At 35.0% G+C, this 144,179-nt stretch overlaps 1 protein-coding gene and 1 pseudogene across 6 annotated transcripts; one reads left to right on the top strand and one right to left on the bottom strand.

The window, feature by feature from the left end:
• Positions 1-29,955: 29,955 nt before the first annotated feature.
• On the bottom strand, positions 29,956-122,566 carry SLC16A7 (solute carrier family 16 member 7). 6 transcript variants are annotated; one of them, XM_069490068.1, is made up of 8 exons: positions 122,463-122,566; positions 119,394-119,491; positions 109,157-109,254; positions 86,906-87,036; positions 76,851-77,100; positions 37,150-37,293; positions 32,870-33,685; positions 29,956-30,555 (listed from the first exon to the last, which is right to left on the bottom strand). In XM_069490068.1, exons 5-8 carry the CDS (start codon positions 77,068-77,070, stop codon positions 30,299-30,301), a joined length of 1,437 nt encoding a protein of 478 aa, XP_069346169.1. In that variant the 5' UTR covers positions 77,071-77,100; positions 86,906-87,036; positions 109,157-109,254; positions 119,394-119,491; positions 122,463-122,566; the 3' UTR covers positions 29,956-30,298. The 6 variants fall into 6 exon arrangements, with proteins under 6 accessions (XP_069346169.1, XP_069346171.1, XP_069346172.1 ...); XM_069490070.1 differs by lacking the exon at positions 109,157-109,254; XM_069490071.1 differs by lacking the exon at positions 119,394-119,491.
• On the top strand, positions 84,641-89,002 carry LOC138397303 (DNA repair protein REV1 pseudogene; annotated as a pseudogene).
• Positions 122,567-144,179: the final 21,613 nt, after the last annotated feature.

Here is a 144,179-nt window from a genome sequence, read left to right as displayed (position 1 = left end):
TGTAAACTGCCCTCTCCCAAAACTACTAATCAACTTATTTCTATTTCTTTTACCTTCAGTTCTCATCATATTGTAACATAAATGTAATTTACTTATTTATTACGTTTTCCTTTTTCCTTTTTTGGCCAATATTGCCCAATTGGAATATATATTTCATATGTTCAGAAATGCTGTCCATTAACATTTGAAATACTTTGCAACTTGAAATACTGCCTGGTACATAGTTGTTGCCCAATAAATATTTGTTGATAAATGAGTATTTGACCATTGTAATTTTCTAAGTTATTGATAAGCAAGGAGTATATTTCAAAGTGTATGAGAAGTATGGTTTGCCTATATTTGTACCCTAATATTTCAGCAAGAATACATAGTTTATATCTTTCACAATTTTTGAATAAAGATTTAAATGATGTAGAATATAGAAGCAGAACTTTTTATAAACTTACTAGTATTTAAATTAAGCTAGAATTTATACCAAACTGTGTTGAAAGAGATATAGCACTCTAAATAGTTCCTAAAAAAACTCAGAGCCTCTCTAAAATAGTGAACTGAAGAAGAAAAACACTATTTCATTAAAATAAAATTATATCATTTTTGTAAGCATGACCTTTTCTACCTGTAATTTCTGAATTATACTATCACATATGACAATTTAATTTCATAGTATCTTATTCACTTATATGTCATGTCTTGTTCTCAGCTGTTCTAGGTAAATATTTTAACTCTTATTTAAAAATTATCCATGTGCCTGAACTAGGTCTGTATTAGGAAATTCCAGTTTATGCACCTTACTTAGCAGTGCCAACAAACAAGTACATTATTTAATTTTTATTGGAATGTTTCTTGGTAAGCAACTCACTGTACTGGATTATTATGAGTTCTTTAGTATTCCTCAGCATCACCTAGAAAATATATTCAGACTTGTAATTAATAAATATTCATTTGTCACCTACTTCTGGCAAAGTTCTCTGCTAAGCACTGTAAGGAACATAAACAATGCATAAGCCATGTTTCCTACATCCCTATAACTTGTATTCTGCAGTGATCATATATAAATTTAACTAATTGCAATAAAAGATACTAAGTCTAATGAAGTAAGTTGTTTCCCATGAGTGGTACAGAAAACAAGTTCTGTAAGAATTCAAATGAGGCATAGATAGTTCCTAGAAGAGGAGTTAAGGGAGGCTTCATGGGAGAGGCAGACTTTAAGCAGGACTTTACGTAATAAAGAAAACAGATATAGATAAATCAAGACAAGAAATGTGAGCAAGTATAAGCAAACAACCGATCAGAAGAAACACGACTGGACTGTGAGTGGACTCGTCTTGCCAGAAGTACAAGGTTTGTGCAGAAGAATATGGGCAAGGTAAGTAAGGAATGTATGACGTTAATGAACTCAAATGCCAGGCCAAGGAAGTTAGACTTCGAATTATCATCAGTTGGATATCAGAGGCATTTAGGTGATTTTATTCTGATGACCATGTGAACTGTGGCTTGAAGAACTGAGAAATTAAAAGCAGAAATTGAGAATCTCTAGCAATTCACTGGTTATAAATTAATAAAGGCCTTGACTAGAGGTGCTGGTGTAATAGTAGTCATGGAAAAGAACATTATACTTTTTTCTCTTGTGTCCATAACTTTTTCTGGATGAACGTCATCCAAATATTCCTGGAACTTGAAATCTATGTTTGTCCTTCCCAAATCCAGTTCCGCAATTCTGAATAAGTGAAATGAGTTTCATAAAGTTGATATGAACTCATTAAATTCATCAGTGAAGGTGTGAAAGGCTACAGTCTTATTTTTCCCAGCCAAGTGGGTTGTCTGTAATAAAACACCTATCACTTCAGGGATTTTAAATTAGCAAGCCATCTGGCAGCAAAAAAATAATGAGGACAGCATTACTCATGAGGGAGGGTTTAGGTTTGACTCATAGGGCCAAACAACACTGAGAATAATCTGGTTATATATATTTTTTTAAGTTAAAGTTTCAGTTCTTATTAAAATATCGTGCTTCTGAGGGTCACATTTGTAGATAAAATCTCTGTGTTGTAAAACCAAAAATATGCATGCAAAAATGAGCAAGCAATTGTTAATTAGATGTAGATTCCATTGTTTAGTTCAGGTCTAGATAGTAGTGAAGATCTCATCAATTGTTCATGCTCATTGTTTATCTTGAGGTACCTGTTAAGGCCCCAATGCACCATTGAAATCACTTGTTTGTAGTATCCTTTTGACATAGTTCCCCTGATGATCCAGGCCTATCACTGTTTAAGACAAACAAAACAAAACAAAACAAAACAAAACCTAGTATGAAGGAGAGTATGAGGGTTCATTCATTGCTAGATCATAGAAGGATAATTGGTTTCACCTTTTGGAAAAGTAATTTGGCAACATTGTTAAAAACAAAAAGTGTTCCTAACTTTTCACCTGTTACTTTCATCGCAGATTTGCACATATAATAAAAATTAACTAATAAAACTAAAAAAAAAATCCTCATTGTCTAAGTCAACAAATCATGGTACATTTGTAGGCTGAAATATTACCATGCTTACATAACAATTGGGGGCTTTTGAAGTGGGGCCAGTTTATTTGAGCTTCATATTCACAAAAAGTCTGAAATTTAGACTTTTCACTTTGTAGCCACATAGCACAAATATAGTCATAGGTTTATACTAACAGAATTATACACACACACACACAAACATACTCTACAACTTTAAATTTGTATCACACTACCTGAGAGAAACTCTTGGACGGTATGCTTACAAGCAATATTTCTATATCCTTTGTAAAATCTAAATGTTCTATTATAAATATTAACTTTATAAATAGAAAAACCTCAATAAGGACTGTATTTTTTAAAAAGTACTGAGGAAATAAGCAATTCATATAGTTTTTTAAAAATTCATTTTAATCTGGTACACAGAGCACAACAATGTAGGGTTTCTAATAATAAGCATCTTAATACAAATGACAGATGGACTTTTCCCCAGCACTAACGTTTTTCCTGGCTGTCCAACTTATATAATATAAGACTCTTTTTATTGCTGTGGAATAATTTTATTTAGCTATTCTTTGTCCTCCTTGGCTTTCTAGGCACCTGAGTCAGTTGTAATATGCAATTCTCATATACACATGTCCTTGTTTTCCAAAGTTAAATCACAATTTTCTCAGTTTGAGTTCTCCCATAAACAGAACCTGAAGCACAAATTTAGGAACCGGCATTTTATTTGGGAGTGCGTCCCAGAAAGCTGAAGGGAGAGAACGGAGAAAATGTGACATAGAGCAGGAAAAGACAATGAAAGGTGAATTATTGAGGTCACATTTGTAGGCAACAGGGGCTTACCTCAGGCAGATCCTCTGATAAACATGTAGAATGCCTCCAAACAGTGTCCATACAGAAGAGGGCTGAGGTATTTATTCTCATATTCCAAGCCCTCTAGCATGAACAGCCCTGCACTTCCAGGCAATGCTGACTGGACTTCTGCATCTTCGGTGAAAATTATGGGACAGAAATGCAGCTAGATGCTTGGCTCATGCTCAAGGAGGGGTGCTGTCAGCATGCACAGAGGTACCCACCCGCACTGCAACTGAAAGCAGGGGTCCAGTAAGAGGATGCGTTGCAGGATGGCAAGAGAATCTGCTCTAACCTGCCCTTACACTACTCACAAATCTACTTGTAGCTCACATTAATTATACTATGTCAATTACTCTTCAGGATGTTGGCCACATTCTCTTAAGACTCACTAATTTGGGTTAATGAGAACAACTACTATACCCACTGCTGCAGCTTTCCCTGAGGTGATACATAATGTTTATTGTCACCAACCTCTATCATTCTGGATTGCCCCCTACCCTTGTCCAGACAGCAGGGTAGCTGATTTAGGTGTTTGTTCAGTTGGATGATGGAGATCGTCCCTGAGGCATCTGAGACTTTGGTGGCCTATTTCTTTTCAATGCCTGGTTGCTGAGACATACTCTACTAAACCTCCATGTTCTAATCTAGGTGGCATGATTCAGACATTTATTCCTGAGGGGCCTGAGCGTTTGGTTGTTTCTCTTTTGTCAAGCTATGGAAAATGGAATTTTTCATTCACTCTTATCAGGCATAGAAGCTCCAAGAGACGCTTCAATAAATCTCCAAGTTCCAGACACATTCTTCTCCATTCTGATTATGTAGCAGTGAATTTAGCTCCTCATAATAGTCCCAGTTCCTTTGCTCCCACCAGCATAATAACCATTTTCTTTGTCTGCTGATCTACTAACATAAGATGCCGCATTTGACCACGCAGCTGTTGTGGCTTCAGTTTCAGTGAAAATATTACTGTGTCCGTTGGTGGAAGTGTTGCTCTCCTGGAAAACAAGGACTTCTAATTCAGCAGAGATTAAAGTTGTAGGGATAGGAGAGACACATTCTGTATAGGTGGATCTCTAGAAGTAATGGCAGAAGGACCTAATTCTACATATATCTTTCGATTCCCAGACCCATATATTATGACAATTTAGGACACAGTAGTATTGAGTCAGTGCTTTGCAACACCCCAGAGAACAACTCCCCGACCCTACAGGCCTTCATCCATAAGCTGACACCTTAGATGAGCTTTGTAAGGATCATTACAACATTCTGGCTATTACCGGGTGATGTAATACAATGTAGCAGTAGTGAATCCCACGGTAATGCACTCATTGTTGTACATCCTTTGCAACAAAATGGATAGACTACTGATAGCACTCCCAGGAGCTGGGCATCAAATCCTTCCTTGAAGCAAACTGAGGTGGCACATGTCCATAATCCCATCCATAAGTCATTCAAAATCTCTAGATACTGCATAAATAACTCCCATGATCTCTGCCCACTTACTTTTCCAAACTAAATTTCCCCTACTCTGCTTTGTCTACTGATTCATTTTCTCCAGCCAAACTATACATTCTTTTACAGCTATACATCCCATTCTTTAAAGATTCTGGGGTCTTTCCTCATGTTCTTTCTTCTATTTGGAGTTATGTGGCCTTCAACTCCACATGGTGAAATAAAATACACCTTTTAGGGACTGGTGAAATGCAATCTCATCTACCAACCATTTGCTCTTCCCTTTTATTCCACATCATTCCTCTTTATTCTACCACAAAACTTTCTATATTCCTAAACTGCAGTACTTGTCTCCTTTTCTGAAAATCCCTAATCCCTCGTCTATATCTCTGCAATAGTGTCTCCTATTGCTGTTATTTGTTTATCACAATTAAGACCATGGCCCTAGGGGTCAATCTTTGAGCACTGTTGCACTTAAAGAAGCAGTTCTCTTATGCCTCCCTTTCTGTCCTGATTTTGTTTTACAAACACCCAAAGAACAGCAAATACCTTCTTTCGGGGGAAATGTATTTTGTGGAGGGACAAAGGCCAACTGCTTACATGCTGTCCCATCAGGATGTCCTGTTCCCATTTTCCCTACTAGGAGATTGACTCCTTAGGAACAGGAACCAAGTTTGAGTGATAGCATTATTATCCTCAGAACAGTGGCTGGCACATATTAGGAACTCACTTCCCTGATTTGCAATTTTGGTTATGCCATGTAACTTCTCTCTGATTTATTTATTTCACTAAAAGTAAAATATTTTAGTTTATCTCATCTAAAAATAAGATAAGGAAGTATATAACATATCTTTTCAATATCTACCAGAAACAAACAAGTATTAAATAAATTGTTGGTCATTTTTAACTGATTGTAATAGTTCACAGTTTTGAACGTGCAACATATTTTGTACATGTGCAATTCTATAAGGTATCAAATTTTCCTCTCCCAAATCCACTTTTAATAAAACATAATTTTAAAAATATTGGTTTTTAATAGAAATATCATATTAGAGGGCTACCTCTATGGTAAGTGTTCTCTCCATTTTAATTTTAAATCAGGAGATCTATCTTCATCTTCAAGTTAAAATAAGGACCAAGCATCTGCTTCTTCATTTACCAGTTCTAAAATGAAGTTCTTCATACAAGAACTAAAAGATAGGTTATTGAGAAGATTAAAGAGATGTTTAATAAAATTTATCCTTAACATTGTGAATTTGAAATCTGTCATTTTAAATACTGACAATAGCTCACTATTTATGCCCCAGGGTTTTGTCTTTCCAAGATCCTATTTTATCTTTGCAGAGTGCATTTAAAAAAAATAATTTTCCCTAGCCAAGCTTAAAAGCAGGCACCACGAAAGTTGGTACAGCAACTTCCTTCTTCCCCACACTATTCATTTTTGGCTTCCACCCCTTGACAACTATCGCCTATTTATCAGGTAAAAATATAACTCTCAAACTAATTCCATGGATTTTTTTCCACTTGTGTTTCTTGTGTCTTGAACCAGGAGAGCACCTGGGCCCACGACAGATGCAGATCTTATGTCCATTCTTATCGTGGCCTATAGGAGATTTTGATGATTCAAGTTGGGATAGGATATTTCCAGTCAGACTTATAATCTTTCACGTGTGTAACTAGCCAGGGTGACGATTTTCATAAGCCATGCTTTAGTGCCCAACCATATTATTGCAAGACACAAGATAAATTTCAGAAAACATTCTTCAGGCTTCTAAGTGATGTGACTTCATTACTTTCTCAGGACACACAGAAAATAATCTCCCATTTTGTTTAAGTTCTTTTCCAGCAATAACTCTACAGTTTAATTAATTTCTCACATAGTTTTAAAATGTGACAAAGTCTAATCACTCCCAGTTGTCTGTGTTGCCTCAGGCGGTGCAGCAGAGATGAAAAGGAAACAGTCACAGATGATGTCCTGGTCTACAACTCTGTCTCACCTCATCCACCCCAGGCATAGATCCTGCTGGTTTAGAGTAATAAAGGCTTTTTCCAACAATGTGTCCCCTTCTCCTTTCTCTCTCTCTCTCTTTTATTTATTTATTTATTTTTTTAATTTTTTGCAGCCTCAGCAGGAAGAAATATTTTGTGGCTAATTTTACTAGGTGAAAAGATTCAATCATTCTCTCCTGAGGGCAAATAAGAATGTGTTATCTAAATAAGCACTTACTAATTTCATCTTTACAGTAATAAGATGAAATATAATGATCATAATTTCTCCCTTTTCCAAGCTGCATTTCTACTTGATTTGGATTAATCTATAAATTCAATCATTTTATTTTAAAAAAGGAAGGAATATTGATATGAATGTAGCAATCAGCATCCCAAAGTTCTCAATAGGTTATAACTGAAATAAATTAAACCTAACATTTCAGATTTGTCATAGAAAAAATGTAAAATACTCTGATTATATCCAAAAACCTATTGCATCTGTATAGATGTAGAAGATGTGCATTAATAGAATCCCATATGAAAATGAGTTAGGTTTCCTTGGTTGTAATTAACAAAGTGATATATACAACTAAGAGACGAATGTGACCTTATACTATGTTAATGGCAGCAGAGTGCCCAGGAGAAAGGATGTGATAGTTCAACAACTCTCTGCGCTTTCTAAGGAAAAATATGAAAAATATTTGTGGGATGGGGTAAAAGAAATATTATGTTTTATTTACTTGAAGGACAGTTTAATGGGACGTGATATGTTTATTCTTATCCTGCTATCATTAGTGCCTCATGTCAGAATTTTAATTAAATTCAATTCACATTTATTGACAATCTACCCAATTCCTGGCAAGATGACGGGTTGAGAACGAGAAATGGATTTCAGTTTTGGGTCTTTTCAATTGCTGGTATGTGACCCTGGGAAAGCATTTTATGTTTCTGAGTTGCAATATTCTCAATTGTAACGTGGGATGATCATACCTATTTCACAGAGTGGTGGCAAGTATTATATTAGGTACTGTATGGAATGTAACAGAGTCTAGCTCACAGCAAGCACTTGTTATATCTTTTTGGGTAATTTTAGTATTAATATTCAATGTATTTAGTAGGTCTCTACTGAAATAAATGAGGGCCAAAGTGTTAACTTTACTGATGTATTTCTATTCAAATAAATAATAACTTTTTGTTTTACACATTCTTTATTGATGCTCAAACATTTTTTAGTTCACAGATACCTTGGAAATTCTGATTAAAGCTCTGAGTCCCTTTTTCATATATGTGCATACACAAACAGAAACACATGCACAAAACTTTGTTAAATATTTCTGGAGATGGATTGATTTATTAAAGTTCTTCCCTTAGATTACATCTTCAACAAATGAAAAATAAATTAAATTAATAAAATTAAAAATTTCACAGAGAGGGGCAAACCATGCTCTTCTATTGAAAATGTATGAGAATCATATCTGTTGGGAATGCTACTAATATTGGACGTTCTCTCTCTCTTAGTAACAATGTGTTAGGAACAAAGGATAAGAGATAGAAGATGTTATCTCAAGTTCAGTTAGAAATTAGAGTTCATTATCACTTCTTGGCCTTTTGGCTAAGATCAAGTGTAGAAATTAGAGTTTATTAAGAAATATCCAAAGGATTTACTGAATAATCCCTAGATATGGGATGAATGTAAATGGAAAGTTTATTCTTGTTAATTTGCTGATATTTAGTAAATTCATTTCCAAGCACTACTTTGGGATCAGTTTCAGAGTTTAGGTTCTGTCAACACAAAAACTAAGTTCTGTTATACTTATTTTCTAAATCTTTATAAATCAGTGGTCACTTTTATAAGCATAAAAATATTAAGCTCTCATTTAATGTAATCTGAATTGCAAAATAACTTAATATTTGAGTAGACACTGAAGTACTGACAATTTCGAAAACACTTTTGAAATTAATTTGGTTCCCAAAGATTCCAGTATGCCTCTCTCCATGCTCACACCACTCATTTCTTGCCATCATTAAGTACAAAGCTTGTATGTACTTAAATAATGTTTTATACTTCTGGCCCAGAAGGAAACAAAAATAAATAGAAGATTAAAGAAATTATTCAAGTTATTCTAACAAATCTTTTTTCTTTGGCTATTGTGGTGCCTAATGTCTTTGCCCAGGAGTCGTTTTCCTCCTCCTTTTTGGTCACAGAACCTGGTCCCTGATTCGAAGGTCAAGCATGTGACCCAAGTTGGAAGATTTATAATACATAAACTAACTTCAAGAGGTTGGTCCAGGAGTGGGCATAATAATCCAAGAAAAGATAATTGGAATCACTCTCCTGGCTTTTTAACTAGAAATAACATGTTTGCGTGTTGGAGATATTGCGTACACATGCATGTGTAGGGGATGGGGGATACATTTTTTTCTATGGTTGCAGAGTTGAATGATGTTAACTCCAAAGTCTATTTGTACATCACACAGGCAGAATGAACCTGCATATGGAGAAAAGCAGAGATTAGAGACATCAGAGACTACGTTGAGAGCCCCACATTTCAATACGCCAGATATGTGCTGATGCCTATAGTTCTTCCTTCAATTCTATGAAGTATGCTAGTGTTGGTTCATTATGTGTGTGTGTGTGTGTGTGTATTTGTTTAAGCTGGATTGAATTGAGTCATAACTACTTACAATTGAAATGGCTAATACAATTGCTAAGAATTTCAGGATATTATATATACAGCCATGCATTGATTAACAAAGGGGATATGTTTTGAGAAATGCATTGTTAGGTGATTTTGTTGTTGTGCTAACATCATAGAGTATACTTATGCAAACCTAGATGGTATAGCCTGCTATAGCCCTAGGCTATATGTTATAGCCTATTGCTCCTAGGCTACAAACCTATATGGCATGTTACTATACCTAATACTGTAGACAATTGTAACACAATGGTAAATATTTAGTGTATCTACAAATATCTAAACATAAAAAGATATAGCAAGAATGTGGTATAAGATAAAAAATGGTATACCTATATAGTGCAGCTCCATTACAATCTTATGGGACCACTATCATATATGTGCTGTCATTGACCAAAATATTATCATGTGGTACATGATTGTATATATATATATATGTGTGTGTGTGTGTGTGTGTGTGTGTGGATAACTGCATCTTTCTATTACACTTTGTTAGTGATATCTCTGGGCAACTTCTTTCTCCTCATACTACTTTTTAAAAAAGTATTCTTTATGGCCTGGGCCCCAGCCCTGTCCCCAAGCAAGCAACACCGCAGCCATTTGGTGCCACTGGTCCCCCCACACGCTGCTGCTGCAGGGAAGGAAGTTGGAACCAAGCAAGTTGTAACTATGCCTTTCTGCCTGAGGAAAGTTTCCCCTGCAGCTTCCAGTGGGAGTTGGTGTGGGGTCTGGCTGCCACCATTGAAAGAGTTTACCCTGAAGCTACCATCAAAAGGAGATATCAAGAGGGAAATAAAAATGGCGGATTAGAGGCAGCCCACGAACGTGCAGTTCCCAAGAAAAGAAGAGTAAATAGGAAGCAGGTGCCTACCTATGGATAGCTATTTTCAGAAGAAACACTGTGAAGCCACAGAGAAGCAGCATGGGACTCTGAGTGTGGAAAAAGAAAAAGGTGATGGAGCAATACATTTGATAATATCAAAGCATACATGGGGAAGATTAGCAGGACAGAGTGCTGGGACACTGTGCTCACCCTGCAGGCACTGTAGCTGAGTTGTGAGAGGGCTCTCTCCACTGCCACGGATCAGGAACCTGCCTGGAGTTTGTGCAGAGTCATTGCACAAGACAACAGGTGCAGTGGGGATCAGGCAGCAGCTAAAGCCATCCTGAGCTCTGGGGTGCACGGTGCCAGACTGGCACAGGACTCAGCTTTGTAGCTGTAGCCTTCACATTGCCCCCACTGGGCTGGGGAGGGAGTGGACCAATGGGAGGCTCCTCGAAGCTGTACCCAGTGACTGGAAGCCAAGTGCCCCCTCCCAACAGCACAATGGGATCTGAGCACATGGGCTCCAACCTAGGAGGCTTTGGGCAACTGCTTTGGTGGGTCCTGGGGGGTGCTGGGAAACTCAGCAGTCCCTGGGGCACTGGAACCAACCTCTACCCATGTGACTTGTCATCCAGTCCCCGAGGTTGCAGAATAGCATGCCACCTGCTTGGTCCCAATTCTGCCCTCTGGATCCCAACTGCCTGCTGTCTGCTCAGCCCTGACCCCACTCTTCAGGTTGGATCACCTTCCACCCCCATGGCCCTGCTCCTGGCTCTGGAGCCCTGCTCAGAAGCCCTGCTACTGGTTTCTCCCCAGCCTCAGCTCTGAGGTTTACACAACCAGAACCAAAGGCTCCTCCTCTCTGTCTCCAGAGCTTCTACCAGCCCCGGGACACTGCCCCAAGATTCCAGTGCTGTACCTGGGCCCCAAGACCTGACCCTGAATCCACCTCCACTGTTGCAGAAATTGCTCCAAACTCCAATGCCTTGCCAGGGACTCCCCAGCCTCAAGTCACCAGGGACCTAGTTTGAGCAAATGCCCACAGCCCGGGAATTCATGACCACTGCCAGCATAGCCTCACTTGGCTGCCACTGTCACTTCTGCAGGGTGACCCCAGCCAGAGCAATCCCCACAACACCAGCCTCAGTGAAGAGGGTTTTGCCCAGCTCCCAACTAGAACATCCTACAACTATATGGTGAATAGCCCAACATCCAGCACAAACAGCATCCAGCACAGGCTTGAACAGAGCCAATTGCAGGTGAACAGATCAAATCAGATGAGAAGAAACCAGCAAGAAAACCCTGGCAACATGAAAAATCAAAACAGTTTAACAACCTTAAGGGCTTATAATGAAGCCATAGCAGTGAACCTAAACTAAAGGAAATCATTGAAATGACAGAAATGGAATTCAGGATACAGATGGAAAATAAGATGAATGGAATTTAAAAAAAATGTTAAAAACCATCACCAACAAAGAAAGCCAAAAAAATTTCAGGAAATTAATGAAAAAGTCACTAAAGAGCTAGACAATATAAGGAAGGATATAATAGAACTCAAAGAAATGAAAGAGTCATTTAGAGAATTTTAAAACACAGCAGAAAGCATCAGCAATGGACTAAACCAAGGATAAGAAAGAATCTCAGAGCTTGAAGATAAATCTCTCAAGCTAACCCAGTCATTTAAAGAGGCAGAGAAGAGAACAAAAAAAGTGGAACTATCATCAGAGAGATATGGGACTATGCGAAGCAAAGTAACATACGAATTATAGGCATTCCAAAAGGAGAAGAAGAAAGAGCTAAAGGCATGGAAAATCTATTCAAGGAAATTTTTGAGGAAAAGTTCAAAAACATAGTCAGAGATAGAGGCATCCAGATACAAAATGGTCATCACACTCTAGGAAGATTCATAGCAAATAGGACAGCTCTATGACACATAGTAATAAACATGGCCAGGGTCAAAATAAAGGAGCAAATCTACAAACAGCTAGACATAAGTAACAACTGATCTACAAAGGAAAACCCATCAGGCTAACAATAGATTTCACAGTGGAAACCCTACAAGCCAGAAGGGAATAATGCCTCAACTTCCACCTACTTAAACAGAAGAATTGCCAGCCTAGAATTTTGTACCCTGCAAAACTAAGTTTCACAGTTGATGGAGAAATTAAGTCTTTTCTGAAAAGCAATCATTGAGGGAATTTGTCATCACCAGACTTGTCCTGCAAGAAATATTCACAACTGCATTATACATGAATCAACACAACAGATACTCACCAGTGTAAAACCACCAAGAAAAGCTAAAGCTCACAACTCTTATAAAACAATAGCACAAGAAGGGAAACAAAGCAATAAGGAAATACCCAACATGATGAACAGAACAGCATCCTACGTATCAATTGTATCTCTAAAAGTTTACAGTTTGAATGCACCACTCAAAAGACATAGGCTGGCTGAATAGGTGAAAAAAACATAACCCAACTATCTGCTGTCTCCAGGAGACACATCTAAACCACAATTACAGACACAGGCTCAATGTGAAAGAATGGAAAATAATTCCAGCCAAAGGGAAACCAAAGAGGGCATGTGTAGCCATTCTCAGATCACATAAAATTGACTTTAAATCAACAATAATAAAAAAGACAAAATGGTCTTTATATAATAATAAAGGGAGCAATTCAACAAGAAGACATAGCAATCCTAAATATTTATGCACCTAACATGGCAGTGTCCAGATTCATAAAGTGAATCCCAGTAGATTTAAGCAAAGAGATAAACAGCAGCATAGTAATTGTCAGGGACTTCAACACCCCACTGACAGAACTAGACAGATTATCCAAGCAGAAAATAATTAAAGAAACACTGGACATAAACAGGACCCTAGAACAAATGGGCCTAACAGATATTTACAGAACATTTTATCCCTAAACTACTGAATATACATTCTTCCAATCAACATATGGACCATTCTCCAAGACTGATCATATCTTAGGCCACAAAACATATCACAAGAAATTAAAAAAAAAAATAGGAATCATACCATGTATCTCCTTAGACCACAGAGGAATAAAACTAGAAATCAACTCCAAGAGGAACACTCAATTCTACACAAAGTCATGGAAATTAAACAACCTGTTGCTGAATGATTATTGGGTGAGAATGAAATTAAGATGGAAATCAAAAGATTCATCAAACTGAACAACAAAGGGGACACAAGCTACCAAAATCTGTGGGATTCAGCAAAAGAAGTCTTAAAGGGAAAGTTCATAGCCTTAAATGCCTTCGCCAAAAAGACAGAAAGATCACAGATGAACAATCTAATGACACATCTCAAGGAACTAGAAAAGGAAGAGTCGGACAAACCAAAAGCCAGCAGAAGAAAAGAAATAACTAAGGTCAGAGCAGAACTAAGCAAAATGGGAAATAAAAAACAATACAAAGGATCAGTGAAACAAAAAGTTGGTTCTTTGAAAAGAAAAACAAAATTGATAGACCTCTTGCTAGATTAACCAGGAATAGAAGGGAAAGAACAAAACTAAGCTTGATAAGAAATGAAAAAGGAGTTATTACAACTGATACCACAGAAATACAAAATATCATTTGTGAATACTATGAATATCTCTGTGCACATAAACTCAAAAACTTAGAGGAGGCCAGGTGCGGTGGCTCACGCCTGTAATCCTAGCACTCTAGGAGGCCGAGGTGCGAGGATCGTTTGAGGTCAGGAGTTTGAGACCAGCCTGAGCAAGAGTGAGATGCTGCCTCTACTAAAAATAGAAAGAACTTATATGGACAGCTAATATATATATATATAAATTAGCCAGGCATGGTGGCGCATGCCTGTAGTCTCAGCTACTCGGGAAGCTGAGGCAGAAGGATTGCTTGAGCCCAAGAGTTTGAGGTTGCTGTGAGATAGGCTGATGCCACGGCACTCTAGCCCGGGCAATAGAGTGAGGCTCTGTCTCAAAAACAAAAAAACAAAACAAAACAAAAAAAACAAAACTTAGAGGAAATAAACAATTCCTGGAAAGACAAAACCTCCTGAGACTCAATCAGGAAGAAATAGAACTGCTGAACAGACCAATAAGGAGCAATGAGATCGAAACAGTAATAAAAAAATCTACCAACAGAAAAAAAGCACCAGGCCAGATGGATTCACAGCCAAATTATATCAGACCTACAAGGAAGAGCTGGCACCCATACTACAGACATTACTTCCTAACATCCAGAAGGAGGGAATCCATCCAAACTCATTCTACAAAGCCAGTTTCACCTTGACACCAAAGCCAGGAAAGGACAAAACAAACAAACAAAAAAATAACTAAAGACCAATATCCCTTATGAATATAGAGGCAAAAATCCTCAATAAAATACTAGCAAACCGAATTCAATAGCACATCAAAAAAATAATCCAGCACGAGCAAGTCAGCTTTATCCCAGGGATGCAAGGATGGCTCAACGTACACAAATCAATAAATGTGATCTACCACATAGACACACACAAAAAAACAAAGACCATATGATCATCTCAATAGAGGCAGAAAAAGCATTCAACAAAATTGAGCACCCTTCATGACAAAAACCCCTAACAGCCTAGGTGTTGAAGGAATGTATCTCAAGATTATAAAAGCCATTTATGACAAACCCACATCCAACATCATATTGAATCTGGAAAAGTTGAAAGCATTCTCACTAAAAACTGTAACAAGACAAGGTTGCCCCCTGTCACCATTTCTATGCAACATAGTGCTGGAAGTTGTAGCCAGAGTAATCAGGCAAGAGAAAGAAATAAAGGGTATCCAAATTGGGAAGGAGGAGGTCAAACTATTGCTTTTTGCTTATGATATGATCTTTTACCCTAGAAAACCCCAAAGACTTCCCTAAGAGAGTCCTGGAATTGATAAATAAATTCAACAAAGTTCCAGGATACAAAATCAATGTACACAAATCAGTAACATTTTTATACACCAATAACAGTCAAGCTAAGAGTCAAATCTAAGACTCAATACCATTCACAATAGCTACAAAGAAAATAAAATACTGAGGAATATCCTTAACCGAGGAGGTGAAAGATCTCTACAAACAGAACTATGAAACACTGAGGAGATATGAAAATTATTTCGGAGATATGAAAATTATTTCAGAGATATGAAAATTAAAGCTACAATGAGATATCACCTTAGCCCAGTTAGAATGTATTTTATTAAAAAGTCCAAGACAATAGATGCTAGCATTGATGCACAGAGAAAGGAACATTTATACAGTGTTGGTGGGACTGCAAATTAATACAATCTCAATGGAAAACAGTATGGAGATTCCTCAAAGATCTAAAAGTAACCTACAATTTGATCCAACAATGCCACTACTGGGTATTTACTCAAATAAGAAGTCATTTTATCAAAAAGACATCTGCACTTGAATGTTTATTGCAGCAAAATTCACAATTGCAAAGATGTAGATCAACTCAAGTGTCCATCAATTCATGAGTAGATTAACAAAATGTAATGTATGTATACTATGGAGTCCCACTCTGCCATGAAAGATGAATTAAGGCCTTTTGCAACAATGAGGATGGAACTGGAGAAGATTCTCCTAAATGAAGTATCTAAACAATGGAAAACAAACACCATATATACTTGCTATTAAATCAGAACTAAACAATGAGCACCCATGTGTACAGAGGGAAGTAAAATTCAGTGGAAATCAGGCAGGCGGACAGGCAGGCAGGATGGGCAAAAACCTACCTAATGGGTACTATGAACACTCTCTGGGCTATGGGCACACTTTTAATCCTGACTCAAACAACAAAATTGATACATGTGACCAAAAACATTTGTATCACTGTAATATTTTGAAATAATAACAAAATTAATAAAATAAAAGATAAAGAAGAACTTATAGAAACCAGTATTCTTCACCTAATGTTCTATATAAAATATTTGCAAGAGAATAATTAGCACTTTAGAGAAATATATATGATTTTCCTAATGTAAACATAAAATTCTGGTTATATATTTTTCTGAAAATAGTATTCAAATAAGCAATATCATATAATTATGTTTTCAGTTTAAATTTCATTTGCTAGAACTTCAAGTTAATATTGTATAAAATTAAGAACTCCAAGCTTAAGATTGGCTTTTTAATCTAAAATAAATGTTGTATAAACAATATTTATGAAGAAAATTGTGTGAAAAAGAAAATGTGAAAACTGCTTTAAGTAGATTTTCTTGTAATTAAGCTTGAAGGATAAAATACAATATGAAAGTTTAACTTTGTGATAGTGTACATAGTTATGCTTTATATTCAATTACTCTTAAAATAGGAAATAGTTAAATTGATCTCGACTTAGGGCAACGAACAAACTTCATTTTAGTGTATTGCTTTTCACATAGAAGTCAGGAATCTTGATATGATGATGATAATTACAATGATGTTTTTAATTTGAATTTCATGAGGCATTGGTTATCTCAAAGCAAATTAGAAATGAAGAAATGTAATCAATAGAAACATAGTAGCTTAATGTCATCATTTTGTTTTCAGTATACAATAACCACTTTCGCTTTTGCCTAGCCAGCATCTTCTCCTCTCTGGTACAAAATCTCAAATTTCTTGTGGGGAAATATCCTCCACCCACACTCAGGCAACAAGGTCCAGGAGTGGCTCTATCACGGACTTCACTTGAGAGTTTGCCTGGCCAAAGAAAAAAAAAGAATCCCTAAATTGCCTACACAGGGATTGGTTGAAAGATGAGCATTTGAGCCTAATTTTTCCAGTCAGAGAATTCAAGTGCTATGAGAAGGCTCCAGGAAGAGATGCTCCCTGTTTTCCTAGACTTGACCGTATTAATGTAAGCCTGGAACAACTGGTAAACATTTTGCAACTACAAGAAACCTTAGAATGTAACCAATAGAGAGGAAGTCGATACTGAGCAATGGAAAAAGACTCAGAGACTTATTTTGACTCAGTGCTTCATGAATCAAGCTGTATACTTCAAGTCAGTTTTGAGGAAGAAGTCTTTTTTACTTATCCAGTTTGGATGTGTTTTCTGTCACATAAAAATGGGTGTATATTTATAAACTATACCTGGAATTGAGTTCTTACATTTTATAGATGTTTCTCTAATTCCTATTAGATATCTCTTCTAGGTAAAGTATAGCATTTCCATGTGCAAAATGGTATAGGAACATTTTGATATTTGCTCCTTATTAAATGTCCCCTACTCCTCCTACGAGCACATATCTTAGTCATCCTTGAACACAGAAATAATTCTCAAGCTTTTCTATCTTCTCCTAGCAAATAATCTTTTGCTAGCTAATAATCTCTCTGGATTTTTGCCGTTTGCCCAATCAGTAAATTCTGAATTAATAATTAAATAAAGGCATAATCCTATACAATTTCACTGTCAGTATTCAAAAGAGTAAACTACATTGAGACTTTTGGTAAACTCTCAAAGGTAATTAGTATGGATGCACACTCATCTAGTGCACGCTCAGCACTTTACTGAGCAATATAAAAGGAGGATGAAAGCATGACGATTTCTCTTAGGGAGTTTATAGTGTATGTTGGAAGAAAAGAAATAAATATTAAGCAAGAGTAAGTAAAATTCTCCCTGTGTCTTATAATGCTTGCTATGTCTTATAATTAAGTGCTCTGGTTAAATACTTCTCCACTGGGTCTGTGTCCCTCGCCCCTCATATAAAAATTACATTTTTCATCCACTAGGGGGCTGTGCATAGCAACTGTTTGGTCAGAGAGTAGCATTGTTTTGTAAATTCTGAATTTACTGATTGGACAAAAGGCAAAAACCCAGAGAGATTATTAACCAAGAGAATAAGATTATTTGCTAGGAGAGGATAGAAAAGCTTGAGGATAATTTCTATGTTCATGGATGAGTAAAATAGGTGTTTGTAGGAGGATTAGGAGACATTTATCAGGAAGCAAATATCAAAATGTTCCTACAGCATTTTGCCCATGGCAATTCTATACTTTATTGACAAGAAATTTTAGTTTCTAGCATGTTTACATCATTTTCCCTATTTCTAATGCTGCTGTAGATTATTTTCCTGAGCCTATGATAATCTTATTCAGAATTTAGAACAGGTGGAATTAGATATATTAGATGAACTACATATCAAGACTCCATCTTAAGCCTAATTAGCAATTAAGTCTTATCACAAAAATCAATAGCTGAAAACCATTTACTAGGCCTTGGAAAGTAGGAATTCATCAGGTCAAGAAATGAAAAACTACAAAACTCTGATGAAAGAAATCAAGGATGAACTAAATAAATGGAAAGATATTCCATGTTCATAGGTAGGAAGACAATATTATCAAGAGTATATGGAGAGGGAAAAGACCCAGAATATACAATGCAGAACTGAAGGAGAAGAACAAAGTTGGAGCACTGACACTACTTCACTTCAAGACTCACTAGAAAGCTACAGTAATCAAGACAGTGTAGTATTGGCAAAATGACAGATAAATAGATCAGTGGAACAGAATAGAGAGCCCAGAAATAGCCCCACATAAACAGTTCTTGGTTATGTACAATATATAATTGTTCTTTGACAAAGTAGCAAAGGCAAGGATGTGGAAAAAAAGATAAGTCTTTTCAACAAATGGTGCTGAAATGGTTTCTTCCACATGCAAAAACATGAAACTAGAAAAAGACCTTCTATTCCTCACAAAAATTAACTCAAAGTGGGTCAAAGACCTAAATGTAAAAGGAAAACTTATAAAACTCCTACAAGATAATATAGGAGAAAACCTAGATGACTTAGGGTTTGGTGATACCTTTTTAGATACAACACCAAAGGCACAATACATAAGGAAAGAACTGACAAGCTAGACTTCATTAAAATTAAAATCTTCTGCTCCATGAAAAATACTGCCAGGATAATAAAAAGAAAGCCATAAACTGGAAGAAAATATTTGCAAAAGACATATCTGGTAAATGACCATTATCCAAAATATACAAAGAACTCTTAAAACTCAATAAGAAAACAAACAGCCCTATTCAAAAATTGGCCAAAGACCTTGACTGACACCTCACTCAAGAAGATATACAGATGGCAAATAATCACATGAAAAGATGTTCCACATTGTATGTCATCAGGGCATTAAAGCAACCATAAGATACTACTACATACATATTAGAATGGCCAGAATCCAAAACATTGACAATACCAAATGTTGATAAGGATGTAGGGCAACAGGAACTCTCATTCAATGCTGGTGGGAATCCAAAATAGAATAGACACTTTGGAAGACAGTTTGACGTCTTCTTACAAAACTAAACATATTCTTCCCTTACAATCCAGTAATCACACTCCTTGGTACTTATTCCTTAGTACTTCCAAAGGAGTTGGAATCTTATGTTCACACAAACCCTGCACAAGGATGTTTGTAACAGGTAATTCATAGTTGTCAAAAGTTGGAAGTAACCAAGACGTCCTTCAGTAGGTGAATGAATAAATAAACTCAAATAACCAGACAATAGAATATTTTTCAGCATTACAAAGAAATGCACTTTCAATCCATGAAAATACATGGAGGAAAATTAAATGCATATTACTAAGCGAGAGAATCCAGCTGAAAGGACTACATGCTGTGTGATTCTAACTATTTGACATTCTGGAAAAGTCAAAACTATCAAGATAGTAAAATCATCCGTAGTTACCAGGGCATAATGGGTTGGGATGAATAGTTGGAGAACAGAGGATTTTTAGGACACAGAAACTACTGCTCAACAGCAACAGTGAACCCTAATATATAAACTATGAATTTTGGGTGATGATGTGTCAACACAGGCTTATCAATTATAAGAAATTTCCCACTCTGGGTGGGTGTTAACTGGGGAGACTATGCATGTATGGGAGTAAGGGGGATATGGGAAATCCCTATAGTTTCCTCTCAATTTTGACGTGAACCTAAACCTGCTCTAAAAATCAAAGTCTATTTTTAAAAAAGTCAAGGAAAAAAGAGCAAGCTGGTAAGGGGGCTGACAGGAGCTTCTGTGTGCTGGTAATGCTCTCTTTTTGAACTGTGTGGTGTTCACTCTGTGTAAATCCATTAAGGTGTATGCTCTTGAAAAATGAACAGTAGACATTCAGTGCAGCCCTTAAAAAATCGGTTGTATTTTTGGCTGTCTGACTTCCATTGACATTAATCAATTATGTACATTCAGACAAAAGAAAAACTGCCCTTGATGTGGGCTGGTGTCAGAAATTATGTTTTGATTAGTACAGAGTAACATAGCATTTAATGGTCCTTAAGAAAATACAGTGTAGATTTTACTTCAAAAAGTTAACATGAACATTTGTCATTTTAATTTTAATTTAATAAGCAATATAGGTTTTTTCTTACATATTATATAAATATATATGCATATACTTTCTAAGAAACAGCACAGACCTGCAATAAAAATTAGTCAGCAGTAAGACAAAAAAATTAAAATACAGTAATAATAGAATACAATGGAACACAGACAGTGCTAAATTCTATAATTCAGACAAAAAAGAAAGTCTAATTTTATTGTGCTCTTCTCCTCTCAGAAAAAAGAATAAATAGAGCTCAGCAGACAGGAGCATTTATGATCAAGGTAAATGCTGAAAAATAAGTAGCACCTTTGGTCATTAAAATGATTGTCAACATTTCCAGGAAGACTAAATAGTTCATTTCTAATTTTTTAAAGAAAATAAAACTAATCAATATATACCATAAAGTTTAGCTGCTGCATATTTCAGCATTTGCATAGAATGTTTAACCAACAAAATAAAAATGAATTCTTCAAAACAATGCCAATTTTAAGTAAAGAAAATGCTACAGGTATTTTCTACATCTTATTTTTAAAATTAGCCAGAGACTTCCTCTAATATACATTCAACCTGCATCATAGAATACTGTAGTATTCTTTTAATAATCTAGATCCATCAATTCATTTCAATAAAGGAATTATTCTATGCCTGGTACTTTGCTAGGCATTAGAGTTGTTATTATAACTAGAGTAATATCTTTGTCCACAAGGAGCTCACAGTCTTGTAAGAAAGAGATAAATTTGGAAATATATTCAAAACTGCAGGCAAAATATGTATCCCCACAGAGGAATTCAACATTTGATTTAAAATTTGTTATGAAGTGAAACTTAGACACTACAGCAGAGATTTTTTTCTAAAACATTATGTCCATATAACACTGTAGTATAACCAAAGGGCAAGAGGCAAATGATTCAATACTCAAATAAGTTTACTTAAAAATGAAGTAGGAACAACTTAACTGAATATACTTCAAAAATAAGCAACAACATAAAATATTCCCGATTTAAACAAATCTACATTATGTTGAATGAAAACAAAATATTTGCATGAAAATACAAGTTCTTTCATTTTTGGTTAACTTTTTACACATCTTATTTGCCAAGTTCAGAACTGTTATACATATAAAAATTTCAAACATAAATAAGTATTCCAAGATCAAATCACAATCACTTTAAGTACATTCATCTGTAAGAAGGCAAAATGAAGGTTCTATCTTATATTTTTAAACTTAGGCATTTAAATGAATTATTTTACACTTTATTTAATTTAAAAAAAATAAAATAGTGCAGCCATGATTTAGGTCACATAAAAACAACTGATCACAATACGTTAGATGTCCAGCAAAAGTACTCTTCCCTTGATTTCACCATCATAGTAACTGTAGTTGATAGACCACATGGCAGTATGATCATTTGTCCGGTGGCCATTAAGATACCTATAGAACAAACCAACCAACTGCACTTTGATTTTTTCACTTAAAAATCATAAAAGTTCAGCCTAAGATATAATTTATATTTAAAAAATAATGCTACAACTTAACCTCTAAATCCAAGACCTTAAAGAATTCTTGCAAAACTTAGATACGGCTGTTGCCAAAAAAATGTCTTATTTCTGTCTTACTAACAAGCTATCATGGGTAACTTTTATCCCAACAACCTTATTTTTAATATTTGCTCCAATTTAATACCTGGATGAAAAAGAAATATTTGTTGAGAGAATACCCGTAGTAAATAAAAATGATTTTAAAAATTCCTCAGAATGGGGAATTATTCATTCTAGGAAATATGTAATTAACACACTGGCTTAACATATTTGGGTTAAATACTTTTATATGAAAAACTTAAAATCAAGTGTCAATTTTAGCAAATATTTGAAAAGACCCTGCTCTTTCATCTGCAATAGGAATTACCATACGTGGCTCATATCTGATTAATGTAAGATCTCAGTTTTGTCATTGTTACAAAGAAGAAGCCTTATGTTAGCTGATGCACTCACTTCAGCTTCTGAGGCCTGTCCTGTCAGCCTAGGGGGCACGTGTGCCCTTCTGGATCCCTGAGTGTGGCCTTTTGACTAAATCCAAATTGTACAGAACAAATCCTTTTATTAAAAAGGGTGCAACAGAGAAAGATGAAGCTTTTCTTGCCTTCTTTGGTGCTTAAAAAAGAACAATCTTAAAATCAGAAGGCCACAGGTTCCCCACCCCTTACCAAACACATCACTGACGACAGATAGGTTTAGGGCCCTCCCTGTTCATGAAAGATTTTACTGTGCCACACCACTTTACCCAAACATTTATTAAAATGTGTTTTTAGGGTAAATATCCTGGATGCACTAAACAAACAAATATTTAGTACAGATTACTGTTTTTACACTTTATCGCCTTCGCCAGGGATCTTTTAATTAGGCGTAATTTATTTGTTTATCTTCTGGAAGTGAATGAAAAGGGGAAAATCTAGAAAGAAACTCTATCTAGATAATATGGAGATGAAGGTAGATGATATCTCTAACATAATAGAAGCTCTAGTCACAGTGTTGTCAGACATCTGTTGTGCATTTAAGTATTGTTTAGGTGAAAACACCATTTAAAAAACAAGAATGTTTGACATACATCTCATTCTACTAATTTCAGTAACCCATCTTCAGATTTTTAGATGAAGAAATATTGTAGTGGTCGACTCCCTAAGTTTATACAGTGGCAATAATTTCTCGTACACAATTTAATAATTTAAAAAAACGTGTATGTTCTGTGCTCTGGCCTTTTACTTTAGCAAATGAATGAATGCTGCTTCTAAAACAAAAATCAACCCCAAGAAAGAAATGAATGGCGAATGGTGTATATTTACACACATTTTCTATTAACACAATATTGGTGAGTATCTTTTTATTGACTTTGATATTGCTAAAACAATATATACTGTGCAAAATAATTAATCCTACTAGCTATTTAATATTATTTCCTTTACTCAGAATTATCTCCCTGTGGCACATAGCAAATATTCTTCAAATTAAGCTTGCAAACATGATTTTGCAAAGTATATAAAGGATTTATATCAAGTAGGGCTGTAATATGTGTTTCTAGTAAAATATTTTATTTAGTTATAAAGGTCACTATTACAGACAGAATGGCTTATGTGGTGCAATGGAGAAAAAGATATGTTGGAAGTCAAAAGACTTGGTCCTATCTCCAACCCTCCATTTACTCAGAGGACTGGTATATGTTTAGGCAAATCCCTTAATCTGGTCTAGTCTTGTACTGTAAAAATGTAGATATCTAACAAAACTATCTTAGAGACAAGATGAATGAATTAAGTAAATATGTCTTTTGATATGTAAATATATCAAAAACAAAATATAATACAAATAAAAATACAATTATGTCTAATGCTCAGAAAATAAACATTTCAATTCACAAATTCACAAATCTAGACATATTCATACTTTAGTTAGAAATAGTAGGTGGTAGTAAAATAAAGTCCATTGAACAGCACATCAGAAATTTGTACTCTAATGAACAAGCTATACAAACTGGGTCTAACTCAAAATACTTATTTTAGATGCACAGGAAAGTAAAAAATAATCAGTCGTCAAAAAAATAGGTTTTAAAATGTCACATTAAAATTTATGTGAGATAAAAATTCTATTGTTTTGTTGTTCTGAACAAAGGAACATTTTATTAATACCAACTTCTTATGTCTTAATACAATGCTCACTACCAGTGTTTTCTTACAAAGCTTCTCTAGCTGATTTTGCCACGGGTGAATTAAAAACAAAGAAACAAAAAACACTCTTTATCAAGAGACTAAAAAATATTTGCTGAAATGTTAATGAATTTATGATCACTGAATAATTGCCTACTGAAATACTCCTGAATATTGCCCATCTTACTAACAAGTATATATGAAGATCGAAAAACATGTATATCATGCAAATAGAGGAAGTGAAACTAAATCTGCCAAAGAAACAAAAATTCCACACAAAAAAATGTCCATGTTAGATTAAAAATGCTAAAGTTTACCTAGACATTACAAAAAAACAAATAAAGGAAAATAGTTTTTAAAAATAATTGTTTAAAAAAAAGGAAAAGAGAAGGTAAAGCAGCAGGGGATTGGCATGGGAGAAATAATTTTGTCTAAAAAAATTCCCATATGCTCCACTGAAGTTGACAATTCTTTTTGCAATATTAATTTTTCCTTCAAGGTTAAAATTACCATTCTCAGTGCTATAGCAATTCTTTCATGATCTTCCCTTAAGTGAATTAAAGTGAAGAAAATGCAATAGAGGAGAGAAGATTAAGATAAACCTGATCATAGGACCTTATAAAGAGCTAAAATCTGCAGTGTACAAACAATTGATAGAAAAGGAGAGAAAATCAGAGCTATAAAAAATGACCTCAGCTCAGCAAGTTATTCATTTTTTAAAATTATATCAACAAAGATGACTTGTGATTTTGATTATGCAAGCATTATAATTAATTACTGATAACTGGGCCTCTCAGCTTTTAAGTGCTTTCTCAAATATGAGGTCATGCATAGTATATATAGAAATCAAAACCTAAACAAAAAAGTGAGATGAGCAAAGTTAAGATTGTAATTTTAGTCTTTATTCTTCATAATTTTGATGCTGTTTGGTTTTATGAACAGTTCTGATTAGGAATCTACTTGGTATGATGTATTAGTGATGTCACTGTATCGATGGAGACTACACAATCATACATAATGGTGCAATGTGTGATGATAAGCTTTGTTTCTCAAAGCTGTCAGGCACTTTAAGAAAATTAGAAACATCCAAGATAGTAAGTGCCAATGGCAGAAGGATCAGTTTTTCAATATTCCTTAAAATCACATTCAATTATATGTTTATTTTTACATAAGGAAAACTCATGTTAACAAAAAAAATCTTCTATAATATAAGCACTTTCTCTACCAGGAAACCTCAAGTCTACATCCAGAGCGGTTGCCTTATTTGTGAAGATGAGTGGTCATGGTCAAAAGTATGTATATACCACTGGCCTCAGGAATACGGTCGTTTCTACAAGTCACAAATAAATAACACCAGATACATCATGGATGATTTCATGAAGAATATAATGCATTGGGAGTGCACTATCTGAGGTAAAGAGAGCTACATTCTAAGGACTTCCAAAGTCTAGATGGAGAAGACAAAAGCAATGACACTTGTTCTCTCTGTAGAACAAATGGATGGAGAGGAGAATGGCAATACAGATGTTCAGAGAAACCTGAAAAATGAGTTAGAGTAAGGGAAGTTGTATTAAATGGTGAAAATAAATATGCACTGTATAGATAAAACAAATCATTTGTATATTGTAACCTTTTATAGTAGCTTGGGATAATCCCATAAATGGGATAATCACTAAATTTCTAAATATTAATACAATGTTCTGTAGTATGTATATTTTAGTTTTTGGAGTATAATAAGTAGCAACCAATATGTGGGTTACTTATTCATAAAAAACTCAAGTTTCTTCTAAATCCAACCTCAGGGAAAATATATTATGCTTGAATCATGTGTTATTATTTTTATGAGAAAAAAGTCACATTCAATTATGACCATTACATAATCATTACTATTATTTGAGATAATTTGCAATAAGCAGAAAAGCAGGAAATTTTAAATTATAAATTTAGGTTATGTCAAATGCAACTCTCTAACAAACACTAAATAAATCATAATACAAATTGTGGTTAAACCTAACTGGTTTGCCTTATAAGGTTTATCTTTTTTGAATCTATAACTTATCTAACCTTTGCTTCTATAGCTTCTATCAGGATGCAGCATGGTAATGAACACTTTAGGAGTTTTTTTGCTTCTAGGTAAACCTGAGTTTTAATTTTGATTCTATCACATACTACCTTTTAACCCTGGGTAATTTGCTAAGCTTCTTTGTTTTGGGGTTTCACTCAGCTGTCATAGCAAGCTAATAACTTCTGCCATGGCTTTGGTTTGAATATTAAAAGGCATTATGTAAGCAAAATACATGATGCATCAATATCAATTCCTTTCCCACTTTGCATCCTTTCTCCCTATTAAATTGAGCTTAACAATCACAATTTTTTATTTTGTTTTATTAAAAGTCTAGGACATCATACACATAAGAGGGCTTTTTATTTTAAAAAAGGTGTTTTGGATGAAAAATAAATTTAAACTAACTAATCAAGGATATCTCTACATATCTCTGACATCTATTAGTATATAAAAATTTATATTTATATTGTACATATTTTAGTTTTTTTTCTATATTCTTGATTATCATGTTGTACAGTTGGGGAAGGAAGAGTAAAAATATCTAGATTTTTAAAGTGCACATTTGAACATATCAGAACTAATTCTTTTACTTATTTCCTAGTGTCGTCCACAGGTCCATGAGCTAAGGTGGTTGGAATTTGGTATTGAAGGAGTGAAATTTATGAGTCCTGTGAATTTATACTGAGAAAACATGTGTTTCAATGTGAAATACATTAAAACCTGACCCCCTGCCTTTTAGAAGTGTGCTGTTTGTATCCTAAAAGAATCAGGAAAGAGGGTGGGGAGAGGTTAGGACAAGTTAGTGAAGGCATATTTAAGGTTAAATGGTGCAAAATATGGGGTGCTCAGTTAATACAAATGGAAAATATTTAAACTAGCCAGTGAGTTAAACTAGCCAGTGATCATGAATTATTTCGGTATCTTGGTTTTTGACACCTTTCCTCCTGTGCAATTTCATAATGGGGGGATAGCGCTTAGTAGGGGTGTTAGTGGTATAATCTGACTTTGCTTCATATCTTGAACATTTAAAACCTGTTGTTTCCTAGGGGGAAGAAGTATGTTCAGTACTGATTGTTGCAGACACAGAAGCCAACTATATTTCCTTTCCTCTCTTTACGTGACTATATAATAATAACAATGTTATAGGCTGATATTCTTTTCTCAATCTTTGAAAGATTTCATTAAAGCAATACATCTCCTAACAAGTTCAAAGGGGGGGGAGAGCAAACAAGTAGAATAATTTATATTAACCCGGAACAATTCTGAGTCCTGTATGTGTTTCTGTCACTATCTCAAGTGTGTTCTGGTTTAATTTTCAACATTTATATATGGGAATTAATATGTGTGCATATTTGTAACTTCATGCAGCACTACTGCCAGGTGTGACTGTACACATCACAGCATGTGCTTTGAATGTACAATTTTACTTCCCTTTCTTTTCTAACAATTTAAGAAAATCAGTGTTAGAAATAAAGAATTAATGAAGACAGCCAAAGAGCAGCCAGACAAATGGGAATCGGTTTTGACTTGACAAGAAACTCATCAGTAAGTAAATAAACCTCCTCTCATGGAGAAGGCCACTGGAATACACCCAACAGCATGTCTCTACTAGCAAGTGATAAAAAGCCTCAGGCCTAAAACTCCATAATTATTACTTTGCTATTTATTTCCCCCTGGGGTATGAGATTTATATTATTTTAAATGTGTATTTTCAGAGAATTCAAGATGCTTTCTTGAAATTGAAAACAGTTTTTGGAAATTTATGATTGGAGAGGTATTATGCAATTTATGATGCTGCATTTCTTATGACAAGTCAGAGTTGAATACAAAAGCACTAATAATATAAAAATAGCTATTTCAAGAATCAAGATTGGGTGCAACTAAATTAAAAACAGGCATATAGTGCCACATTTTTCCTGATTTATTTACCTATGATATTGGCACATCTTGTCTTTTACTTAATATTTGAAAAATATAAATACCCCTTCATATGCAAAAAGTGAATGTTACATGAAAAATGTAATTTTATATAGCTTTCTAAATATGAGCCACATGCTTAAGCAGTGCATACATTTTATGAATCAAATCCTTAATGTGAACTATTACAAAAGCTTGGTATCCAGATGCAATTTCATAGGAATTATAGCACCTGCCTTTACTGCAATAAAAAATGAATGACAAATTCCCTTTGACATCTGAAGAGTGACATCATCCTTAAGAGTGCAATAATCAAGCACTAAATGCTTTTTATTAATCATAATGTTAATTTAAACTTCATACTTATGGACATAAATATTTATAATTTTAACCACAATGTACAATTTCTTTTTTGTTTAAAAGTAGTTTCTCACTCAAAATGGTATTTATAGTCTTGAAAGCACAGAACTATCATATGTCTTTATATTCAAGAGTGAATCAGATTCCCAGATGTTTTCACATAGTTATGAGAATGAGAAACTGCTAAATTAGCATGGGCTGCAATATTTCAAGCTTCTTGCTATCCTGTTATAAAGTATACCTACAATTCCAATAGCCTCCATTTCTAGAAGCCTTTTTAATGCTTTCCTGGCTTAGTTATGTTCAAAGGCAACAGGAAGTCTAATCAGTAGAAGGTAGAATTTTCAGGAGCTGCTATTCCTGTAATATGTAGCATTTTCAGTGGCTGAGTAAAAGGCCTGTTTATAGTTTATTTTTTGCTTTTGCATTTAGTGGAAGTGAGGGTGCTGAGCGCCCTTAGGGGGCTCATTAAAACCACCTCCCACTCTTAGTCAGTTGTACCCAGATGAATTTCTCGTAATAGAAACCTCTGACCACCACTCTATGTTGGGAAAAATTAGAATTCGGTCCACTTACATGTCTGTCAGCTAGGATTCCAGTTTATTCTACTTTGGTATTTCAGCATGGTAATGAATCTGAATTGAGTTCCAGTTGAAAGAAATTCCTGATTATTACTTTCTGGATTTCAAACTAAAATCCTTTTAGAATCAATGGACATAGCTTATTGCTGGGAGTCATTCAGACCTTTAATTTGATTTACATATTAGGTAAGAATTCTGAAAATTATTTAAAGGTTCTGTTCTCTAGCACCAGGTACTAATGCCTGCCCCCAGCTTCCAAAAGAAATCACGTGCATAAATTAATCAATTCTAACCATGCTCAGCTATAATAGCTTAAAGTAATTTTTTCTCTTTTCTTTACCAAAAGTATTTTGTACATGCAAATGCTTTTTATAGCAGCCAATTACATTTTCGAATTAAGATCATTCTCATTTTTACCCATGTGCTTATCTTTAAAATCCAGTGTAAAATAGCATAGAGATGTAATACATTTCTTTTGTCTCCATAGATTTCTTTTACTTAAAAAATAAATTACACTGATAATATTCTTTTTCAATTTGTTTTTTATTCTCCAGATATTGTGTGTACATGTAGGTATACATGTGAGATTAAGTGTATTTGTGTGTATGAGGGGAGAATTAATTTTCCCTCAAGTCTATTCACACTTTACTATCAAATAAAAAATGAAATGTGAAGAGGGTCATTTTATAGAATTAAACATCCTCCTTCTAATTACTAAAATGAGGAGTTTGGGATTCAGAACTCTATATATAACCAAGAGTTGAAGTCACTGGAAGACTTTAAAATTAGTATTTTAACCATCAGACTCAGAGTCATGTATGGAAATAAATCCATTGCATGGATTCTTTATACACACAATCTCAAAATTTAACTACCCAAGTAAGTTTTTAAAAAACTAATTTAAAATTTGCCATTGAGGAAAATCTCATCTCCATCCTTAACCGTGACTTTTCATTTCAATTAAAAACTTTTCCGATACTTTGAAAAACAAAACAAGCTCTTAGGACAATTCATAAATACTGAAATCGGAGGTGTGATTCTTGTTAGATGTTAGTTTCTCTTTCTGAGGCAGTGGCCTGTGCTTTCGGAACATTTTCCGAATGTTTAGATCTGCTCAAGGGTTCCGACTCTCTGGACTCAAGTGTACTCGTTTTCTTTGCTCGTGCCGCCTTCTTTTCCTTTTCAAGCAATCTATAGTTGATAGCATTGCCAATGAGCAGCCACACGCTTGCTAATACCACAATAGCCCCACAGGACAGATACATGTATTTATACTCTCCAGTTACATCCACCAATTTACCTAAGAGACAAAGAACATATTTTAAGGTGGCATAAGAAAACAGTCATAAATGATAAAATTTTCAAATAAATTCTTCCCCAAAGTGCATACCTCTTATTTAAATCAACATTAAATGACACTTTAACCAAAAAAAAAAAAACCCTTCTATATTATGACTTCTATATATGCTTAGTAAACGCATGTATATGCACTTACAGCCTTATATTATCAGTATATTAAATTTGTCAAGTATTATTTCCCCCAATGAAAGTGTACAACCAAGACAAATTAGGTATATATGTGTTTGTGTGTGAATTCATAAATACATATATGTGTGAGGTATATTTTTACATCTGTACATGTAAATATGGATATATTTATCTATTAATATTTATTTACAGCATACACACTGAGATTGCTTCATCCTTTCCATGTTTCCTTTTCTCTTCAATAAAGAGGGAAAAATTACTTTCTTTAGAAAAGACCCGAAGGCTCTTATATGTCTCCTCACAGGGCCTGATAGTTACTAAACGCTTTCTCCATGCCTAGCAGGAGGCTAAGCACTTTATATATAATATCTCATTTGATCCTTACAAGAGCACTGTGAAGTAATTTGATCATTGTTATATAGCCAGTAAGTAGCAGAATCTGCACTCTAACCATTGTCTGTCTGAATCTCATATTCTTAACTACTCTCCAAAACAGCTTCACTCAACCTTTTGGTTAAGTGCCATGTCATTTTTTGAGATAATCACAGTTTTTTGCTTTATCTGAGTCAAAATTATCAAAGCCAAACTAATCAAAAAGAAACCATTTGTTCCATTTGATTATTGAAACCATCTAAAATCTAGCCTGGTGCCATATAATCTGAAGGTCTTATTTCTTTCTTATGTAGGCATTTAATTCTTAATAATTCTTAACAGCAAAATTTAGCATATACAAATCTATATTATTTATCATATGCAGGCCAAGTCATTTTGATATAGACCTTTCAAGCCAGTATGTTTAATCAGAATCTCTAGTGCTTTGACCAGAATCTAGTCAGTGGCTTCATGTTAAATTTAGCTACTTAAAACATTATCTATTTTTTAAAAAATTGTTTTAATCAGGTAGATCATGTAATGGGCTTATTTGAGTAAGCATGACACATATATAATATATATATAAAACAAAAATTGCATAATTTTAATTTTCCTTCCAAGACTTTAGTCAATATTTCTATTCATACACTTATACTTTTAAGTACAATGGCCCATCAGAGTTAATATCACCTAGGGCTACCATATCAGCATACTTTCTAAATGTTTTGGGAATTTTTTAGCATCATCAAGAAACCAGATAGGCTTTCCGGAATTAAAGCTTCAGTTCTTTGTGAAGCAAAGTACAATGGTGAAAGTTGAGTCTGAAAAAAAATTAGAATAAAAACCACACACTCCTTACCTTTCACTGCTCTACTACCTCCCTCCTTCTCTTTCTTTTTTTCTTTTTAAATATCAGACTAGCATCTCAATTTGTGAGAATCTTCTTTTGTGGTGCCCTAAACATGTACTTAGTCTCCTTACTGGGTAATTCAGCATAAACACTTTTATAGGTACCTTTGAAAATATTTCAGATCTTAAAATCTAAAGGTAATCTTTATATATATGGAACATAAGTACCTGACCCTTGATACTTATAAAAATAACCTTGAATGAATTTTCCTTCATCTTTGCATTGTCTCTATATATGGAATATGTATCTTGTATATATTTATATATATTTCTTTCAGTGATATTATGAATGCCTTTCCTTTTTAGGCATGTAACAGATTCCAAATTAATATCATCAATGTACTCTAATTAAAAAAATCACAACCATTTGTGAATTTTCAGGCATGTAACAAATTCCAAATTAATATCATCAATGTACTCTAAATTAAAAAAAATCATGACTGTTTGTGAACATTAGTTTACATTTTTGACCCATTTTAATATCAACAGAAGAGAGATCAGTTCACCAATGATAAAACAAAGAAAAAGTGGCATTTTATTTCTGTGATACATTTGTAAGAGCACAAAACAATGGATATTGATAAAAAATACTGAAAATTACACTACTAATCATCAGTCCTAACTTAAGTTCTTAAGTTCATAGGTCCAGGCTCTGAAATGAATTTAGGTCTAAAATTGACTAATTATGAAAGTTTAAAATACATTTTAAAACCTAAAATTAACATCCCCCGAATCTTTGAGGCTATTAGTATTATTATAAACCACATTATTCACTGTAAGGAAAGTCTCAGTTAATGAATATTAATTTTATGATTTTTACTTTTTTTGATGAAAAATATTCTTACCAGCAAGAGGAGGGCCAAGAAGAACTGGGCCACACTCCACAACTGTGACAAGTCCCACAGCACTGGAAAATCTTGAGGCACCAACAAGGTCCATAAGAGTTTCAAAGAGAACGCTGCTAACACTCCCAAATCCAAGGCCAAAAAATACAGCATATACCACCAGGCTTGCATAGCTTTGTGCCAGTGGGCACAAGAGATGACACACTCCATTGAACATAACTGCGAGACTGAAGAAGTACTGGATTCGGGGTCTGATATATTTGGAGTTTGCAATTAATCCTCCAGAAGGCCTAGCAAACATATCAACAAAAGCCATAACAGACAGCAAGAAAGCTGCAGAATACTCATCGATTCCCTTATCTTTAGCATATACAGCCAAGAATATAATGGGGGCAAAAAACCCAAAAAACATAATGACATTTCCAGACAGGTATATAAGAAATCCTCTATGGGTAAAAAGGGAGAAATCTAAATACTTATTAACTTTTTCCCATGTTGACTTCTGATGGCTTTTCTTCAGACCTGAACCTTCTTCTTTTACGGCAATCTTATTTTTAGATTTAGAAGTAGTTTGTTTGGGTACAAGGGGTCTCATGAGGGACCCACCCACACAAGCATTCAAAAAGATGCCTCCCAAAATCAAGAAGCTTCCCTTCCAGCCATAAGTATTAAAAAGGTACTGATTGAAAGGAGCCAATGTACTTAAGAAAACAGGACTTCCTGCCATGGCCAATCCATTTGCCATGGGTCGTTTCTTATAGAAGTATTTGCCAATTATTGTTAAGGCCGGTTGCAGGTTGAAGGCCAAACCTAAACCTAAAAAGAACAAGAAAAAAGAGGTGAGAAAAACACATTACACCACTGAAAAAAGAAATTACTTTTCAAAATGTGCATTCAAATGGATAAAGAAGAACTAATAATGCAACAGCAGGTAGTAATTTGTGATAATTGTAAATATAAATGTAATTGTACAAAAACAAAAAGGTTCTCATAAGTGGACACTGGATCTGACAATTTCATATTCCTTTAATTTTAAAGCACAGAAAAAAAAAACAAGAACTTCTAATGATGTATCAATAATCATAAAATAAATTGAAACTAGGAAAAAATTATTAGTTCTCAATTAAAATAATTTAATTCCACAGATCAATTATTATCTTCCTCTTAATATATACTTTTATACACATATATAGAATAGATTTCTTCCTTGTGAGCAAGAGTGCAATTTAAAAATGTGAATACGTTCAGAGTTGAAGGAATGTGAACAGACTAAAAAGGTGGTAATTTGTAACAATCTTATGTCTCCCCACAGATATTTCTTTCAATATCAAGCAAATAATAAAAATGATAATAAATTTATGACATTAATTTCATTCTTTGCATCCCTCACGTTCTACATTTAATGTATATAGAGGCACATGTATGCTAACTATACAAGAAATTTTTTGCTTGAAACATATATTTAATTCAGAGATTAAAGGTGATTGTTTGTAAGAGCCAAAGTTCCCACTGTCTAGGGAACTCCCTGGCAGTACTGATTATCACCTTTGAGAAATGATTTACCTCTTGTAGCTCACCAAGGTACTATTTAGCAATAGTAATGAATAAAGTCCTTTATAAAATACATAGAATTAATTTAGATAAACTACCTCATTTTCTCCCTTAGCCTAAACATTATTCTATATTATTTTAGGGACTAGAGAGGTAAGAGTTCTATATTTACTAATTTACCTAAATTGAAACAACACTGCAAAGTGGTTAAGTACTCAGGTTCTAGGACACACAAGTCTGAGTACAAATACCCCAACCCTTCAACACAAACATTTTCTATGAGTAGGAAGATCCCTAAGAGCTTACAAGAAGGAACCAAAAACATACTTTGAAGAGTAACAGGAGCATGCTCTCTAACTCTCCCTCAGCCATACCTGTGAGATATGCAGAATAAGTAGATCCAACTTATAAATAATAAAACTGACCAGCCTATGGTCAAGTAGCTTGTAAGTGGAAGAATCCAAACTAAAACCCATGTATTGGGTTTCTAAGTTCAAGTTTCTTCATCTCATGTCATTTTCCCCATTCTATCACCTGGAACTTTTGCCTTTAGATGTTAATCCACATTTTCTTTAGGAAATAGCTGCTATCTATTTCCCATTCTGGCATTGTAAAATGAACATAAGACTTGAAATCAATAGATCTGAATATGCCCCAGTTAATTACCTCTTTAGTACTACTGGGCAAGATAATTAGACTTCCTGAGCTCCAGTGCACTCAACAACAGAGTATTGCCCAAATCAAGAAAGTTCTAGAACTAAAAGATATTATATAAATGACATTGTGATTATTACTTGCTAATATTTATTTATAAATAGCAAAATGCTGGGTACTTAGTAAAGTCCTATATATTAATTTTTTACATTAATCATTTCAACAACTCCTTAAGAAAAGAGCTATTATTTTCCCTATTTTACAGTCAACAATACTGAAGCATAAGGAGGTTAACGTAGCCATGATCACACAGATAGCATGCGCTAAGTCAGGTTTAAAATCTAGATCTGTCTGCTTTTGGAAACCAAAGTCAGAGTATTGTGATTTAAGGTAAATGTCCCATAAATATATTTAATGGTGGACTCTGGAAGAACCAAAGCCTTCAAGACTCAGAGAAATAAAATTATAAGTTAGAATAACAATAATGCTATTGATATCTGTGGCTATCAATGCCAAATACCAAAGTCATCTTCTTCCTAATATATCTACTTATAAGCCTATCCTGATTTCTACAGTCTAATGAAATAGTCACTATGTCTACACACAAAAAAAAGGGTGCTTAGATAATGCTTAGATAATAGATTATATGCAAATTCTACACCATTATATATAAGGGACTTGAGCATTCATAGATTTTGGTATCCTGGGGAATCCTAGAACCCATCCTCTATGGATACTGAGAGATGATTGTATTGGCATGGAAAGCTGTACATGATATATTTCTGAAATGGGAACAGCACTAGCTTATGTGACAACTTGTACATCATGACTCCCTTGTGTATGTATATTTATCCATATACATTTATAAATGCACAGAAGGATGCATCCAATTGTTAATGAGGGTTATCTCTGGTAGAGTGTGGGGTTGGGGAGAGGAAATTAATTACAAGGGGATCTTCACCTTGCATTTACATATATTTCTGTATTGCTTTATTTTTGTTTTAAAACCAGCATGTGTCATTTTTGTAATTTAAAAAACCTAATAAATATATTTCCATTTTAGAAAAAAAAATGAAGTGCTTAGATATAAGAAGGTTTTCATTTATAATATCAAAATATGTTTTGCCATATCCAAAGGGGAGAAAGCTGTGGATAGGTTGTAACAAGAAAGATTTTAACATTATGTTTATGTAGGGTTTAATACCTCTATTTTTTTCCATCAAATGATACATGAGTATAAGGTTAGACTGATCTAAAATCATTATAAAAAAGATAAATATTTTTACCTTTTTATCTCTGGGCATACGGGAAAGATTCAGTCTCTTTACATAGTGAAGTCTAATTTTTCCTAAAACTTTGAAAGTAGACTTCTTAATGAAATTTATATTTCAGGCTAATAAAAATAGTGTGTTTCAAATGTACATATTCAGGTCAGTTTAATACAATAGACATTATGCATGAAAAACAACTATAATCAAGTGACAGTATGTCATTTTAAATATTTGTGTTGGTGGCAAATGTGTCTCATTGAGCTTTTAAAAAGAAGGGACAGGGTTATGATCTCTACCATTAATTAGAATACAGACAACAATAATTTTATTGTTGAAGTTAAATTAGAGCATCCAGACAATATCTCCTTGGCTCCATTTTAAACATATTATTAGTGGTAAGTCAGATACTCTAAATGGAAATTAGTGATGCAAAGTAAGCTTTAAAAAATGAAGATATTCATATATTTATACCAGAAAGTCAGTGTCAACAATACCATCTCAACTGGCTTGAGAGTAGAGAGTGAAAAAGTAAAAATAAACTAAAGTTGTTTTCTTTTTAACATTTATATGATGCCATGTAACTTTTTTGATAACTGGTTTTTTTTTTTTTTCTTCTTAAAATGAAATGTTTGGCCATTTTATAGCTAGTATTTCAACGCACAAGATGAAGTTTCTTTAAAATAGCATTGTTTATAAAAAGTAAACTCAAAGAAAACAATAAGACTTTTCTGCTGTTCATTTTTCTCATAGAGCTTTGCAACCCCAGAAGTGTTAAGAAAATAAACTGAAAACAAAATGACTTACCTACAGTGAATCCCATAGTGAGGTAAAGCTGCACTACACTGGCACTGAAAGAGGCCAAGATCATTCCTAAACAGCACAGCAAACCTCCCATTATCACCACTGGCCGGCTGCCATATTTATTTACCAAAACACTACTGATGGGACCTGAAATAGAGGGGAGATTGAGAAATATTCAGTTGCTGGGTCATTTATTTATTTATGCTTAACATTTGTTGATTTCAAAAGTCAAGAAAGCACATTTTAATGATCAAAGGAAAAATACTAGCTCATAATGGAATATAATAAGGACTTTTCAATATTTCACAAATGACCAGTTTGACAGGTTATTTTAAACCATCTATACAAAAACACATGAAATAACAAATTATAAGTGTTTAACATATAGTTTGTTATGACCATAACCATTCAAATTTTGATGGAAAGGTTTCAACAGAACACAGCTAAAATGTCCAAAATATCTTAATAAATGTAGATAAATTTATATAACAAAAATATAAGGATTATATAAATAACTTGTCCATTAAAATTTTATTTTCTAGAATAATGTGTATGTGTATATATATACACACATATATACCATTAATTATAGCTCAATTTTTTTATATTCAATGGTGATTTTTTTAACATGTAGCTACCATGGCCTATGTGTGCTTGAATGTGGCTATTTCTTGTGACTTGATTGGACAATGCTTAATCCCTCATATTTCAATTAAACATTTTAAGGTGCATTTGAAAAAGAAAATTATGAATCCTGATTTTTGGGTGAAAAATCTTCTGTTGACACATTCTTGTAAGGTATAAAAAGTAGCAGCATCAAAACTTACAGATCTGGCTTGTGGGCCTGTCCACAGGTCCCCCAATTTTAATCCCTGACAGTGCCAGGAAGAAGCGTTCTGGTCCTGAGTTGCCTATGGGGTGTTCAAGCGGGTGTGATGTCTCCTCCACTTTGGGGTATGCCCTGCTTTGATGAAGCACCCAGGCAAGCAGCACCAAGAAGGGCCAGAGGGCAGGGAGTTCATAGTCTGAGTACCCTTTGGTCCACTGTAAGTCTTTAAGACGAAAGGTGTGAACCCCACTCTTTGTGGAAAGCTTGGTGTTATGTGTGCACCAACAGAGGGGAAACAGTCTCTTTTGGGATCCCCAACTCAATCATCCATCTCAGCAGCAGCAGGTGGAGGAGGGGAAGAGGAGGAAAAGGGTCTGAATGGAGGACAGCTAGCATACTGGTTGTCTTTGTCCATCTCTCTGGAAGGCAGCCCACTCAGAATGTGTCACACAGATCACCAGGGACCCACCAGCCCATGTGGCTCCTGCAATCTGGGTCAGAGTTGGGAAATGTTTGTGTGGGAAAAAGCAAGATGAAAACTGAGGGGCTGAAGTTCCCTGGGGGAGGACAAAGGCACACAGTGAATGGAGAAGCAATATCGTGGCTGCCATCTTGGGTCAGGTCTGTGGTTATGGGAAGCAACCCTGAGGGCGCCGGCAGTCTGGTGCTTTTTCCCCAAGAAGCTCGCAGTTCACTGACAGCAGCAGCTTTTGGGCACATGAGGGTAGAAAGACTCCACCTGCTGATTTCCAGAGGTGTGAGAGAAGGAGAAACAAAATCCCCACCTATCCTTTTCACCAGGCTCCATTTTATACACGAAGGGAACCAGTCTAAGGATGAAGCTGATGAGGGAGATGAGGGGGAGGCACAAATACCTGGTTTCAGATGATAGTAAATATTATAAAACTCCTGAATCAACTAACTTTAGGGTCTACCCTACCTCTCAATTCATAAGAGATAATGCTCTCATAATCTTACACATGATAATAAATGTGCATATTGTTTAAACTAAAAGAAATTTCATTTGTTTCTTATACAGAAAATATTCTAATATTAACTTTCAACAGTTATTGAGTTCTTATTGAATTACAAGTACTGTACTAAGTGGCTTACATTGATTATTTCATTTTATTCTCACTAAGACTATGTAAGATAGATAGCTGTATGCACATTCTACAGATTTGTAAATTAAATCTAGGAAAGGTTAAGTATCTATAATTGCCAAAATTATAGAGCCAGGATTTGAATTTAAGTCTTCCTGATTTCAAATCTTATATGCTTAAGATTATGGTAGGTCCAGCATAAAAATTCTTCATTTTCAAAGTTTAAAACTGGTACATAAGTGGAAAATTTCTTTATCAACTCTGTACATTTAAATACAATATCTGGATGTAGTAGTTTCTAAACATATTTAATGTGTTTAATAACATTTTTAAAGTTTTAATTTACTTAAGAGGAAAATCTATCTAGGCACATTTTATAATACTATAAATGAAAAAAATCAGTTCGTTCATTCATTCATCAAATATTTACTGAACATCTTTTCAGCTATGTGCAGGGCTTAGTTATGATGCCTACCTTCATGGAGTATGTATTTTGAGGGATTTATGTAACAGCTAAAACTGCAAAGTATGTCATGCAAGATAATGATGTCTCCTTTTCTCTTAGCATATTTCTCTAGTTTAGAGATAGTAAATTACTTCCAGGAATTTTAAATATGAATGCATTTAAATGACATGTTTTGTCAATACAACTTCTGCCAGTGTTTTCTTAAGTCCAAAAACATCAATGTAGAAAAACTATGTTTTAGTTTACAGGTAAATAGTTTACAAAGTTTGCCTTTTGTTCTGACTCCTCAGGAATTATTCTAACTTCTAGTTCTTTAGTACCAGCAGATTAAATTTCTCTTTGTATCACAACGTTGCTAATTATTGGTGAATCAGCATAGTGAGTCCTCGAGTAACTCGTATTCATATGTTCTTTCCCTCTGGTATATCAAGCATTGCTCCTTCTGCAGTCTACCATTACACACATTAAGTTCTGCAGGAGTGGATCCTTCTTTGTCAGAATAATTTCTCTGCATTGAATCATCTACTTTTTAAACAATTTACAGACACATGTGATTTCTTGTAGGTAGAAAGATTCTTTCTTAAACATCTAGTAAATGTAGTTCTAGTGACAAAACAAAACTAAAAAAGGGAAATTATGAAGGAAATTAACTGTGCAGGGATTTATACAGAGAGGAAAAACATACTGAAGAAAAGGAAATCTCCAAAATGTATTTTTATCTATTGGTAAAGGTACTAATGAAGCTGTAGCCCAAATATATAATTCATTCCCCTTCCTTGCTTTTAGTATATCCTAAATGACCTCTAGAGAAATTCATCTTGATAGATGCTTCTCCCCTTAACAGTTTGTCTTTTTGATTATGACATTCTCTGTAGATGCTTAATTGTTTTAAACCTCTTCATACATTTTCATCAGCTTTCTTTAGGATAATTTTCCTTGCCTTTAATTCCTCTTTTTACTACGGAATATTCTTTTTATTTTCCCACTTTCACAATAATTTTTCACTTTCGTCCTAGGTAGACATTTGGGCACCCCTTTTCCTCTATGTCCTAAAATTAGCTGTAAACCAACTAATCAATAGCATAAAGTTACTGCATTTAACTACCGGCTGGAGGTTTTCTTGAGGTTTAAGCCAGCGTTTTCTTGCTTCTTGAAAGAACTATAAGACTGAGTGAAAATGACGGTGGCAACTGAAAGTGGTGACTGCATTCTATCCTTAGGAAACTTGCCCTTCATTTCTTTCTGTAGGAAAGAGCAGAACCCTTCACTGTATGTCTGGATTTTTTTTTTGGGGGGGGGGGTGCTGATTTTTTAATAACTATCTACAAGAAACCCTAGCGAGCCCATTATTCCTAGACTAAACCAGAACCAAGAGTGAAAAAATGGGAAGGTTCCGGCAGTTGTCCAGCACACCGTGTGAAAATTTGTTCTTCCTTACACCATGTTTGCAAACACACTGAGTAAGGTTGCTCATAACGCTCCAAGGTACAGCAAGGTCTATACCTACTGCATTAGAATTTTTGGAGATGGGAACCAGAAACCTGCTTTTAAAAAAGATCAGTATCCTTTTGCACAAAATGTTAAATTCCCTGGGGGTTAAGCTTTATGCTCCTAGTCTTTCTCCTGTGACCAGTCATTAGCATTTTCTTCTTCTGAGGAAAAGCTGTGCTGGGGGTCAGTACTATCACCAGCTATAGATGCTCAGTAAGATGAAGAGTCAAAGCCAGTGGCAAGTAAAAAGGTTGAAATGCCAGAAAAGGGCAGGATGAATGCCAAAACACCATCTATATTTTGGTAACAGGGGCAGAGAGTTGGCCTATGTCAGAATTTGGAGCTGGTAAATAAGATTTTAAAAAATCCAATAGGCCGGGCGCGGTGGCTCACGCCTGTAATCCTAGCACTCTGGGAGGCCGAGGCGGGTGGATCGCTCAAGGTCAGGAGTTCGAGACCAGCCTGAGCAAGAGCGAGACCCCGTCTCTACTAAAAATAGAAAGAAATTATATGGACAACTAAAAAATATATATAGAAAAATTAGCCGGGCATAGTGGCGCATGCCTGTAGTCCCAGCTACTCGGGAGGCTGAGGCAGGAGGATCGCTTGAGCCCAGGAGTTTGAGGTTGCTGTGAGCTAAGCTGACGCCACGGCACTCACTCTAGCCTGGGCAACAAAGTGAGACTCTGTCTCAAAAAAAAAAAAAAAAAAAAAAAAAAAAAAAATCCAATAGAATAATTGTGGGAAACGTGTAGGTCATTCCACTTTTAAAAACCTACAGGGTCAATTAAGAAGATAAGGAGGATATGGGTGTGGACACAGCCCAGAGTAATACTTTCAGAGATTTATTTGAGCCATTGCATTTTTGATAGGGATATGATATCCATTTTGACTTGTACCGCTTTTCTGCCTTTGAAAAGTAGAGCTAAACAAGTCAGGTATCTATCATCAGAACTAATGGCCAAAATGGTGACAATGTTTGAGAAGTAATTTAATTTCCCAATTTGATGAAATTGGGAGTTTTCAAAGCAAAAGTCTTCTTATCATTGACTTACCTCATTTTACACAAATGATAATAATCTAGCTTGAATGCATTCTTTGTCCTGTTGCCAATAGTAAGCTGTACCACCCAGATTTCTGACAATGTCACCAGTTACGCATTAGAACTGCTTTAGCCAACTGATGTTGACTAATATTTAATCCCCTAAGGTCTAGTAAGAAATCGTAATTAAATAATTGAAATTCATTATCATCTATCATGTTGGGGAGAGCCTATTTCCAAGCTGCTCAATCATCCTATAGTTCTTTAAATCAAGTCACTTAAATTATTTGCAACAGCTATTTTATTTATTTATTGTTTTTCAAAATCTCTTTAAATATCCAAGCCTTCCCTTTCCCTGTTCTCCCATCACTCAGCAACTGACTTTCCCAAACTACTTGTTTGGAGAACACAGAAGGCATTAGGCATGAACTATTTCAACCTCCAATGACCAAACTCACAAACATTCTTACATCCTACCAATTCAGCAGATATTAAGAAGACTGAAGATTAAGTATTCTGCAATATTTAACACCGTAATTTTAGTTTTCAATTTACCTAAATTCCTCAGTTCATATTTATGGTTGCATTTCATAATCTTTCACACATATGGTTTGAAGAATTATTAATATGTTTTTGTTAGTAAAAGGTAGACTACCTTTGAAATCTTATAGTTCTTACTTTATGGATAAAATTATTTATTCATTGGCAGAAAGATTTCATTCTTATGATAGTGTGATCCAGACTGCTAAAGTGATTCTCCTGAAAATCAAAACCTGAAACCACCCAAATCAAATATGGTAGATGTGTTAAGCAAAATACTTTATACAAGATACCTGCCTTGGAACTAATGTGAATGCATGTAAGTGTATAAGTGTAATATTAAATATCTCTGTGATAAAGCACTAGGAGGAGGCACAGCCAAGAGCTCTTTATGGTTGTAATTTGACATAAATCTCATAAACAAATAATGAACTTAAATATAAGAACAGTGATCATTATCTCATACTGAAGAGGAAAAATTTATGGGTTTCTAGAATCCATGAATTCTTTGTGAATATACTCTAGTTTAGAGCAATGACTTACAGGACACAAGCTGGGATATTAAACCATTGGAGAACCAAGGAGCCATTCCATCTGTTGGGTTAGTACATGAGTTGGCAGGCTAGAAATAGAATCATAGCTCAAGCATCAGTCAATTCTGCTATTCTGCCAGGGCCAGGAACAATGGTTCAGAGATAGAGAAAATCTTGTGACAGGGACAAGGCTAGAGTGAGGACAAAGATAAGAAGTTCAAGTCACCCCACAAAAGTTCAGTCTCTTCACATGAAAGCAATGGCATTGGAAAACCTAAGAAAAGTCTCGATTTACCCAGTTACTCAAGAAGACAGCGGCGCACTTTTCATCCCAGCCAAAGCAAGTAAGGACCATCAACAGTTGTTAGTAATCAAATGCCTAAGAGGACACAGTTTAAAGTAAAATTATTTTATGATGTTACAAGAGGAAAGAGGTTTTAGAGATTGAATGGATTATTTTAAAAGGTCCACTACTAAGCACAAATCATTTCAAAGAACTTTAATAAATTGGTCTGAAATTCCTCTTTCTCAAGGCAATCAAAACACTGGCATTTTAATTCATTATAAAACTTTGATATTAACTTGCTAATGATTTCATAGGATAATGAGTAGCCTCTTTATTATTATTCTCTAAGCTTTTAGGTATGTATCAAAACTCTTTCAAAGAAGTTAACCCAGTGGAGAGAATTAGGTAGAAGAGGCTTCATGAGCTGGATATTTCATTTGGTGAACGTGAAGCTGAAATGTGCTTCACGCCTCATTTGTTGCCCCTCCTCCATCTGTAATTGTGCCTCACAGCACAAGCACAGATACTGAGTCTTAGGCTGGGTGGAGATTGTGTCAGTGACTCTCCGTTAAAATGCTATGGGATGATATCCAGTCTCCATCTGAGGGGAAGTGGAGTCAGAGATAAACCCAGGGCTTACTTAGGACAAGCAGGCAGAGGACTTGTTCACTAAAAGAGGCTGAGGATGTAGACAGCACCGGACAGAAAGTATCATTCATGTAAAAGCAGTTCCAGGGGGCTCAGTGGGAAGGATTGGGAGGCATGTCAATGTGGGACTAGAAATCACTGGAGAGACATTGATCAGCACACAGAGGTAGGGATGCATGAGGAGGACAGATGATCAGAGGATCTGTGTAGTTAGTACCAAAGGCTAGACAAAGATGAGTGGTCTTCATTTTTAGGCAGAAGTAGGCAGTAAGATCTAAAGAGGCTGGTCATCTGTGGTCAAAGGTTATTCTGTTAAGGTCCCAAAGTGGTGGTGCACAGTCTGCTGTTTCGAAGGGGTTATTTATCTGCAGTGGTGGGAACCGCAGCATCAGTAGCAACTTATAGTGCAAATAGAGACCAATTGTAGTCTCCTGGACCAAGCCAGTCTTGAAGTGATGCCTGACCAGAAGTTTGGGGAGAAAATTAGTTCACTACAAGACCTCAGCCTTCAGTGGACCGTAGTGGCTGCTGGAGTTAGACATTTGGGTATGGTATTGGAAATTATCTTTTAGAAGTACTGGTTTTTGTGTTTGTTTGTTTGTTTGGTAGTGGTGTGCATTTAATGCATTTCATTCAAACCTATTGTATATTATATTACTCTGTGTTGATGAAATCTCTGCTTCCAGATAAACAATTTGGCTTAACATCTTATGCTTTTGTTTCCACTGTGCTTTATGCATATATTGTTTCTGCTCATATTTTGTTCTTCTTTTAATATCCAGCTCAAACTCAACCCTTTCCATGATGGTTCTGCTGTTGGATCCTTGTTCTCAGATTTCCAACCACTGACACCATCTATTCTCAGATGTGGAAATAAATCCCTTGCTGCTTTACAGCATCTCACCAACTCTTGCCCTGAATTATCATTAAAACCATACATTAAAATATATTTTCCTATCAGAATCTTATTATCTGAAGTAGATGATCATCTCCTTAAAGCATGATTCTGCTTCCCTTTTTTTTCCTATAATACCAGTCATGTTTACATCTGACAAGGGTTATTTGAGAGTTTAATTTTATTCTAATGTTGGTGAGTATTTAAATATATGGCAATAACCATAACATAAAATTTATATTACTCAGAAAATTTTCATGATAAATATGTAAAAAAAAAAAAAAAACCAAAATCCATGGAAATTGCATGTTAAATTTACATTTAAATATAATGTAAAAACAGTAGGGCCATGGTTTTTCATTTAAAAACACCCCCATGGTTACCCATGATAAGGCACAGTGAAATGCATGATGTATTAGAAATGTCACACAGAATTGGTAGACTTCTGATCTGAATCCACTTTAGTACAGACTTTTTTCCTTTTTTTCCTCTTGAAATGGGCATATTTTCCCATCTGACATCAAGAAATAAAACCCACCACAAACAGAACTCTTATTCCCCATAAACTGATGTAAAGCGGCTTACTACTAATGGCTGCAATGCATCATAAATTCAAAATAAATTAGTGGCCATTAAGCCACAGGCTCCCCATCATTTGTATTAAAAATGATGCTAAGACATAAAGCATTACTGGAACCACCTTTCATCTGAAGAGTGATATTGATATGCTTCAGCCAGAGCACATTAAAATGATTCAATGAAATACACCAACTTCAGGAAAGATATAGCATGTTATGCTTGTGGTGAGAATAATATTGACGTTTCCTAGGAGCAAAAAACATTTTCCTCCAATATAAAAACTATGTCTTTGAGGTAGAAGTTAAATATGTTCCAAATCAAAATGACTTTTCAGGAACCTAATAGTAGTATACTGTTTATACCTTAGCTGTCTGCCACCTAAATCACAAAGCACAAAGGGAGTGTTCCAAATATATTCATAAGCTATAAAAGACAATTTTGCTTTCATTTTTGTATCATGTTTTAAACTCTTTTCAAGATGATTTAGTTATATAGGAAATGCATTGGGCTTTATTGTTGGTGTCATAGAAAAGAAAACATCAAGCTGAATTTTAAGAAACCAGAGAATAATGCACGAATGTATGAATTTAGAGCTATGTGTGAGTTTTTTTTAAAACATCATTATAAACCTAATGAAAAAACTTTTTTCAATCTGTCATTTTTATAATTTTTATTTTGACTATAATATGTGAATAATATCTAGTTATATAAATATAAAAGAGAATGACAATGATCTAAACCATGAAAACTGCCAAATCCACTCAACTATATTCCCCTAGGGAATTTTAGGAATACTTGTGGTTCTAACCTGAATCTCCCACATTATTCTGTTGATTCCCTCTGTAGCCAGAAATTCTGGTTTGAACTGAGGCAACTCATACTAGTTGCACACTGAGGGTGTAAAGTTACCATTTAAATATGTTCCCTTACCTCCCAGAGCCCTTCTTAGATGTGTTGACAACTTCAGGGATTTTTTCCCCCTCCTCATATACCAGTAAGAATAAATTGCACTCTTTCAATAAAAACATTTTAAAAGTTATCTCTTATGTCAACTCTTATAGAAATCAGCTTTTCATCTCACATCCTCTCTTTTGGAAAATTGGTGTTGGCAAGAAGGGGATAAAGAGGTCTATAGCTGACTAGGCTAGAAGTCTAACTAGATCTAGCTCAAGAATGCAGTCAATTTAATGCAGTGAGAGGGGTGATGAATTAGACATGAAGGGAGGAGTCTGTATGGAATGTCCGTTCAACTTTTATGAAGTCCTTTATAAAGCAGTAGAAAAATAAGAATCTTGGGTATTTGGGAAAACTAAGTAATGTAGGAAGAAAGGAGTTAAAATTCTGTGAGAAAGGGAAAAGTGTGAAAATAAGCCAGTTAAAAGTCATGAACCAGGCCTCAGTGACATATGGTGATCTTCCTGTATAAAGCACCTTCTCATAATCTGGCTTTGGCTATTTAGTGCTAGGAACATCATTCATAAATCCTTGTTTTACAGTGGGCAAAACAGATTCTCAGATGGGTTCAAGGACTTGCCTGGAGCCACATGGCTCCTAGTGGGGGAATTGAAGTTGGACCCTGTGTCATTTTCCTTTGGGTGAAATCTTCATTATAAAATGTCACGGTGGCATGAAATAACTTTTGTTTATATTTTAGAAAAGTGCTCAGTCATTTTCAGAGCTCTTTCCCTTTTTTGGTGTGGGTCACATGACCTTCTTTGTTATAAGCACGTTCCAGATGAAGAAGTCTGAAGGCTCTGAGAGTTCAGGTGACTTGGCTGAGTCAGAAGGCTCACAAATAATGGAGTAAAGTCTGAAATTTGGTCTTTTTATTTTAATTCCAATGTTCTTACATAGCCGGTGAACTCAATGATTTGAAAAAGTAGAGAAAAACATTAATGGGACTTATATCTAGTACTCTAACCTACTACTAAACACTTCAAAGCAGTGAGCTTGGGGCTACCAAGCTTGCTTTCCTACAGACTAGTCCTGTGATCTTTCACCAGTCATTTAACCTTTTTGTACTTCAGTTCTATAATCTGGAAAATGATGATCATATCCTTCCCAAACTCATACATTTTTTAAAATTCCAATGAGGAAGTACATTTTAAAAGATGCTATATACTTTAAAATGCTACATAAATGAAAAATCTTACTGTCTCTGCCAATTAATTTATGATTTTCTGAGAAAGTCTTAAGGGTAGTTGCCTATTTGATTTATAAGTTTAGAATGCACATAAGAATAAAGAGGAAAAAGAGAATCATATTTAAGCTTGAATATTTTACATTTAATTTAATTTGCAGCATGCATTATTAACTATTTATAACATAAAGGGAATTAGGCCAAGCCAAAAAAAAAAAAAAAAGGTGATTGGCATAAACATAATTTGGACCTGTCCTGGCAGAAATTTAATAAACAAAAATATTTGCTTTAGATTACATTTTCATGATTATTTATTTTGTGGAGTGATAACTTTCCCCTACCCTTTTTGATTCTAATCTATTAACAGCACAAAGTTTTCAGTGGCTCTTGGGATGTACAGGGGAGGGCTGGATGAACACTGCTATAGATAGGCACAGGTGGTGAAAAGACTTGAGAGAAAGTCTCTCGAGAAGCATGAAACTTTCTTAAATTTATTAACAAGGTCATATTTTAGTGGAAGAGGATAGTACTAAACCATCTCGTTATGAAAAGCACATAACTTCAAAAGAGAGTTTCTGAGCATACAAATATCATTGGAAATCTGAATGGCTCTCAAAATAAACTAGGAAAAGAATAAGAATAATACACGGACTTTGCAAAGGTATTCAGGCAAAATGTCCTCTGTAACATGGCCACTACCTAGTCCTCTTTAGCTAAGTCATTCTCAATGTCTTTTGATGACTTCCTTTTTTATTAAATAATGTTGCTTTTTGCTTTATCAATATTTGTACTCAGCTGCAACTGTATAACAGTAACTTTAACAGATACTTATATGTTAGCACATAATCCACACTTACATAGTAACAGGGAATAGGAGAAATTTTGGAAATTCCAGTAGTTCATCATTCTAGGAGCTGTGTTGCCTGATTATTTCTAATCTTAGAGAGACCACTCTTTTAGAGCAGATATAAGACTATCATATGGATGGGAGTAAAAATTAAAAGTCCTTTTTACTAGAGGGTGCTGACAGAGATGTGTCTAAATAAGTGTCAGAGGATTTTTCCTTTTGAATTGGAAATCTCAAAGAACCCTGACAACAATGGCAAAATGTGGTAGCAATAACTGGTGTGGACACCTACAAGGTAAGGTTTCAGTAATTCCTGATAGATCCTGAACTAACGGTTGGGAAGAACCCTTGGTCTGACATTTCCCATAGGCAGTCTGATCATAACCGACCTCTGTGTAGACACTGAACAATCTTTTCGCAGATGTGAAAGCATGCAGGTCACTTGATACAACAAAAGGAGATGCTCAATAATTTTTAATAATTCAGAAGAATGAATGCCTTTCCAGATCTACTTTTAGCTTTTCTACAGAAGCAGATGACTGCCTAGCACTATCCAGGTATTAAAGTCAGCTAAGCTGTCAGCAAATCTCATTGTGCTATTTGAACACCGTGTTTAGCTTTCCTGAACTGTCATTCCATATTCAGATGCCTACTTTTAGCAGGCCAATTTTATGTGACAAATAACAACTTGTTCTGAGCCCACAGTTAAGGAAACTAATCTGTTTACAAGGTGAGGATCCATCTTGTTATGTAATCATTTTAAAATCCACAAAAGCATGTGATTAGTAAAATAACTATACCAGAATTCAGGGTATACCAGAAGAGGGTTGGGCTTCTTGTACAGAAAGGTGACTCATAAAGGATTTGTTTTATATAATGTCAATTAAAGGAGTAAAGGCTATAAAATTATAATCAAATGAGAGAAATGAAAATGTCAAACAAATAATGAAATGGGGATTAGAAAACATTTAATGAAGAGAGAAATGAGAGAGACAGAGACAGAGACAGAAAGAAAGAGGACGCTATTTTTCCAGACAAACTATTTTTTATTTTTTGTCACAGAAGATTTACATGAAGTAAGAAGTCAAAAGGAGATGATGTGAAAGGAGAAAGTAACACCCACCCAGGCAACTTGGTAATCAATATGGTGAATTATAATATGGATGGATTCCCTTGAGTTCTATGGATTATATGAAATTGTACATATTGTGTAGGCTTTAACAGTAAGCTCAGTATTAAGAATAAATGCCTACTGAAAAAGTACATAATTATAAACTTACTTATCTAAACCACAAATAAACACAAGTAATGAGAATGTGTTGAATATCCAGTGATTACACATATGGTACATAACTTTCACCTAGCCTAATAATAACTTTCACCACAAATAATCTGAAGTAGAAAAGTATTTTGCAATTCTTCATTGACAAAAATGAATCATAACATGAAAGTTGAGACAAATTGGAAAAACAATCTCAGATAGATATCTAAGTAGGATATTTGGTATGTCCTACCTATTTGATATTTCCCTATTTAAGAAGTTGATAAACTTTCAGAATTTCAAGGTTCCTATTTTCCTGTAATAGAAAAAGAAAAGTATGTCCCAACATAGAGAAATATGTGTCCTTTCATGGCAAAATACGGCTCAATATCATCCTCTAAGTCTCCCCGTGTGGCATTCATTATTTAACCATTGTTTGATGATAGGTTCTTAGTCTTGAAAGCTCAAATACTATTTTTGTCAGTAATCTGAGAGCAGTTCCATCTCTCAGGAACAAACTCATATCGATCATTTGCCATCCTATTCAAGACACTATCATTTATTGACAAATAATTCCATGTTGCCTAAAGAGCTGCACACAGCCAATGGGATCACACCCAGCTGTGCAGCTAAGAGGAGAACATGCACTGGCTGTCGCCATGGCTCTAAGGAAACAGAGGACTAGCCCTGAACAGGAGAGTTATGTCTGTTATGTCCAGGCTGCCTGAGCAAACCCACCACCCAATATTCAATCTTCTAAATTCTACCTTCTTATTGTGTGATGTTTTTTCATTTGTTTGTTTTGGTTTGGTTTTGGCATATTTGGCTTTTTTTGAGGGTCATGGCAGTTTCATAACAAAATTACTTCCCTTGATGCACTCTCAATTGTCTTATCCCCCATGCAAGTACTCCAAGGCCAGGAGATGGTGTAAATATTCTCCCTGCATTGATGGTCAAGTATAAATCTCTGTACAATCTTATTTGCAAGCATTGTATCACACACAATTCCTAACTTTTTTCAGATATGTAAGTAATGATTATTGAGTAGTGAGATTTTGGACAGTGTTTTAAGTCTTAGGACAGCAAGGTGAGGTGGAGCACAACCTGTAGCACCAAGCCAGCAACCTGACAGCCCAAAGATGGACAATCCAAGACTAGAAGTCATATTTCCTGGTCTCCAGTTATGTCCCCTTTTAATTTTCAATGTTATTTACTAACTTGCTCACAACTAAGAGTCATTATAATCTAATGAATCAGAAATTGGTCAATAAGGTTTTAGATGATATAATTCAGTATCCTAGGGCAGTAAGGGTAATAAGGTTATATTAAACAAACAAACAAACAAATCTGCCTGTCGTAGTGACTGAAATCAATGTGTCTTCCTCTCCCTTCCTTTTTTCCCCTATCCTTCATTTTTTTTCTAATTTTTTAAAGTGGAATAACTATTTAAAAGCCATATGCTTAATATATCTATCAATCTGCAACTAAATACTTTATTCTATATTTTCAAAGAGTTTAAAATATTGATTAAAAACACACACTTTGGCTAACTGAAAATATTCATTCTTTATCTTCCAAAGACCTTTCTTCAAAGGGTCTCAAGTCACTTTTATTTTTGGCATGAATGCCATTGGCATTCATGATTCTGTAGGATTCTGATAATCTGTAGGTCTAAGGAAACTCAAATTAGACACATCTATTCATTCCTCACTTTAACTGAGATAACTTTAAACATGGTCAGGGGACAAACGAGATTGAGACTAAAAGATGTTTCTGAAGTCTAACCATTGACTGATAATTTTGATCCCTTCCCCATATCCCAAACTTGTTTGGAATGAGTTAGTCCAGTGAATGGTCATCCTGTGGCCTGCTGAGACCACACGAAACACAATACCACAATTTTACTAACCTTTCTGGAAAGAAAGATGTTATATTTTGAACAGTGCCAAGTAAAATGTCAACACTCAAAAAATGAATTACAATAATAAGAACATGTAGGAGGCAGTTCAGGGATAAACAAGTGAAATGTCTAAAAGGCTAAGGGACTGATTTAAGAGGGATGATTAAGAGAACAAAAAATGAGTAGCTTGATCAAGCAATACTAACAAGGACGATGAAATAACTTCATAATTTTTGAAAGGCTTAAATATGTTGAAAAGTAAAAGTATTTTTTATTCGCCAAGATAATAATAAAACCACTATAGAGCTCATATTTCTTCAGAGCAATTTTTAAAATACATCTCACATATCCTGGAGTATAAATTAAGCAGTACAGAAATCATTTTAAATTTATAAAATATTATGTTTGTGGTAACACGATTTGGATAAGGAAAGTGACTTCTGTTGTAAGAATGCTATGTACCATTTTTAACAGGAAAAAATGGAGACTGACCTAACAAGGAAAAACATTCTGAAAGAGCAATGGAAGGCACCACAAAAGCCCAGAAGTCAGAAGCAGATGCCCTCATCCTACCAACCACTGCCACTAGCTCTGTATGGCCCTTGGAAACGTGAAACTTTCTTAATCTGTAAAGTAAAGCAGTAGAGGGAACTTTCTCTCACTTTGCAAAGACTTATAAATTCATATAATTATTGCACAAAGTGAGAAATATTTCTTTAAATAATATTATGTGGAGTAGAGCTGGAAGTGGAATCTAGCTGCTTAATGATAAATCATACCAGTAAGATTACACTAAGAACTCATCAGCACTATTTTATCTATTTAGTTATGAATATACACAAAGAATTATCCCCCGTATCTCTGTGACAAAATATGGATGTGTTCTGGAGGGAAAGCATTTCATTCAAAAATATTTTAGAGATATACCATTGTTCCTTGGCACTGGAGTATCAATAGCTATCATCATTTTCTTTAGCAATTTGTTATATGGCAGGCAGTATACTCCACTTTGTATAATTTATCTAATTTATTGGCATTTTCATGAACTAAAAATTTTCTCTTATAATCTTCATCTCACAGATAAAGCACTTATAGGAAACTTTGTTATTTTTATGCTCCTAAATGCAGAAATCCCATATACATTTTAACTTTAAAGACCTTATTATTAAAATTAAAAAACTCACCATTTATTTAAATATAGTTTTAATGAAAATATTCTGAGTGCCATCATTAACTAGTTAATAGTCCTCTGTAAAAATTAAGCACAGAGTCACTTTTACATCTTAAACCCTAGCCCTATTCTGTTGTGCAGCTTGGCAAACATCTCTGATATAAGTACCAAACTGGTTCCAGCAAGTCTACTAACAGTTCTTTCATATAAAGTATTTAATAAGACATATACATCAGATTAGCAAGTTCAGTTATTCTTTTTTATTATCTATAATCAATATTAAAACTTACAGACTAATTTATTTTCTTCTTTCCTTATAAATATATACACCTGAAAACTGGTATTGAACTATGACAATAAGGTTAGCTTTCAGAGGAGACACCTGATATGTTCGAGGGCTGGTGTGAATGCTGAAAAGTTGCCCTGCTTCATCACATTACCATTACTCTCTATTCCACTGTCACTTAATCCCCAGTGGTAGAGAAGAGAGGCACGCAAAAGCTGTATTCTGCTGAGGCTCTCATAGAAGCTGCTCTTGCACAGCCTTCAGGCTTTTCTGCTCTGAAGTTTCCTTCAAAATGTATCTGACTGCGTATGGAGATGGTGAGGTGTCTATAATATTAAAATCATATGTATATAAGAATTTGTATGTAATCAACATTATAGATACATATATATTTTTTATCTCCACCATTACATTTTTCACTTGGAGTTTTTTAACCTGCATTCCTGTTTAAGAATAAAAAAGGAGGATTTGTAAAATGTTCACTAACCATAAGCAGGAAAATACTCTTATATAAAAGGAAAAAAGCCAATGGAAATTTTAAAGAAAGTGATGCAAACAGGGGAACAACAGTTAAAAATAAGTAACTATTGTTTTGAAACTTTGTAATAGAAAGTAGTTGATGGATTTTCAGAACTTATAAAACCATTTTTTTGCATATTTATACTGTGATATAATATCACACAGTCATATTATGCAAGGCCTTATCCCTAAATACTCCACATTTCCACATTTTATGTTATGGAAAGGAATTAATTTTGAATGCGTTCTCTGTTGCATTTATATTAAAATGCCTACTCTTTCTAAACATTTCAAATTCCCTTTATCCTCCATGAAGTCTTTCCATTTTCCTTTCCATCAATTTTTCCTTTGACCATTAAGGCTGTCTTTTATTTTGTCTCTCTTCTCCCAAAGCAGATCATGTCTCTTTCTTTAAAATTATCACACAACTTTAATAATTTTCACTTCTCTTTCTTCCTAACTGGATGGAACTCCTTGTCACGGAACATGTCTTTTTCATCTTTGCACATCAATATCTAGCATAATTCCTGGCACATAGGAAGAGCTAAACATTTCTATTAAATGAAAGAAAAAATATCAATGAAAGAACTTGGATCCCAAGAAAGTAAGTGACTCCTGAAAAATCGAACTGTTTTTGAGTGGTATAGCCAGGACTACAACACAGTCTTTCAATGTCTTATGTGACCATTACTGCAATAATTTGATAATGATCCATTTGTTCATTTCTTCAAAAATATTTATAAAGTGCCTACTATGTCAGGGATACAACAGTGAACAAAACAAAAGAAAACAAAAATTCTCTGCTCTCCTATAAAGTTTATATTCCAGTGAGGGGTCGAAAGTTTACATTCTAAACATGCATTGTCCAACATAATAACCATTAGCCAGCTGAGGCTTTTTTAAATTTAAATTAATTAAAATGAAAATCAGCAAAAAATCAGTTCTTTCCTCCAACTTGCTTCATTTCAAGTGTTCAATAGCCACATGTGCCTGGTGGATAACACATATTGGACAATCAAATTTATAGAACATTTCTATTATCACAAAGTTCTGAAGGACAGTATCATTCTAAAAAAAAGTAAATGATAGTAATAAGTGCTTTGGAGGGGAAAATAATGCCAGGAAGTGGGTTAGAATTGTGTGGAAGTGGTGCTGAAATTTTATATAAGGTAGCTCTAGAAGTCCTCTATGGGAAGGTGATTTTTGAGTAAATATCTGAAAGAAGTAAAAGCATTTAAAAATCCAAAGGAAAGTCATTCCAGGTAAAGGGAAGACTGGGTACAAATCCTTGAGGTTAGAGCATGGCTGGTGTATTCTAAGAAAAGCAGGTAGGCAGCGTAGCTAGAGCACAGTGAGCAAGAGGGAGAATAATAGGAGACAAATTCAGGGAGGTAATGGAGGAGAGTAGATATTCAGAATGAGTTGGGAAAGCTTAGGTAAGTTTAGACATGACTGGACCTAGGTTACAACAGGATTTCATTGTCAGCTATATTCAGAAACAAGAATACCAAATCATAGGCTACATCAATAATTTGACCTGCAGATATTAGTGTCTTGGACCAGCTAATAGCATCAGAGGTAACGCAGTGAAAGGTGATCAAGCGTTGGATTTATTTAGAAGGTAGAACCAACCAATTGGCTAACTGAGAATTGAGGGAGGGGGTGGAGCGAGGGAAAGAGAGAAGTTTAACATGGCTCTAATGCTTTTGGCCTGATCAACAGGTTTGGAGGACAATTTTAGGAGATCAATTTTAGATATGTCAAGTTAGAGATACCAATTAGGCATCTGGGTGGGAATGTTAACAAGTAGCTTTATATACAGGTCTAGAGTTCAGAAGAGGTAGGGACTGTGTGTATAAATTTAGGAGGCATCAACCTATAAATAAGAGCTAAAATCACGAGAAAGTACAAGGTTACCTATAGAACAAATGCACAGAGAACAGGGATCTAAGAGCCAATCTTTCAATATTGAGAATTTAAGGGGAAAGGAAGAACCAAAAGTAAATGCTGAGAAGGTGTGGCTAATGGCATCAAAAGAAAAAGCAAAAGTGTAGTCTTTTACAAGTAAAAATCAAAAAAGTGTTTTGTGGAAGACAGAGTGATCTACTACTATATCAAATGCTCCTGAAAGGTCAAGTACAATGACGATTGAGAAATGACTACTACACTGGTAACACAGAAGTCATGAGAAAGCTTGGAAAAAGCAATTTCAGATGAGGGGTAAGAGAAAAATTCTGATTGGAGTAGGGGCAGAGAGAATGGAAAAAGAGAAATTAAAGCAACACTTTCAAGAAGTTTTGCTTCAAGGAAAGGACATAAATAGGGTTGTGGCTGACAGAAAATATAGGTCCAAAGAACATTTTTCACTTGCCTTGTTTTGTTTTTTCCCAGGTTGGAAGATAGAATGTCATGGCTTTATACTATGAAGATAGTCCAGTTGTGGGGGGAAATATTGCAAGTGAAGGAGAAAGAAGAAAGAATTTCAACCATAGCAATGTCCTTTAACAGGTGAGGAGGTAAGGGAGGAAGTGCATGAGTTGGCCTTAGCTAGGGTGCAGTTAGTACAGGAGGGAAGATAAAATATATAGGTCTGGATGTAAACAGGTAGGAGAATGTGGTAGTAGAAACATGTGACAGTTCTGATTACTTCAACTTTCTCAATGAAATTGTATCTAAGTTATCTTCTGGGATGAAGAATGAAGGAGGAATGATAGTGGATTTGAGGAATGAGGACAGAATGAGAAATAATCATCTCATAGAGTAAGAGAGCTGGACTGTGCTAAAGCAATAGAATACAGACTATGGTTACCAGACAGCATTAGGGCCCACTTGAGATTACTGATCATGAATTAAAGGAGACCAGGAAATCCTGCTGTACAGTTTATATTCACCTAATGGTTAACATTCAGACAAGGAGGTCAAGAGTTGGGGAGCCAGGAAATTGGAAGGGGAGGGGATTGAAGGATGATAATGATGATGATGATAATGATGATGACGATAATATTAATAGATACTATTTCATGAATTACCTTTTTTCCCAATACAACAAAATGTGTGCGTTGGAATCTCATTTTCCCCCATATTGTAAAGAAAGTACTAAAGTTTAGAGAGGATAGATAACATGCTTAAGGAAACATTTGCAACAGGACATTCCTACGTCTAGCTGACTTCAAAGTTTATACTTTTGTTCTCTATTTTATTTTAGCATTATATGAAGTTCACACTACCATGATTGGTCATTTTCAATAATAATAAGAGATGTATTTCTATTGGTATGGGAACTAATTATGCCTTCACAAGACTAAAATCTATTTCAAGAAAACATAAACCACATTCATGAGTGTGTACTAAAAAAGAAAAAAGAAAAATACCTAATAATAAATTTTACTTAACTGTAAATACATATGTAATAATAATGTAAGAAAATTCCAAACTGGGACAAATTTATTGTTCTTCGAATACTGTTTTCTTTTCACAGTGATAATAATAGATGGCAATAAATTGGAATACATGGCTGCTGCACATGGCAACAACCTAAAGAGATTAGAAAAGGAAAGGAAGAGGTACAGCAGTAAGAAATCTATATATTACTAAAACAGAAAAGTGAACAGGAACATGAGCTTTAAAGTCAGATAGACCTAATTATGAGTCTTGTTTCTAATATTTCCTTGAAAAATCAGCATTCTGTTTTATTAGTAGTAAATTCACAATAAAACAATGCCCTGTAAGGGTAAATTGATGAGAAATATATATTAAATACCTTCATTTCCACTTATATCCAGATCTATCACTCATGAATTTATCTAAATTTTGTTTTATTTTGTTACAAAATTTTGCTTATTTTTTTATTTTGATCATAAATTCTATAGGATTATTTTCTCTTATGTTATAAAATTGATCTTTTTCAGGCTTCTCTTGGATCCTACTTTTCTTTCTCTTTTCCCACTACAATTCCAATATTATAGAATTTAGTTAACACATCTATTCACATAATTCATACTATTCAGGATTTCATATTGTTTTATTATATCTCTTCTTAGATGTGACATTTCTACCAATTTGTAAAAACAAAATCTGTTTTGTCTGTCTTTCTACAAGAAATATTCTCTATTTCAAGAAAAAAAAAAACAATCTCACAAATACATGTTTCTGATGATTTTAGGTTCTCTGTCTTGAACTTTGTCTGGATGCATTATGTTATGGAGTATGGTACTCATTTTGTGCACATATTGTGATAAAGTCTATTTGAACACAGTATACACCTATTCACAGCAAAAGGTAGTAAAGTACCTTATAATGAGTTTTGTGACATCTGATAGCTTTTCTCAGTCTACTGCATTGAAAAAGACAAAAAATGGGGGGAAGGAAACTTAGAAGATGGAACATAAAGCCTGGACTAAATGTTAAAACATCTAATATAGAAAGCATCTAGAAGGATGGATAGCTGGGCACGAGCTTGTAGTCCCAGCTACTTGGGAGGCTGAGGCAGAAGGATCCCTGAGCCCAGCAGTTTGCAGTTGCAGTGAGCTGTGATTGTGTCACTGTACTCCAGCCTGGGTGACTGGGTGACAGTGTGAGACCTGATCTATAAATATATATATATACACACACACACACACACACACACACATATATATATATAAAGAAGATAGGTAAAAGGTGGCCAAAGTAAGAAAAAGATGAATCATTTTCCCCCCTTCCTTATTTCCGTAAGTCTTTTAGGTTGAAATCTAAGGCAAAATAAGCATTATCATATAATACTTTCTTTCCTTCTTAATCCATTTTTCCTAGTTTCCATGCTGCAGAAGCTGTCCATATCTTTTGATAATTTTGAATTTTCAAAACAGCTTAAACAAGCTCAATGCTAGAACATTACCTTAACATAAACCAGTTTAGATGGTAAGACATCTTTGCCAGATAGCCACATTGTTCTTTATTATCATATTTAATTATGGGAAATTAATCAATGGAGTCCATAAATATATATTATAAAAATAAGCCATGTACATTTTATGCATAAGGAATTGAAGTAGAAAGGTATTGAAGATCTTGCCAAAATTATTCAGTTTTTAAGGGGTAGCACTGGAATCTGAACTTAGCCAGTTCCTCTATGCTCTAAACTACTATTCTGCTATGTTAATGCCTCTCAAAAAAAAAAAAAAAAAAAAAGGTGAAAAAAATTGTTTTGTTTAAGAATTTAGGGAAAAAAACATCAGTTACACATCTCTGAAAGGTTTTGATATGTTTTGGAAAAAGAATTTATGTAGAGTATTCACTTAAAAGCAGTGATTAAGTATTCCAAAAGAATAAATTAAATAGCCAGTGGAAAAAGGAAGATCTCTTAGGAAAAACATCATAACAAATAAACAGTTATATCTGGAAGGTCATGAATATTACATAAGTATCAGTGAAGGTAAAACTAGTATTCGTACATTTAGCTAATTTAATTTGTGTCTTATTAAATTCATTCTATAGTAAATAAATATTTGTGACTTAGCTAAAGCAACAAAAACAAACTGTCAGAAACCAAACAGAAGTTCAGATACTTTGTAAGTTGTGTTTATCTGACTACTAGTACTGAGCAACCATCCTAAGGGAGAATAAATGCAGAAAATATAAGGGGGGAAAAGCATTTTTATTTTCAATTTTGTTTCTTCACAAATAGAATAAAATCTACATATAATAATTGTTCAACATTAACTGCTATTTCATTCAATAAACTTAAGAGAATAAAATCAGTGAAACAGACAAATTAAGAGTCACAAATATGAACTTAAAATATGAAATAAATAAAAACCTTTTCCTTTTCCTTTCACAGGCATATTTTGGAATGCTTATGGTGTACAGGGGCCAGGCTATTTTGTTAAGAAAAGCAGTTTCACAAGCATGGATGGATTGCCTCAAGCTTCTAGTTCAATTGTGTTTGATCTAATATGGGAGCCAACTCTAAGGAGCAGAGGTTATGCTGGCTTTGGAAAGTTTTATCCAGCTTCTAAAATATATCATGTTTGATTTAAGGAACACTGCTAAGTAATATTTTTGCTACAACATAACGGTACTTAATATTTCTTATGTGGAACAGCATTCATGAGAAAGGCTTATAGTTCATTTTATCCGAGTCATCTCATTAAATATGTTTTTCTTTACCTGAAAGTGCCAAATTAACTCTACATAGATATTTTACATATATTTTCAACTAATTGTGAAATACTCCTGGTGCCTAAAAGGCATTTGGAAGGTTAACTACAACCTCTGAGTGTTCAAAGACACTCTAAATGAGATTATTAAAATTCAACCCTTTGCATATTTCTGATAGAAGGGTGGGAAAAAAGATTGTCCTAAACAACAAAGGACTGAGAATAAAAAAGGAAGCTTTAAAAAGGTTTTCAGTATCCAGATTCATGTTGACTGTGTGTAAGATGATAGAAATCTGCAACATTGAGAAAGATCTGTTTCAACAGCAGTTTCCATAGCTCACTTCTTGCCCAAAAGTCAAATAAGCCACCATCTGTTGTTTGTGCTACATAGATTTCACAACTATCATTGCCAAGACACTTACCATTTCATCTTCCCACCAGTATCACCACAGTTTATACCAGTTGAGATAAAATCCCAAATGTTTCGAACTAACTGCATTTTTTCTCTTCTAATTATTATATTAAAATAGGACCAAAAAGATACTTTAAATGCTTTTGGTCTATAGATGATCCTTGTATTTCTATATCAATGTAAGTCATAGACATGAGCATTGGATTACCTAGTGGAAGACAGGAAAAATTAAAAGAAACTCCAAATCACCTGCATATACATAATGTTTCTCCTTTTGCTCCTCTTTGTTCACTATCCAGATTTCTTTCATATTAATATTTACGGATGCTCTTTACTCGTCATCTGAAGAGAAGAGATGAATCTGAAGTAGATCAGAGTTCTACTTATTGGCATTATTTCCTTTCAGCCTTCCAAGAATGCACACTCATTGCCTGGGGTGCTGAGAGTATATACAGGTTGCTTCCATTGGCTGCCTCTAATCCAATCATTGATTACATTAGAGGTAAGACGACAGCAGAACACGAGCCAACAGAATGCTGTAGTCATGCACAAAACATGCTAATCAGATTCATTCAAAGCTGTGGATCATCAGTTGTTCATCAATTTTCAAAAATCCATCAAAGCTCCCATAGAAGCTTCCCAAGGCTTGACACTTAATGCCCTCCTAGTAACTAGAAAGATTCTGAGTATAATTATTATTACTTTAATAGCTTAAGAAAGTGTTGTTCCTTTCAGAAGAACTTCAGCAAAATCCAGGGTAATAATCAATGCCCAGCCACAGAAATGGTAATGTAAATTAGCTTTGTGGTTGTGCAGGCAATAAATAAAACAATTGTAATAAAAACATTGGGTAATTACAAATATGTTTATACAGCACAGGAGATAGAGTAATTTTACCAGAGAAAGGCTATGGGTATGGTCAATGCTCATTATTTGCAGATTTTATATTTGCAAATTCATTTACTCACTAAAATTTATTTGTAACTTCAAAAATAAATACTCTCAGTTCTTTTGCACTCATTGTAGATATGTGCAGAGTGGGGAAAATTTTGAATTACTAGACATGCATGTTTCCAGCTGAGGTCGAACAAGGTGATGATCTGCGTTCTTGTTTCAACTCTCATACTGTAAACAAGTGTCTTTTTCAAGGTCTATGTAACACCACATTTTCTGCATTTTTGTGCTTTTTGCTGGTAATTCTGCTGTTTAAAACAACCCCCAACCATAGTGCTGAAATGCTGGCCAGTGTTTCTAAGCACAATAAGGCTGTAATGTACTTTATGGAGAAAACATGGGTTAGGTAAGTTTCATTCAGGAATAAATTATAGTGGCATTAGCCATAAATTCAATGTTAATGAATCAATGATATATATTTAATAAGGTGTTTTTAAACAGAAACACAAAGAAAAACAGTCATATATTGCTGGGTTTGTGAAAATGTCACGACCAGAGGTTCACAGGACCCTAACCCTGTACTTTCCCTAGATGCAGCAGTTTACTATTTGTTAATTCAGTGTTTGCGGCAGCTTAGTAGAGCATAACTACCATGAATAACAACCACCTATATTTTAACACAATCTGGATGATGAAACTGCTCCTAAAATTGATTAAAAAGGAGGAGAGTACTCAAGAATTGTGATCGCGGTACCTGTTATGAACTAAATTGTGTCGCTCCAAAATTCACGCTGAAGCCCTGACCCTTAATGTGACTATGGAGAAAAAGTCATTTAGGGGGTAATTAAGGTTAAATAAAGTCATGAGAAATATTCAGGTGGTGCCTTAATCCACTATGACTAGTGTCCTTATGAGAAGAGAGACATGGAGGTGTGCGTACGCAGAGAAAAGAGCACGTGAGGGCACAGTGGGGAAACAACCACCCACAAGCCAAGGAGAGAGGCTTTACCAGAAACCAACTCTACTGGTACCTTGACTTTGGACTTCTTGCCTCCATGACTGTTAGAAATAAATTTCTGTTGTCTTAACTACTCAGTCTGTGGTATATTCTTTTATGGCAGGCAGAGCAGACTAATATGGAAGTACTTCTGATCGTCTCATGTGTCTATGCAGATACACGATATGTGGCCCAGGATCATTTGCAGTAGATTTTAGGCCATCAGCTATTCTTTTCACCATCTTTTCACCATATATCAATCACATTCACCTCACTGGGGCTACTAGAACTCTCCATAACTCTTCAAGAGATTTCACATATGTTTCCTCTGCCTCAAATACTTTCCTTCCCTTGACTAATGATGCTATACGCTCATCCTTCAAGTTCAGCTCAAAGAAATATTGCCTGACCACTCATTTATAAGATGTGTAACCTACTGTGCTTCTTTACTAACACATTATCATAACTGTAATTAAATAAGGAAAAGCGTAAGTACCTAATTCATATCCTGAAAGCACAGCCTGTGTTTGATGGCTCAGTGTGTCTTCCCTGGTGCCGCATCAGTGTTTTGCACATTGTAGATGTGGAATATATATCCGTGCAATAAATAAATGAGTGAGTGAAATTATGCAAGGTTTTCTGGATACCTGGATACACTGGATACCTGGACATCCCCATTTCTGATGAATGTAAACAAATATACTTGTACAATACCTGTGCAGGATTAGTTTCTGCCATCGCATTAGGGTCAAATCTCAGAACCACACTCCTGTAGCGCATAATTCTAACCAGCTGAGCAAATTCTTGCTCAAGTATAGCCATCTAGATTAATCATTTAAAAATCTCTTGGGAATAATGCAATTATTCTGCCAAAGTCACTACTACTATAATAAAGAAAAAGTATCCAAAGTGTATTTACCTTGCATTTTCTGACACAGTCCATCAAACTTAAGTCATTCACAGCACACGAAAATATGAAATTTAATTTCTATTTTTATAAAGCTCTTTAAAATAGTTAATTAAATAGAACTGTAGCAAATTCTTCAATCCTCATATAAATGTTGTTGCTGGGGAGGGGTAGAAAGGTCCCTTCTTTTAAAAGAAATATTCATAAAAAAGTTTTCAAAACAATTAGTTCAGGAAAGCATTTCATGCCAGACCTCACAAGCACATTTTAGGAACTTAACTCCACACATATCTATCATATATCCCAGTCAGTTAAAGAATAAAGCATTCAATAAAGACATACAAGTAAGTCAGAGAATATGAGGCAAGATCAAAAAACCAAGCTTGGATGCTGTCCAAATCACACTACAAACTGCTCTGGTAGAGAAATCACTGCTGCCAACAATGGCCACACACCCTATAGTGTGCACCACAAGTTCCACTGACCTCGAACACGAACGTTACTTTTCTGCCAATGGATTATGGATTATCTATAACCACCTCATTTAAATGTTCTCCTCAAGGAATCTGCTTCTTCACGTTAGCAGTTTCTGAATCAAAACCAGCCTTGCTACACTGGGTTGATGGGGCCTGGGTCACATGCCTGTGTCCTAAGTGCAAGGAATTCTGAGAAAGTAAATTTGTGGCTTTTTCTTGGGGAGGCAGGAAATGATGAAGTTGAGAATTCCCTAAACATAGGAAGGATTTTCAAAGGTATAAGATGGCTCAAAAGAATGACCAATGTTCACTCTACTATCCAAATAGCAGAAAGCATAGTGGAAGTGACACAGAAAATATGAGTAAGTCCATACCATTTATTTTAGAACTGATTATTGAGCTATTTATTTCTTGCTTTATGCACCGATTCCAAACCATACTGGCACAGGTTGCTCAAGTCAGACTTACCATCTTTGTTTCTTACTTGTAGTTTCCTTGCATAATGGATAATATTAATTATCAAAAATAGCAGTAGCAGCAATAACTACAATGAATCAAAAACTACAATTTCCTAAGCATCATACAACAACTTTGAGCAGAAGAGTACATACATATTATATATACACACACTCTTACGTATACACACAGACGTATATATTCTCCTGTGATTTTACGGGTGAGGAAACTGAAGGTCCAAGGTCAAATGTCATATAGCCTGAACAATAAAAGGGCAAAGTCTCAATTTCATATCTGTTATTTTAGTGGTCACTATTTTAATTACAATGTTATTCTGCCTCTCATTGGACTATTAAACCATTAATTCACACTTTGAGATCCCTGGACTTTCCATATCTAAATTCCACTCTACAGACCAACTCATATAAAATGCAGTTGAGTTCTCTGGTGGCTACTAAGTTTAATATTTCATTAGGCAATAGAGTTTCTAAATATAGTATATGCATTTGGACATATTATCTATCTATCTATCTATCTATCTACCAATCTACCTAGCCAGCTAGGTAGCTAACAAATCTAAATGCAAAATTCCCCATGAGTGATTAGTAAACACAGCATGGTTTTATTGTTGGAAAATATTAATCTTCTAAAGAGTAGAACAGTAAGCACTTATTTCTTTGTCTCTTCAAAACCCTTTCTTTCTCTACGAACAGTATCACCTATCCATTAGGGAACTCCTCCATTCCTATCTCAGATACATAGTTCCACTCAGGCGGCCAGGGTTAGTCCCTCATTCATCCACTGCATGCAGGGCACATGCAAAGCAGGCCAGGTCCCTAGCAATCCTCCCTAGAATTTGTCAAAGTATAACTTAGCAAAGAGAGGCAGTATTTCTCATGTTAAATTTGAGACTGAAATATGAGGCTGAAATGCTGGTAACCACCTTCCCTATGCCAGGGCAAGGATATCAGTATAAATAAACAAAGCTGTCCCTCCAAAAGAAGCAGAAGGGAGAGGAGAGAGTGCAAAATGCTGGACAAAAAAATAGAATCACTAGTGCTGGTTGACCTGGAAGACACTGGTATCTGTGCTTTTCCTCTGATTTGCATAGATAAAGGTTTCTCTTTAGGCCTTAGGGCATTTCAATCAGGTTTCTATCATTTGCAACCAAAAACATCCACATACAGTAAGTATATAATAACATATTTTAGAGCAATATTAAGTCAAAAATTAAGATATTCTTATTCTTGCCAGTTTATAAATTGATAGTTTATTTTTATAAATCAGTGAATGAAAGGTTCACTAAGGCACACATATCAGTCGGAGAAGACTTCCAGGAAGTTTCTTAAGTTTTCTGCTGAAAATGACATTTAGTAATAAGCTGATATTATTTGCACTAGATTGTCAGCCCTATGCAGGGTAAGTATCTCCTTGAACAGTTTCAAAGGCCCTTAGCATCCTTATAATCTGTCCTTGCCCCCTGTTTCCCTCCTGTCTTGCGAGGGATGAAGAGACATTTAATCATAGGAAGCTCCATGGTCATGACTTGATCCCTACTCTGTGGTTTGAAGGGCTACCTCTCACTTTCATTCCCATGAAAACTGACAATGATGATATCCATTTATAATTCCTTTTTTATTTGTGATACTGAAGGACTCCTCTTCTCCAACAGAGAACTGATGAAGTAGCACATGTACAAATGTTCTCATGATATAAGCTAAACTAAGGACATCTCATAATCTGTTCTCTTCCCCATGAAATAATTTAAGTAACTTATATTGTAGTTACACAACAAACCAAGCCTTCATGTTTGTAATGATCGATATAGTCTAGGTTCTTCTGTATAACAATCCTCAGAAGCTTAATAAACATTTTTTTTTTTTTCACTAATTCAGTTTGAAGTACGTCAAGGACCTTCCCTTTGTAGCCATGTCAAATGCAACAAGGTTGTTAAAGTGGAGAAGACAGATATGGAAGATGCACACCAGCTCAAACTGCCTTGTCCAGGAGGGGTCTGGTGGTGACATATGTCCTTCCACTCACATTTCATTGTTCAGAACTAGTCACTTGGTTTCAGGGAAGGAAAGCTGGGAAATATAGAGGAGTACATGGATATATGGTGAGCATAATAGTTTCTGCCACACTGTATCATGTTTCCTAGGAAAACTTTAGCAATATGTATATTCATAGGTAAAATAAATAAATAAAAAACATGGCATAGGCATAAGAAGTCCACAGCCTGCTTGCACAGGACTGTCCAAGTATATCTGGTACTTTTTGAGTTTTGTAAAGCTAAGATGAAAATCCTAGCTATCTTAAACACAGGAATGGAATGAGCTTCTTTTTTAAACTGCTGCTAAGATAAAGCACTATATGAATTATCTTAATAGCCTCTCTCTTTCCACAAAATATTTAGGACACAAAGCAGAATAAAATAGTGAGCTTATTTAAAATTTAAAAAGAATAGGAAAATACCCATTGTATATTATGGCCACCAACCTGCTACGCTAAACCTTTTGCTTCTTGGCTTCCAGTAATATAAGCTCAGTGGTCTGATGCTTGTTCCCCTGTGTAAAGTAGTCCATCACAAAACCATCACCCTTACTTTAGCACAACTGGCAGTCACTGCTCACATAAAACAGAAGAATAAGTTGCCATGGATATAAAGCCAACTCTGCTCTCCAGAATGGATGATTCTTCCAAATCAAAATAGATACCAGAAAAATCAGGAAGTACTCATAGAGACTGGCAGCTCAAAATCTGTATTCAGTAATCACGTAGCTAACCATGGTTAGATTTTCATTCCACAGGAAAACAAAGACAAACATTACACTAAAAGAAAATCCTATGTAATCACTGTTTACAAAACAAAGCCCTATATTCATCTAAACAATGTAGAAAGTTTAAATTGTAATATGTTGTCTACCTCTACTTAGTGCTTTATTAATGGGGTGACCACACTGCTTAACCTATTTGCTGAAATTTGCTAGAACTCCGGGAGACCATATGGACAGCCAGATGGGTTGCTGTAATTTAATGCCATTATTCTAAGGATGAAGTAAGGTATAAACATAATTTGCATTCTTTTCCATTCTTCTTGCATACCTTTCATTAGTTTCATTTTTAATTCAGACATCAGAAGGGAAGATAATACCTTGCTATCAAGGCCCAGATGCCAACTAATTACTACAAGAGATTCCAGCCCTGACATCACAGGCCAGGCCTCTGAACACGCTCCATCTTACTCAATGACCCCACCGTAGTGATTAATAGGTTGAGTGCTAAGCCCTAATGAGTGTGTCAGATCTTAAATGTTCTCTAGGCTAATGTAATTAGCATTATGTTGAACAGAATATTTCAGTTACTTGGTAGAGAGACTCATTATACTTCATAGTAAACTATGTCTTTTCACCTCATGGTCTTTAAATATATTTTATAACATCAACCTAAAAGGCTTCTATAAATAGAAATCTTTGAAATGCTAGAGGAAAATTTAAATATTTTAAAATCAATATTGATTTTCTTCTCCAACAGTGAACTCCTATGTTATATATAAAGTGGTCTACAGAGATCCTTGTTAAAATGCAAATTTTTAAACTCTACCAACAGATATTCTGATAAAAGAGGCTATGGGATAAGGCCTAGGATTGCATTTTTAATAAGAGACTCATGATTCAGAAACATGAAATCTGTGGACCACACTTGAAAAAACACTACAATGTGAATAACAGGACCAACACCTGTGTATTAGATTAATTCAATCAGATTTTTGTTCTAAGTAGTCATTATGTTTCTGAAAAAATTATCTGAATTCACATAAGGAAAATTGCTTTCACATTGAGATTTTAGTTTTATATGTACCAATTATTTTTGCTTAAAACATTAAAAACTAATTATCTGGATAAGACAGGGATATTATTTCCAACAAACCATGTAAATGCATGAGAGCTACATTCAGCAGTGGATGTGGCAGATAGTAGCATTTCTATCCACTAGGAAATGGGCCTAGCATTGTGTTTCCAGTTTTATTTTTTTTATTTTTTTTTTTTTTTATTATTTTTTTTTTTTTCTTTTTATTTTGTTTGTTTTTCAGCTCATCAAGGGGGTACAAAAGATCAGGCTATATACATTGCCCATGCCTCCCCATCCCCCCGAGTCTGAGCTTTAGTTGTGTCCATTTCCTAGACAGTGCACATCACTCTCATCATGTAGGTGTGCACTCCTCCCCTCCCCCCACCCCATCCCCCCCCCCCCCCCCCCCCCCCCGAGAGAACTTCAAACGTGTCCATTCCCCAGGCAGTGCGCATCGCACTCATCAAGTAGGTATACACCCATCCCTTCCACCCAGCCCTGACCTCTGTCCAATACCCTATTGGTGTGAATCCCAAATGTGCTCTCAGGGAAACCAGTTTGCTGGTGAGTACATGTGGTGCTTGTTTTTCCATTCTTGGGATACTTCACTTAATAGAATGGGTTCCAGCTCACTCCAGGAGAACCAAAGAGATGCCATATCGCCATCATTTCTAATAGCTGAGTAATATTCCATGGTATACATATACCACATTTTGCTAATCCATTCATGAATCGATGGGCATTTGGGTTGTTTCCACATTTTTGCGATTGTGAATTGTGCTGCTATAAACATTCGGGTGCAGGTGTCTTTTTTATAGAATGACTTTTGTTCTTCTGGGTAGATGCCCAGTAATGGGATTGCTGGATCGAATGGTAGGTCTACTTGAATCTGTTTAAGGTATCTCCACATTGCTTTCCACAGGGGCTGCACTAGTTTACAGTCCCACCAGCAGTGTATGAGAGTACCTGTCTCTCCACACCCACGCCAACATGTATAGTTTTGGGACTTTTTGATAAAGGCCGTTCTCACTGGAGTTAAGTGATATCTCATTGTGGTTTTGATTTGCATTTCCCTGATGATTAGAGATGTTGAACACTTTTTCATATGTTTGTTAGCCATTTTTATATCTTCTTTTGAAAAATTTCTATTCATGTCCTTTGCCCACTTTTTGATAGGGTTGTTCGATTTTTTCTTACTAATTTTCCTGAGTTCTAAATAGATTCTTGTTATCAGTCCTTTATCTGATGTGTAGTATGCGAAAATTTTTTCCCATTCTGTAGGTTGTCTATTTACTCTTGTGACTGTTTCTTTGGCTGTGCAGAAGCTTTTTAATTTGATCAGGTCCCATTTATTTATTTTTGTTGCTGCTGTGATTGCCTTAGGGGTCTTCCTCATAAATTCTTTGCCTAGGCCAATGTCTGTAAGAGTCTTACCTACATTTTCTTCTAGAATTCTAATAGTTTCTGACCTAAGGTTTAAGTCTGTTAACCACCGTGATTTGATTTTTGTGAGGGGTGAGAGCTGTGTGTCCTGTTTTAGTCTTCTACATATGGATATCCAGTTTTCCCAGCACCATTTATTAAATAAGGAATCTTTTCCCCAGAGTATGTTTTTTTCTGCTTTGTCAAAGATTAGATGGCTATATGAGGATGGTTTTATATTTGGATTTTCTGTTCTGTTCCACTGGTCTGTGTCTCGGCACTTGTGCCAGTACCAGGCTGTTTTTAGAACCACAGCCTTGTAGTAAAGTTTGAAGTCTGGCAAATTAATACCTCCCATTTTGTTTTTGTTGTTTAATATTGCTTTTGCTAAACGGGGTCTTCTCTGATTCCATACAAAGCGTAAAATTATTTTTTCTATGTCTGTGAAAAAAGATGTTGGTAGTTTAATAGGGATTGCATTGAATCTGTAGATAACTTTGGGCAGTATAGACATTTTAACAATGTTGATTCTACCGATCCATGAGCATGGTATGGTTTTCCACCTATTTACATGTTCTGCGATTTCCTTCCTCAGAGTTTCATAGTTCTCCCTATAGAGGTCCTTTACTTCCTTAGTTAGATATATTCCTAGATATTTTATTTTCTTTGTTGCTATTTTGAAGGGTATTGAGTCCTTAATTTGGTTCTCCGTTTGACTGTTATTGGCGTATATGAATGCCTCTGATTTGTGTGTATTGATTTTGTATCCTGAGACTTTGCTGAATTCATTAATCAATTCCAGGAGTCTCTTGGTTGAAATCTTGGGGTTTTCTAGATATAACATCATATCATCAGCAAAGAGTGAGAGTTTGATCTCTTCTGTCCCTATTTGGACTCCCTTGATTCTGCTTTCTTGCCTGATAGCTCTTGCAAGGACTTCCAATACTATGTTGAAAAGTAATGGGGACAGTGGGCAGCCTTGTCTGGTTCCAGTTCGAAGTGGGAATGCTTTCAGTTTTTCCCCATTCAGTATGATGTTGGCTGTGGGTTTGTCATATATGGCTTGTATCATTTTTAGATAGGCCCCGTCTATGCCTATTTTTTTGAGTGTTCTTATCATAAAAGGGTGTTGAATTTTGTCGAATGCTTTTTCTGCATCTATTGATAGTATCATATGGTCTTTATTTTTGCTTCTATTTATGTGATGAATTACATTTATAGATTTGCGTATGTTAAACCATCCCTGCATCTCTGGGATGAAGCCCACTTGGTCGTGATGGATTATTTTTTTGATAAGCACTTGGATTCGATTTGCTAGAATTTTATTGAGAATTTTTGCATCTATATTCATAAGAGAAATTGGTCTATAGTTCTCTGTTTTAGTTGCATCTTTTCCTGGTTTTGGTATTAGGGTTATGTTGGCTTGGTAAAAAGTGTTGGGGAGAATCCCATCCTTCTCTATATTGGAGAATAGTTTATGTAGGATGGGCACCAGTTCTTCTTTGTAGGTATGGTAGAATTCAGGTGTGAACCCATCTGGTCCAGGGCTTTTCTTTTTGGGAAGGTTTTTTATTGCTGTTTCGATTTCAGATCTAGATATCGGTCTATTTAGGAATTCTACTTCTTCCTGGTTGAGCCTGGGAAGGCTGTGTGTTTCTAGGAATTTGTCCATTTCCTCCAGATTTTCTAATTTGTGTGCATAAAGATTTTTGTAGAATTCATATATGGTATCCTGTATCTCTGTGGCATCAGTCGTGATTACTCCTTTTGTGTTCCTGATGGAGGTTATAAGAGATTTTTCTTTTCTGTTCTTGGTTAGTCTAGCCAGAGGTGTGTCAATTTTGTTTATTTTTTCAAAGAACCAACTTTTGGTTTTATTAATCTCCCTTATGGTTTGATTGTTGTCCTTTTCATTTAGTTCTGATTTAATCTTAATAATTTCTCTCCTTCTGCTGGGTTTGGGATTGGTCTGTTCTTCCTTCTCCAGCACTTTGAGTCTATTCATTAGATTGTCTAATTGTAAGTTTTCTGTCTTTTTGGTATAAGCATTTATGGAAATAAATTTTCCTCTCAGGACTGCTTTAGCTGTGTCCCACAGATTTTGATAGGTTGTATCTCCTTTGTCATTTAATTCAAAAAATCTTTTGATTTCCGACTTGATTTCTTCATTTATAAAATGATTGTTCAGGAGAAGGTTATTTAGCTTCCATGACTTTGAGTAGAAGTGAGGATTTCTGTTAGGGTTCATTGTTACTTTTATTCCACTGTGATCTGAGAAGATGCATGGTATAATTTCTATATTTTTAAATTTTTTAAGGCATGCTTTATGACCTAAGATATGGTCAATCTTGGAGAATGTCCCATGAGCTGATGAGAAGAAAGTATATTCAGTGGTTTTTGGGTAGAATGTCCTGTAGATATCAGTCAGGCCCATTTGATCGAGAGTTGTATTTAAGTCCACTATTTCTTTGTTTATTTTTTGTTTGGAAGATCTGTCTTGAACTGTCAGTGGCGTGTTAAAATCTCCGGCTACTAACGTGTTGTTATCTATCATTTGGTTGAGATCAAGTAGGGTTTGCTTTATGAATCTGGGTGCACCTAGGTTGGGTGCATATATATTAAGTATAGTTATGTCTTCTTGTTGAATTGTACCCTTCACCAGTATATAGTAACCATCTTTGTCTTTCTTTACTTTTGTTGATTTAAAAACTATGTTATCGGAGATTAGAACCGCCACGCCAGCTTTCTTTTGGGTTCCATTTGCTTGGAATATTGATTTCCATCCTTTTATCTTCAGCCTAAATGCATCCTTGCAGGTTAGATGAGTTTCCTGAAGACAGCAGATACTTGGCTTATATTTTTTTATCCATTGGGCCAGTCTATGTCTCTTGAGTGGGGAATTCAATCCATTCACATTTAATGAGAGAACTGATAGGTGAGACAGATTGCTTTTCCTCAAGTTGGGTTGAATTTCATTGATCTGTTTTCTCTCTTGAGCCATTATGATAATTGGGTTTTTATATTTATCTCTTGATTAGTGTTACATTCGAGGGTCCTTCTTGTGCTGGACCATGTGTAACTCTGTTTTGAGTACTTCTTGGAGAGCTGGTCTTGTCTTGGTGAATTCCCTAAGTTTTTGTTTATCTGAGAATGTCTTAATTTCACCTTCATATATAAAACTGAGCTTAGCTGGATACAGGATTCTAGGCTGGGCATTATTCTGTTTCAGAAGAGTGAGAATGGGGCCCCAATCTCTTCTTGCTTGTAAGGTTTCAGTTGAGAAATCTGGCGTGATTCGGATGGTCTTTCCTTTGTATGTTACTTGATTCTTTCTTCTTACAGCTCGAAGAAGGGCCTCTTTAGTGGATATTTTGGTCAGTCTAATGACTACATGACGTGGTGTCTTCCTATTTGGTATGAATCTCCCAGGGGTTCTTTGAGCTTCTTGAACCTGTATATCTAGAGATTTGGCTAGGCCTGGGAAATTTTCCTCAATTATATCTTCAAATAGTTTATTCAACCCTTGCTTATTGTCTTCTTCACCCTCAGGAATGCCGATTACTCTGACGTTAGGCTTCTTCACATAATCCCACATTTCTTGTAGACTGTGGTTAATTCTCATGTTTGTTTGCTTCAGCTCTGTAACTGACTTGTTTAATTGGAACGTGTTGTCTTCGATCTCTGAGATTCTTTCTTCTGTTTGATCTACCCTGCTCTTGAGACTTTCCACTGTGTTTTGTAGCTCCTTGAATAAATTCTTCATTTCCAGGAGTTCAGTTTGATTTTTCTTCAGAATTTCAATTTCTTTGGTGAATTTTTCTTCCAAGTCCTGGATCTTTTTTGTGGTTTCTTTATGTTGATTATCCATTTTTACTTGCATGCTGGTCAGCGTGTTTATGATCCATGTTTGAAATTCTTCCTGTGACATGTTGCTATTTGGAATCTGGTTTGTGTTAATTGGTGGTGAACTAGTAATCCTCTTTGAGGGTGAAGTTTCAGCTTGATTCTTTATACTTCCAGAGTTCTTTCGCTGAGCCCTTCCCATCTGGATGAATCCTTAAGATTCCTTCTTTCAGCTTTAGTCTTTCTCGCTCTCTCTCTGTCCCACGCTGATTCTCCGTGGGTTCACACCGCCGTTCTTGTGGGGGAGTGAACCTCTAGCGTTGTGGCAGTCCGAGACCCATGCCTTCCACTCCGGGAGCACGAATCCAGGAGGTCACCACCATTCCGCCATCTTCAATCTACTTTCGTGTTTCCAGTTTTAAGTGAAAGCCCAAAGGGTAGCAGAATTTCTGCAATTCCTGATTTTCTTCATGGCCAGAGATGAAACGTGAAATGTTTCGGCCCTAATAACTGAGGACTTTTTAAGTCCTCAGTACCTACAGACAACCATCATCAATTACTACAGACTAAGTATTTTCATGTGTCTAGCATTGCTTTTCTGAAGTAACCAGATACAAAATCCCTATTAATATTTAATTTAGACATATTTTATTTATTTATTACCATAAAAACTTTAAGGCAATATTTTCCAGATTTATAAGTATTTTATCGAACTGCCATTTTCTTGATGAATTCCAAAAGAATTCTTTTGGACTTTTTAAAATTTATACCATGTTTACTAAAATAGGAAAATAAGTATGAATAAAATGAAAATATTTATAGTAAGTATAGTTATTTACTTATTATAAGTTCACACTGAGATTTAATGGTATGAAAAAATTAATTATGCCATTCTTCATTCTAATGGTTCTTTTAGATCCAGCCAGGGGTGGAGGGCTGTCATATGACACAGTGAGTCTATAAATACATCCTGCTTTTGGTGACTAGGGAATGATTGTTGACATATCAAACTCTGCCTAGTACTATCTGGATGCTATCCAATTCTGTTTCTTCCTCTAGGAAACCTGCATTTCCCAGCATCCATGGCCTCTACCTATAAGTAAGGAAGTATAAAAGTTATGATGAAAGGAATGTGTACAGAAATGTTTATCCCTTCGAGGCCTAGTCCCTAAAATATCCTATATGACTCTCCAATCCTCCATACTGTCTGCCTTCACTCTGTTCAGCAGATAGAGCGAATTTAGGGAACAATACAAATCCTTAGATGATGGAATAGCCACTAGATGAAACATTGCTTGGGAAAGAAATAAACTTGTATTGTTTTAAGCCACTGAAACTTTGATGTTGTTTGCTGAAAACTAATAAAGTGAATTAAGACTTGACTTAACTAAAAAGCTACATAAATTTGTGTCATACTTAAGAGTTAGTGAACTATCTGCTCAATAAGAAATTATAAATACATAAGGCCTGAAGTCCAAATTCAATGGACCTATATCAATTCACTAAAGGAGTCTGTTTCAGTTGTATTTAAGAAGCGAAAAAACCTTACATATCTTAATTTTAACATCTTTTGGAGTTCAAGTCAAGATGACTTTGTGTGTTGTTCTAGCAAAGCACTAGTAACACCTGACTCACAGTATAGAGGAAGAAGACCTGCTGCACAATTTCTGCTGTTTCTATAATCACATGAAATAACACTGTTACAATCCATAAAGCAACTATCCAAAGGAGATTCTCAGAAAGTGCTTTACAAGCATAAGTTTTCATTGACATGCCCAAATTTCATTTTAAAGATACCTTTTGATACTGGAAGAAAAATGCATGTTTAATCTAACCAAAAGGATATGGGAAGCATATGTTGAATTAATCTGAAATCACTATATACAAAAAGTGGAAAACACATACCTCCACCAACACATACACACACACACACACACGCACACGCAGGATTATTTCAGGATCAAATGTTTACCTTGGTAGTACAACAAAGAGATGATGTCTTAAGAATAATTATTATGTCACCGAACAAATGATCTTGGTGACTATAATACACAAGTCACTGCATTAGAGTAGAAAGAATACTGAAGTAGGTTTGCAGGCCTGGGGCAGATCTGGCTGTGTCACTTTCTAGATATAGAGAGGAAGATATGAGAAAAGCAGAAAACCTAAGGATTAAATAAATGTTTGGCATCTCATCTCTTTCTGCTACTAACAAGAAGTCTGACTTGGGAAAGCTATTTTATTTCTCCATTTCCTCAGCTATGAAATAGAAAGAAGATAATACTTATTTCAAAGGTTGTTAAGAAGATTATGTCATATCATACATATCAAGTACAAAGAGAGGCCTTGGCTGAAAGTTCATATTAATGAATATTGGATATTATTACTAATATTATATCTCCATCACTAATAGCTATAATACCCTTACTTATAAAATGAGAAATTACAACAGATATAATAGTTTATATCAGTGGTCCCCAATCTCTTTGGCACTGGGGACCAGGTTCATGGAAGACAATTTTTCCGAAGACTGGGGTCTGGGGAATGGTTTTGGGATGATTCAAGCACATTAAATTTATTGTGCAGTCAAACCTCCCTTCTAATGATAATCTGTATTTGCAGCCACTCCCCAGCGCTGGTATCACCGCCTCAGCTCCGCCTCAGATCATCAGGCATTAGATTCTCACAAGGAGCACACAACCTAGATCCCTCGCTTGCACAATTTGCGGTAGGGTTCCCGCTCCTATGAGAATCTCATGCTGCTGGTGATCTGACAGGAGCGGAGCTTACGTGGTGGTGCAAGCGATGGGGAGTGGCTGTAAATACAGATGAAGCTTCCCTTGCTGTGCTGTTTGCCCACTGCTCACCTCCTGCTGTGTGGTCCGGTTCCTAACAGGCCATTCATGGGTCCACAGCCTGGGATTTGAGGACTGCAATTTCTTTAAAGTCTTACAAGTCCATACCCGTTTTTTAAAAGTCAAATATCCAGTTGAAAAATGAAAACTCAAGAATTCATATATTTTAAGTAATGACTTTCAAAAAAATGTGTAAAAGCAGTCTGGTCTGCCATTGAGATTGATTTAAAGAAAACAGATGACAAAATAATTCACTTATAATTCCAATTTTTTAACATTCAGTAGTGAGATGCTACTTTGATTTATTCATTGTCTCTCATTACTCATACCCTCATTTGAACATAGAATGTAACAAGATAGTTGTCAGGCAACCACTTAAATAAAAATATGTCATATTTAGTGACTCTTACAGAGAGAAGGAATTATTTCAATCACACAAACTTCAATAGGTCCAGAATGTACATGATAACGCCCTGTTTTTGCAGCTTAAGCTGAAGTACTTTCTGGGCTTATAAACTGTCAACAACTTGAGTTTCCTTCTCATTCAGAAGAAAATATTTCTACCAACTGTAGTGATAGTAAAAAATGATACCAACACTATACTGTAGACTTTATTCCAAGCTAAGTGGAAAGGTGCTTCACTTGGAAATTGCATAATTTAGTAAATCTTGCTTTGTGCAAATAAATCCTCATTTTAAACAAATACTTTATTAAGAATCAAAATGAAATGAAAAGTTCAAGATGTTGAATCATTAAAATTACTAAAAATTCAGTTCGAATTATACTTTTGATTAGTTCTAAGTGACTACATCATGAAAACAGGGCTTTAATGTACCAAGACACTGTATGTAAAACATGGTGACATGGAGCAATTTTTTTTTTTTAAACTAGAATTTTACTTATTCCAAGAATCTTACCTCCTGCGTACATCACAGACAGCATAATGGATGATATCCAAGCTATTTCACTGTGGGTAGCATGGAATATTTCCTGAAGTTCTTTGAAGAATACTGTGACGGCCTTGGGGAACGCATACGAAAATCCAATGGATATAAAAGCAGCTCCAACAACCACCCAGCCCCACCCTCCATCTGGAGGAGGTACAACTGGAGTTGGGGTACTTGGGTTTGGCGGCATTTCTGCTCCTCTAATTGAAATTCAAGTAATCTGTATAAAAAAAATGAAATAAGAGTTTAAACTTTATTTCTATTTTTTACCACTCTTGATAATCACTAAAATAGTATTTTCCAGCTATAATATGATTTTTCATAAATGTTTTTCATACTCTTGTACTCAGGAAATTATCAGAATATTTACAGAAAAATTGATGTGAGGTACATAACTGATGGTTAGGGGCTAAAACTGACAACATTTAACTTTTTTATGGCAACAAAAATTACTTAAAGTGAAGTTGAGAACTTATATCTGAAGTATCAACCAAAAAATAAAAGCTATCTCAATCTTACTCGTAAGCATAAGAAAAATAAAACTGTCCTCACTTAAAACAGAATACTTACTTAATACAAAATGTTTATTTTATTAATAAGATTTTCTATACAAAGTTTAAAAAGGACCATGTATTAAATCTGATGAATTATAAAGAATTAAATGGTAGGCATATTTTAGAAAACTTTTTCCACTTTTAATAATTGAGAATACTTAGAGCCATTTCAGCCTGGATTTATATTTTAAACCTATAGGATTAGAAGTTGTATGTTGCTATGAAATTAAGTTAATTTTAATGCACTTCCCATACTGGTGCTATTATTTCGTGAATGATACTTTTTATGTATTTTTTTCACAGCAATGAAATTATCTCAATCAAAAGGATGATACGTTTGTTTAAGGAGGGTGGGAAATAAGGGCTTTCCTTTTGGATACGCCTTGGAATAAATAATTGCTAACTTTATGCAGCCACTCTCTTGTGGAAAAAAATGATCACATATAGCTTAATATATTTGAAATTAAATGAAACATCTCAGTTCCTTAACACCAATGTTTCTTTGTAGAGTAATGCTGCTTGCTTAGCTCTTAGCTGCAGTTGCCAATGTTTCGCAACATCTTGCTTATATCCTATTCTCATTCCATTTATGCATATTTTCAATTGAAATGAATAGGTACAAGAGAACCACTCTTCTCATGGTAAGATAAGTTTGAAACATATTAACTAACTTTGCCACATATCTTCAGACAGCTTACCCCCAAACCCCAAGTATCTGTGAAAACAGGTATGGGTTGAATTTTTTGCTTAATATCAAATAGCATCTCAGATATTTTCAGTGATCTTCTATGCACCCATTTTAGATTTTGAGTGAAAATATTCTCTACATTAAAATTTTATAGATTTCCATGATTATACCCAAAGACTTTGCTTTCAGAAACCCATATAGGAAAAATTATAAAAATGAACCTTAGGTAGAGCACTGTTTCACTGGAATAAATACTAAGATGATGAGTAGTGCTATAAAAAGTAATTATGTGGAAAACCATTATGATAGCTCCTTTTTGGTTTATTTTGGAAAATGCACTTAAAGACTTCTTAACATAATATTTTACAGTCACATTCATGGAAGGAGGAAATTCAGTATAAACTACAGTTAACAGATAATAGGACCGAAGGTTAAAATTCTCATTTTACTTGAGTCAGACAGACATATCTCTAAGACAGTTTTCATATACATTTTACTTTAATCACCATTCATTTTGACTTCATTAACTGATACTTATAACTCTAGATTTTCCTTCCTATTTAAGGCTGAACCAAAGAATGAAACAATTCTTGCATAGCCTTTTGACATGATCTATTGGCTTTTGTTACAGCCTTCTGTTATTTCCCCTTTTTGATAATTGTGGAGATGGTTCTAACCTGTTATTTTTTAAAAATAAAAAATTGTATGTATTTAAGGTATAAAACATGATGTTTTGATATACATATATATAATAAAATGATTACTACAGTAAATCAAAATAACATATCCATCTCCTGATACAGTTACCATTTTTCTTTTTGTGCTGAGAACATCTAAAATCTACTCAGCAAATTTCCAGTATGCATTACAGTATTATTAATTATAGTCATCATGCTGCACACTAGATCTCTAGACTTATTCATCCTACAAAACTGCAGCTTTGTACCCTTTAACCCAGTGGTCTCCAGTCATTTTGGCACCGGGGACTGGTTTCACGGAATATAATGTTTTCACGGACTGCGGGGCGGGGAATGGTTTCAGGATGTTTCAGGCATATTACATTTATTGTGCACTTTATTTCTATTATTACATTATAATATATAATGAAAAGTTATACAACTCACCATAATGTAGAATCAGTGGGAGCCCTGAGCTTGTTTTCCTGCAACTAATGCTTCCCCTGATCTTACAGGAGGCAGAGCTCAGGCTGTGATGTGAGCAATGGGGAGCAGCTGTAAATACAGGTGAACTTCTGCTGGTTCACCTGCTGCTCATTTCCTGCAGTGCAGCCTGGTTCCTTCCTAACAGGCCACGGACCACAATGGTGCATGGCCTGGGGTTGGGGACCGCAGCTTTAACCAACAACTCTCCATTTCTCCCACCTCCTTGGCCCTGTTAACTACTCTCTGCTTCTGTGAATTTGACTTTTTTTGGATTCCACATATAAGTAAGATCATGCAGTATTTGTCTTTCTGTGTCTGGCTTATTTCACTTAGCATAATGTCCTCCAGGTTTATCTACATTGTCACAAATGGCAGGTCCATCCTGCCACTTTTGAATTAGATGGATAATTACATTTTATTTCTTTTATAACTTTAATATAGTTAGATTATAAAACAGGGATATGTAAACTTTTCCTGTAAAGGACCAGAAAATAAATATTTTAAGCTTTGTTGATCCTATGGTCTCTTTTGTAACTACTCAACTTGATAGTTTAAAAAAAAAATAACCATAGAAAATACTTAAAAATTGGGCATGGCTATATTCCAATAGAATTTTATTTACAAACTGGCCAGGAGACTGCAAGTTCCTAACCGCTGTAAGAGAATATTAGAAAACTAAGAAAAGAAAAAAATGATACATAATCACAATATCCTAACTCAGTCATTAATAATTTTTATATTTATTTTCATTATTTTTTCTATATTGATATATTTCTAATTAAGTGAACCTTATAAATCATAGATGAATAATTGTGAATACTGCTTTTTTCATATTATGATTTTTTGTTGTCTTTGTGAGCAATTATTTTTCTTTTGGTTAACACGGTTTCTATTCAATATGGCAAATGCAAAAAGTGAAAATCACGATTTAAAATTGCCAAATAAAACCTTCAATTGCCACCATGATTTACAGAGAAGTATTTCCTTTTTTACTCTATGTTTTATTTTGTCTTTCATATGTGTTTTATATACATTGTATATTCATACATTAAAAAATAATTATTTTCTTTTTTTACTATTGTTACTTTTAAATTTTGTGTATTATATATTTATGGGGTACAATGTGATGTTTTGATATATGCTTACTTTTTTTTTTTTTAAGACAGTGTCTCATTCTGTCACCCTGGGTAAAGTGCAGTGGAGTCATCATAGCTCACTGCAACCTCAAACTACTGGGCTTAAGCGATCCTCCTGCCTCAGCCTCCCGAGTAGCTGGGGCTACAGGTGTGCACCACGATGCCTACTTTCAGTAGAGACAGGTCTAGCTCTTGTTCAGGCTGGTCTCGAACTCCTGAGCTCAAGCAATCCTCCTGCCTCAGTCTCCCAGAGTGCTAGGATTATAGGCATGAGCCACCGCACCCAGCCTATGTTTACTTTTTTGAAAGTAATTTCAAATTACTCTTTTAGAAGAAGTTGAGGTATAAATGATAAATGCACCTACTATCCCATGAGAGACTGTGGGTTGAAAATAATTTTTTTTTAATTTTAAAATGGTATGGGATAAACAAATCCTTTTGATTTTTCTAAGATGATACAATAAAGTAAAATTGTAAGTTATTCCTAACTAAATACACACAAGCATGTGCGTGCACAAACACACATAAAACATAGCTCTAGATAGTGACATTAATTAGATGGAAAAGATTCAAAAGTTCAAATTGCGTGTCTCTTCCCTTAGTGACTTAAAGTATGATACTCAAATTAACCTTTAATGTAATCTATAGGTATATAAAAATGGATGAAGGGAACTGACTCAATAAATATTGAGTACTTATTATGCTAAGTAAGTGCTTATTATCTCCAATAAGTATTTATTTGTTCAGTTTAGGTTCCACAAAAGCCCTTTAAGGTATTTTTCCTATATTTTTAATAAGACAAATCTCAGGGACATTAAAAAAACCTGACCCAGGACGGGTGTGGTGGCTCACACCTGTAATCCTAGCACTCTGGGAGGCAGGCCGAGGCGGGAGGAGAGCTTGAGCTCAGGAATTCAAGAGGAGCCTAAGCAAGAGTGAGATCCTGTCTCTACTAAAAATAGAAAGAAATTAGCTGGACAACTGAAAATATATAGAAAAAATTAGCTGGGCATGGTGGCACATGTCAGTAGTCCCAGCTACTCAGGAGGCTGAGGCAGGAGGATTACTTGAGCCCAGGAGTTTGAGGTTGCTGTGAGCTAGGCTGATGCCATGGCACTCTAGCCCGAGCAACAGAGTGAGACTCTGTCTCAAAAAAAAAAAAAAAAAAAAAAAACCTGACTCAAGTAAAATAATAATGTCAGGGACTGGATTTCACAAATCACTGCTGACTCTAAAAATAATATCAAAGTGATTAGAAATAATGTATTCAGGGAAAAAACAAGCAAAAAAAAATCCTAGGTATTTTTATTATATCCTTTCTGTATTCAAAATATTTTTATGGATCAAAATAGTCAAAGGCATCTGCTTTTCAAAACATTAAGAAAATAACTTGAAAAATTCTTCTCATAGGGATACATCTGTATGTTAGAAGCCTACTGAAAATGTCAAGGAAACTATAGCAACAAGGTCAAATAAAAACCTTTAATCACAAGCAAATAATGCACACAGTGAAAATCCTGGTCAATCATGATCATCAGGGCAAATACACTCCTGTAAGTTAATATTGTGCAGATGTTAAAATTGCTAAAATCAACCCAAAATACCATGCCTTGTCAAGAATTATTTTGGAAAGATTTGTATGTTTACAATTTGCTTTTATAATCATATTTGCTTTTTTGGAAACAATAAAAATTATCTATCTATCTATCTACCTACCTACCTATTCAGTTATTCAATTTGAAGATAGGCTTATTTCTCCTTCATCATCAGTTAACCAAACATGGTGAGTTTACAACACATGAGCACTGGAAATAATATCTTTAAAAGTGCATAATGTTTATGGAAGAAAAGAAAAGAGACAGATTTAATTATTGGTTAAACCAGGTGAAAACAATAGTCAGCCTTTGAAAGTTGTCTAAAGAATCTGAATCTATATATTACTAAATGTTGTAATTGTATTTTAAAGTATTCAATGTTTGTATTGCTCAAAAATTAGAAAAAAACCAGAAGAATACTGAAGAAATAACAAAGGGCATTTATGTAATAAACTCTTTATTGTTGTGTAATCAGAGTGTAAAAAGTCATGAGGCTTAATATCCTTACTCTGCAGTTTTCTTGCTTGCATAAAGGAAACTAAGCCGTCTTTCATTACTAATTCATGAGTTAACTAAACTATTGTAGTTTTTATCACATCTGCTATAGTAAACATTTAGTAATACAACCTGATGATTCATTTTTCAGTCACTTCAAAAATCATAAATAACATTTCTAAATAATCTTAAATCCATATTTAAAATAATTATATTGAGATGAATAATGTAACTTAATATTCAAATCATGTTACAAATATAAATATTGAATCTTAATAATGTTGCAATTTCCAGTGTTTACAAACAGGAAACTATGTGCATGGAGGTGCATGTAGACTCACAAAATGAATAGGTGTCAACACCAGTATAATCCTATAAATTTGACTTTTCCCAGTATTTAAATATGCTCTACCTTATAAAATATATCATTCCTATATCAAAATTATTTAAACTCTTAGATCTTTTAAAAACATTGCACTTAGTCTGCTCCCATACAATAAATGAGAAGTAGAAGAGGAGATTTATGTACGCATATAATTCCATTCTCTAAAATTCTAGTTTAATATGAAATTGTACCTTTAAGCCTCATTTTTCTTACATGGCTTCATCTTGTGACATAAAAATTAAGAATAATGGCTTAAAGGCTTAGGATACTGACTCTGTCATTTGCTCTACAACATTCAGTAGAGTAGTAAAACTCTGAGTCTGCACTTTCATCTGTAAAAACAGGATAATAACTGTATTTACTTCATAAGGTGATGAAGAGGATTGACAGAAGAATACACATAAACAGCATGACTGGTATGTCCTTAAAATGATAAGTAAAAACATATCTCATTAAAATGAGTAGAGAGGGTATTTAAAAATCACATTTGTTAAGGGAAAAACATATATGTGGCTTTCATTTCTGCCAAATTTCATGTCCAACATTACATTTAATATAGTAATCATAACTTCTAAAAGCCAAATCTTGAAATGAAATTTACATAGGGTAACTACCTCACAAGAGTAGTGTAAAGATTAAATGAAAGACTATATGCTTAGCTTAGTTTAGTGATCGGCACATGGTTAAGTGTTCAATAAATCATAATTGATGCTGAATGTGAAATCCCAGGGTCTTTCTAAAAATGTTGAATAGTTTTAGAGCCTTCAGAAAATAACAACAGGCTAAAAATGCCTCGTAGTCTCATAGTCTTTTAACCTCATAGTCTCATAGTCCCTCCCTGACTATATCATCCTTTCTCTACCAAGAGGCAAGAACTATTCTGAATTGCATCATGGCCTTTACCTTAATTTTATTTATACTTTTATGATATATATATGTGTGTATATGTATATGTGTATTCATTCCTAAATTTACTATGTAATAAATTAAATATTTTATATTACATATAAAATTTTGATTACATAAATATGTAAATGTATAGGTCAAACAGGTAAAATTTAATAGTTTAATATGAAGCTATATTACTATAGTTTATTATATTATATGCATATATTTCTATTCAAATGTGATTCATTCATATGTATTCTTGACAACTTAGCTTTTTGATTTAATATTATCATTTTACATTTACCTTTTATGCATGTAGAGTTATTAATCTGATATTGCAGAATACAGTTGATTCTAATTATGCATAGGAGTTGTGTTCTATAAGGTTATCATGAACACCAAATTAGCAAATACAGAACTGCTGCTCATAGGAGAAATATAGGATTAGCTTTCTGTGAGATTCCGATCACAACATTTTTATCAGCCAATCAATATATAACCTTGTTTTATGTGTGTCTCTGTTTAAAGATACCTCATTTAATGTAGATTGCTGATTCACTGACATTGAACTCACAGTTAACAGCACTGCAACTTGTGTCTGAATGAAGCTTATCTAACACAAGCATTTTCTCTGCAAGGCACAGCACAGACTTCCTGCACTGAGGAACACCAGACAGCACTACTCCTGGGGGCCATTTTAAACACAAAATCACCCAAAAAAAGCACAAAATTGTGAAAAACGGGGCAAAAAGGACACTTGTTTTCAGTAGAAGAACTGAAACAAGAAGGCAGAGTGTTACTTTATTTGACATCAGCTGGCAACATGAGTGTTGCATAACTCAAATATTTTGCCCCTATGTGCGTGTCAGCAAGTGATTGCAAAAGTGCTGTAAGTCATACTTAAATTTTTGTGAGTAGGCGCATTTGAAAATATGGAATCACAAATACAATTGGTTGTATTTCATTTCTGAATATATGTATATATGTATGTATGTGTGTATATGTATTCGTACATATGCGTATGTGATAGCAGTGTATCAGAATTCTCTTTGCCACACATCTTGACCAATGTATGGATTTTATATTATTTTTCCTAATCCAGTAGACATAAAATATTTCTTTGTAGTTTTATTTTGAACTCTGTGATTATTAACAATCATGAATGTCTTTTCATATAGAGTCAGTAAATATTTACACATATATATCCATCCATCCACACATATGTATATGTATATATATAAATTTAATAAATATATTCTTAATAATAAATGTACTATATATAGGTACAGCTGAATTTCTCATTTTTTAAACTTATGAATATATAGTTACATCACTGGCTAATATTGACTAAATTATTTCAGTAAACACAGGAATTTTAGATTCTTACCTGATCTCACTATTATGAGCCATTGTAATAAGTACTTTTTTAATAGTTCTGATTTCCATTTGAACCATAGGAAAACATTTTTTTCCTCCAAATTCCTCACTTTTCCAATAAATAATTTAGGAACTTTTATAATGTTGTTGCCTTTAAATAACATTTCTAAATATTTATTCATTAGCTGTCTTTTCCATCATAGTCTAAGATAATAACAAGGTAATCATTGTATCTTCAGTTCTCAGGAAAATTACTGGCAGATAGTAGGGTACTTAATATGTTTACTAAATAAATGATAAATTGATAAATAAATATCTGTGGGTATTTGTGCTTAGAAAAAAACCATTTTACTCACTGTGCCCACTGATGTTATTTTATCTCTGCAATTATGAAGTTTCAGCCTTAATAATGAATTTATTTCCTTCCAAATAACAATGTGATATAACTTGATTTTTTATCACAAAATAAGTCAAATAAATAAGTAGAAAGAAAATGTAGTCCCATATATGTTTGTTTGAGGTAGATATTCTAACAGTGTTTTCTAGACATGGAGAGTAATACTATGGCTAATGCTGGTAGCAATTATGGTATAAGTGCTTCGTAAGAAGTGGACCTTAGATAACATCTAAATGAAAAATAAAGGAAAGCAGTATTTGCTGAATGTATCTTGACTAAGGTATATATGAGTAAATGATGAATTCACCATTCAAATACAGAAAGAGACTTAAAAATCAGAAACATCCAAAAACTGAAAGAAGTAAAAATGTATAATAATGACATATACCACCCCTTTCCATCAACCTCTCCCATTTTTCCATCTCCAACACACATATATACACATGTACATGTGCACACACATATGTGTACACACACATAAGCACACATTCCATTATTTTAAGTATCAGTCCTCTCCATAGATATCTTTTAGCAAATGAAAGTTCTTTTTTTTTTTAACGATTTTGGATGGCTGTTCGTGATCTGTGTATCAGTCTTCCATAGATAATCAACTGTTTCCCATTTCTGTAGATTCTGGCCTTAAAAAAAATCATTTAGGAATTCTGATTTCTATTCCCTATTAAATTCATGTTTTCTAATGTACATTGCATGAAACTGTACATTTGTTCTTTGAATTATGAACTATTTGAGTTGTCTTTGCTTTGTTATACAAGTCAAGCTATTTTCTCAGATGCTACACACGTCATTCTTTTCAAAAGTTTCCTTGCCTTTTTTTAGAAAAGCATTATATGATTGAGCCACTTTTGTCTCCTTAATCTTTTTTCTCTGTTTTTTGTATTAGTTTTTCAGAGTTCACCAGTTTAGTTTATTATCTCAGTATATGATCTTTTGTTCTCTGTTTCCAGCATATTTCCTTGCTTTTAATAACTGCATGCTACAGATTGCAAGGCTCCACTCATATACCTCATCACTTTATCTATTATGTATTTTGTTTCTTTTATATAAAGTGGCATCTTATGGTCTCTTAACTAATTCATTAGAAAGTGGAACCAGAACCAATTAATTCCAAAAATTCCACTGCTAAGATTGTCACCTCTTCCTTATTAGCAACTCTTGAGTTGATCAATAATCAAAATCCAATTCATACACACTTATTAGCTTCATGGTTTTTTTTTCTTTTTCCTGTACAAAGTTCTGTAATATTTTATACAATTTATTACTATGGTGCATCATTTCTTTTATTTGTGGGTATTGCCAAGAAAAACAGAGTTAAAGGTACAGTTTTACCTGTTGACAGATGCCCACTTGAACAGATTTCTTTGGATGACCCGTGGGATCTTTAAGCCTAGTAGCTACACCTTGCAGTGTGATACTGAAGGTAATACAAAGGAAGAGAGGTAGAGGAGACTCCAGATTATCTAAAGAAATAGAAAAGCAAGTTGTTATTTGTATAACTGAATTCCACAGGCCTCCTTAGAGCCACTCTCTTTACTTCATCCCAATAAATTGTGACCATCTTTAAATAATTAGCAAAAGTGAATATATCTTTGTCAATCCATTGCTAGACCTACTAACATAACCAAAATGGATCAAATATGTGCATGAGAAAAAAATAAAAAGAATAAGATAAATCAGGTTTTATAATTTTAAAAACCCAGTAGATTATGTACCTACACATTATAAGAAAGAAAAGAAAGAAAATTATTAGAAAGAAAATTATGAGAAAAGAAAATTTATTGGAATTCATTAGTTGTCATTCAAATCATTCCCTATGCCCATTTAAATAATTTGCTATAAAATTCAATTGAATAAATTAAATATCCATTGACAATGGAAATAAACAGAAAATTGAAAAGAGAATTATTAGAAATAATGTCAATAATATACAAGGCTTACAATGAAACAGACTGGGTCATAAAAAAGAAACAAAAATTATTTTAGAGATCTTCTGATTCAGAATTCCAACTTCGTACTCAAATTAGTGTGACAGATGAATATGCTACATCTCTAATACATCAAATGTCTTTATTTCAACTTAAATATGGTGCTGACTATATAGCATTTAGTACTTAACAGTTTATTTTGTGAAAAGTCAAGTTTTTCAATTATTAAATAAATAACCAATTGCTTGTCTTGCATTCAGGGCCACCTATATTTTAAAGTGCTTAACAAAGACAGCACAGCCACCAGGTCAAAGGAGGTTTGTAGGAGAGGATGAAGAATGTATGATCTAAATGCCAAGTCAGTCTAGAAACTGGAGGAACAGTTTCAATCAGACTCTTAGAAAGATGGGACTTCACCTATAATTTTTAGAGGCACTGGCATCTTTGTTAATGGATATACAGATCCTTCTGCTGAGGAATTGAGAAAGCTAATGAAGTTGCATGGAGGTCAATACCATGTGTATTTTTCCAAATATAAAACAATACACATTATGCCACAAATCTTCCTAATGCCAAAATTAAAGAATTAAACGAGAAAAAAGTATTTTGATAGGAATGGATGTAGAAAGCATCAAAGCTAGACGACTCCTCTCCTACATTCCATATCAGCTATAAACCAAGTAGCCAGTATACAGAAAGGTCTCAACTTTAATGCTGTCTGCAAACATGAGGACTCTGTTCCAGGTCCAAACAATATAGCCAAACAGTTCAACAACAGGTTAAACCACATAATTAAGAAGATTGAAACAGAAAATGAACTCAAAGTTAATGGAATGAACAATTAGAATGAAGAAAATGCAAATTATGATTGTAGTTTTGTGGATTTGGAGCAGATCTTTCTGGGAAGGGAAGAGAATGGAAGTCTGCATCTCAGAGGCAGCCATTTTAATGGACACACTCCTACCTCTAAGGGTGCCTTAAAGATACAGGATTGATTGGTGCCCATGGACAAAGCGTTGACAGCAGGCTTTCTCCAGACCCTGCCCAGGAGGAGAAGGCTGAGAGGAACAGCACTGACTTCAGAGACTGCACTCTGCAGCAGTTGCAGCAAAGCAAACAGAAACACAGATGCTTTAAGTAATCAGAACTACTTCTTTCTATCATTGCACAGTAACACTAAAATTAATGATGCTCATCACTCCATTGTTTAGGGGCCTTCAAGTACAAGTAGCACTTCTTCTGTTCCTACTCATAGCAAGGCAGCACCTTCAGTGCCATCCGAACTATCAGACTGCAGTTTTATTGAAGACAATTATGCTCATTCAAGACTGCATCACATATTAATGTGAAAGCATGAATTGACTGAATTTGTCAATACCCTACAAAGACAAAGTAGTAATATCTTTCTAGGAAGGGAAAAGTTAAAAAGAAGGGAAAAGTTAAAAAAAAAATGAAAACAGACAGGTCTGTACTCGTTGTAACTGATACAGGTAGATACTAAAATTGTTTTCTTAAGAAACAATCATGCTTGATCATTTTGTTCCTATGCTAACATTGGTACACTAATCAAGACTAAGTTCTCATAACATAAAGTCTCTAGGAACGTCAGATTATGAAGTTACAGTAAGTATAAGAGATTACAGAAAGCTTTCTTATTTACTAAAATATTTTTTAAACAATTAGATTTAATTGTGACTAAAAAATTTCCAAGTAATTTAAATGGTGCCATAGTTGAGATTGTGAGCATTCATTCCTCACATAGACCTTATCAGCTGTTGAAGTTTTGAGCTGTGTAAATATCACATATTTTTCAGTGCTCAAACTCCTGAAAGAATGAAATTGGTTTTTTAAGAGTAATTTCTAGAAGCTTGCATCATAATGGTTTTTAAATAATCAAGACATATAGCTGTTAAAATTATAGTGGTAAACTTTTAGTGAGATTAAGTATTTTCACATCCAAGTAAATTGGTGAACTGTATTTTATTTTTTAATACTTTACTTGTCATAAAAAACAAATGCATGCAACAATAGCAGTTTATATTTCAGTGCCAGTCATTATAAATTAGTATCTGGTTTGAGGTTTTAGTTGCTTTTACAGTTTATAGGGTTTTTTTTTTAAGGATTTTTTTTTACAGATTTAGAGTTTAATGTCAGAGATTAATATTATCCTTTAATTTATAGCTGTAGAAACTGAGGTACAAAGAGAAGCTCATGGTTCTGTTCTAGAAAGCGAGAAAGGCTTTCCATGTGGGTTTTTTTCTGTTACGTTTTGCTGTCTGATGCATTCCTAGGTGCTTTTTGGTATTTATGAAATACTTCAGAATTAATTTTATAGGTATTAGATTATCCTTACATCATGTCTTGGCCTAGTAACCTGAAGACAATTTAATTCTGAACGCTTCAAAGGAATATTATGACTTAGTTCCATGAATGGAAATAAAATGGAGAAATTCTGTAAAATTGCGAAACAAACAAACAAAAATGCCCAGTCAGTGAGGAAGTGAGGGTGGAGACTAGAATGAAGATGACTAAAGGAGTTTGAAAGTCACGAGTAACAGCTTAGTAATTCATAAGGATGGAATTAGGGTACAACTTGCGCTAGGAATGAAGAGTTACACTAAATGGGTCTCCTGGGTCTGGGTAAGAGCTGTGAGAAGAGGCTCACACAGCAGCTCTGGTCTTATCAGGTGACTTGGAAGTCTCTGTGGCTTTTTTAAACTGAGTGATTCAAGAATGGCAGCTCCATCCCACTCTAAGTAAACAGCCCACTGGAAGGTAGAAAACCTTGGTATTTTGAGGAAATGCACTTTCTTTTTCCTCTGGCAGAGAGAACTTCCCTGGGCTCAAGGGAAAGCCCCAGAGGAAAGCCCAAGGCGTATCTGAAAATTGGGTTCTGACCCTCCCAGTCTATATGCTTAATTATACTTACAGTTTATATAGGCCAGCTTAGGGGTCAGATAAGAGATGTTGACAAGTCCAAATTTTATATGCTCACCAACATTTCTATGAAATTTCACAGTGCCTTACCCTAACTGGCCCATTTTCTTCCAGGAACATTATCTCACATTGAGGATTCCTTTCAACAAACAGGTCAATAATCCAGGCACCCCTTGCTTTATATATTAATCTATATTAATCTATGTTTACATCTACTTTTGTACATATATTAAACTATCATAATATATTTTATATATGTTTATGAAGATACAGTCACACAATGCATATATTGGTCTTTAGTTTTAAACGTGAAAGGTAGTGTTTTAGAATTGGTGGATGGGCCTAAAAAGCTAGTAGAACAATAATTCTTAAGCAAATGAGAAGGCTTTCCTTTACTTTGGGAAAGCAACTATTAATATTTTGGGGACTGCTTCCTGAAGTCCAAGTAGGTATAAATCTTATTCACGCCTACAAAAGCAGTGTTAATTATTATAGCTGGAATTTGGACTGTGGTATCTGCTAATGTTGTTCCTTAGCAATCACACATATGCCACGTTTTATGTTGGGCTTTACTCATCACTAAGTGCATGAAAAAATAAACAATGCTCTAGAGCTTTCAATTTTTTCTAAAGATTCAATTAATTTATTTTCATAATCCCATCAACTTGGAGGAACGGGTATTTTGAATCACATTTTATAGATGAGGGCATAGAAGATCAGAGGTGACTTTTCCAAAGCGTAATGTCCAATAGGTGATCAAATTAGTACCATAACTAGTATCTTTTTATTAGGACAATTGTTGCTGGTTCCACTTTAACACATCAACTTGCAGGCTGCTCTTTCTACATACAATTGATATTCCTTCAGTTTTATTCCTATGGGCAATTTCTAAATTTCATTTCTTGCACATGTCTTCATCTGCCTTTTTCACCAGAATTCATATACTTTGGAATTCAAAAACTACAACTATCCATCAAAGTCCTTTGAAATTCATCATTATTCCAGCTTATTCACATCTGTGCTTTTTATAATTTTTTGAGATATATAGACGACAACATATTATCACTGTTAAAAGAGTGGCTTGATGGCTATGAAAACATTTGGCTATTTCAAGTGTTTTTCAAACATTTATATATTGGGATGCACTGAAGTCCAAGAACTTTGCCTTGTCTTCTAGAATCAATATAGGTTGATTAATCTATGGAGAAAAAGATGTAGGACAAATGAGTAACGAAACTATTAGTGATGGTCAGTTGGTAGACCCTGGTGTTATATTCAAGGCTCTTTTTCATTCAGTTGCACAGAGTATTAGAATGTTCCCTTATACACTTCATGAATAATCCTTTCTTCAACTTCCCAAACCTACACCAGCATGCATCAACTCTACAAAGCCTTACCAATAGTCTGCATAATCCAGAAGTTTATGTTTCAAAATATGGTCCAGAAATAATGTACTCAGCAAACTTAAGTACCAAATTAAATGCATAGGTGTTAGAAGACTATCAGCTTCACTGTAAGTTCCTCTAGTTGCCTTAAAGTTAAAGCATAGGGTTTTCTGTTCATCCTACTTGCAAAGTGGCCTATATTTTCATATAAACAACTTAATATATTTCTTAAAGAATAATCCATTGATCTTTTCAGTCTATATTTCCTTCTTATAGAAAAGGATATAGCACTGTCAAATTAATATACAGTGTTTAAGTTTAGGTGACAACTCAATTTTATAACAGGAATTAAATTGAACCAAATCTTTTCTTTCCTAACAAGTAATTAAATTAAAATTGGAATCTAATTCTGAGAGGCTTTTTTATTCTTCAAAATGGACCATCTTTTAAATCTTATTGACTAATTTAGTTTGACATCTAGTCATGAAAGATATCGATAGTGCATGGCCCACAAAATGTCAGTAACACAAAGCCTATTTTTAAATGGAAACTATCACTATAGTTAAAAGACTCTAAGAAAATTAATTGACAATAAGGGTCAAACTAAAGATGATTTTATAATGGGAAGATTAGGAAAAATAATATGAACCAGTATATAATTATCTATGAAGAATTGGAAATGGACCTCCCATACTAAACAATTCCCCTGATTTCTAATATAGGTTGAGCATTCCCCTAATCTGATAATCTGAAATCCAAAATGCTCCAAAATCTAAAACTTTTTGAGTGCCGATTTGATGCTGCAAGTGGAAAATTACATACCTGATCTCATGTGATAGGTCATAGTCAATACATAATCAAAACTTTGTTTCATGTAAAAAATTATTAAAAATATTAATACTATATAAAATTACCTTCAGGCTATGTGTATAGGGTATATGTAAACATATATACCCTATATGTTTATTCATATTCTGTGTTTAGATTTGAGTCCCATCCTCAAGACATTTCGTTATATATGTGCAAATATTCCAAAATCTGAGATCCAAAACACTTCTGGTCTCAAGGATTTTGGATAAGAGACACTCAACTTGTATTATATTTTCAGAAATGTATGAAAACAGTTGAAGTAGGCTGAATGGTGGCTATGTCCATATTTTAATCCCCAGAATCTGTAATATTAGCTTATCTGGCAAAAGATGTGTTTAAGTTAAGGATCTTAAAAGACAATATCATCCTGGACTAACCAGGTGGTCCCAAAATGCAATCACATGTACTCTTACAACAAAGAGAGGCAGAGGAAGTTTAGAGACAGATACATAGAAGAGAAGAAACAGAGAGGAGATGGTGATGTTAAGACGGAAGCAGAGCAGAAAGCAATGTGACCACAAACCAAGGAACTCTAAGGAATGCTGACTGCCACCAGAAGCTAGAAGAGTCATGGAACAAAGTCTCCCATAGATCCTGTTTTAAGTAGTATGGTTCTGTATCTTGGCATCCAGAAGTGTAAGAATAAATTTCTATTGTTTTAAGCCATCAGGTTTGTAGTTATTTTTTATGATTTCCCTGGGAAACTAATATATTATAGTAGTAGTGGTGACTTGTTCATAAAAGCCATAAACCTAGCAATTGCACTATAAGGGTGTTTTTCTTACAGGCACAATTGCACAGGTATGCAAAGACACACATATGTAAATTATGTCCAAGGCAGCATGATTTATAACTGTGGCAAACTGAAAGTTACTAGAAAATGAGTAGGTTGCTGCACATTCATAAGAAAAGTACTAATACTAAACAACTGTAAAAAGAATGAGGTAGATCTGCATGCACTAATATGGATGGAATGTTGTTAAAAGTATAATGAATGAAAAAAAGTAAGTTGTAGAACGGGAAAATATGATTCTATTTATTTTAAAGTATATACACACAAAGACTTATTATGTACATATATTTATATATGCATACAAATTATCTGGAACAATACATAAAAAACTATTAATAGGTGCCTTTGGAAAATAACTATGCATAATTTACATATTCTTGAAATGTTTAAATATATAATGACTATATCTTATTTTTCTATTAAAAATTTAAAATACGAAAGTGTTAAAATACAAAATTTTAGTATGCAAATATAAATATATTTCCTTATATGTTAACTTGGTTGTGAGTTGTACTTCTGTTTGTGTTATAAGTAGGCATAAAGCTTATTTCCCCTATAAAAGGAATATTACTTATATCATTAAAACCTGGACTGTGGTATCTGCTAATTTTGTTCCTTAGCAATCCCATGTATACCACATGTTTTATAACTGGCCTTAGTTATGATAGGGTGCATGAAAAAATAAACAATAAAAATGGCATATCTTTTTTCTAATGCTTTTCTCCTGGTAGCTAAATTTTCATCATAAAAGAAATCAATCCCCACTTATAGGTCTTATCTAGTGGTTGCAGAAAACTAGGAAATGCTACCCCAAAATATCCCTCTTTAACATAAGGATTATTTTGAGCAGATTATTTTGAGAAACAGTAGACACACAAGAAGCTCTGAAAGTTACCCTTTTGTAAGCAATTTACATCTGTAAAGGAAATCTCTGTTTTTAATTTCAGAATATTACGAGGGTACAAAGTTTTGGTTACATGGATTGCTTTTGTACTGCTTGAGTCAAAGTTATAAGCGTGCCCATCACCTAGATAGCGTACACTGTACCTGTTAAGTATGATTTTACCCATCCCCTTCTTCCCCCTCCCACCTGCCTAATTTCTGTTGAGTTTTACTTCTGTCTGTGCACATGAGTACTAATTGGTTAGTTCCAATTTAATGATGAGTACATGTAGTGTTTGTTTTTTCATTCTTGCAATGCTTCACTTAGGAGAATGATCTCCAGTTCCATTTGGATTGCTGCAAAAGGTATTAATTCATGTTTATGGCTGAGTAGTATTTCATGGTATACATATACCACATTTTATAAATCCACTGATGAATTGATGGGCACTTGGGTTGATTTCGCATGATTGCAATTGTGAATTGTGCTGCAATAAACATTCTAGTGAAAGTGTCTTTTTGATAAAATGACTTTTTTTTTTCCTTTGGGTAAATACCCAATAGTGGGATTGCTGAATCAAATGGTAGGTCTACTTTTAGTTCTTTGAGGAATCTCCATACTACTTTCCATAGAAGTTGCACTAGTTTGCAGTCCCACCTGAAGTGTATAAGCATTCCTTTCTCTCTATATCCACGCCAACATTTATTGTTTTGGGACTGACTGAAACAGATTGAAACAGGATCCATATCTCTCATCACTCACAAAAATTAATTCAAGATGGATAACAGACTTAAATCTAAGACATGAAATCATAAGCATTCTAGAAGAAAATGTTGTAAAAACTCTTCTAGATATCAACTTAGGCAAAGAATTTATGAAGACAACACAAAGAGCAATCATAGCAACAACAAAAATATATAAATGGAACTTGATTAAATTAAAAAGCTTCTGCACAGCCAAGGAAACAATCAACAGAGCAAATAGACAACCTACAGAATGGGAGAAAATATTTGCAAGCTATACATCTGATAAAGGGCTAATAACCAGAATCTACAAAGAACTCAAGCAAATCAGCAAGAAAAAAAAATCAATCAACCTCATCAAAGAGTGGGAAAAGGCATGAGCAGATGCTTTTCAAAAGAAGATAGAGAAATGGCCAATAAATGTGAAAAAATGCCCAACGTCACTAATTATCAGAGAAATGCAAATCAAAACCACAGTGAGATGTCACTAACACCAGTAAGGATGGCTTTTATAGAAAATCTCTATTTGTAAGAGTTCTCTCTCTGTCTACCAGGAAGAGAAGGATGACTAATCACTACAGACTCATCAGTGGGGAAGACACAGACTTACTGCGTGTAACAAACCTTATCCTTGTTTAACCTGCTTTTCCTGGGCACTTCTCTATAACTGGCCTTCCCCACACCCTTCTTTCTTTGTATCAGTGGACAATGGTATTTAAGCCTGAATTCAAAGCCACCTCAAGATTCGCTCATTTCTCTGAATATCTCTCATGTATACAGGAGGTATCATGTTAATAAACTTTTCTTTGTTTTTTTCTTATTAATCTGTCTTTAGTTACTGGGGTCACAGCTAAGAACTCAGAAAGTGTAGAGAGAATGATTTTTTTTTCACTTACATGGGTGGCCTAAACACCGCTGAACATCATGGTCCCTCATTCTGCAGCATAAGCAGAGAACTTGTTAGAAATGCAAATTCTGGGGGACCACCCAGATAATTGAATGAGAAACTCTGGGAATGAAACCCATCAAATTGTGTTTTAACTAGTGTTCCAGGAGATTCTGATGCACACTAATGTTTGAAAATCACCAGTCTGGGCTCTTCTAACACATCTGCAAATGTTAGTTAATAATTCTAATAAAATATTTGTAGTCCTTGAGTCATGATGATATTTAACAGATCCATATCTTATCCACTATTCCCTCCAACTGAAGTATCCTTCACCACTATCTTCCCCCATGTGACTAGCTCCTGTTTATAATTTACCTCTACATAAGCATCACCTCCCCTATCTACAAGGTCTGATTTTGATCTCAGTCCTATCCCCCTGTGCATACTTTTATCCTAACAGGTATATCACATGTACTTGGCACTCTCCCCTGTTCTTGAGGACAGGATCCATATCTTATTTTACTTTATTCCCAGAATATAGTAGGTGTTTGAAGGAGCTCAGGGAATTTCACCCCAAAATATGGCTCCCTGGTATAATGAGTATATTAAATTAAAAACCCTTAGAGATTAGCAGACTTTAAAAGAGACTTTTCCTCTAACTACATAAAGACAGGACAAACTCACCAATAATAATTGTACTTGTTCCCCTATCTGTTATCTCATCACCCACAATGGGAAAGAAGACCAAGAATGTAACCACATCTGAGCAGACCCCTTTACAAAATAAAGACTGTCTCCAAAGATCATTTAAATTCCAAGAAAACTATTTATAAGTTAACTTCTGCTCCCTATCTTATCATTGTCCCTGATAATCATTTATTACCACTCAAGAAAATTCTCCCCCTTTTCCCTTCCATAACCTCTTTTACCAGGATCCAAGCCTTCATTCTTTCTATAACCTTAAGAGGGTATATAAGCTTCTGAACTCCACTGGGATATTAGGCAATCACTGTGATTCTCCCCTTGTGCACAGTTAATAAATTTGCAATCCCTTTCTCTTATTAATCTGCCTTTTTGTGAGTTGATCTTTCAGTAAACCGTCAGAGGCCAAGGGCCTTGGTCCCTACATGTTTAATAAACATTCTTGAATGCACAAAAGTGAAAGAGTAATGAATGTCTAGGAAATAAATATTTTATTGCTTTCAAATTAATATACAGCTATGCAGTACAGAAAAATGAACATTCTTATCTCTGAAGTCAAAATTCCCTGAATTCAAAAACTGATTCCACCACTTCTAGATGTGTCATTTCACTTCTTCCTTTCACTGTAATATGAGGATTTTAACAGTGACTATCTCACACTCTTAAGTGATAAATTAAGCATTTAATAAACGTCTATGGTAATTATTAATAGAATTAATCATCCAATAGCATTAACAGCATGCAGTCCAGTTTGTCTGGAAACTAGGAGTCAGCTCGAACTTTTAAATAATTTTTCACATTCTTTAGAGAAAAACTTATGTGAATGTTTTATCTGTTATCACGTTTGCTATCTTTTCTTCTCTCTCAGAGTCATGGTTTGGAGAAACTATATATGTAGTCAGAGAAGTTGGCAGTAATCAGTGTGCTTTTGTTTTGTTTTGTTTTTTTCTCTCCCAACAGTTTTTAAAACCACAGAATTCTTTCTAGAAACAATCTTACTCAGAATCCTAGTACCCAAATTAGCTACTGTAGTTTCTGGGAATGGGGTATCACAGACAGCCTGAATTGCCACCTATTAGCATCCACTGACTCCTGAAATGATCCCCGAGGTTTCTTTGAAAATGTTTAGAAGTACTTGGAGCATATCCCAGAAGCCACTTATAATACATTTTTCACCTCTCATATTTAGTGACATTCTCTGGTCAACTCAGAAAAAATGAAATTATATTTAAGAGATTTTCGGATCCTTCATCTTACCTTTAGTCTTCAAAGATTTTCTGATGTTTTCGTTCGTTTCTCAATTTGAAGGATTAGATCATTAAGTGGCACTAAGGAAGAGGAGTAAAAAAAAATTCCTAGAGACATCTAGGAAAGATTACACGGCCAGAGAATTCCTTTCTGACCTTTCTATTAAAATGGCCATTAAAAAATTAAATAAAAAAATTTCACAAGATCTCCAGAAATAGCTAGAATTTCCTAGAAGTTTCTATAAAGTACCATACTGTTGGGGCAGGATTTTAAAAAGTACCACAGCAAGGTGAATCAACTTGGCCAGAGGCATCGGGAAACATAGTCTTCCCTTTCACCACGATAAACTTCCCTGGTCTATTGACTTCTTTGTCCACCGATGGGCAGAAGCTTCCTGTGAAGCACTGCTCGTTTTAGAATCCTGAACATATTTAGTTCCATCTATGACACATCTCTTTGTCACCCAACACTGTTAGCTATCATCTCATGATTCTATGACCCTTCCCCCACCTCCCTTGAGTAATCGTGTTCATAGTATGGGAAAACTTATGCCAATCTAAATGTCCCACTCTGGGAGATGGTTCAATATAATACTATCATCCACTTGATAGGCTATTATACATATATTAAATGATGGTTATGAAAATTCTATAACATGGAAGTATTTATTATATAATGGTCAGTAAAAAAAAAGATGGAATAAACCTGTATGATAGAAAACTTCCACATATGTGATAAAAGAGATGTGTAAAAAGAAAATACATAGGCCACTGTGTTAGGGTGAGAATTGTATAAAAAATTATATTTCCTTAATTATACTAATTTGGTATAATATCATATCTTAACATATAAAATAGTTGAACATTATACATTTACTTATGTGCCCTAATTTTTGATTTTTATATCTGTTTTGAAAAATAAGTTGGTTTTAACTAATCTATAACTGACTCAAACATGATAATTGTAAGACAATGTGGTGAAACTATAGCCATTTTAGAGATCTTACCTATATTTTTAAGTTTCCCCTTTTTTGTTTTATATTATCTTGTTTTTAGTGATACCTAAATAAAATTATGGCTCTTGCATAACTATAAAGTTGCAAAGGGGATACCCAGATATAGTCACCACACATAAATTTAGATATATATAAATATATATATATATATATATATATAACACTCCCTAATTTTCAAATGCCTCTATATATAACATTTACTGTTACCTGTTACGTTACACTAAACAATTTAACATTCATTTTCTCATAATTCTTTCTAGTAACTATTGCCTCCATTTTGAATACAATGAAACTGAAGTTCAAGGATGTGGAATATCTTGTTTAAAGTCTTAAAGTCTACCTGCAGTATTTGTCTCACTCTAGAAGTAGGCTCTTAAAGAATTAAAAGCCACATACTTCCTATTATATCTTCTTATTACTTTTCATTCATAAACTACTTGAAGTGTTCATATTGCCTCCCCTTCTCCGCCTTACTATATTTCGCCTGTTCTATAATTTGCTTTGCTGAGGGTCACTTGCCTGGGTTTTCTGCCTGCCACCCTTCCAGCTATGTGCTTTCTAAATGACTTTAGGAGATACTCAGATGGTAATTGCCAAAATAGGAAGAGGAAAGGAAAGCTGGAAGTCACAGAAAATTTAACTCTCCACTGGATACAGGAAAATGGTACCAATAGTCAGGATTACAAAAGAACAACTTTAAACGGAAGGATTGTGAAACCTAATAAAGTTATGAGATGTCTCTTCTGCTATACATTCTTATGAGTGACTTAAATTGGTAGATTTTTACTTTTTGTTTATACTTATTTGTCCCCTACCCATCCTTGTCATGTTTCTCTGTAGGCACAAAGCATAGTCCCCACCCAGTGATATTGGGCTTGGCCACTTGACTTCCTTTAGCCAAAGCAATATAAGCCAATGTGGCATAGGCCATGTCTAAGAGCGTTTGCATGTTTTGACTTTACAGTAATCCTTAACTTCCAATATAAGAACATGTTCCTTTAGCCTGGATCCCTGAAAATAAGAATGTTTGAAGGTCAGCCAAGCCTAGCAGAACCAACCAGAGCAACAGCTCTAAGCAGAATGAGCAAGAAATAAATATCTGTTACTGTAAGCCCAAAGATATTGCAACTGTTCAACAAAATAACAAAATTTGAGGCGGGGAACATAAAACAGAATCTTTAAATATGTGGCATTGGCTTCAGAGATGGGTAGCTGATAATGGGAACCTGTTAGAAGAGGTTAGAAAAATGGCAACTTATATTAGCCAGTGGCAAAATATTTGGTAAAACTTTTTTATATCTTGAAAGGCAGAAAATGCACACAATCTTTTGGAGGCTCTGGGAAAAGAGGTTTGGAGACAATGTTGGTAACATGAGTTGGCTGTAATTAACTACATTTAATAAGTTACTATAAAATAAGAAGCTACGAGGCCATAACAGCAGGGATAAAAAGGGAAAAGGGACCTGTATTATAGGACTTGCAGGGTTGAAAGATACATTTTTTTTTCCTTATCTTCAGCCTGGTAAAAGTTTCTCAAGTAAAGACATTGTCTCAGGGCAAATAGTAAAAAGCAAGATCACCAAGCCAGGGGAAAGACAAAACCAAAAGTGTGACCTTAGCATTATTTTTTTTTAAGTTTATGTGCATTTTATTAATAGATTTTTTAATTGACAAGTAAAAATTTTATGTATTTATGAAGTACAATGTGATGTTTTGATATATGTGTACACTGTGAAATGACTAAATCAAGATATTTAACACACACAGCACTTCACATACTTTTTTTGTGGTGAGAACACTCAAAAACTGCTCTCTTAGCAATTTTCAAATATACAATACATTGTTATTAATTGTAGTCACCATGATATAAAATAAATCTCTTGAACTTATTCCTCCTAACTGAAATTTTGCTTAGCACATTTTCTTAAAACTTCTTACAGGATTAAGTTAGATACCAGTAAATCCTTCCAGTTTAAAAAATAGTTGGAGTAAGAAAAGATCAATGGTGTGGTCCCATGGAGGACTGAGACTCAAGTTTTCTATCAATATAATTAAGTATATATAGAGAGCCATGTCTCATAAATAACTTATAGTATGACCACTTGCCTTAACTACAACCAAATAAATTTTAAAATGTTTTTAAGAGGACTGTCTTACAAAATATGCTACTAGCCTGAACAGAAAGGAACAGTGACTGTTGGAAACGTAAAATGACCAAGTGATTAAAATGACTTCAATATCCAGCAACTTGCTTTATGTTATTTGCAAAAATAAAATATTATAGAAAATGTAAATACATGTATCACAGTAAATGTCACTAAGGTTGTAACCCTTTGGGCAAGTGACAATCATACTGGATCTTAGTTCCTTTATTGGTAAAAAAGACAGTTCAGGATTAAATGTTCTCTAAATCCCCTTGTGCTTCTATACTTTGATTCTATGACACTAAAATAATCCTCTTTTCTAGACTTTCTTAGCATGTAAAATACAAATTTCTTCTCTGCTCTAAGAAAATGCTAGCACCATTCAAAAATAAGTAATGAATATATACACAGTATTTGAACAACTTTTCTAAGCTTCTAAAAAAACTGTAGGCTGAATAAGAAAAGTTGTTTTGAAAGAATCATCTGAAGGAATCCTATGATCTAAGCAGACAGGGCTTGTGCTCAACAATTAAGTTCTAGAGACTCATAGAGGAGCTAAAGGATCTTAGTTCCTTAAAAGTGCTTAGAATTTTATTCCATTCTCAAATCTCAATTTAGTTTCCATAAAAATTATGACATGAGATCCTCAGAGAAACTGGTATATGCTTAAATAGTTTTTCATTTACCAATATTAAAATATTGCAACATGTTCATGCTATTTAACAGAATATGTTCCCATAAAACTGGGACACTTTGGCTCAATGTTGCAAAGAAATCACACGAAGATACTTTTTTCAAAGATAGAATGAAAATAGCACCTTGCATATTGTATGCTCAAAATACTTTTAAAAAATAATACTTCCATTCATAAACTATATATTTTATCTAATTCCCCATATCTGCCCAATATATGCACTCTTGAATAAAAAATTTATACTATAAAACTACCAAATAGGAATCATGTCAACCATATATTGTTACATAAAAATTTTATATTCAGTAGACTCTAAATAGCCACTAAATATATCATTAATAATGCATAAGAGTTGACTACAAAGGACATTCCCCTTTTCAAACTTACATATAAATTTTCTGACGTTGACATCAGTAGGGACCATTTGAGATAAGCATTTCTTAAAAAGGCTCAATAAAACATTCTAAAGAGGAAGGCAAAGGTAAAAGGGATCATTTTCATCTCATTGTATGAAATCCTCAAGATTTATTGTGAAGGTATTCTCTAAGGAAGCGTCACATTGAAGTGCCACAGAATTCACCACTCCAAGCTGTCCTATGTAGAATTCGGTGTCATTGTTATATAATAATCACTAAACACTGATGATGAAGTTGGTGTTGAGTGGGACAAAAATGAGCCCAAAGTTAAATATAACCTAGATGAAAGCTACAGGAGCTGCTAAAAATAAATCAATTGGTTCAATTCTGCTTGTTACTTCTGAAGATGACCAGAAAGAAGCATCCTCCCAAATACAGAAAGAAGAAAAAATTCTTTTTTCCTTTTTCCCATTCCTTACCATACTAGTAGATATTGTGAGTGCCCCTTAAAACACATAAACAAACAAATACAGTCCTCTAGGAATTGATGACATACTTGCACCACACCAAATTAAAAGTAACAAAATTATTAGGAAACTTTTGCCTTTGCACATTTTGTCTGTTTTTCTTCTGCCTTTGTTTTTCCCTAAGGACTGTAGGCTGCCCTCTTTTAAGTTTAGTGGCAACTGGGAAGTGAAGATATCAAAAATGCCAAGCATCAACTTGATCCTAATTTAATTTCTCTACCTTTTGATTATTTTATTATTAATAGTTTAATTTTGGTTCCACCATGCCCTTTCCTCATACATCCTGGTACCTGCCCATCATCCTAGACCAGAGTTTCTCCTGTCTGACTGCATTCTATCTACTCTGTTCCAGGCTATACACACATATTTATTCTGACTTTGCTGCCGCTTGGATGGACAGCTCTCTGTTTCTTGTTCTAATGCTTCCTTGACATACCTATATCAAGCACTATGCTTTCTGACCTTCAGTTTGACAACCCCATGCATTCCAGCCTGAGAGAACACCAGCAGCTAAGTTAGGAGCACCATCCTTCCCACCCTGCTCACTAGAATGACAATATTCCAAGCCTGGGAACAGCAAAAAGGAGATTTCTACTTTCTACCAAACAACTTTTTCTTCTTATTCTGTCCTAGAGAAAAAAAGGAAACCCTCTTTTCTCTTATGCTAATCCATTTACTTATGATTCTTAATGAGGTCTCTCTTGCCTTTCTGAAGGATTTGGTGTCAATAAATTTCCCCTTTATTTTTAATTTATCAGTCTTTTTGGGTTCTTTTCCTTAGCCTTCCAAGTGTATATATCTCCCCAAACCTAAAAATGCTAAGGAAAAAATAACCTCTTTTATACTTGCTTTTCCTCTGAGCTATCGCTATATTTTCTTTCATCTTCTTCAGTTCAAAATTTCATGCAAAGTCTATGTTTCCTCGTAGAACTCTACTTTCTCACCAACTAGGCATTGTGAGTTTCTTGCATTGGGCCTTTCTCATGTAAAGTTTGACTGAATAAATTTTCTCTTGAAGATGAGCTATGACTTCTTAATCTCCAAAGCCTTTGATCACATCTCATGAAAATTTTCTCTGATATTTAACGATAGTCAGTTGTACCTTGTACTTGAGACTTTGCAGTCTTTGGCGTCCCCCTTATCCTGTCACTATTCTTCCATGGTTACTTTTCCTATTCAGGTCCAACATAAGGAGATTTTCATAAAGGTTGTATTATTGACTCTCTTTTTCTCTTTACATACTCTATAATATTATCTACTTCAACAGATTCAGTTGCCACTTTTATTGGTGGTGTGTTCCAATTCACTACTCCTTGCAGTCTTTTCATAAATTATAATTTTTCATTTCTTACTTCTTTCCTAGACATTTTCAAGTGGACACCTCAATAAAATGTTAAATTCACCTAAGTCTGTTCATTGTAATAGCAGTCAGTTCCTAGGCTGAAAAACCCTGAGCCTTTCTTCTTTTTTTCTTTTATAAAACACCCTCTTTAATAGCTCTTGAAAACATCCTTCTTTTCATTTCTCTTTTGGCCACCATGGTTCACATGCTTTTCACCTCACATATGGACAACCACATTTGTCCCCTAAGGGACTGCCTCACTTTCACTTTCTCATCCTGTCTCCTGCATCCCTCCACGTGTCTGGACTCTCTCCAACACATCCCAGCAGGATTAATCTCCCAATGGTACTTCTCAGATTGTGTCACTCCACCACTCAAAAGTCTGTAATGGCACCCCAGAGCCTTCAATCCAAGGCACCATAAAATTTGTCTACATTAAATCTTTGTTGCTCATTTTTCACTATTCCCTACATGTTATTCAAATTGAATAGCACTGAATCAGAAAACGCCTGTTTCACAGGATGTTAATAGGCATTACATGGAAATGATCAAGTAGATTTGAGAAATTCTCTGCCAAATAGTGTATTTATGTCACAATTTTCAACCTCTTCACTATGTTAAGATGCAGTGCAATTTGTTTTATAGAATGCAGAGCCCCAAGATTTCTTTTAGAGCAGAACTTTTTTTTTTTCCAAGAAATTCACTTTCCCTCCATTTACCCAACCCACCTGGATTGTCACTTGATGAAATCACACCCATCCTTCCACACAACTAAGTGATGCCATTTAAAATAAAATCATGGAATTATTTCTAATCATTTCTGAGAAAGGAAAATCTTTCCCTATACTCTCAATTAAAGCTGTATGATTATACCATATTATATTTCACTTTTGAAATTATTCATATCCCTCTCCAGTCCTGGACTGTAAGTATCTTGATACCATGAATGGTGAATAAATCTTATTTATATTCTCAATAGTTCCCTACCACAGTAACCTCAGCCCAAGTAAATAACTTCATGCTAGGATAGTCAAAACTTTATTATAACTATTTATAAAAACTATTTTTAATAGTAATAATGGTTCACTTCTAGCCCCAATGGTGGTAAAATTTATGTACATTTAATTATATAAACTAGTGCTTAAAAATAAAATGACAACCTTAAAAGGTACTTTGTTAGTCATGCAATCCTAAAGCAGACATTGGCACTGGAATCATTGTCTGTAGAAAATGATAAAATTAGATCAATGTATTTGGTTTAAAAGCTGAATTTATTTCAGTAAATAAGGTACAGGATTAACAAAGTACTAAGTAAAACTAGGTAAAGAAATTTTGATCTCATAAAAAACTTTTTTAAAGACTAGTTGAATTTTACTTGGAATTTCTAGGATCAGTTTAACCCAGTTCCTTTGGGGCCAATGTGTAAATTTCATCACCAAAGGCATTGGGCAATGAAGCTATGTTAAGGGATTCCTGGGGTCTCAGGACTCTGGTTGGCTCTAGGCTGGTCCCTCTAGGTGATGGAAATAATTAGACCTTTGAACCTAACCCTTTCCTGACAGGAGTTCATACTGAGCTGAGCCATGTTCCTCAGGGACCCAAGCAAAAATAATCTGACTGTCCTTGATTCAACCTGTGCCCACAGCTGAATACTATAGGTTGAATCACAGTTCCATATATAATGTTCAAACTTGAACTTGAAAGGAGCTGCAAGTGAGAACTACTCTTCATTCTCCATCCTTCTTCACCGTGCTTACACCTCTCTGTAACTTGTATGCATCTCCTGGTGAATAGGAAGATTATTATAAAAGACTATTTGGTTAGGAAAAAATGTTATGGATAATTTCTCTGCAATTTTTGAAGCCATTCTATAAAAACCTGTTTGCAATGGGCCATAAAGGCTTCTAGATTCAAAGAAAAAGAGTATGTTTATACAGAGCATTTTCTGATATAGGCAAAACAGGGACCCCAGATTTGTATACCTATAGAGAGAGTGAATTGAAGATCATTCTAAGAGTCTATTTGCATTGACTGACAATTTGTGGCTCTTTATTTTGTTTGTTTTTATGTGGCTATAGGCAGAGAGGACAGTGCATGGATACCCAGGAGAGACTAGAACAATAAAATAAACAAGATGAATGGCATAGTACCCACACTTGTCTAATATTCAGGATAAGTTTGAAGTCCCATGGGACAGAGAATTTAAGAACAGAAGCTTAAAAATCTGTTTTCATAAAAGACTTTGTGACTCCAAACAAAATCTGATGTTTTAAGATTCACATGGCGAAGTGTGGTGCAGATTTGGATGAGGAGCATTTTTACCATTGCTGCCTGCATCACAGCTTTGGGTCCTTGGGTATCAGTTACTTTGGAAGCATCAGAGGACAGTGTCCCTTACATAGGCAGTGTTTTCTGTTGCTGCTGTGTTATTTTTTCTACTGAGGGCCTTAGCAATGGTGAGAAAGTAATAGTGGAAAAACTCATTTGACTTCTCTTTCAGCTCGTGTGCTTCCCAGAAATATTTGGTAGGGGACATTACAGAGAATTCAGGGTCCTTATAAGGGCAGATGAAGGGTGAGGAGTCAGAAGAACCAGACTCCATTTTTAGTCATCACTTCATCCACTTATTTGTTCAACAGGTGTCAATCGAAGGCCTACTATATGCCAACCAGGGTGGCTACAGTACTAAACAAAACACGGATGCAGATTTTAGTGGAGGAGATACGTAATAAGACAGTAACAGATATAAATAAGATAATTACAGATTATATTCTGTATAAATAAAATAAATAGAAAGGATTCAGTGCCAGTTGGCTTACTAGAGACATTGGACAGCTGTCCTCTCTAGAAAGAAGAGACAAAATTATGAGTAAAAAATTGTACCTTGAACAGAATACCCAGGAGAGCACCGGACTCCAAAGGAAAGCTCAAGGAAAACTCCTGCAACACAGGAGTGTCAGGTCTGGTGGAGGGTAAACAGGTGGCAAGGAAGTAGCTTAGGGCAGAGAGCAGGAAGTGAATTGTAGCTAGGAACCAAACTGCGGCTAGGAACTGTTCCCTGGTGGGAACATGTAATAGGAAAAAGTTCCTAGTAACCCTTAACTGACCTAGAGCTCATTAGCATCTAATTAGCATAAGATGGGTGGAGCTTGGTGGAATTCTGGGGAAGATGCCTGAGTAGTAAGGAAACTGTTATATAACCTACCCTGTTATGGAACACCAACCTGTCAACCACCCCAAAAGGTGGAAAAGGACAATCAATCCTGCCTGGAGAAAGGCAGGACAAACTAGTGAGCTTATAAAAGGGAGCATGTGCTCAGACTTCAGCATCTTTCTCCACTCTTGAAGACTGACCGGTTCAACTCTCTCTGAATATTTTCACTTTGTGTAGTTTCCTTCTTTGCTTTCATTCTTTCTTTCATGTGATAAACTGTACAAAACTGCTCTGTGTTTGTGATCACTCTGTCATAGGCTTGACTGGGTACCAGTACTCATTCTTGACACTGGGAACTAGGACATCAGGGAATAGCCACACAGACGAATCTAACAGGAGGAGGAAGCAAGAGGCCAACTCACGGGAGATCAGAGACTGGCAGGAGCCCAGAGGGACTCGACATTGCAGGGAAAGGGTGAGTGAGTTTTGGTGCTCCATATTCCTTCTGTGACTGCTGTGATCCCAACTGAGGAAGAACTCCTCCTCTACCCATGCAAACCTGACACAGGCCTGGCCAGTGATTTGGACAACCCTCCAGGGCACCGCACCAGACTGGGAGTTCCCGCTCGGCTGCCTGACTCCTGCCCCAGACCTGGGCAGCTGTGGCAGTACCACTGTGAGAACATTGTCTTGGGACTGCATCCTCTCCGAAGAACAAATCCCCAGTTTCTCCACATCCTAGGAGTTCCCAGTGACATCCCCCATGTCCACACAGAGGACTGCAGCAGCACAGAGTTGGTGGACCTAGAGGTGCTTCAGGGTCCTCAGTGCTCTGTCTCACAGGGAGTGTTAACCCATGGGGGAAGGACAGTGCAACGTGCCAAAAGGGTGGCTCTGGCGACAAAGAAAACCAAAGTATGAGCTTTCTAGAGTCTGAGAGCTCCCAGCCTGGGGCTGTGAAAGGTGACTCCACACCATCAGTGGCACAGACTCTGTATTTTGCCTTGCCAGCAGAGAAGGCCTAGCCACTGCTGCTGCTGCCAGGGGAGGCTGGGGTGGGCGAACAAGGAGCTGCCTGAGGAGCTGAGAGTGGTGATAGTGACCTCATTGGCATTGTGGCTCTGTGCACAGGGATTGCAGATGAAGACAGAACCCCTTCCTTTCTCTGAGAGGCACTGTGACACTACTGTTGCAGACAGCTGGAGAGCCTGAGAGCTATGTGTTTGCGGCTGTGGTTGGTGTCCCCACCAGCACCACTTGGGGTACAGAGGGTCATCCTGCCACTGCTACTGAAACTCATTTACCTGCCTGGCCCACTGCTGCCACTATTGGCATCCAAGTAAAAACTACAGTTTCTGCTTAAGGAGGGCAGTGTTAGCAGTCCTCTCCTCAGCTGCTTGTCCTTTCTGGGTAAAGCCTGCCCTCCCTGGAGTCAAGTTCCTGGCACAACTGCATATCCCCTGCCAGAGCACTTCAGCCATAGCCCATAGCCAGCCTGGTAGCTCTGCACACAGGAGGTTGAACTATCTACACCACTTCTCCTGCAGCTGGGCCAGGGTGAGAGCTAGGAATCCGGACACTTTTGTGTCTCTGAAGGGCAAAGACCACTGTCACTTCCATTAAAAGGAGGTGTGAGTTGCTTGTGTGTCTCACAGCTGCCTACCTCTGCTAACCTTGTCAAGGGGGGCCTGCCCTTCCTGTCGCAGGCTCACAGTGCATTCTCCTTTCTCCTGTCTGAGCATTCTTCTGGACCAGAAGATAATCCCACCCCTAACTATCACAGCCAGTGCCCAAACTCAGGGAGGTTTAGGCCTGGTCTCAATATGTTCCCCCAGGACTCAAGTACACCATCCAGGGACCTGGGGAATGGGGATTACTTAACACGGTCCACCACCATGGGCATCTCAACATTCTTCCAGGGGTCTGAGGTCCAATCGACCCAAATTGCCAGCAACATCCCAATGGGTACCTACCTGCATGAGCCAAAAGGCAGTGTACCACAGCTCTTCACACTGAGCAGCAGGGTTCCCAGCAGAGGAGAACAGTGAACCACAAAGCTATCTGTTTTGAGCTGAAGGAATAGAGTACAGATGAGAAAGAACCAGCAAAAAAACTCTGGCAATATGAAAAAACCCTAAAGGATTACACTAGCTCTCTAGCAATGGACTCCAACCAAAAGGAAATTCTTGAAATGTCAGATATGGAATTCAAAATAGGGATCTTTTTTTCTTTATTTTTGATCGACTGTGTCAATTCAAAGGCCTCATCTCCAAGCTCTGAAATTATTTCTTCTACTTGGTCTAGTCTGCTGTTAAAATACGAGATAACATAAAGTGGCCAAACATAAGAATCATAGGTATCACTGACAGAGAGGCACTAAAAGCAAAAAGCATGAAAAACCTATTTGAGGGAATAATGGAGGAAAATGTCCCTGGTCTTGCTAGAGATTTAGACATCTAGAAAAAAGAAGGTCATAAAACTCTTGGAAGATTCATTCCAAATAGGACATTACTAAAGGTACATAATCATCAGATTGGCTAAAGTTAAAGTCAGAGACAAAATCCTGTAGGTTGTGAGATGAAAGCATCAAGTAACTTACAAAGGAAAACTCATCAGACTAACAGGAGACTTCTCAGTAGAAACATTACAAGTCAGAAGGAATTAGGGTCTGATGCCAAAGAAATACAAAAGATTAACTGAGATGACTACAGACAAGTCTATGTGCACAAACGAAAAAATCTAGGGGAAATGGATAAATTTTTGGAAACCCACAACCTCCCAAGCCTGAATCAGGAATAAATAGAAACCCTGAACAGACCAATAATGAGTAATGAGATTGAATCAGCAATAAAAATCTGCCAAAAAGAAAAAAAAATCCTAGGACCAGATGGATTCACAGCTGAATACTATCAGACCTACAAAAAAGAACTGGCCATTATCAAAAATCAGAAAACAAAGAGATGGTGTAAATGTGGTGTAAGCAGAACACTTATATGCTGTCAGTGGAAATGTAAATTAGTATGACCTCTATGGAAAACAGTGTAGAAATTTCTCAAAGAACAAAAAAAGTAGACCTACCATTTGCTTCAGCAATTCCACTACTGGGTCTCTACCCAAAGGAGAAGAAGTCATTATATCAAACAGACATCTGCACTGATATGTTTATTGCAGCACAATTCACAGTTGCAAAGATACCGCATCAACCTAATTGCCCAGCAACTGATGAGTGAATAAAGAAAATGGTGTGTGTGTGTGTGTGTGTGTGTGTTTATGTGTACGTACACACACCATGGAATACTATTCAGCCACAAAAAGAAATGAAATCTGATGTCTTTTGCAGCAACTTTGATGGGACTGGAGAAGATGATGCTAAGTGAAATATCTTAGGAATGGAGAACCAGATACCACATGAACTCACTTAAAAGTGTGAGCTAAAGCATGGGTATACATGGTAATACAGAGTAGCATAATGGACACTGGAGACTCAGAAGGTGAGAGAGTGGAAGGGGAGTGAGGGACCAAAAATCACTGAATGGGTACAATGTACACTATTCAGGTGATGGGTACACTAAAATCCCTGACTTCACCACTATAAATTTCATCTATGTAACAAAAAACCTAAATCTGTAGAAATAAAAGAGCACATTAAAAAGAAAATAGAGTATTTTGATAAATATTATATCAATCTATTAGGGATAAAGGTTAGAAAAAAAAGTTTGCAAGCAGAAAGTGGCCAAGGAAAGTAAGATGTAGAGGAATTCTTGTTTTCTTCTGAAAAATATAAGCTAAAGAACCTCCTGTTCTCCCTGGCTTCTTCTCAATCCAAAACACAATAGTAATGAATATAATTCATTTTTAGTCTCAGAGAAATAAGACTAGATATAATTCTGAAATTCCAAGGTTGTTTTTTAAACCTGGTTATCTAATATTTGGAAAACACTATATTGAAAAAAGTCTCCCATGCTCTGTGATGTTCAGCCCCAGGGCTCTTGGAAGCTCTTGGGACCAACGCACCTAATTCCTACTTTATTACTTCTTGGCTACAGGTCTCATGGGCTCAGCTTAGTTTCTAGTCCTCTTGTTCATTTCCTCTCTATTCTCTGCAAAAGTGCTATACTTGGCATTATTGACTGCAAAGTGGGATAATCTCCCTAACCTGCTTTTCCTTGGTGCTCCTTAAGTTAGGCAGAAAACATCTTTCTTTTTCAGGTTGTTACTAATCATAATTGTGGAAAAACACATGGGGATAGCAAAAATAATAAACATGGATAAGTAAGTTCCACAGTTAATGGAGTTTTAACTGTGCTGGTCTTCAGTTACAGATCTTGCCTCTCTCTGAGATGATCATTTCAGTGGCAATAACTCTCCACCCTGAGCTTTTATTCTTAGAAGTAAGCGTTACCAAGCTTCTTTCTTCATTCTAATTCTGCTCTTATGATCAAATCAAAGCAGAACATTACATTTAATGTCTTCTTGTTTCCAGCATTCATTCATTCATTCACTCACCATTTACTCAGTATATCATTTTATGATAAAGACTGTGTGTGCCAGACATTAGAAATACAAAGATGACTAAAACATACAGTCTTTAATCTATAAAAGAACACAATCTAGGAGCTAACTATGAAGCAGATAATTATGTTGTATTACAAACAACGTGAAATGGGTAAATTCAGATTTCTGTGAGGCTAAGAGGAGAAAAACCTAACCTAAATGGTGATAGTCAAGGAATTTCATCAAGAGGAGTTAAGATCACAGTGAGCTGGTTGAGCTGAGTCTTGAAAGGTGAATGAGATTCACTCCTGGGGTGAATTGGGGTAGGGTGGGATCATGAGTGGTAATAACAGGGATTGGGGTGGGATTGGCAGGTGATATGTCCTGGAAGTAAAAGACGGCACCATGACACATGTACATGGAGAAAGATGAGGGTGGAAAAACACACAGTCTATTCATCTTCAAGCTTTGGAAATAACATTCTGGTTTTTGAGTTTCAGTTTTTAAGGAAATGATTTGCTTAGTTTGCATTTTAGAAAATGATCCTAGAGATGGGGTAAAGAAGACAGTTGGAGACAGAGAATAGCAAGAAATAGTTAGATTCTATTGCAGTAATTTAGAAAAGTCATGACAAAGCAGTGGCTTTGGGAAACAGGAGGACAGATCTGAGAGCTACGAAGCAACTAGAAGAAGATAACGTGTTTAGTTTGGAAGGAATTTAAGTAATTTAGAAATACCATTGGCTTCATTAATATTTGGATACAAGTATTTAAAGTTCCTTTAAGAATATCTGTTCAAAATTTCATGTTCAGTATTCAAGTTTTTCCAGTCTGAATGTTACTGCTTCCAGTAGGCCTTTGGCCTATCCCATAATGATCTGTTAGAATCATCTCCTCACACACAAATTCCAATTTTATCTTTTTACTAGAAAGCAAAATGTAGTTTATGAAAAGACTGGAGCCCCAGGATCTCATCCTAGATTCCATTATAAATTCAAAATGTCAAAAAATTCATAATTACTTCTTAAATCTTTCTATTATGAGATAAAACACTAAGCATAGAACTAAAACACAAGTAATGGGCTAAAATACTCAAAGTTTAAAATAATAGTCATCTCTGTGGGCACAGCATGGGGATGAAACAGGAGAGGAATAAATTCATTTCAGGTGATATTCTAGTAAATTCTTCAGTTGAATGATAGACTTCTGGATATTTATTACATAAATATGCTTCCTTACGCAAATGTTACTTAAAACCTTTTGCATTTATCAAATATATTTAAATAAGATAGAAAACATACAATAAATAATAATGTTCCTTTCTCTCCTTAGCAGATGAAAATATGCTAGAAAAAATTATATATTATGCTCCCTCCCTCCATTTTTCATATTTTGTGTACTTCTTTAATGTGGCATACTTTAATTTTTAAAAAATATTTAAAACATTGTAATAATTCAAAGTACTCCGGAGGAGTAATAGAAAAGCTATTTTTTAGTCCTCTATTTTCCAGGAATTACAAGCTCAGTTAGTGAGGGCTGTGCCTAATTGTTTATGATTGTTTTTCAAGTACATTTGCTTTTCTTGAATGGATAAATGGTGATTAAAAATCCAATAATTACTAAATAGATTTTATATGAGTAATAATTTACTGTTAGGTACAATTAAAAAAATCAGGAGCTACTTGACAGCAAAAAAGAAAAGAGCAGAAATCCTGTTAGCATACTAAAAAAAATTGAAATGATACTTCAAAAAATAAGAGTTTAATTTAAAGGATTAGTTTATTCAAACTGCACATGTCCTCAATATAAAAGAAATTTAATTTTTTTCATCCAATTAGTGAAAGACCATAGTAAAATTACTAAAAAATGAAGTAAATTGTTTTTACCTAGAAGTGTAATAAATCAGAAGCAAATTCTGTCAGATGTTAGTCATTGAGAATATCAATCTATACAATGACTCTGTTGTCAGCTTCAGGTTTGAGACTTAATCATTTCAGGAGCAAGAAAGCCATGAGTCATATTTTACCCAGGAGATACCTGGGTAAAGAGATTCATGCTGTTACCCTCATAAATTTCTTGACAATTTGCCTGAAGGTCAACTGGCAATAAAATAATAAAAAAATTTAAGTTTTGCATAGATTATGTGAAGCCAGATTTAATGAATATTTAGCCTGCATTGTCATTTGGATTCATGTGTATATCCACTGGGAAGTGTGAGATAGCCTTTAAACACAGTAAAACACATACTTGTCCTAAAATTTACATTATAAGTGCATAACATAGAAAGCAGAAGTACTAACAGAATATCTGACCCAGTTCATTTTTTTCTAAAGGGTTAGCTTTTTAAACTATTTTATATTAAAAGAAGCATAATTCATTAATGTATCATTCCTACACGAAATTTAATACATCATGCACCATATTTATTCAAGACTATGGCACAATTACGGCCACAGACCATTGCAAAATAGGCCACAAATAATGCCCCTCACTGTATTTACCTCTTTAAGTAGTTTCCTTTTACATTTACTCCGAGGCTTGGTCACATGGCTTGCTGTGTACATTAGTCCGCTCTGGCTATCATAACCAAATACCACAGTGGCTTCAGTGATGGTAATTTATTTTCTCACAGTTCGGGAGGCTGGAAGTCTGAGATCGGGATACCAGCATAGTTGGGTAAGGGTGAGGGTTTTTTGCTGTGTGGAACACTTGGCCTTGGTTGGTCCCAGAAAATAGTGAGCAAGATTAAGCTCTCTGGTATTTCTTCTTATCAGAGCACTAATATCATCAGACCAGCATCATGTCCTCATGACCTGATTACCTCCCAAAGGCACCATCTCCAAATACCCCTGCATTGGGTATTAAGGTTTTCAACATACGAATTTTGGGTGGACATAAACTTTCAGTCCCTAATACTGTGGCCAATAAATGAGACAATAACAAATATGAAACAAGTAGATACTTCAAAACTATTTGTACATTTGAGCCTGTCCTCTCTTGCCAGGTCTCAAAGGTCTCTTGGGACCCTTGTCATCGCTATCCTATAAAAGAACCCAAGCTAGCCTGCAGAATAATGAAAAACACATGGCCTTGTTCTGTCATCACCCCTGCTGACTCAGATTCACTCAGTTATGGGTAAGATGGCCTAAGAACTGATGATCAGCACTACCACTCTCTGGGACAATTATAACTGAGTCTTAGTATTTTAGAAGCCTCAGGTCTTCTAGTGTGTATGAATTTGATCCATCTTTTGTCTCATCACATCCAGTCTGATCGGGACACCCAAATGTCACCTGCGTTACAGACTTCCCAAATGTACCCCAATTTCTATAGCATGACTTCTGTCTTGACTGCTGGTTCCTACTCTAGCTCCCACAGGATTGGAATCTTTGCCTAAATTTTAGCCTTTTTTATTGGAACATAGTTTCTCTGCTTTATTTCTGCCACCTTCCTCCTCTTTTCTACACTTTCCTCCCACACGTCTTCCTTAAGTGAGCTGATAACAATGCATAGGACACTGCCTTAACCTAAACAGACCTCCTAGCAACAAATGTAACACTGGTTCCCGGACAGTAAGTAAGTATCAACATGGTTCAGAGAGTCCTCTGCTCTATCCATCTGAAGGGACCTTTCAAATATAAACTGTAGTTAATATGTAACCTAAGCTCCTTGGATACTGTGATATGAATTACTTGTCACTTTAAACAGCTATCACCAAAATTCTACCAAAAGAAGCATCCCTCATTCTATCATTTAATTCACAAATATTTATCTAATAACTCCTATGTAGAAGAAGTTCAGTGTGCTAGCCCTAGGGGTACAATGATGGAACAAGATGTAGCCCATGCCTTCACAGAATATACAATCCTTTGGGAAATAACAACAAATAAGGAAACAAGATTATAATACTCTATGGCAGTCTTTTCAGCTGGGTTATCTGAACCTCTGAAAACAGAAAATGATTTGAGTGACTATTTTCTTAGTTCTCCTAATGTTACATAAATATCATGTGCCTCAATGCATAGGGGAAAAGTTAACTAAATCTAAACAATGGATGCATTAGGTCCTAAGACTTATGTCATTAAGCATAATTTTCTCATCAAACTCTAGTTGAGAAAAGCCGGTCTATGGCAATAACCATTGTATAAGGCAGTATAACTAAACAAGCCTGGGGAGATCATAAAAACATTCTGGCTGAGCCTGGAATGATGAGCATGATTTAGTTAGATGAGAAGAGAAGAGAAAAAGGATCCAACAAGAATGTGTGCAGCAATCCCTCGCAAGAGAGATGATGGTATCCTTAGAGAACTAAGAGGAGTAAGATAACTGATGATGCTCCAACAAATATCACAGCAAAATCCAACAGAGACTGAAGTCACTTGTAAGAACTGATACACAGAATTAAAAACATGGTGTCATCTTTATAAAATTGTTCCAATACTAAGTTCAGTGTTATGGGTAAGACATGAATATTGTGATATGTTCTTCATCTTAGCCAATGTCCTCTTGGGTTATATAAGATAATTATTCACTATTTCTATGATTTTTAGACTAAACTAAAGAGAATAAAATATATTAATTAAATGTTAATTTAAAATATATTATTGCTAACAAAAATTAAATATGTGAGGGATTTCCAGTGGACCAAAAAAAAAAAAAAAAGCATATTTACTGGCAACTTGTCTAGTCTATAAGTAACACAGGTCATCACCTTACTGAGTTACAGCTTAATTTTGTTCAACATCATGGGACTCTCAACTTCAGTATTGATTCTGTCTATGTTGATGACATGGTCTTACTATAATAGTATATTTCAGAACCAGTTTCAAGAAACAACCGAATCTATTTGCCAATTACTGTCAGAACGAACAGCTCAATATTAATTATGCCAAAACCAATTCATCATTTTTGGCAAATGTTCTTCTACCCATATAAAAAATACTAAAAATTTTATTCAACAGGTTAGCTTCATTATATGGGGCAATATTATGTAGCAAAATCATCCTGACATGCTTACTACACTACTCAAAATTCTAAATTTTATAGGAGTCTTGAAAGTTATTTTATGATAGAGGTGACAGAAATGAGGCCTACGAAATATTCTAAGTCAAAGTCAACTCTTTAATGCTTCATAGTGTGGAATTCCAAGGCTTCATTAAAACTTTGGTTCATGGCCGGGCGCGGTGGCTCACGCCTGTAATCCTAGCACTCTGGGAGGCCGAGGTGGGCGGATCGTTTGAGCTCAGGAGTTCGAGACCAGCCTGAGCAAGAGCGAGACCCCATCTCTACTAAAAAAATAGAAAGAAATTATATGGACAGCTAAAATATATATATAGAAAAAATTAGCCGGGCATGGTGGTGCATGCCTGTAGTCCCAGCTACTCGGGAGGCTGAGACAGGAGGATCGCTTGAGCTCAGGAGTTTGAGGTTGCTGTGAGCTAGGCTGACGCCACGGCACTCACTCTAGCCTGGGCAATAGAGTGAGACTCTGTCTCAAAAAAAAAAAAAAAAAAAAAAACAAACTTTGGTTCAAATAGCTGACTAGATCCAAAACTGCATGTGAATTAAAGTCCTTGGACTACCATAAAGTAGACTTGCAGAACCATCTTGGTATGAAGATGGCATAGCCTTCCCTTTAGGTAAGAGTAAAAATAAGGCTCTTTGATTTTTTTATAAGAATGTCATTTTTGCAACCCGCACAATCAGAATTCAAAGATGATCTATCTTATTGAAGCAGGCAATACAGAACGTCCAACCACTTCATACCTAACTATGTGCTGTCCCGCTTTAGTCAAAAGTCACCCAATAGATCAAGATACTTTTGTAAATTTACATTTGGATGTAACCTCTCTGCTGCAAGCACATGGTGATGAAAAAGTCTGACAAAAGAAAGCCAAATTAAATAACAAAAGTGATTATAATAACAATATCAACAACAACAACAATAAACATCTCCATTGCCAAGAAACAGAATGGAAACAATGTAGTGAAAGGATGAGCCTGCAGGAATCTGGGACTGGAAACAGTCAATGAAGCAGAAGTTCTGCATGACAGAGAGGACTCTAAGTACTCCATGCAAGATGAGAGAGGAGAAAGTCTGTCTTGTTGATGCAGGCCTGGTGCTGGTCTGGGCCTGCCCTCCATATCCTCAACCCTTCTGAATGAAGGAAGAAAAACCTAGAACAACAGTTTTTTTACACTGGAGCCAAGGGCATATAGGTGAACTTCACAACAAAACTGATTGAAGCTACTCCATGGCTTAAAGCCTAGATTTCTAAGCTTCCAAACAAGCACAAGATGTGGAGCAATGACAACTCTCCTACGCTTCAAAAATCACTTGTCAATAATGTGTATATCTTATGATCATGAACTTCAATCATAGGCACGCACATTTGTGCACAAGAAGAAATGTAAAAGAATGTTTCTAGCAGCATGGCATATAAAAGTTAAAAAATTAGAAATACTTTAAATGTATATCAATGAGAGAATGGATAATTAAAGTATACATATTCATAGAATGGAATCTATGGTGTTAAAATGAATGAGTTAAAGCTATATATTTGAGCCATATCATTTCAAACATATTATTAAACAAATAAAACATGTGACTTTTTAAAAGGACTAGTTCAGATACCCATACATGAGGTCTAGTAACTCATCAAACTTTATAAAAATAGTATATGCAGAAACATACATATATAGTAAACTATGCAAAAAGAACGATAAACCTCAAATTCAGGAATAGAGATGAAGGTATATAGAAAAGATGTGTGGAAGACCCTCTTGTCTGATGGCTTGGACCCCCGTGAATTGCACAAGAGGCTGACAAGGTTTTGGAAATTTTTATACCAGCAGAAACACCACCAGTCTGCATTGAAAAGAACAGAGACAGCATGAAACAAAGGAAGATTAACTCGGTGGGCAGAACCATGGATACAGAGGCCTTGGGTATGGGACTTCCTCAGTTCTAGATGGTGGGGCCACCTCCTTCATTCTAGGGGTCAGGACCACCAACCAGGGCTGAGAGGGCAGAGTTGTTGCCCAGCGGGCAAGCCTTAACCCTGGCAGGCCCAGAAGATAAAGCATCAAACTACAGAGAATTATTCTCAAACCTTACAGCCTAATGAAAATTGCCCTGCTAGGCTGTGAACTTGCTTTAGACCACTGACACATATTTTTTCCCCCATCCAATTTCTCTTTTTTGGAATGAGAATGCCTATTCTCTCTCTGTACCACCACTGTATTTTGGAAGTAACTGACTTGTTTTCTAGGTTTCACAGGTCCACAGATGCAGAAGAATTTTGGCCCAGGAAGGACTATACCCCAAGTCTCACCCATAACTGCTTTAGATAGAATTTGTACTTAAGAGTTGTGGTTGGAATGGTTAAGACATTTGGGGATGTTAGGATCAGGTGAATGTATTTTTCATATGGAAAGGATTTGAATTTGGTGGGGTGCGGTCAGGAGGCAGACTGTTGTGGATTGAATTGTGTCCCTCAAAAAAGATATGTTGAAGCCCTAACCTCCAATACCTCATAATGTGACCTTATTTGGGAACAGGACCAATGCAGATATACAATTAGTTAAGATGAGGTAATCCTGAAGTAGAGTGGGTTTCCAATCCAGTATGACCAACGTCCTTATAAGAAGACAGCCATATGAAAACACAGACACAGGAAGAGTGCCATGTGAAAATGAAGGCATAGATTGGAGTTACCTGGGTCCAGAAGCTGGAAGAGGCAAGGAGGGATCTTCCCCTAGATGCTTCTATGAAAGCACAGCCCAGCTGACATTTTGATTTCAGATTTTTAGCCTCTAAACAAAGAGAGAGAATAAATTCCTACTAGTACAACCTCTGTGGACAGTAATACGGAGACACCTCAAAGAGCTATAGGTAGAACTATCATTCGATCCGGCAATCCCATTACTGGGCACCTACCCAAAGAGGGGAAAAAAAGACATTCTGTAAAAAAGACATCTGCACTAGAATGTTTATAGCAGCACAATTCACAACTGCAAAGATGTGGAAACAACCCAAGTGCCCATCAATACATGAGTGGATTAATAAAATGTGGTATATGTATACCATGGAGTTCTACTCAGTCACAAAAAACAATGGTGATCTAGCACCTCCTGTATTATCCTGGCTAGAGATGGAGCCCATTCTACTAAGTGAAGTATCCCAAGAATGGAAAAACAAGCACCACATATGCTCACCATCAAATTGGTATTAACTGATCAACACTTAAGTGCACATATAGTAGTAACATTCACCGGGTATTGGGCAGATGGGAGCGGGGAGGATGGGTATATACACAACTGAGTGTGGTGTACACCGATTGGGGGATGGAAGCTCTGATTTGGGTGGGGCATTGTAACCTAAATATTTGTACCCTCATAATATGTTGAAATAAAAAATAAATAAATAAATAAATAAATAAATTTTAAAGAAACTAAACCACCCAGTTTGTGGTACTTTGTCATGACAACCCTAGGAAGTGCTTGTAAAAGATTTATAATTAACAGATACAATTTGATGTAAGTTCACATGATTCTTACATAAAACAAGTAAGGGAAGCATTATTATTATTCTTATAACCCCTACTTACAGTGCATTTAACAGAGGCTCTTATGGGTTATGTGATTTCTCCATGATTTGCAAATCAAGTTAATTGCACTACTGAGACTTTAAGCTAGGTTTTCAGAAACCTACACCCTTTATAGCACTGAAGGTATTGATATCCTCTGTTTCTCTTCCTTGTAGATAAATCTTGTGTGTATGAGTGTGTGTGTGTGTTAATATCTATGGTAACTGCCAAAGAACCTTGGTAAACTTTTAAAGCAATTCATGAAGCATATCTGATAAAGGGCTAAACAGGAATGGAGACGCACTTTTTGATGGTAACTTTATTTGTGTACTCTGAATAGGAAACTGAGAAATAAACGGATATCCAATGGCCACAGGGAATTAGAATAGCACTTAGTTATTAATATGAGCAAGCCAAGTTCTGAATATAAATCTCTATTATTCAAAATGAAGAGACTACTAAAAACATAATAAGAAATCTATACATACACAATTTTAAAAAACCATAGTCTTAGTTGTTGGAATCTCAAACTTAATCTTTTTATCATCATGTCAAATAATTTACCTTTTAATTGTATATGGACTGTGTCAAGCTTTAAATGAAGATATTTCATATACATTTGCATACTTTTGATTTGACTCATATTTTAAATTTCCTTAATCAGTAAAACTTCAGCCACTTGAATATCAAACTTATATATTATGAACCTGTCAGCATGGCTTTAGTGAGTATCCAAATGAGAACTGGCAATATTCTCTTCTCTAATCTTACGGTTCTCCTTTTGTAAGCAGAACTTGAATATCTAAGCATATCCATATAAAGGCAGAAGGACAGGATTATATAAATTTAACCAAATATACAAATTTAGAATGCCACTGGTGAATCTGGAAAATATCACTATGCAACAAGATGTGGCACACTATACAATGTACATTATTTTAATAATCACCTTAATTGCCAGCTCTTATCTTGCTATACTTCAAAATGGAAATGCATTAAAGTATATAATATGATTTCCCTTTCAAAAACAGTATGAACATTCATTAATAAACTATTAACTCTATTTGTCACCAAGTAAATAGAGACTTTGATTCTAGTTTCAGCACTACCAATAACTGTTGTTACTTACCCTCTTTGGACCCAGTTCCTCATATATAAAATGTGATGCACTTCCAGGTTCCTACCAGCTCTAAACTTCAAATGTAAAATCATCAATCATTGTCTGACATTTAATTTCAGTTCAAAAAAATACATAAATGGAAAACTGAATATATAGTACCACAATAACATTTAACTTTTGATGTTTATTTGAGTCTAAATTCAACCAAAACAATTTTTTTTTGGCCTTGGATACTTGCTGAATAAAGATAACAATGGCCAGATACTTTAGAAAGAACCAAAACTTTATATAAATTCATCTAATTTGTGACACCAGCCACTTAAGCAGTGTATCTATTTATGTTGAGAACTCAATGCAAAATGATTACTCTATAAGGAATAGTCTTTTCTGTTTTCAGATACCAGCTTTGAAGGCTGTAAAATTTAGTGAGCACTGTCGTTAATTACATCTAACTTATATACATAGTATCTCCTAAAATGTAACTGTACAATAACTTCACCTTGTCATAATACTATCCCAAATGCTTTGAGACCAAATTACCTAAGCCCCATAATAAAAACCAATTAACGTTTACTATTTTCTGTAGCAAAGGACACATAGATATTTATAAAAATATAACAATTTAGAATGAGAAAAATAGACTACTTTTGATATTGTTATATAATATCAAATACAAATATTTTTAGTGATTAAAGATTAAGTTTTATTGTCAAAATTTTAGTTATAAAGAAAATTTTAAAATTATCCTTAATGACCAAGATGTGTCATATTATATAATGTATATTATTTTAAATAATCATGATTAATATATCTTTCAGCCAGTAGGATTAAGAATCACAATAGTTTCAAAAATATGTAAAAATTATCTTTCCATCTAATACAAGCAGAGTCCCTCATTAACCTTAACTTGGTACACTTCAAAAGTAAAATCTTCTTCCATTAGCCAACATCTATAGAGTTTTCATTATTCTTTTAGTAAGTTCAGAATATAAAATCAGATGACACTAAAGTGAAAATAATCACATCTGTAATCTAAATATAGATAACATGGATACAATTTGTATAATTTTAAAGTTACCTGAATTAGAGAGAGAACTCGAGTTTGCAACTTTTCTCAGGGCTCAGGGCTGAGAACAGAAGCAACTAATCATTAACTTTTAGCTAGAAGCAAACTTGCACACATGTCTCCAGAGATTCTCTGCTTTGCCCTTCCCTCTCTTTTTTCTCAAGTAGGGGAAAGGTAGATCTCTCTCTTTTTGAAGAACCTGCCTTGACATGCGCAATTAGTTCATACTTTCCACAGTGTAAAGTAAGCTAGGCTTCAATTATTTCCTGGGTCAAAGAAGGTGAGCAAGTCTGGCAATTGGAACTGCTAAATTTAACCTTCAGATATTCCCTTTATGTGATGTTGATGTAGCCACATTTCAAGCATATTTTCCATCAGGTGATTTAATATCATGTATAGAACACAGTGCAGAAGTACTATACTATATACTTTAATGTGTCAGTGAATCTTCACTGAGTCTGAGGCTTAGGTAACTTGGTAAGTGGTGAACAAAAAAACAAAGAGGCCAAGGTCATGTTTTGAATCCCTTGAGGGCCAGTTAGTTTCATTTTGCTGCCTGATCACACCTCACACTCCCTATATGGTCACCCATTATGTAAGTGCATGCTCTCTGTAACAAAGGGTCCTCAAGCTAAGAGTATGAATGAATCTAATGGTGGGTCAGTAGTGCCATTTTTGCATTTCAAGAAACTATAATAACCTTCGGAAAAATGAAGTGCTAACATTTATGGAATGCTTCTCATATTCTAGATAGGTATTTTACCAAACAATTTATACCCATAAGCTCATTCTCTAAACCATATAATATAGATATTATAATATTATATGGTAAACATTTTAGGTATGATGACACTGTGGCTCAGAGTTTTGATTACTTATGTAAGGCCATATACCTGGGAAATATTGGGTCCTGGATTCCAACTCTAGATTGTCTGTATCCAACGCCCATGTTCCTCTCCATTGAACAGAAAGACAGACTCTCCGTGATCAGTGGGTGAGGAGCATTTGATTTCCCATGTGAAAGATACAATTTTTTAGACCTGAGCACTAAGCAATAGCCTGTTGTAAAATATGGTTCCCAAAGATTTTAATAGACTATATTTCTAAATGTGTATAATCATTACAATAGCCAGATAATAACATAAATTACCCCTAGAAGCTGTATCTATTTACCCAAATAAAGTAAATGCCTTTACAAAATAAGATACGTGGTATGTTTCTATCTCTTTTATTAAAACCTTCAGTTTAAAAACAAAAATGAAATAAAAGCCTAAGAAAATTTTACCTAGTACAGAATTAGACATACACTGAAGTTTTAATACAACACATTTATTTGGGGTAAAATTACTGATGTAATTCACTTTGTACTCTGTGGCTACATCTCAGATTAGTTTCTTTTTTTCCACTTTTTTAAGGTGAAAGAACAGAATTTCAATAAAGCCATTTGCTTTATCAACTACTTTTATATAATAATAACATGGCAGTAAGACTCAATTTCATATAAAAAAGATTAACTTCATTAAATAAACATGCTATTAATTACAAGAATGCTAATTTTAAAAAGCTCCCATATTTATAATTAATATTTTTTCTTTACTATTATTATTAAAACTTCTAAAGTTAAATAAGTAGAGAAATACAAAGATATACCTAAATTTGATATGTAAAGATTATGTTACGAAGAAAATAACTTGATAAGATAAAATCTATACAGATTAGAATTGGCAGGAATGTGGGTAATAGATTTTTTATTTATTAATATTCTGTATTATTTTGGTTACTGTTATTACAATATAAAATCCTTAAAAAATATCATCTATAGATAGATACCTTGGCCTGTTAAGTTCATAGAGAATGTTATAATAGAAAAGTTTAAAGAGCTCAAATTATAAATTATATATTTGCTTTCTAAATGTAGAATTTATTTTTCCTTGCAAAAGATATTTCTCCTACTAAATTATTTTAACATATTAAATATACATTTTTAACAAACCTACCAAAAGTTCAAATTTACCTAAAGCAGCAAAATATGGATTAGTGTTTACTGAAGTACAAAAATATGGCAAATATAACTGACTTTAAAATGCAACCCGTCACCTTTGTAATCATAGTAAAACTTTCAACAATTTGACTCACTTTTTTTAACAAAAAATATATCTATATATCTTAGTTAAAACACAAAGACATCATGTTATTAAAGCTGAGCAACTGATTTTTGTGTGATGTGAGATAAACATAGTGTGTTTGCTACACGCAGCACTGAGAAAAGAAAAGCCAAATGCAAGACAGACCTGTTCACCACGAGCCCTGGGGAGAAAATGCTTGAAGGTGACTAACCTTGCCAAGATTACAAATTCTCAGGAGTAACTCCACAAATAGAATGATGCAAGATTTTTTTTTTCTAATTCCAGTTTCAAAAATTCTTTAACAATGTAGGGACAGGAGAGAGAGGAAATACAGATAGATAGTCTTAGGAGAAAATCTTGATGAATAGTATGTGTGCTCTTGGAACAAGTTATTAATTGTGTTTCAAACATGACAATAAGTTCCTGGCAATAGATTTGTTTATAATGTTATTCCCAAGTTTCATGCAGCATTTGCATATTGTGAGATATTAATGTTTTTCACATTATAACTAAGTAGTAAAAACTGAATTAATGTGCAAAACCCAAATTTTTTGTCTGAATTAAAAGTGCAAGAAATTCTAAACAACAGAAACCTCAGGTTATATATGGATGGAAAACAGCAGTGAATTAATTGGAAGACACAAAAATCAAATGTCTTACGAACATAATGGAAATTTTCTCATGTATTGCTTTTCACATTTATTCTTTTCCTGGAAAGAGTACTATAATCTTAACATTCATTGAACAGTACTAACTTTGATCCTATTTTCTGAATTCTAGAATTAGAGAGGAGCTAAAAGTTAGCATACAGCAGAAGAAAACAATCCAAGTTTATTCCCTGAGTTAATTACCCCTCAGTTATAATGTAAAAAGAAATATTTTTTTTTAACCTTGATGAGCATAAGAGAAAAAAGCCTCAGTCACATTTGTTTTTCACAGAATAATTCCTTTGAAGTTTCAATACACCACAGGAAGACATAATGGGGGGGAGGGTTGCTCTGAGCACAAAATATACAAGTGTTCTACCTTCTTAATGGATTTCCCCTTCTTGCTGACAATAGCAACTCACTCACTAATGGAACAGAATTATTGGAAAGGTGATTTGGGTACATGGTATATTTAAGACCCCTCTTTCCTTGGCTGTTATGCACTCAATAGAAGATCATACTATAGCAAACCAATACAGGAAACATGCTCAGAGAGAGTGCTTTAAAAATATCCTTTTAACTCAGAACCTTTGATTCCACTTAGCCCCCTGCTATCACCCACAGCATCTACAGTGGCCTCACAGCTTTCTATTAAATGCAGCAACATTTTGCCAGTGACTGAGCTCAAAGTCCAAGAGTTAGCAATAATTCTCTCCCCTCTCTACCATAAAATCAAAGTTGTCAATCCTTATGGATTCTACTTGCACAAGAACTCAAATCTATCTTCTTTCCATCATTCCTGTAGGCCCCATGTACTGTTAATAAATTATTCATAGTAACTTCCCAATTGTTATCCCAGCATCTAATCTTTCTACTCAAGTAAAGCCCCAAAACTTTACCTAAATTGTGCATCTGACACAAGATCAGACCATAGTATGTGCCTAGTCAGAACTAGTCAATAGGTCCTCCCACTTCCTTCCTAACATTCACACACCATAGGCGTCAGTCCACACACCCCACCACCACACACACACACAGGAAGTCCAGAGGGTATGTTATAAAATAAAATAAGATCAAGTGTGCAATTTCCACCCATGGCTATAGCCAATAAGAGCAGTATAGGTATTTTAACATGCTTTGGCTTTTTACTGCCATTTGTAAACTAAGAAGTCTTTATTTCTCCTGGTTTTAAAAACATGATAAAGACATTAGCCATTAACAAGATATGAGTAAATGGTGTTTGAGGCAGTATTAAATCTACTGACTCAGTCACATCTCACTGGGTATCCAGATGCTTCCATACTTCAAAACAAATTTTTATCTTAAGTAAAACTTAATGAAAACCTTTTCTTGTTGTTTTAAGTTATTTTAAATAAAAATATACAAACTTCAAATGACAGTGTCAGGGAATAACAACAAGGAATGTAATGTAAAGTCATATGGCAAAGATAATTTACAGGAGACATAACCATGTTCTAGGACTTAATAAAGTCCTGTGGCTTCAATGCTTTTATTCCTCTCTGTGTTCCCTGTGTGGACTAGACATTCTTAGTGTTCTCCTCAGCAGCAGACAGAGGACATGGACCTCCTTTGCCCTCGAATGGCCCTGTGACAGGCTCCAGCCTCCTCACTAGGCTGCATTCCTCTGGGGAACCAGCTATTTCCTACTAAGGCATAGCATAGCTCCTTGCTGTCCTTCTTCACTCTGTTCTAAAGGATTCTTAAAAAACAAAACAAAACAAAAGTATTTGCTTTAGTGTTAGAAGGCTTGGGTTCAGACCTACACTCTCCTTACTTGAACTAATTACCTAACATCTCTGACTCTTAGGGTTCTCACTCCCCTACTGGCTTCAAATTTCCTTACACTGACACTTCTGTTAAAATAACAATTCAGTCCATTCCGCATTGGATTGCTGAATTTGCAAGGGGAAAAAAAAAAAAAAAAAAAAAAAAGCAAGCTTGGTGCATCCATTTTCTGGGCTCTCTCTTTTCCAGCTGTGCCTTCCTACAGATTTGGTTTTGGACTACACTGTATATTTTACTAGGGAGGGTTTTTCCCCTACAAGGGAAAGCCTAAGTTTTGAAGTTCAAATTAGAAATCCCATTTGACCATACATATAAGCCACATTCTCTAGTTCTGCATCAATTTTAAAAATCAAATAGATGAATCAAAGAGACTAGCTGAATCTATTTTTCCCTTATGTTTAATTAACAAACATTTAGTGAGTAAACAGCATATGAAATCCATCATATTATATATACTAGGGATGCCGGGATAAATAAGACAGGTTCTCTTTTCTTAAATAGTCACTTTCTCAAGATGGACCATAGGTAGGTAGATGGATAGATGGATAGATAGATAGATAGACTAGAATTATTAAAGCTAAAATAGAGATATAAAGTATTTTTAGAGTTGTCATATACTGTAGAACCTTCTATGATTTAACTCATCACCACATACATTCACATATATCATACATAAGAGCCAAAATCATAAAATGACTTACTCCAGGCATCTGTCGACATATCATTAAACTGTTAAGCAATGTAAAGATTTAATTACCAGAACAGTATCACAGAAATGTTCCCCTATATCTGAAACCATTATACTCTTTATTAACTAGATTTTCCATGGACAGATTAGCAAATATGATTGACTTTCTCATAACGGGAACTCTCAATTCATTATTTTTGGACCATGTTATGAATAAAGAAGACTAAAAATTTAATTTAAAAAAGTTCCTAGGCTTATGATACTGCCAAAAATATATAAATATGGCCAATTCAGCATGAAAGAAAAAGCCTAATTATTTGATTATTAGCACTGACACCAACCCACACACTCTACAGTCTATGTAAAAGAAATGAGGACGTGGTGAGTGGGTTAGTGGCATTTTTAATAGGGAGAATACAGTTGGGCATGCTCAGCTTGCCTCTCTACTGATCTCTGGACACAGTTTCAAGGTAGAAAGGCATACACAGGTAAAGAAGGCAAGGTATTTGGTAAGTAATTTATGTGAAATCTTCCACTAACTCATGCCAGTGACTTTTTGTCAAATAGTTCCTCTTCTCTTCTGCTGCCCTTCTGTCAACTGCTGGATTAAAGCAAAAGTGGCGGCAAGAAGAACATCCTTTTTAGGTTCAGCGTTCACACGGTTCTGCAAGGCCACCCAAAAATCCATCTATTTCCACATAGTTAAGTGCCCTGGGGAAAGCCCCTTCTAATTTTCTGTGATTTTTAGCTGTATCCAGGTAAATGAGTTGCCGATTACGGAAGTGTGGAAGAGGTGGGGTTGTAAAATGGAAATTGAAGGAACTGACTAAAGAGTACAACCAAGATACCAGATGTATTTGAGGGGAAACAAAGAAATTTCATTTAACTAAAAGCACACAAAATGATTATTGGTGTCTGTTTCTTAACCACATATCCACTAGATTATAGTTTTTAAGTATCCAATTTAAAGAGATGGGTATCCCTTGTACTTCAGGTGCTGTGTAAAGACTGTGTTTTGTTTATTTTTATTTTATTTTCCCTCCTACTAGAGAAAACCAGGGGAATCAAAAGACAGGCATAGACAAGTTGTTTCATAAGAGCAATGCACACTTAAAAACTGTGTAAGAAATCATGGCATGCTGCTACTGGCCTTTGTATGTGGGTAGCTAGAAAGAGTAAATAGATCATACCTCCTTGCCTAACTCTACTACTAGAATCTATGCTACTTCAGGGATTATTGGTTCTTCACCACTGTACTGAGAGCAACTTGAGCAGACATCATGTATCTGTTGGCGTTAGGAAGTATGTAACGTAAGTTGGTTAAATTAATTAACATATTGTGCCTTGGAATATAGCTACTGTGGTGAAGGTCTAAAAGATTGATCAAATACATTCTCCCACCAGGCTTAAAGAAGACTCACCACCACAGAAAGAACAATTTCTATTCAGCCACTTAAGAAGCTCCTCTCTTAACAGAATGTCTTTGAAAACTCAACATTCAGACTAGGTTGTCCTCACTTCCAAAGTATTTTTTAGCTAAAACCCCTTTTTCCAGCCTGCTGCATGCTTTTCCTACTATCAAGAAATTTGCATGCTTAATCAGTGATAACAAATCTAAAGAATCACATTATAAGATAGCTAAAACAGATAAGCAAATTCAATGAAATAAATTATAGAATATGCAAACTTTGCTTCATCTACATATTTATGATAATGAAGAGATAAGAAAGTTATTTAAAAGTACAAGAGATTTTTAAAAAATTAAGTGAAATAAAAAATTATGAAATTGACATAATTTAATTAAGGCATTAATTTAAACACCTCCACATCAAAGGCATTTGCTCCAAAGTTTGACACTGTCCTGTCTATATCTGAAAAAAGAGAATGAGTCAAGAGAATACAGTATTTCAAGAATAAAGGTAATAATAATAGCGATAGCTAATATTTGTGTAGTCCCTACAATAGGCCAAGTACTATTCTAAGCACTTAACATAATTTAACAATTAAATCTCACAATAACACTGTGGAGAACGTTTTACTGTCCTCGTTTTACAGATGAAAAAAATGATTCTTGGGTAGATTATAATGAGTAAGCATCAGAGTCAGGATTTGAACCCAGACACCAGGATCTGCAGTCTATGCCCTTACTAGGAAATAGGCAGGAGCAAGCCAGTTCCCTTAGTAAACTATGTACACAAAAGGAACCATATGACATATTGCAACTTAGCTCAAGGATCATACTACCAGTATGGAACAAGAAGTAAATCAAAGGAGCAAATGCCCCTACGACTGACGTAATGACCTTCTGGCATAAACCACTCTCTCTACTCTCAGGCTTCCCATAATCTCACAGTGTTGGGCTGTATTAGTTTTCTGTTGCTGCTGTAACAAACAACCACAAACATAACAGCTTAAAACAACACAAATTTATTGTCTTATAATTCTGGACATCAAAAGTCTGAAATGACATCAGTGGGCTATAATCAAGGTGTCAGTAAAAGTTTTAGGGAAGAATCTGTTTCCTTGCTTTATGCAGTCTCTATAAGCCACCAAAATTCCTTGGCTCATGGCTGCATTACTACATTATGAAACCATCAAGGTTGGGCTGAGTCTTTTTCACGTTGCCATCTCTCTTTCATTTATAAGGATTCTGGTGATTACATTGGGCCTATGCACATAATCTAGAGAATTTCAAAGTTAAATGCAAATTCCACCTGCAACCTTAATTACCCCCTTACCATGTAACATAACATGTTCATAGGTTGCCAGTATTGGGATGTGGGAGTCCGTTATTCTGCCTACCACATGGGTACACTAGGATTTGTTCATGAACTTGAGGTAGAAAACAGAATACATGATGCAACTGAGGTAGAAGATAGAATACAATCATACAGTCAGGCTAGGAATTGTTCATGACAAACAAGTGATACAACTATGAAAATTTATCATATTACTCTTATAAACTAGTTAAAATATGTAACAATCCAAATAAAAAAATAAGAATCTGACCAATTCAATATAGTTTCTGAAGAGAGCATAGACTAATTATAAGCACACCTGATTTCAAATTCTGTCTCTTACAAGTTTTACAGTATTGAATAAGATATTTGAAATGCTAAGCATCAGTTTTCTCATCTGCACAGTGGGGATTATAAATTCCTAACCTGCTTTACCCCAGGATTGTACTGAAAATCAAATCAGATTGAATCATAAGTGTGGAAAGTCTTTGTGAGTGATAAAGCCCTATACAAATAAAATATGAATATGGTAAATACCAATGTGATCATTTTTGTTCAAAATATAGTTATTTCTAAAAAAGAGTGCTAATGATGAAGACGAATAACTAAAAGTATACAAGTATAGTTTCCTTATTTATTTTAAAATCAGAATTCATGTTAGTAATAATATAATTCTATTATCATTGAAAGTTGATCATGTATTACCTTTATAATTCTTTTGATGAAATAAGTTTATATTTAGCTTCATTTTACATATAGAGAAATTGAGGCTTAATCTCTTGACCAGAATCGCACAGTGTTTTGGGTCATGGAATGACTAGAAGCTAAAAGGGCCAACTTTAACATCTGTCCTATTTTACAAAATGGATTGAAACAATAGTCATGCCAATATTGCTATTCACATCTAGTTTCACCATTTCCATAAACAGCATGACTTAGAATAGATAGAAGAAAACATCATTACACACCAAGCGTACTCACAAAGTAGCTCTATTGGCACCAAGAGTCCTACAGTCCTTTGGTTCCCAAGATTCCTTTGTCTAAGGTTTCACAGGAAAACATCACATCTTAAGATGGACTCCTGGAAGAAATGAAGAATAGAGTAACCATCTAAACGTTAAGATGCATGTTTAAAAAATGAAAAGATATCCAACTCCATATCTGAAAGGCTTAAGAGCACGTAGCTTGCTATCACACTAGCTGAAATTGCTATTTGCCTTTTCCCAAACTCCAAGATTTTATTTAAAGGCCTCTTTAGATATGACCAGATTAATTAGTTAAATAGTTGATATCATCAGTAACCCCTATACTATAACTATGGCACCTGCCTTTATTTGTGCCTGTTTTTATATTTTCTGTCCTAAGTCAAATTTATCAAAGTGCAGAGGACTTTCTGAAAAAACATCAAAGAGACTCATTTCAGTCCAGTAACTTTGAGATTTTAAAACAATAACTTGCTTTTAACTTTTTGATGGTGTTTCCCTCCGTTTTTGGTGGGATGGTGTGTGTGCGTGTATGAGAGAGACAGGGAGAGACCAAGAGAGAGAAAGAGAGAGACACACAGAGACAGAGTTTATAAAGGAATAATTTGAAATTTTTACATAAGTACATCAAAATTCTATTTACAGCAAATTTATTAATTTAAAACACTGAAGCAACATTTCAGTAAGATACCTAGAATCTAACAATACATCATAAACATAATCAAAATGTAACTGTCAGTTTTTGTATGTTCTTTGATTATATGAACCTGGAAACAAGTTTTTCACTTTCCTATCCAATTCCCTTACCTGAAAAAAAGTATACACTAGTATTTACCCCAAAATTATTACTACTAAATTTACATCAGTTAATATTTGTAAAATACCTACTACAGTGTTTGTCAATGAAATAATAATATTAATAATAATTAATAGTTACTAGAGTGAAAAACTATTAGTTCAAATATTGGATCCCTGATGATTTTCTACTTGAAAAATAAGAGATTTATTTACGTATACAAAATCCTAATATTTCTCTTATTACTAAACTAATATAATCAACTTTCCAGTATGATCAAGAAGATCAGATTGTTTTACAGAAGCACAGCGTAGTGCAAAGATTATTTAAATATCTTTCACATGAGCAAGGACAAAGAGGAGAGAACGGAGATAATATGAGGTCATTTAGATAGCACTCGTAATGTTACCTGATTTTACCAAAGAACCTTGACACTGTAGTCTACAATGGAAGGCATTTTAGATTAACAATCAATTGCTTACTCTGTAAGTTCCAAGAGTATAATAAGTAAACTATTTACATATAATTGTCTCAATTTAGTAAAAATTTGTGAATTCTACATGAAAAGAATCTCCTTGTAGCAATAAATTCATTGGAATTTAGAATCAATATTAAAATATGTTTCCCAAAATTACTGGTATTATTATGCCACAATAAATAAAATTCATATAGTAAACATTTTAAAAGACATAACATCTATAATTAACTTTCTGCTTCAGTAACTACCACTAAAATATACAATTTTGAATTTATTTCATTTAGAACATAACAAATTGATATTATTTGCTATAATCCACTGTTGTCTGCATATTTACATTCCTTGGCACATACCTAAAAAGCAACAACTCTCACATTTTGATTCTCATGTGAGATAAAATATTACTCATATTTGAGAATGATGAGATAAAGAGGTTTTCTTTTCCTTTTTTTTATTTCCCTGAATTATAAATTTATTTTAACAATGTAAGTTTAGAAATTCCTTCATTTTCTTCTACAACATTAGAACATCAGAGTTAATTTTGATTTTTTTTTTTTTAAATTTCAGCTTATTATGGGGGTACAAAAGTTCAGGTTATATATATTGCCCATGGACCGCCCATCCCCCCCCCAGTCAGAGTTAATTTTGATTTACAGTTTTTTGTTATGCAAAAATAGAGTAGTAAATGTTTTCTCCTTTGCTTTCAGGAGTGTCTTTCATTTTAAACAGAAACAGATCTTAAAGTTCTATGATTTGGGGCTGATATGTAAAAAAAGAGTTAACTTGACAGTTTTATAATCACGTCTACCAAATAAGATTGTTTTTAAAAAAAGAGAGGCAGTTAAGATGAAATGAAATGTTTTCTATTTGTTTTGGTATGCCTTTAGATCTTCCAGGTTACCTTATACAAAAGTTAGCATATCTTACCTTCTGAAACATGTATGTCTAAATCACAGATAAGATTTTAGCTATTTTAAAAAGCAACATTTTTTTATAATTTCCTTAATACAAAACCAATAGCAAATGTACAGGCTTTAACTTACTTTTCTAGAAAAGTTCATAAATTAAAAGAAAATTCTCAATCCATTATATTGAAAATTAATTCAAATATGAAGAGGGGGGGAAACAAAACAAAACCAGGAATCCCCAGGCCTCTGGAAAGCTAAGTTAATGTTTAATTTCTTATCCAATTATCAGTTAGGAAAAAATATGGTATTTTTAATTCTGTAATTTCAGAGGCTTTTATTTAGGTGATTTAAATGGCCATACTTTTTAGAAAGGGCCTGCAACTATTTCAATACTGCTATTTTAACAGGATGATCTGTGGTGTCATGAAGTTCCATGTCTGGCGTATCTCATAATTAATTGACTTAAGAATTTTAGTTACAACCAAAATGCATTACTTAGGGTTTATTTTCTCTTCTAACTCATGAAAAAATTTTAATCAAGACAGAAATAAAATATATTTTTGCAAAGGTGTTTTTTAAAGGGCTAAGAATGTATGATGTCATGGGAAATATATTATTCCTGTTTACACATGGTTGATTATTATGTACATAATGACAATTATGAAAATTATATAAGCTGACATGTTTGACAAAATAAACAAAAGTCCTCCAAAAATAAGAGACTGTTTTAGAAACCACAGTAAAGCTAAAAAGAATATTTAATACTATGTAAATTCACACCAATTTTCAGAAAAAAACAGCAGGTAATCTACTCTCTTAGGAGTAAATGCTTTAACTTACAAACAACATGTTTGTAAATTTTTATTAGGCCTTAAGAAAAAGTTCCCTGAATGAAAAATTCATTAATATCTCAATCATAATTCCATACTTCATGATAGTAGTAAGCAGTAGTAATAAAGCCAAAATAATTGAGAAAGTTTCTTTTATTTTTTTTTTTAAATCTCCTTCATCTTTCCTTTCCTCAAGCCGAGAAAACATGTTTTGGAAGCAACTGGCAAACACTACAAAAGGAGAACTTAAAGTGAATGATTAATGATCAAGGCAAAAATGTAAAATCACATCAGCTGATAAGCAGCTGACTAACCCAAGGTTAAAGAATGTGTGGGCATTATGGCAAAGCTGAAGAATAACATTCCTTTTGCTGTTAAATGACAGGCATGAGACACCATGTCATACTCTTAGATATTAAAAACCAAATCCATTGTTTTAAGTTTATATAACCACCAAAGGTGATCTTTGAAAGTCACAGGAGACAGATACCAAAAAGCCTTGTTACATACAACTACAGAACCACTATATTTACAACAGCTACACTATTATAGATAGCTAGTTGCATGGCTGACTTTGAGAAATTCTACTGCATTCCTTTGTAAGTAATATAACCTAAAATCTCTAAATAAATGTAATACAATTACATGACTGGAATCTAAGGAAATGGCCTATAGCATCTTAGAATAAAAATAAAGTGAGAAAACACCAGGATAAAAAGTTTGAATCTCAGAACTCTAGTAGAAATATTGAATGTACTAATCTTGTTTACACATCTTTGTTATAAAGAATGTTAATGGCCTGCACTTTTTCTAATTGAGGAAGTCAAAAATGAAAGAAAATCAATAGGTATTGAAAACAAATATAATTTGTTTAGTGTTGTACTGAAAATTAGCCATGAAGAGGGACAAGGCCAAAACACACCACAAAAGCATATCTTAATGAGCTTGTCTTGTTGAAATTTCGTCAGGCTCAACCTACCATCTTACTTTGATGGAGGTACAGGTGATTGTGAGGGGTGTCTGCACGAGGGTAAGTGAAGAGAGCAGCATAGATAGGAGCTGCTATTAGCTACCATCTCCCCACGAGCCAACTTTACATTTATCTTTCATTCTATGAAGCAAATTGTACACCAGAGTCTTTAACAGTATTGTTTCTACATATGATTAAGATAAACAAATAAAACATCTATACCCCCATAATATGCTGAAATTAAAAAAAATAAAGAAAAAAAGATAAACAAATATGATGTGGTGGTCTTAAGAATGTACCTCTAAGACCTCCATTTAGAGGGAATGTGATTGACCAAGAGCCCAAGCTGCTGAGCTCTGAAATCCATGGCTGAAATTGCTTAAGTCCCCTTTCCCATAGGCAGCTCCCAGCTCATCCCTGAGCACAGCAGGGGCACTAAAGCAGACCCACTCCTGGGACATATGGGACACCTTTGATGTCCAATTTTGTCCAGGTGGCCTTGCCTAGCATACTGTAGTTATTCAATATCTTTGGGGAAAATAAAACATTATCTTTGGGGTAAATAAAACATTGTTATTATTGAGTTGTTCAAGACCAGGTTTCTACAAAAACATCAAAAATTGTACTCCGTGTGAAATTTAATTTTAAGATAATTTTTAACTTCCTAATGTAGTTCCACATGCTGAACTACATACAGCAAGTGGGTTATAATTATGCCAAAGATAGATTTTAGTTCAATGTAAATATAAACTGATGGTCAGAGGTATCTGTTAATAAAAGTAAAATGGGCTGCTCCAATCCTCTGAATCACACTTTGATAATACTAACACCCCTAGTTTACAGAGGAGGAAATATCAGGCTTGGAGAAGCCACGTTCTCAGTGTTACACAGGTTTAAGAGTAGGAGCCTATATTCCAACCTTGATCTTGCTCACCCTTTCCCCAATATCAAACAGAATAAATATTTTTCATGAAAGACACCAAATGCCTGCATCAGTCATAAATAGGTGTCTGGATTCTATAATGTATAAAAACACTTCTAGTGCTAAACATTGATGAATTTTGTGCTAAAATGTACTTGATAATATTATAGCTCCTTTTTTAATATAAGGCATTCTTTTTAATTTTCATATATTAAAGAATAAGTGAATCTACAGACCCAATTTAAAAGTCTTAATTTATGTTACAGTTATCCAAGTGCTCAGGGAAGACCATGCTCTTTTAAAATATAACAGTGGAAATTAATATCATCAAGCAAGAGCCTGTCGTAATAAGCAAAAGATGATGATATATAAATGCTAAATAACAAATTATTATAATGCTTTGAAAAAGTAAAATATTAGGAAAATATATCTATGAAATATGTACTTATGTCAATTTTAGACTTTTCTAGGTAAAGTACTATCAAACAAAGCCAAAAATCAGTGATATAAATCCACTTAATTTCATACAAATCTTATATTGAACTAACCACAAGATGCATGTATCACCCCCAACACCCACTGGACTTTGGACATTGTCACCCTCACTTGGCTCAAACAATAATGTGGTTGAAGTCAGGTCATGGCAGTTTTGGAACTGAAATAGCAAAACACCTTTAATCTAAAGCCAAATTTGAAGGCATTAAATTCCACTGATGCCTCTTGTCTCTATCACTCTCAAGCCCCAAACAACCTGTTTCCTCTAATCATTAATCCTCTTTCTCAATATCCCACCCAAACAGCAATGCACTTTTTCCCATTTTGGGTAGGCCTCTCCAACCTACCACACCTTGATGTCCTTCTCAACCTTTACCACTGTACCCTCTACAACTCCCACTTTTTTAAAATCAACAAACTTTCTTATTCCTAACCAAGACACTGTGTCGTCTCCACATTCTTTTCTCCTTGAAAGTCTGATTTACAATCATCTTATTCATACATTCATATCAGGACAGAGGCTGTGCATAATCCTACTTCCACACTTGCTTCTATATCACTACTTTTTCACCTTCATGCAAAGAAATCTTTCTTCATTTAGGTTCATTTCACGAAACTATATCATCTTGAATACTTAGACTCATCAGCTTTTAAGACATTTTTTCAAAATCTATTTCTCCTCATTCCAAAATCTCACCAAAATCAATATTGATAATCAATACCCATGCACTGCAATCAATAACCTAGACATAGAATTCATGACCTCCACTACTTCCACTCCCATTTCAGCAATCCACTTCTAATTTGGACCTCATGGACACTCTGAATGCCTCTACCACTGGAGTCTTAAACATTAATATTCTACTTCCCAATTATAGTTTCCTACCTTTAGGCAACCTTAAACATTTTATTTCCATCACCTGTTCTGAAATTTTGAAATTTGTTAGTTCCTTGACGCTTAAATCTTCTCCCAAACTATTAGCCCTTTTCTAACTTCAGTTTCATCTCTGCTCAGCTGCAAAGTTGATCTTCATTCAAATCTCAGTTCTGCTATTTATTGATAAAACTATGTTGAGGAAATTATTTAACTGGATCCTCAACTAGTTTTCAAAAAAGATAATATTATTTATACCTCATAGAAAAGAAAGATATAAATATGGCGACACTTATGCTAAGTACAATTCCTAGCACATTGTAGGTACTCAATAAATATTGATATCACTTACAATCAATCACTAACATTCTCAAGTCCCTCACATCTATGTCTTCTTACAACAAGGAGGCTGCATATTCAAAACTTGGAATGGACCCTGCAATGATAGTATTGAAAAGAGCTGGGGAAAAAATGGATTTTACACATTGATGCCACTATACATTCATAGATTTCAATTTTAGCAGGACCCCCAAGGCCTCTCCAGAAACCTTTTCTCACACCTCTTGATATCTTCTCTTCCACTTCACTACAATTCTATCATCTTCCCCTGTCCTCAAGTACCTTAAATATCCTCAGACACCCCCTGTGGTTGACCTGGCTTCTCATTCACAGAGAAAATGAAAGTCATCATATGAGGCATGAACTCCCATAATATCTTGATTACCTGTGCACATTTCTGTATTTCTATTAGTTCTTCAATGGTTCTCTCCTGCTTCTGTAGTGGAAGTAAGCCCCTTTCTGCTCACCAAACATGCCCTCATCCAATGTGATTATTTCTTCTTGACCTTTAAAGATTTTGCTGTCTTCTCCTCTAACATTACGTCTTCCCTTGCACTATATGTGCTAACAACACTGAACTAATTTCAGTTTCCAGCTCATTCCATGCCATTTCATTTCTTTGGGTCGGTCTTTGCTGCCTTACTAAGTGTCAGTGCCTATTAAGGATTCCTCTTCCTCATCTTTCTGTTGAGCAAGCTCCTATTTATTCCTCAAGACTTAATTTAAGAGTTCCTTCCCTGAGAGTGTTACACAAGAAGGACAGCAAAGAGAGGATAATGAGAAGTATACTAATGGGACAAGGAACTTCCAGGTAAGGTATTAATAGGGAAGGCTCACAATATTTAGAGTTGATAGATGATAATAGTTTCAATTAAGATATTGGGTTTTGTGCTTAACTTCTATCTTTCACATACACTTTCACTTACTTTATGAAAAGCATTTCAACTGCTCCCTGACAGCTAAGAAATAGTCTTAAGCCTCTCAGATTTGCAGATAATTACAAAAATATCTTTAACTGTCAGGAAGTTGCCAGTTTTCCATCTGTCTATAAAGAGATTTTGGAAGGCGAAGGAGGAAAAGGAAGTCAAACTACAAGACATGTTTGTTGGCAGGAAAGTCAAAATCAAATAAACAGATCATTGACTTCAATTTTTCTGAAATTTTCATAAATTCTGTATAAACCAGTTATTTTTGATATTATAATACAGATCTAAGGTAACTTCTGAAACCGAAATTTAAGACTTTATAACCTTTGACATGCATTAAAGCCAGGGTCTAGGTTGTTATTAACACCTGCCAAAATTTCACATTGTTCTGCTTCACTTTGATTGCATTTTTTTATTTTTATTTATTTTATTTTGACCACCCAGTTTTATTAAATTCCAAGTGAAATAACTTCCATTTTGCCACTATTTTGATTTTATGCCAAATGTTATCAATATTTGAATCCAATTATTTAAATTTATCAAATGCTGTATCCATATTTCTAGTTCAAAACCTCTCACATGCTCAGTATTGCAGAAAGATACTGCTTTTTAAAGAGCAATATAACAATCATTTCCATGGACAATTATCCTTTTTTGTGAACTGATGTAGGTCATTGAGACAGTTCCAAAGTCACTTCCCAAAACTGAAATACAAATGTGACATTTGGTAGATTGTCAAAACCTGTTTAAGTGTAAGACCACAGTTTTCCTCAAAAATACCAACAATTCACCAAAATTCTCTTTGTGATATGAAATGGCTGTTGGAAGAATAATATTTTCCAACTGTTCAGCTTGTTTACACTGGTGTAGTACCACTTATCTAAAGCTATTTTAAGCATCTTCTTATAGTAAGCTATATTGTAAATCTAATTAAATTTGCCTATAGGGAAGTTAAGTACACAAGAACTCTGCTCTGTAATCTACTTTAAAAATGCACTATAGTTTTCTCCGTAGCATTTACCAAAATTGTTATTATATAATTATTTATGTTTCTAATGTCTGTCTCTTCCACTATCAATTCAATGAGCGCATGTGGATCTATTGCATGTGCAGTTCCTAGCAGAGCCTAGAAGGCCAATAAATGTTTGATGAACAAATGAATGAATGGATCATCATGTAAGAGATGACTCAATTTATGTACATTTATTCTTACTACTTTAAACTTGTGCAGAAAACTTACATGTATTTTAGAGACTCTTTGGGTCATAGTACAGTATAGTATAAGCACAGACTTTCAATTCAAACGAAATGGATTTAATGCCAGATCTGGTATTTAAAAGCTCTATGATCAAAGACAAGTGGATTGAACTTTCTAACCCTCTGTTTCCTCATCTGTAAAATGTGAATAATTATATTGAAATAAGTATTAAAGATAATGCATACAAAAGTATGCAGCACATTCCATGGCAGGAAGCAAGGTCTAAATTAGGTAAGTAATATAATTTATTAATATTTTATATAGCTTTTAAGGGAATTAGATTAATCTAAATTATCCAAGGGCTTTAAAAATTGACAATATAAATGTATTTTGAGGATATGCCAGAAGTGATAACCCATCAATACTTTATAGCACTAAAATGAATTTTTCAACACTCTTTGTGTGCCTATTTTCTCAATTATAATACTATAAGCCTTTTCAACAAGTTACTTTCAACTAAATTTAAGCATTCTTTACTTCTGAACATAATTTCCAGATTCTTTGCAATAATTCTGGAATCTATCTCAACTGATCCCCATAAGCACAATCTTAATTTATAGTTAGTTAAATTTTGTGGCCTAGATTGCATGATCTTCCCCAATCAACTTTCATTTCATTATTGCTCATATATTCAATGACTTCAACCACAATCACAGTTGAAAAAGCTATCATCCCTTAATTGTGTTCTCCCTTCTGGATAATACCTTCGTTGAGGCTCTGTCCTCTGCATGAAGAATCAGATCCATCTTAATTCTTTGCATTTATTCATCCTTTCATGCAGTGGGCATTTACTGAGCACCATCTATATGTCAGATATTGTTAGGGTATAGAGTTACAAAGATGAACACAATAAGGTCCTTAGTATCAAAAAGCTCAGAGTTTAATCAGGAGATGCAAACCTCAAAATAGATAATTCTAAAAAATGTATTAAGTGAAATAAATATGTGCATGACTTCATGAAAACACTGAGGAGGAATATCTAATCAGCCTGGATGAATGAAGAACGGGAACAGATGCCAGAAAAAGGATTGGCTGGAACCATTCTTAAAGAATAAGGAATAATCAATGGGTTAAAAGGACAAGTGGTAGGGCCTTCCAGGCTGGAGGGAGTATGAAGCATGAAACAAATGATAGTACATCTGAACTTGATATGCTAAGATAGCAAATTCATTTTAAAACTCTTGATCACCAGTTTAGTACACAAAGTTTGTCTCTAGCATAAAATGTGTAAGAAGGATTTAATTTAGATTGTGTTTAAATTAAGATGAGTTAATGTTGTAAATTTTAAAAATCTGTAAATGCAACCTATTTTTCTTAAGTGTATAAAGCAATATTAGGAAACATCTGCTTTGTTAAATGTTATTGTGTTTCAGGGAACATGGATACGGTCTTGATATTCAAAAATGGAGTATTACCATTACTGTACAAAAATTCTAAACTGCCTGATTACTGACATTCTAGGAAAAAGCTACAAAGGTTCTCTACAAAAAGAAACTGAGAAGGGGAGAGACAAGATGGGCTGACCAGAGACACCAGCTGCCAAGTCAGTTTTAGAAGAGAAAGAAAAAAAATGAACAAACAAACAAACAATCATAGAGTGGGTGTAATTCTGAGAGAAAAGTGTTAGAACCTACAAGAGAATCTATGGGAAGAAGTTGCAGAGCACAAGAAGAAGGAGCAAGATAGCAGCCGAGAACAACCCCTGAGAGGCTTGGACTCTAGTGAAAAATGTAGGTGGAGTGGTTTGTTTCTCCCTCCCTCACATCTCTAGCAGTCAGCAGGCTCCCGAGCTGCTAGAGAGCCTTTCTACCCTCACGAACCCAAAAGGTGCTGCCGCCAATGAACTGGGAGCTTCTTGAGGACAAAGCAGCAGGCTGCCAGCCCCCTCAGGGCACTTCCCCGTCACCGCAGACCTGAGTTGAGATGGCAGGCACCATATTGCTTCACCACCCACCATACGCCTTTGTCCTCCCCACAGGGCTTCAGCCCCTCAGTTTTCATCTTGCTCATTCCCACACAAACATTTTCCAACTCTGGCCTAGACTGCAGGAGCCACAGGGAGCACTGGAGGGTCCCAGGGGAATCTGTGTGGCCCCAGAGTCTAGACATTCTGGGAGGATGGAGAGAGGGACAGAGATGACCAGAGTGCTAGCTTTCCTCTATCCTAGCTCTCTTCCTCCCCATCTCCTCTCCTGCCCATGGCTGCCAAGACAGACGGTTCAATCAGGGCTCTCAGAAGCTGCTGCTTCCCCATGTTGGTTCATATGGCACACTGAGACTTCCACAGAAAAGGGCTCAAAACTTTACTATTGCAGACCTGAAGAGGACTAAGAGTGCTCAGACTGTGAGTTCCGTGCTTACTGGCCCTCCCCGGTGCTGCTTGCCTGGCTGTTCCATCAAAGCAGGGCACATCCCAAATTAGAGGGACATCAAACGTGCTTGTGCACCCCAAAGGCAACAGAGGATCAGCATACTTCTCCCTGGCACAGTCAGGGATTGATCTTCAGGGACCAGGGGACTGGCCCACAGGGCAGATCCCATAACCCCAGGACTCGATGGTATTGCTCGGGGGCATGGAGGGGAGATTTGTGAACTAATCTTGGGAAGCAAGGTAGTGTACATGGACAGAACTGAAAAGAGAGCACAGTGTGGGTCCCAGCTACAGCGTACTTGCTGAGCACCACTCCCCTACAGCAAGGCCATGCTCTCAGCCCAGGGTGGGATCCTAGACAGGGAATCTCCCATCTCACAGCACCACTGTGAGGTAGCTCAGCTAGGTTGAGCTCCTGCCTGCTGGCAGACACTGGAGAAAGGTTGTGGAGCAGGAAATGGGGGAGAAGAGTGAAATCCATTCATGACAGCCAGATTTTGGACCTCAGATGGCCCCAGCCTCCACAAGCAGACTTTCCATCTGGGTGGGGCTACTTCAGCCACTCCTTGGTGGCTTTTTCCAGAAGCTGGGAGCAGACTTTTGATCCCTGCTAAAACAGCGACCTTACCAGCTTTTGTGGAGCCAGAGGGCAGGCTCACCCAACCCAGCCCCACCCAGTCTCACTGAGGTGGAGAATATGGATTCCCTGGAAAATTCTAAGGCCCCAACCACAACCTGGAGAATTTGAGTGCTTTTCCTGAGGGGTTAGCAACAGTCACAGGTCTCAAAAACAACGCTGTAGCTTATTTCTTCTGGCAAGTACCACCTACTAACAGGGAGGTCAATTTGCACAGTCCTTTACAGCATTTACTGACTCAATCATTCGGGATGTGATTGATTCTTACCCACAAGCACCACCTACTGTCACAGTGATTAAATTGAACATGCCAATAACATTAACACTGTTAAGAAGACCACAGGCCTCGGTAAAGAGAAAGCATTTCAAAGACCTCCATGTTCCCTCATCATAGAGAGAGAGGGAATCTGCCCACTCACACACCTTACCATTCCTACAGCCTACGAACAACTAGCAACTGAGAAAACCACCACACCAATGATATCTAGAACCAGGGCATCCATCCAGAACCTAGATTGCCATCAAAGCAAACAAAAGCAATGCCAAAGGTTCCTATCCAACATACGATACAGATACTCCTTTACAAGTGAGAAAGGAAATAAAAATCCCAACTAAACAAAAGAAAATCCAAAAATAAGAAGTGACAACTGTCTCAAGTGAGAAGGAATTGGCAAAAGAATTCTGGAAATATGAATAATCAGAGAGAAACGACACCCAAAAAGGGAACACCAACTATCTAGCAATGGATACCAACCAAAATGAAAATATTGAAATAACAGATAAATAATTCCAAATCTGGATTGTAAGGAAGCTCAACACAATCCAAGAGAATGTGGAAAACCAACTCAAAGAAACCAGAAAAACAATTTGGGAAATAAATGATAAATTCTCTGAAGAGGTCTACATATTTAAAAAAAAAATAGGAGTTCTGGAAATG

This window comes from Eulemur rufifrons, chromosome 16, assembly GCF_041146395.1.
Source record: "Eulemur rufifrons isolate Redbay chromosome 16, OSU_ERuf_1, whole genome shotgun sequence".
In the NCBI taxonomy this organism is placed as follows: Eukaryota; Metazoa; Chordata; class Mammalia; order Primates; family Lemuridae; genus Eulemur; species Eulemur rufifrons.
Note: the sequence above shows the minus strand (reverse complement) of the source record. Positions and strands in the feature narration are given on the sequence as shown.

Bases quoted from the DNA above. Each gene is read 5' to 3' on its own strand.
- SLC16A7 (XM_069490068.1), bottom strand. From the start codon at position 77,070: ATGCCGCCAAACCCAAGTACCCCAACTCCAGTTGTACCTCCTCCAGAT. The intron at 37,294-76,850 runs GTAAGATTCTTG...CCTCTATTTCAG, and splicing joins GTCTGTGATGTACGCAGGAG to GTCCCATCAGTAGTGTTTTG. The intron at 33,686-37,149 runs GTAAGTCATTTT...TGTTCTTTTTAG, and splicing joins CACTATGGGATTCACTGTAG to GTTTAGGTTTGGCCTTCAAC.